Here is a 118,548-nt window from a genome sequence, read left to right as displayed (position 1 = left end):
CAGAGATAAGACCATTTTGCTATCATGTGCTTTACACTAGTTCTGAAGCTAACAAAGTCATAGAACCGTTGGAAGATAATTCAGGGCATATACTCAGCATGTAAAATGCTTTGAAATGTATGTATACAGAAGGATCATATTATAGTCCTAGTGAACTGCACTGTCCTAGAATTTAAGTGCAATGCACTGCCACCGTTTATTCACTTGGCCATAGTTTGTTTTTCTGACTGTGTAATTCTTTTTACAAACTAACAGTCCTGTCAGCAGTGTCTTTGATCTTGCACACTAGTTTGGTGTAACACTGTCAAGCTTCTAGCTGGATACTTGAGGTATGCATTTTCCTTGGAATTTCAACATAGCATTGTCATTTTCCTGTGGAAAGAATACTTTTGATGACCTAACAACACAGGTTTGGGTCTTCTTTTTTTTTTTTTTTAATATTTATTTATTTGGCTGCGTTGGGTTTCAGTTGACAGACACAGGATCTTTCATTCTGGCATAACTCTAGTTATGCGCATTTAGTTGCTCTGAGGTATGTAGGATCTTGGTTCCCTGACCAAGGATTGAACCTGTATCCCCTGCATTGCAGGGCGGACTCTTAACCACTGGACCACCAGGGAAGTCCCTGGATCTTTCTTTTAAGAAGTGGCAGCTCTGTGGATTGGGGAACAGACTGGAGGCGAAGTAAATGGAAGGGACAGTTTTGCAAAAAGCCCGGGTCAAAACAAGTACATCTGCCATGGGGATGGTGAAGAGAAATGATCTAGAAGCATTTAGAAATAATAGGTAGGGGGACCAGCTGAATGTGGTGGATAAAAAGAAAAAAAAAAATCTAAGGTCAAGGATATAATTTCTTGCATGAACAAAACTAGGGCAGATGATGAGAATGTCAATTAGGGAAACAGGAAGAGGGGCAGTTTAGGGGCCCCACGTGGAGACATGAAGCTCAGCTTGAGAGTTTATTTTACATGTGCTGAATTTCAACTGCCCATGGAATGGTCATGTTGGAAATAATAGCGTGAAGTTCAGCAGTGAGACAAAAGCTTGGGATGGGCAAGCGGATAACAACAAAAGACAGTGAAGGAGATAGCAACAAAGGAGGATCCACAGACAGAGGAAACAAAAGAGATGGAAATACAGCCTAGGAGACTCAGGAGGACAAAATTATCATGGAAGCCTTACAAGAAGGAAAAGCGGATTAACAGTGAGATCAAGTTAGAAGACAACCACTAATAGATGGTGGTTAGAGTTCACCATTTTCAAAGGGTGAAGGGAAAGAGAGGCCCTTAGAATTAGCACTTACAGGGGCACTAGTGGCCTTTAGAGGAGCACAGTGCCTAAAACTGCTCTAAAGGGGGACACAATCTTTCCTTCTGCAATAAGAAACCGAAGGCTTAAAATTCAAGTGCCTCCTTATGTTGAAACAACAGCAAACTCATTTTTCCTAAAATACAATGAGTCACAGAATTTTAGAATTGGAAGGGTGCTTACTGATCATCTAATCCCTGTTTTATGATTGAGGAAAGTGAATTACAGGGCAAGTTTCAAGGAAGAAACAGAACAGGCCCAGAGAAACTACCCAGTCCCAGCCGTGGAGCACGCGAAGCTGCTATATAAAGTCCCCTTACCTCCCCCCGATAAACTGTGGAAGTGCCTGTCCAGAACTAAACATAATACGTTGAGAGTAGAGGCTTTATTTACAGTGATACTCAAAGAGGATTTAGAAAAAGATCCTCCTTATCTTATTAGCAGGGGCTGTACTTCATGAACAAAAAAAAACATCCTGGGGGCAGGAGGTGAACTCTCTCCTCAGGTTCTCTAGATCCCAAGTGAGTTCCCTGCCCCCCAGCTCTTAGGAGGGTGGTTGGTAGACATCTTCTTAGCAGCTGCGAGTCAGACTCCTGCATCCCACTGAGGAACACGTCCAGGGAAGACATCAACACTGGCAGGGAAAATTTCAGGCTTTCACCTCGCTCATGGCCTCCATGAGGCGGGCACTGTTGGTGACTGCTGTCGTCAGAAAAATGAACCTGTACCCTAAGGAGTAAAAGCGCCACGAAACGTGACCGAGGGCAGATTTGAGCCCCCGACACCAGCCATGTGGGGCCCCTCCAGTTCCACAGCCGGGCTGGGTCAGAGCACCAGTCTGTAGTCACAGGTGCACCAGCACCACACTCTCGGGCCCAGCAACTTGCCATGCTGGGTGGAACAGGGCTCCCTGCTGTTCGGCCCCCAGCAAGATGGCAGCAGGTGGTACCCAGAGGCCTGTAAAGAAGCCTTTCTGAGGTCTCTGCCCTTGGCCCCCCAGATCCCATGAAGGCCTGTTCTCACCTTTCTCTCTGCCCAGGAACCGGAGGGCTGAGATCTCAGAGAACGTGCAGCCACCCAAGAACACCACCAAGATGAGGCGCAGGGACTCGCTGGAGGCCTTGTCGTCCTTGGTCATGTCTGCAAAGACCGGACCAGCCTCGGCTCTTCACTGGCCACGCAGGCTCGTACTGGGTGGTGCCTCGCGCCCTCCCCTTGTCTCACCCGCCCCCACTGGGCAAGGAAGGCCATGCACCTGTGAAGGCCAGCTCACTGCAGTTGAGCAGCCGCACCACTTCGTCCAGGCCCTGCCAGCCCCGCCGCTCCAGCACCTGGGAAGGCACAAGCGCTAGTTTCAAGTCCAGCGGCAGCCAGACTGTCACGTTTCTTGCTAGCTGCTCGGGTAGTTACAAGCTGGGCCAGGCCAGGGACGAAGAGAAAGCAGAGAGCATGAAGTGTGAATGAGAGGGGGCCACATTCTCACCTGCTCGATGATTCGGCAGCTGAGGGGCACGTACGCACCGCTGAACACGTACGCCATGTCACGCGGCACTTTCAGGTCATACTCGCCATCCACGCGTGGGATCTGGAGGGTAAAGGGGAACACAGGAGGCGAGTGGCAACTCGGCCTTCCAGTCCTTTACCGAGTCAGAGAAAAGTGGTGTACCCCTAAGAGCAGTTGTTACTTCAACTAAAGGGAGAAGCAGCAATAGCCTTGCGGGGGCGGGGAAAGACTCCATGATCAAAGATGGAAGCTGTTCAGTACCTGCCAGTTCTGCTGAATGAGGGCCCGTGTGCCCTGGCAAGAGTGCCCCTTTGTGACCCTCCAGCAGCGACATGGGACACGCCTGTCACTGAAGCGGCACTTGGCACATTCTCTGGTACTCATAGGTATGTGTTACATGTTTACTAAATGAATGAACCTTTGTGTCTTGTCTCATTATTAAATTAAACTCATGCTATAATGCTACCAAACAAAAGAATCTTTTTCCTTTAATTTTTAGTTTTTGGCTGCATTTTGGTAGCATGTGGGAACTTAGCTCTCTGACCAGGGACTGAACCCACACCTCTGCTTTAGAAGCATGGAGTCTGAACCACTGAACCACCAGGGAAGTTCCCAAACAAAAGGATCTTTATAAAAACAAAGTAACAGAAAGGGTTTTGTGGGCTCAAAGTACTCCACAAAGGACTGAACCCACTGCCTCCCCTAGCCACTCCTGATCCACATACCAAATTCAGCTTCTTACTGATGGCTCGGAAATTGCTTCTCTTGGCGAGGGAACTGAAGGCATCAGTAATCTTTCCTGGGAAAGAAATCTGTGCTGGGTTTTATCTAAGGTTTATGGATTAAATTTATGCTGCCGTGGGTGATACCATTCAGGAAGTGACAGGACCGCCTCTCCTCAAAGAGCAGGACCTATCACACCTGAAGACCCTCCTCAAAGCAGATCACCTACAGTTCCCTGAAACCCATCAAGACATGCACGACCTTTCTCTCCCCACCCACAGTCTTCCTCCTTCTATAGGGCACCAGCCCTCTACTGAATGCAATCTACAGGGTGAGCTACAGTTTACTGGTTAAGGGTGTGGCCTTTGGAGTCAAACCTGACTGACTGAGGGGCCCTGAACAAGTCACTTAACCTCCCTCTGCCTCGGTTTCCACATGTGTAAAATGGAGATAATACAACTTACCATGGAGAAGGTTTGGGAGGATTACATGAAAAAGTGTATCTAAAAGGCTTAGCACATCAGTGTTTACTAACTGGAAGCTGTTCTAACGGGAAAGCAGGAGGAGTGGTGGTAAGGGCAGTGACAGTAAGGAATTGCCTTCTCCTCCCTCAGCTCATTCTCTCCTTGGCCAGCATGCTCCGCCTGTTGAGAGAAGAGGCACCAAGGGCCAGGGGGGGCAGAAGGGGCTACCTGTGCTCCCTGCTCACCTGCGGCCTTGTCCGTCACCAGCTTGCTCACTTTACTCTCCACGGCCGTGAGGGTGTCTCCCGGGGCCTGCTCTGTTAGGAGCCCAGCTCGCCGCAGGTTGAAGAAGGTCAGCAGGTGCTCGGGGCCATAGCTCTGAACAAAATGCAATTCAGCTCTCTACCAAGCATCCACCAAGGGCCTAGCCCTGTGAGGTGATACGGAGGTGGGCGAGAGGAGGATTATGTGTTCTGTGTCCTGAGAAGCCCACACTTTTTTGTGGGGAAGAATTTTTTTTTTTTTCAATTGGGGGATAACTGCTTTACAGTGCTGTGCTGGGGAAGTCACATCGGAAATAACCAAATACCAAACAGACAATAAAAGCAGCACGAAACAATTAAAGAACACAGAAAATTATGGATGGGAGGAGGTGGGGAAGGCTTCACAGAGGAGGCAGGACTTCAGAAGGACCTGGAAGGAAAGCTGTATAGATGCCTCATAAGGAGCTGAAGTGAGAGTCCAAGGCCAAGAACTCACCACTGGTTCCAACAGCTGAACTGTTCAAATTCCCTCCCGCACTAGCCACATAAAGCGGGGAGCAGAGTGAAATGAGGGCGGTGGGAAGGGTGTCTGTGCTGGGAGGGAGGCCGCATGGGAACAGAAGGGTAACCAGGACTGGAAAGGGGCTATTTCTTCTTCAACTCTTTCAAAAATGTCCACCAAATTCCCTCAAGAACACATTCTCCTGGCCTTACCTGCAGGTACTGGGTTTTCAGGGATCGGTAATCCTTGGGGATCAAACCTGAGGGTAAGAAAGGTAAAGGTTCAGGAGCCAGTTGAGGTGTCCTAACGTGTACAGCCAAACCCACCAATCAACAAACCCTCCTCCCCGCAGGAAAAAAACACAAACCCTAATGAGGAGGATGTTCAAGCTGGTTTTAGAAAAGGCAGAGGAATCAGAGATCAAATTGCCAACATCCTCTGGATCATGGGAAAAGCAAGAGAGTTCCAGAAAAACATCTATTTCTGCTTTATTGACTATGCCAAAGCCTTTGACTGTGTGGATCACAATAAACTGTGGAAAATTCTGAAAGAGATGGGAATACCAGACCACCTGACCTGCCTCTTGAGAAATCTGTATACAGGTCAGGAAGCAACAGTTAGAACTGGACATGGAACAACAGACTGGTTCCAAGTAGGAAAAGGAGTACGTCAAGGCTGTATATTGTCACCCTGCTTGTTTAACTTATATGCAGAGTACATCATGAGAAACGCTGGGCTGGAAGAAGCACAAGCTGGAATCAAGATTGCCGGGAGAAATATTAATCACCTCAGATATGCAGATGACACCACCCTGATGGCAGAAAGTGAAGAGGAACTAAAAAGCCTCTTGATGAAAGTGAAACAGAAGAGTGAAAAAGTTGGCTTAAAGCTCAACAGTCAGAAAACTAAGATCATGGCATCTGGTCCCATCACTTCATGGGAAATAGATGGGGAAAACAGTGGAAACAGTGTCAGACTTTATTTTTTTAGGCTCCAAAATCACTGCAGGTGGTGATTGCATCCATGAAATTAAAAGATGCTTACTCCTTGGAAGGAAAGTTATGACCAGCCTAGATAGCATATTCAAAAGCAGAGACATTACTTTGCCAACAAAAGTCCATATAGTCAAGGCTATGGTTTTTCCAGTGGTCATGTATGGATGTGAGAGTTGGACTGTGAAGAAAGCTGAGCACTGAAGAATTGATGCTGTTGAACTGTGGTGTTGGAGAAGACTCTTGAGAGTCCCTTGGACTGCAAGGAGATCCAACCAGTCCATCCTAAAGGAGATCAGTCCTGGGTGTTCATTGGAAGGACTGATGCTGAAGCTGAAACTCCAATACTTTGGCCACCTCATGAGAAGAGCTGACTCACTGGAAAAGACCCTGATACTGGGAGGGACTGGGGGCAGGAGGAGAAGGGGATGACAGAGGATGAGATGGCTGGATGGCATCACCGACTCTATTGGCATGAGTTTGGGTGAACTCCAGGAGTTGGTGATGGACAGGGAGGCCTGCCGTGCTGCGATTCATGGGGTCACAAAGAGTCGGACATGACTGCACAACCGAACTGAACTGAGTGAGAAGGAAGGAGTTGGACTTGATATTAACTTTGCATCCTGTGTAGTCAATTCTAAATTGACTCCTCAACTGAAGCCTGCTTTTTGAAAGATAAAGCCTGGATCTGAGGGTTCCAAGAAAGAGCCCTGGAGAAGGGATACTGACAAATGCCAATTTCATCCATGGGGGTCGGGGAGGGGAATGCAAGCACAGGGAGAAGGGCCTTCCTGTGTGTGTTTCCCTGGCTAGGGGCCAGTCCTTCCAGGAATTGCTTAACAGCAAGTGAGGAATGGGAGAAGTGTCCACATGGGTTCCCAAAGTGCAACAGGGAACTCTTAGATGTAAGAGGAAATGGGCTTCCAACTACAATAAAGGGGATTTAGAATAAGCAAATGACTTCTTTGGGTAAAAGCAACCTTAAAGAATATTTGCTGAGACTTTGCTGGTGGTCCAGTGGTTAGGAACGCACCTGCCAATGCAGGGGGCACACGCTGTGAAGCAAGTAAGCCCGTGTGCCACAACAAGAGCACCCTGCGGCAACAAAGACCCAGTGCAGCCAAAAATAAACAAATTTTAAAAATATTTGTAAAGTGGAAGACTTCAAAACTCAGAACAATTTGCCATGAAAAGCTGCAGAATCCGAGCTTCTAAAATGCTTATGAAATTGGTTTTTCCTGAACTGTATCTTGATTATGAAATCGTGTTGAGGGTAGGAGGCCAGATGGAATAATGAGAGACATGCTGCTCAGCTCTGCCCTTGACAGTCCTACGATGGGACAGGCCTTATTGCAGAGAAGAGGACGAGATGCAGACCTCCTTAGGGCCGGAACAATAAATCACCTTAATGACCTGGGGATGTTTCACCCCAAACAAAAACCTGCTTTATTACAGGGGATAGAATCCATGAGATTACAGGGGAATGTTGTCTGCTAGGACATTTCTTTCTTTCAGAATGACTTTTTCTGTCCCTAAGGTACAGCTTTTCAACCTATGGTCCCTGGGACTCACCATTCTCCGTGATGGACAAAAGGCACATAAGACGGAGGCTTTCTATGGGTGACACCTGCACAGGAAGAAAGAGTCAGGGGGAATTCGAGTTTTGTAACACGCGTTCTCTCTTCTTCCTCTGCTTGGGCCCCACCGCTCCCCGCTCCCCGCTCCGCGCCGCCCCGCCTCACCTGCCGGTCTATGTGCTCTTCAATGTAGTTGGTGCTCTCCCTGATGTTGAACCCCTCCAGCAGCGCTGCAAGGAGTCAGAGGAGAGCCTGTTACTGGGGGAGTGGCTCAGCTTGTTGCCGTCTATGCTAACGGGCATCTGTCTCTCCATCTCTTTCTCCATCCTTTTTGGGGTGGGTTAAGGGGCCCCCAGAACTTCTAGCAGGAGCCAGCACTGGACAGTGCCAAAGAGCATCTTTTCAGGGTGGGCTGGGGCTGGGAGTCCAGGAAGCGGAAGCAGGAGAGGTAGCCAAGTCACCATGCTCAGTCTTGATGAGCTCCTGGAAGTCCTGCTTGGTTTTCTTCTTCATGATGGATTCACAGGCCCCGATATCTGCAGACGGGACAAAAGGGGAGCTGACACATTCCTGTTTCTGGAAGGAGGTCTCTTTACTGTTCAGGAGAATAAAAACTTCTTCAGGCAAAGTGCAGGAGCACTTCTTCCCATTTCGGGGCAAATAAGAGCACTATTCGGGACGTCCTTGGTGGACCAGTGGCTAACACTCCCAACACAGGGGAGCCCAGGTTCGACCCTTGGTCAGGGAACTAGATCCCACATGCCGCAATAAGGTCAGTACAGCCAAATAAATAAATAATTTTTTAAAAAAGCAACCAGAAACACTGATATTATTAAAATAATTTTTTTTTTTTTAAAAAGCACTATTTGATACATGAATGGGATCTCCTCCCAGAGGCAGAGCTCCTCTGCAGCCCTCCCCTCACCCTGGCCTCAAGCTGAAACATACGGAGGCTCAGCAGGCGGTGCTCCTGTTTCAGCCCCTTGAGCTCCTGGGACACAAAGTTCTTCATCTGCTTGATGTCCATGCCTCTCCGGCGCTGTGGGGACATGCCGGAGAGGTCAGGCCTTCTGCCCTCACACAGGAGTGACCACTGCCCACCCGCAGGTCCCCCCGCAACCCCCGCCCCATAGTAGCATCAGGGGCGTCAGCAGCAGCAGCCTGGGGAGCCACCGAGGGAACAGACAGAGGCCCCAGGTGGGAGCCTCACATCATACTGGGCCTGCAGGTTCCGGGCCTTCTGGCTCAGGAAGCCGAAGACATTGGAGAAGTGCTCGTTCCGGATCTCATTAAACACCTGTGAGGGGAATGCAACAGGAACAGATGACTGCACAGACTCAGACCTCCCATCTTCCTGCCTCCTCCGCGCAGCGACAGCACAGGGCGCGCGCTCAGCGGTTCTAGCAGAGAAAGCTGAGCCGGTTTCGATGAGGATGTGTCAGATCCCTGCTGTGTGCCCTGGGGTGCCCTCTCAGCTGGCGGGATGGCCCTCCCTCCAGGGACTCGGCCTCCCCTCCCAGCACGGGGGCCCGCAGCCTCGTGGTGGCAGCAGCCCGGGAAATCGTCTGCGAGCATCTGCATGCTCACCTTGTCCTCGGCATTGAGCAGCACCTTCAGGCTCTTGTCAGAGGACGTGACTTCCGGGCCAAAGTCAACACTCCCTTTAAGAACAGAGGGGACAGCTCTGAGGATCTCCAAGGAGCCTTCCTTCCCCACCCTTTCCTGAACTGCCATGAAAGGTGTCCCCAGGACTTCCCTGAGTCCAGTGGTTAGAGCTCTGGTTGGGTCCACTGCCAGGGCCTGGGTTCGATCTCTGGTCAGGCAACTAAGATCCCACAAGCAAGGCAAAAAAAAATGAGTTAAAGGTCCCCCAAACTATCTGGGGACTTCCCTGGTGGCCCATGGAGTAGGAAATGGCTACCCACTCCAGTATCCTTGCCTGGAAAATTGCATGGACAGAGGAGCCTGGCAGGCTACAGCCCATGGGGTTGCAAAGAGTCGGACATGACTGAGCACACAGTGGTGGCTCAGTGGTAAAGAATCCACCTGCTGGTGCAGGAGATGCGGGTTCGATCCCTGATCCAGGAGGATTCCCTAGAAGAGGAAATGGCAACCCACTCCAGAATTCTTGCTTGGGAAATCCCATAGGCAGAGAAGTCTGGTGGGCTACAGGCCACGCAGTCATAAAGGAGTCGGACTTTGCAACAAAACCACAACAAACCATTTGGAAGCCAGCACTTCACTCTGAGTCCTCCCCCGGGGAGGCCCAAGGAGTCGAGCACACCCCTGTCTCGCCGAGATGCCACTTACCACACTTGATGCGGAAGGTGTCATCCACCAGACCCTCGTAAACCACCTGGGAGCAAAGTGCCGTCACGAAGTCCACGTCTGAAATCGAGATCCCCGACCGTAAGGGTCTTCCTCGACTCAGCCTACCACCCAGTTAGCTCAGTGTCCGTGGGGCCCAAGTGCCCACGCCCTGCCTCCCCCAGGTCAATGCTGGCATTCACAGCCACCGCTGGAGGATTCCAACTGTGCCACCGTGTCTGCCATATTTCCGATATTCCCATGTCTTCTCGGGTCCATGAAGAGAGGAGCGCTGAGCACAGCTCACCTCTGTCCAGGAGAAAGATATGTCCAATTTCTGGCCTTCGGCCCTTGGTTTCACCATCCTCCTCCTCTTCCAGTCTCTTCCACAGTTCATACGACATCTGCTAGGGCCCAACACGTCCTCAGTCTTGAGTCCAGGTCCCTTCTGCAGCCCCACACTTATAGAACCCAACCTGTTCCATGCAATCCTTCTCCTTGACCCCAAGGAACATCTGTTCCCATCCCTCCCCATCCTTCCCCACAGCAGTGAAAGAATCTCACTGCCCCCAAATATTTAGGAATGCTACCCAGGGGTGTCCTGCTGTTCTGTTAGCCACATGAGTTCTCTGCTCTGGGGACCTCTTCTGGGGCAACAAAAGCCTATACATCACATCACAGATGCCCTTGAATAATCCTTAGTGGGCAGAAAATGGGTGAAATATGGGCATCTGGGCAACAGAACTGCTCACCTTGGCACACCTGCCAATTCCATAGCAGTTGGGGAAGGGTCCATACAGCGTGCTGAGGAGGTGCAGAGCTTGCGCCAGAGTGTTGATCCAACGCTGATCTCCTTCCTGCAGGGACCACGTGGGCCACAAAGCTATAGATCAACCTGACAGATTCATCTGGAAAGGGGCGAGGCCTAGAAGCCCCGGAGCAGAAGGGCAGGGTCTCGGCAATGCTTCGGAAGGTTCATTTTCATTGGCCCCAAAGGAAGCCTTGTGAATATCAGTCAGCAGCATTCCACCTCCAAATCAGTATCACTCATGATACATGAGATGAGCTGGAAGAAGGTTGAATCCATAGCCCACAGGACCCCATGTTTGTCCCCACTCATTGATGCCAAGACCCGAGTGCCCTGCACTCACCAGGAAGTAGTCCCTAAAAAACTCTGGTAGTTCCATGCTCAACAGATCCACATCAAGAGGCAAGAGAGAGAAGGCCCATTCATCACAGCTCACATCTGTGGGTACAGAGAGCATCAGCCTTCCTGCCAAAGGCACGAGGCTCCACATGAAGAGGGAAGGCCCACTGCAGTCGTGCGAGACTTCCCGAGGGCCTGCCCCACTGCCTCAGGTACTGCACTAAGCACGGGATGCTCAGAGATGAGTAAGATACAGTCTCTGCCCGGAAGGGGCTCACAGGCTGATAAGGAAAGGATGTGCGTGTGTAACAGCCTGTAATACAATGTGATAAGTGATGTGTTTCCATTAGAGTGCCAACCAAGAGTGCCGATGAAACACTTATTTATCTATGCATCATCTGACAGCACTGACTGAAAGCTGCGCACGTACAGGCACTAGGCTAGGGGACACTGGGGACACGCTCCTAACTTCTGCAGCTTATAGTCAAGTGGGAGGGCGCACAGCCGACAAACAGGATTCCAGTTGCAGGCTCCAAAGAGGAAACAGCAACCTAAGAGTGCAAACAGCTCAAGGATCTAACCCCAACTACGGATATAAGACTTCCCTAAAGAAGTGACATTTAAGCTTAGAATTCAAGTATGATTCAGGTAAGCAAAGAAGCTGTAGGGTGAGGAATATTCTAAGCAACGGGAACAGATGTGTGAAGTCCCCATGGCTGGAGGGCGGTGACTCAGGAGAGAGGAGCACACGTGATGAGTCTAAAGGGCAGGAAGGGGCCAGACCACGGAGGTGCAGGAGGCCACACTGAGGGCGCTGGGCTTTATTCCGAGCAGGATTTCCTGCAGGAAGGACTGGGGACCAGGTCTGTGTTGCACACAGAGGAGGGAAGGCACATGGTGTCCTTGTGGGGGTCTTGGGAGGGAAGGAAGAGAGCAGGGGTGATTTCCAACTACACCCCCCAGGATCCCTTCCATACTCTCCCACTCGTGGTCTAAGCTGGGGTCCTTCTTCCCACTCTAAGGACACCCTCCTCCTGCCAGGCCAATGGGAATGAGACAGCGAGCGTAAAGGAGGAGATACGGCAGGGGGCAACCCTCAGGGCCTTCTCCCACACATCCTCCCCCTTCCACTCACACCCATCTCCTCTCACCTCCATAGACGCCCTCTTCCTCAAGCACCATCTCGCACGCATAAAACTGAAAGACAAGGGGAGCTGATTAGTAACCCCCTTCTCTGTTCTTTGCATTTCTCTGGATTCCTCTGTGGTCACTGATGAGGACCACAGTTACTGAATCCAGTGAAAAAGACAGGAGAACCCAGACTTTTAGATCTAGAAAGGACCACTGGAATCATCCGGCCTAACACTGTTTCCTTTCCATCCATTTTATCTATTTATCAAGTCAATTGCTCTTTTCTCCTTGATTGACTGGAAAAGCTTTACAAAGGAGAGAGTATTCAGCTGTCATGGAAGGGTGAGTGCCGCAGGTAGAGCTCGGAAAAGGGTGTGACGGTACTATAGATACAGAGGAGGAGGAGCAGGTGGAGGTAAAGAGCAGTGGGGCGGAGAGGGGAAGGAAGGAGCTCTGCTTAGGACATGTCCATGGGACCTCTGCAGACACCAGGGGGAGGTCTGGACAGACAGCCTTGGGGTTCACGGCACATACATTACATTTAAACTAGGTAGTTTGTTCAAAAGAACACAAAGAAGAGAGCTAAGGACAAGACTCTAGGGCACGAAAATTCAGAGTACACAGTCCAGGACCTTCCAGAGAAGACCAAGACAGAATACACAGAGGCGGGAACAGAGAAACTAGCGCCTCTAAATAGCACCTCTAAAGGCAGAGGTTCAAGGAAGAATGGGCAGCCATCTCCAACACCAGAGATGTTAGGTAGAAGAGCCCGACACAGACATCACTGGGTTTGTGAAAAATTATCCGCTACCACTGCTTCTGCTTCCTCACACCCACCTTCATCTTTTTATCTAGATGCCCTAGATCTCTGTGGTCAAATCCAGTGATGTCTGTGTCAGGCTCCCAATGCAGGGGGCCCAGGTTCGATCCCTGGTCAAGGATCTGGATCCCACACGCATCAACTACAGATGCAGCATGCCACAACCAAGACCCTGCCCAGCCAGATAAATAAAAACTGAAATCGGGGGCGGTCCTAAGATGGCGGAGGAATAGGATGGGGAGACCACTTTCTCCCCCACAAATTCATCAAAAGAACATTTCAGTGCTGACTAAATTCCACAAAACTACTTCTGAATGCGGGCAGAGGACATCAAGCACCCGGAAAAGCAGCCCACTGTCTTTGAAAGGAGGTAGGAAAAAATATAAAAGATAAAAAGAGAGACAAAAGAGGTAGGGATGGAGATTCATCCCGGGAAGGGAGTCTTAAAATAGAAGTTTCCAAACACCAGAAAACACTCTCACTGGCGAGTCTGTGGAGAGCCTTGGAACCTCAGAAGGCAACATAACTGAGAGGAAAAATAAATAAATAATTAAAACCACAGATTACGTGCCCAACGGTAACTCCCAGTGGAGAAGCAGCGCAGACACCAGCATCCGCCACTAGCAAGCAGGGGCTGGGCAGGGAGGCACTGGCTGCATTGCTTAGAGTAAGGACGGGGCCTGAATGCCCCGAGGACAATCTGAAGGAACTAACTTGAGATAGCAAACCAGAATGTGGGACAGCTATCCTGCAAAAAGCCCTAACCTAAGACACCTGGCAGGCCCGCTCATAGAACAAAGGACTGAGCAGAGCAAGCTGGCTGTTGCCTGGGCCATCCCCCGCCGGAGACAGGCAGGCGAGGGCAGCCAGAGCCGGAAGGGGGCAATTGCGGCCTGAGAGAGGCATCCTCTACCAAACTGCAAGCACGCTTCATTGTTAAGCAAGACTTCTCTGGATTCTGGACATCCGCCTGGGAAGGTGCACCCAGAAAACCGAGCAGCAGGGACAGGGGAGGCAATAAGTCGCAGCGACCGCGCTCGCCAAGCACCTGGGCACAAAACGCAGTCCCAACAGACTGCGCCTCTGAGGACTACCCGAGTACCTGAACCTCAGCGGCTTAGATCTGGGAAGTGCATGAAACCCAGGGCCGGCCTCAGACAGTTCCCGGCAGAGCAACCTACAGCCTAAGCGGTGTAGACAGGGAAAGCACACACGCCGTGAGCGGGGGCAGGCCCTGTGTGGCCGAGACACTGCTAGACGCGCCAGTGTTATTTGTTTGCAGTGTCCCTCCCTCCCCACAGCACGACTGAACAAGTGAGCCTACAAAAGTGTCCACCACCGCCCCGCTGTGCCAGGGCGGAAATTAGACACAGAAGAGACCAGCAAACAGAAGAAGCTAAAACAGAGAGACCCTCCTTGGGAGTGACAGGTACAATAGATTAAAACCCTGTAGTTAGCACTGACTACATAGGAAGGGGCCTATAGACCTTGAGAAGTATAAGCCAGATCAAGGAACTATCTGAAAATGAACTGACCCCACACTGTCCACAACAACACCAGAGAAAGTCCTAGATATATTTTTACTATTATCATTCTTTAAATTAAAAAAAAAAAATTTTTTTATTTTTAAGTCCTCCATTACTCCTTTAATTTTCACTTTTATAACCTATTACTTTGAAAAAAAAAAGACCCTATTTTTTTAAAGCAAACTTCATATATATATATATTTTATAATTTTTTGACTTTGTTTTTTTCTTTAATATTATATTTTTGAGACTCCAACCTCTAATCTAGATTTTTAATGTTTGCTTTTTGGTATATGTTATCAATTTTGTACCTTTAAGAACCCAACCTTCAGTACCCATTTTTACTTGGGAGAAAGATTACTGGCTTGACTGCTCTCTCCTGCTTTGGACTCTCCTTTTTCTCCACCAGGTCGCCTCCATCTCCTCCCTCCCCTTTCTCTTCTCTACCCAACTCTGTGAATCTCTTTGTGTGTTCCAGGCTGTGGAGACCACTTAGGGAACTGATTACTGGCCAGCTTGCTCTCTCCCCTTTTGATTCTCCCTCTTCTCCTGGCCACCTCTATCTCCCTCCTCCCTCTTCTCTTCTCCATGTAACTCTGTGAACCTCTCTGGGTGTCCCTCACTGTGGAGAAACTTTTCATCTTTAACCTAGATGTTTTATCATCAGTGCTGTATAGATGGAGAAGTCTTGAGGCTACTGTAAGAATAATACTGAAAACCAGAGGCAGGAGGCTTAAGTCCAAATCCTGAGAACACCAGAGAACTCCTGACTCCAGGGAACATTAATCAATAGGAGCTCATCAAACGCCTCCATACCTACACTGAAACCAAGCACCTCCCAAGGGCCAACAAGTTCCAGAGCAAGACATACCATGCAAATTCTCCAGCAACACAGGAACATAGCCCTGAGTTTCAATATACAGGCTGCCCAAAGTCACACCAAACCCACTGACATCTCATAACTCATTACTGGACACTTCATTGCACTCCAGAGAGAAGAAATCCAGCTCCACCCACCAGAACACCGACACAAGCTTCCCTAACCAGAAAACCTTGACAAGCCACCCATCCAACCCCACCCACAGCGAGGAAAAGAGAACTCCACAAACTGCCAGAATACAGAAAGGCCACCCCAAACACAGCAATATAAACAAGATGAAAAGGCAGAGAAATACCCAGCAGGTAAAGGAACAGGATAAATGTCCAGCAAACCAAACAAAAGAGGAAGAGACAGGGAATCTACCTGATAAAGAATTCTGAATAATGATAGTGAGAATGATCCAAAATCTTGGAAACAAAATGGAGTTACAGATAAATAGCCTGGAGACAAGGATCAATGCAAAAGGTTTAACAAGGACCTAGAAGAAATAAAAAAGAGTCAATATATAATGAATAATGCAATAAATGACATAAAAAACACTCTGGAGGGAACCAACAGTAGAATAACAGAAGCAGAAGATGGGATAAGTGAGGTAGAAGATAGAATGGTAGAAATAAATGAAGCAGAGAGGAAAAAAGAAAAACGAATTAAAAGAAATGAGGACAATCTCAGAGACCTCTGGGACAATGTTAAATGCCCCAACATTTGAATCATAGGAGTCCCAGAAGAAGACAAAAAGAAAGACCATGAGAAAATACTTGAGGAGATAATAGTTGAAAACTTCCCTAAAATGGGGGAGGAAATAATCACCCAAGTCCAAGAAACCCAGAGAGTCCCAAATAGGATAAACCCTAGGCAAAACACCCCAAGACAATATTAATCAAATTAACAAAGATCAAACACAAAGAATAAATATTAAAAGCAGCAAGGGAAAAAACAACAAATAACACACAAGGGGATTCCCATAAGGATAACAGCTGATCTTTCAGTAGAAACTCTTCAGGCCAGGAGGGAATGGCAGGACATACTTAAAGTGATGAAAGAAAATAACCTACAGCCCAGATTACTGTACCCAGCGAGGATCTCATTCAAATATGAAGGAGAAATCAAAAGCTTTACAGACAAGCAAAAGCTGAGAGAATTTAGCACCACCAAACCAGCTCTCCAACAAATGCTAAAGGATCTTCTCTACACAGGAAACACAGAAAGGGTGTATAAACTCGAACCCAAAACAATAAAGTAAATGGCAATGGGATCACACTTATCAATAATTACCTTACATGTAAATGGGTTGAATGCCCCAACCAAAAGACAAAGACTGCCTAAATGGATACAAAAATAAGACCCCTATATATGCTGTCTACAAGAGGCCCACCTCAAAACAGGGGACACATACAGATGGAAAGTAAAGGGCTGGAAAAAGATATTCCACGCAAATAGAGACCAAAAGAAAGCAGGCGTAGCAATACTCATATCAGATAAAATAGACTTTAAAACAAAGGCTGTGAAAAGAGACAAAGAAGGACACTACATAATAATCAAAGGATTTATCCAATAAGATATAACAATTATAAATAAATATGCACCCAACATAGGAGCACCACAATATATAAAGCAAATGCTAACAAGTATGAAAGGGGAAATTAACAATAACACAATAATAGTGGGAGACTTTAATACCCCATTCACACCTATGGATAGATCAACTAAACAGAAAATTAACAAGGAAACAAACTTTAAATGATACAATAGACCAGTTAGACCTAATTGATATCTATAGGACATTTCACCCCAAAACAATGAATTTCACCTTTTTCTCAAGTGCACATGGAGCCTTCTCCAGGATAGATCACATCCTGGGCCATAAATCTAGCCTTGGTAAATTCAAATTGAAATCCTTGCAAGCATCTTTTCTGACCACAATGCAGTAAGATTAGTTGTCAATTACAGGAGAAACACTACTAAAAAAGCCAACATATGGAGGCTGAACAACACGCTGCTGAATAACCAACAAATCACAGAAGAAATCAAAATATGCATAGAAATGAATGAAAATGAAAACACAACAACCCAAAACCTGTGGGACACTGTAAAAAGCAGTGCTAAGGGGAAGATTCATAGGAATACAGGCACACCTCAAGAAACAAGAAAAAAGTCAAATACATAACTTAACTCTACACCTAAAGCAACTAGAAACAGAAGAAATGAAGAATCCCAGGGTTAGTAGAAGGGAAGATCTTAAAAACTAGGGCAGAAATAAATGCAAAAGAAACAAAAGAGACCATAGCAAAAATCAACAAAGCCAAAAGCTGGTTCTTTGAGAAGATAAATAAAATTGACAAACCATTAGCCAGACTCATCAAGAAACAAAGGGAGAAAAATCAAATCAATAAAATTAGAAATGAAAATGGAGAGATCATAACAGACAACACAGAAATACAAAGGATCATAAGAGACTACTATCAGCAACTATATGCCAATAAAATGGACAACTTGGAAGAAATGGACAAATTCTTAGAAAAGTACAACTTTCCAAAACTGAACCAGGAAGAAATAGAAAATCTTAACAGACCCATCACAAGCACAGAAATTGAAACTGTAATCAGAAATCTTCCATCAAACAAAAGCCCAGGACCAGGTGGCTTCACAACTGAATTCTACCAAAAATTTAGAGAAGAGCTAACACCTATCCTACTCAAACTCCTGCAGAAAATTGCAGAGGAAGGTAAACTTCCAAACTCATTCTATGAGGCCACCATCACCCTAATACCAAAACCTGACAAAGATGCCACAAAAAAAGAAAACTACAGGCCAATACCACTGATGAGCATAGATGCAAAAATCCTTAACAAAATTCTAGCAAACAGAATCCAACAATACATTTAAAAGATCATACATCATGACCAGGTGGGCTTTATCCCAGGGATGCAAGGATTCTTCAATATCTGCAAATCAATCAATGTAATACACATTAACAAATTGAAAAATAAAAGCCATATGATTATCTCAATAGATGCAGAGAAAGCCTTTGACAAAATTCAACATCCATTTATGATAAAAACCCTCCAGAAAGCAGGAATAGAAGGAACATACCTCAACATAATAAAAGCTATATACGACAAACCCACAGCAAACATTATCCTCAATGGTGAAAAATTGAAAGCATTTCCTCTAAAGTCAGGAACAAGACAAGTGTGCCCACTCTCCCTACTACTATTTAACATAGTTTTGCAAATTTTGGCGACAGCAGTCAGAGCAGAAAAAGAAATAAAAGGAATCCAGATTGGAAAAGAAGAAGTAAAACTCTCACTGTTTGCAGATGACATGATCCTTTACATAGAAAACCCTAAAGACTCCACCAGAAAATTACTAGAGCTAATCAATGAATATAGTAAAGTTGCAGGATACAAAATCAACACACAGAAATCCCTTGCATTCCTATACACTAATAATGAGAAAATAGAAAGAGAAATTAAGGAAACAATTCCATTCACCATTGCAATGAAAAGAATAAAATACTTAGGAATATATCTACCTAAAGAAACTAAAGACCTATATATAGAAAACTATAAAACACTGGTGAAAGAAATCAAAGAGGACACTAATAGATGGAGAAATATACCATGTTCATGGATCGGAAGAATCAATATAGTGAAAATGAGTATACTACCCAGAGCAATCTATAGATTCAATGCAATCCCTATCAAGCTACCAACGGTATTTTTCACAGAGCTAGAACAAATAATTTCACAATTTGTATGGAAATACAAAAAACCTCGAATAGCCAAGGCAATCTTGAGAAAGAAGAATGGAACTGGAGGAATCAACCTGCCTGACTTCAGGCTCTACTACAAAGCCACAGTCATCAAGACAGTATGGTACTGGCACAAAGACAGAAATATAGATCAATGGAACAAAATAGAAAGCCCAGAGATAAATCCACGCACCTATGGACACCTTATCTTTGACAAAGGAGGCAAGAGTATACAATGGAGAAAAGACAATCTCTTTAACAAGTGGTGCTGGGAAAACTGGTCAACCACTTGTAAAAGAATGAAACTAGAATATTTTCTAACACCATACACAAAAATAAACTCAAAATGGATTAAAGATCTAAATGTAAGACCAGAAACTATAAAACTCCAAGAGGAGAACACAGGCAATACACTCTCCAACATAAATCACAGCAGGATCCTCTATGACCCACCTCCCAGAATATTGGAAATGAAAGCAAAAATAAACAAATGGGACCTAATTAAAATTAAAAGCTTCTGCACAACAAAGGAAACTATAAGTAAGGTGAAAAGACAGCCTTCAGAATGGGAGAAAATAATAGCTAATGAAGCAACTGACGAAGAATTACTCTCAAAGATATACAAGCAACTCCTGCAGCTCAATTCCAGAAAAATAAATGACCCAATCAAAAAATGGGCCAAAGAACTAAACAGACATTTCTCCAAAGGCATACAGATGGCTAACAAACACAGGAAAAGATGCTCAACATCACTCATTATCAGAGAAATGCAAATCAAAACCACAATGAGGTACCATTTCACACCAGTCAAAATGGCTGCTATCCAAAAGTCTACAAGCAATAAATGCTGGAGAGGGTGTGGAGAAAAGGGAACCCTCTTACACTGTTGGTAGGAATGCAAACTAGTACAGCCACTATGGAGAACAGTGTGGAGATTCCTTAAAAAACTGGAAACAGAACTGCCATACGACCCAGCAATACCACTGCTGGGCATACACACTGAGGAAACCAGAAGGGAAAGAGACACGTGTACCCCAATGTTCATCACAGCACTGTTTATAATAGCCAGGACATGGAAGCAACCTAGATGTCCATCAGCAGATGAATGGATAAGAAAGCCATGGTACATATACACAATGGAGTATTACTCAGCCATTAAAAAGAATACATTTGAATCAGTTCTAATGAGGTGGATGAAACTGGAGTCTATTATACAGAGTGAAGTAAGCCAGAAAGAAAAACACCAATACAGTATACTAACGCATATATATGGAATTTAGAAAGATGGTAACAATAACCCTGTATACGAGACAGCAAAAAAGACACAGATGTATAAAAGTCTTTTGGACTCTGCGGGAGAGGGCGAGGGTGGGATGATTTGGGAGAATGGCATTGAAACATGTATATTATCATATGTGAAACGAATTGCCAGTCCAAGTTCGATGCATGATACAGGATGCTCTGGGCTGGTGCACTGGGATGACCCAGAGGGATGGCATGGGGAGGGAGGTGGGAGTGGGGGTTCAGGATGGGGAACACATGCACACCCGTGGTAGATCCATGTCAATGTATGGCAAAACCAATACAATATTGTAAAGTAATTAGCCTCCAATTAAAATAAACAAATTTGTATTAAAAAATAAAAATGTATATAATTGACATATTAAAAAAAAGGCAAAATGAGAGAAAAAATCTTTATTAATAGGTCCAAAAAAAAGTTAAATCTATTAATCAGCATTGTTTTATTAATGAGGCTTTTTCCAAATGTTTCTAAGCCATTCCTTTTGTAATTAAAATAATGTTCTTGCTAATTCATTTATTAGAATCAAAGTTTTCTTATGGGTGTATGTGAGTTTTCTGTATAGCAATACTTATAAATATTTTCCCAATTTGGTTTAGCTTTCATAATTTTTATGTTGGTGGTTTATGTCAATTTTTAACCTTTGTGTAGGTTATTTTCCTTTACTAAGTGGCATATTATCCAGTACTTTGTTAGCATCTCCTATGACTGTTTATTGTATAAAATTATTCTGCCTACTTTTGTGTGCTATGTAAATTGACATCTTTTATATGTAACTCATGTATGGATGTGAGAGTTGGACTGTGAAGAAGGCCGAGCGCTGAAGGATTGATGCTTTTGAACTGTGGTGTTGGAGAAGACTCTTGAGAGTCCCTTGGACTGCAAGGAGACCCAACCAGTCCATTCTGAAGGAGATCAGCCCTGGGATTTCTTTGTAAGGAATGATGCTAAAGCTGAAACTCCAGTACTTTGGCCACCTCATGCAAAGAGTTGACTCATTGGAAAAGACTCTGATGCTGGGAGGGATTGGGGGCAGGAGGAGAAGGGGACGACAGAGGATGAGATGGCTGGATGGCATCACTGACTCGATGGACATGAGTCTGAGTGAACTCCGGGAGTTGGTGATGGATAGGGAGGCCTGGCGTGCTGTGATTTATGGGGCCGCAAAGAGTCGGACACGACTTAGCGACTGATCTGATCTGATCTGATTATTATTATTTCCCATATTTTTCCTTTTAAAGATCAAACTGATTGATTCACAAAACTCAAATGTTATACTTCATATATTTATATTCCTAAGCAGGATAGCTTCCTAGGTGGCACAGTGGTAAAAGGATCCATCTGAAATGCAAAAGACATAGGAGATTCAAGTTCGATCCCTGGGTCGGGAAGATCCTCTGGAGGAAGGCATGGCAACCCACTCCAGTATTCTTGCCTGGAGAATGCCATGGTCAGAGGAGCCTGGAGGGCTACAGTCAGTCCATGGGGTCAAAAAGAGTCAGACACAACCGAGCACACACACGCTCACATGTAGAGGCCACCTCTCACCACTGTACAGTCTGTATTTGGGGTAATTTGATAGGAGACTCTCTGCTACATTAATAAAAAGACAATGGCAGGTATTTTGTTCAGTCACATAGAATTTGCTTAGAGGGAGACACAGCTGCTAGCCCTTTACCCTGTCCCAGTCCCTCATGCTCTTCTACCTTATCTCACTCCCACATGGGTCCAAACTCACCTTCTGAGGACTGAAGATCACTTTGTATTTCCGAGTTCGGCCAGCCATTTTGTCAGCATTGACGAGACCTAAAGACAGAAGGGATGCAGCCCAGAAAGCCATGGGCCTTATGTTAGACTAGAAGCAAGAAAGCGACGAGCCTCGATGAGGGGCACCGCCAACCTGAACAATTCTTTTCTTCTGAAAGGGTCCTAGTGGCCGTGCCCTCAGACGTTCCCGTCCACCCCCAGGTCTTAGTGACGGTGAACGCTGTGACACTCACTGGCAATGTACCGCATATTCTTGATGCGAGGTCTGACCAGGAAGCACAGCCTATGGGAGAGAAGGGGGGGAAATCCTAGTGAAGAAAAATCATGAAGTTGGTGATAGTCATGGCAACTCTCCCACCATGTGCTACAGTTCTCACCCAGCCAAAGCCACGCCAGCGTTCTCGGCTGACTCACCATGGAAGACTCCCCTCAGTAAAGCAGGTATAGGTACAGAAGAACCCATTTGCAGGGCAGGAATAGAGATGCAGATGTGGAGAACAGACTTGTGGCCACAGCAGGGGACGTAGAGGGTGGGAAAAACTAAGAGGAGCATCGACACATATCCACTACCACATGTGAAAGAGATAGCTAGTGGGAAGCCGCTGTATAACACAGGGAGCTCAGTCCGGTGATCTGTGACAACCTAGAGGGCTGGGATGGGGTGGGGGACAGGAGGGAGGTTCAAGAGGGAGGGGACATATGTATACTTGTGGCTGATTCACACTGTTGTATGGCAGAAACCAAAACAACATTGTAAAGCAATTATCCTTCAATTAAAAGTAAATTAAAAAACATAAAGCAGGTATATTGTGATGAGCTGGGGGTACTTATTGGCCTCATGGTGGACCCAGAAGTTTCTGCTCTCAAATAATTTACAGTTTATTGGGCAAAATAAGATGCATGTATGCATGAAGTATATTAACCATCAAGTATTCAAAAATAATGCAAGGAAGTATATGACATGTTTTTCAAACTGGGGTTCGTGGGTGTATTCTCCATGTATCTAGGAGGGTTTGTTCCTCTAAGGGAGGGTGTACATGACTTAAGTTGAGAAATACTGAAAATAAAAACAAACACCAGACAACAGGCAGCATGTGACTGAGTGCCAGGTGAACAGGACAAACTGATCTCCATGCAAATCCAGGGGAGGAGACAATCACCCCGGGGTGGCCACCCTGGGATGGCTTCGTGGAGGAGTGGGGCTGGGCTCTGAAGGCTGGGTGTCTGTCACGAGAACAGTGAGGAAAGGAGAGAAGGTCAGGCAGAATGGGTGGAGCGGCCAGAAGCACGGAGGTTTGTGTGTAGAGTGGGGAAACACATGAAAGTGTACCAGGTAAGAGAGTATGTGCAAGAGGCCAGGCTGGAAAGAGGGCGCAAGGCCTTCTGGGAGGCAGCTTTGGAATCTATGATGAGCAATGCAGACCGTAGTGGGTAAGTAAGGGAAGGCCTGAAGGTTCTGGAGGAGATCACAAGGAAATTATTTGTGAAAGATTAATCAATGTGGTGGGGGAGTGCTTCCCTGATAGCTCAGTTGGTAAAGAATCCACCTGCAATGCAGGAGACCCTGGTTCAACTCCTGGGTTGGGAAGATCCCCTGGAGAAGGGAAAGGCTACCCACTCCAGTATTCTGGCCTGGAGAATTCCATAGACTGTATAGTCCATGGGGTCACAAAGAGTCAGGCACGACTGAGCGACTTTTTCACTTTCTTTCAATCAATGTGGTTAGAGCTGGTAGATTGGGTTAGAGAGAGAGGAGGACAAGGGAGGGAGAAACTGCAGACGAGGAGACCAATTAGGAGGATAAATCATAACCTAGGGATGAAACTGTAAAAGTGCAGGGAAGTGAATGCTTTGATATCACATATGTCATGGGGCTAGATCTCAGCCAAGGACTGATCACAGGCTAATGTGCAGGGACCGAGGCTCCCGGACACTCACTGTTCACTGGAGCTGAGGGCTGGTTTGTTCTCCACTTTGTACAGCTTGTCTACCTCGTGTTGCTACAGACAAGAATCAAACAAAACAACGGACGTTAAGTGTGATTGGGAACCTGAAGCCTGGTACAAAGACTGGGGTCTTCTGAAAGGGCTTCCTCCTACTTACACTAACTCTAGGAGTCAAAATGCCTCCCTAACAACCATTCCACTGAACCTTCCTCAAACTGTCAGTAGAAAAATCAACATTTAAATAATTCAAAAACAATACAAAGAGGATCAATCCCTCCCAGTCCACTCAATTCTGCTATCCTGTATTTACCCTAGAAGGGTAGTAATTACTCCTCAGTAACTTGTACCATTCATCAAAAGAAAAACTGCTTAATGAGGAAAGAGGGGCCTGATCCACCTGGGAATGGGGGCAAGGTACCTTTAGAATGGAGACATTGGCGATTCGATCCAAAGGGCTCATGAGATCCGCCTCAATGAACAAGTCTTTCTTTCCGGGAAGCTGAAGGAGACACAGCATGTTGGATCACTCTCAGGTCATACAAGCCCCTCAGTTGAGAGTTCACTCAGTCATCCATTTAATAGAAGTCTCTGAGCTGGGGACTTCCCTGGTGGCCCAGTGGACAGGAATCCACCTGCCAACACAGGGTACATGGGTTTGATCCCTGGTCCAGGAAGATCCCACATGCCATGGAACAACTAAGCCCGTGTGCCACAACTACTGAAGCTTGCGTGCCTTAAAGCCCATGATCTGCAACAAATATGTCACCACGATGAGAAGCCCATGCACTGCAATGAGGAGTAGTTCCCGCTCACCACAACTAGAGAAAGCCCAGGAGCAGCAACTAAGACCCCACACAGACATAAGTCAATAAAGAAAATTACTAAAAAAAAAAAAGTCTCTGAGTTCCTTGAGTTCCTTGGAAAGGCACTAGACCTCATCTAACCCAGCATCTTATTTATTGTCTATATCCACAGTTGCCATTTCTTTACATATTCACCTATTTTTGTCTTCTATTCATTATTAGTTCCAGTGGAAAGATATTTCATCTTTTTTTATCGCCATGCAGCATGTGGGATCCTAGTTCCCTGCTCAGGGATCCAATCCATGCCCCCTGCACTGAAGCTTGGATCTTAACCACTGGACTGCCTGGGAAGTCCCTCACCTTCTTTCTAAGGTCACATCCTTGTCACACAACCCTCCTGCTCGCCTGTGACCCTGTTCTACATCACTGCTCCTCTGCTCCACTGCCTCCTCCTCCATACCTCCTGATAAACCAATTGATCTGCTGAACGCAGCCAAACAAAACAAAACTGCACCGTGTATCCTGCAACCCCACAACTAACTGCCAAATATCTCTTCAAATGGCATTTTACTTCTAATTACAAAAAGAACCAATGTTCAAGGCAGAAAACTTAACCCACGACAGTCCTCACCCTCCCACCCACTTCCTGCTTCACCATTCCCGACGCTGCTCTCTCATCTGTCCAGAGGAAGGACAGGTCACACTGAGCAGAAGAGAGGGTGAAGTCGTTGAAAGCTTCCTCTCAACATGATTTTGACAAATGGGTAGGCTGTGGGCAGTGACAGATCGAGATGGCAATTAAGCCAAGGCCAGGGAAAGCCAAAGGCTGAATGGTAAGGGCAGAACAGCAGTTCAGTTCGCCTGATGGCTAAGATGCATGTAGGCAGTGGTCCTCAACCAGAACTGATTTTGCCCTTCAGGGGATATCTGGCAAAGTCTGGAGACATTTAGGTTGTCTCATCTTGGGTCAGGGTGTGTTAACGACATCTGGTGTTACTGGTAGAGGTTAGGGATGCTGCTAAATATCCTACACTACACAGGACAGTCCCACGACAAAGAATTAACCAGCCCAAAATGTCAGTGTCACCAAGGTTGAGAAATCTTGGGTGTTGGGGAATGGTGGGAAACAAGGCTGAAACATTCACAGGAATCGGGGATAAACCTTCAGTAGCTACCTAATGCCTGCTGCTGCTGCTGCTGCTAAGTCGCTTCAGTTGTGTCGGACTCTGTGCGACCCCATAGACGGCAGCCCACCAGGCTCCTCTGTCCCCGGTATTCTCCAGGCAAGAACACTGGAGTCGGTTGCCATTTCCTTCTCCAATGCATGAAAGTGAAAAGTGAAAGTGAAGTCGCTCAGTCGTGTCCGACTCTTAGCGACCCCATGGACTGTAGCCCACCAGGCCCCTCCGTCCATGGGATTTTCCAGGCAAGAGTACTAATTTTTCATCCCTCTCTTCCATGTATTACATGCCTTGTCCTTTCCTGGTTCCTCAACTTTGCTCCCACCAGTACATCTGCCTGTAATACCCTCTCCCATCTCCAAGGAAAGTATGCTTATCTTCACACTCCAGTCCTCGAAACTCCTAGATTACTCCAGCTAGAAATGACTGTTTCATGAACTCTAGCTGTCACTCATTTACCCCAGGATACCCTATTTGTGCTAATTTGTGCTTCATAGGCTCCCAGTAATGCCTATGAATAGATCAGGAAGTAAGATCCCTAAGGACAAATTTGTTTTAGCCATATTTCCATCTCCAGTGATGCCTGACATTAGTGGTGTCTCCCTTGCCCGTATTATAAAAAAAAAAAAAAAAAAAGGATTTCCAATAACTCTGGCCAGGTCGTCTCAAGAAGCTCTTAACTGCTCTCTGATTTTTCTCCCTGAGTGCTTCATTTTGGACCTGCCACAGAAGCTCCAAGGACCAAGGCAAGATCAAGGGAACTCAGTAAGAAAGAACTAGGCATCCAGAGAGTGCTAAACTGTTGATGCAGTAAAGGCCCCCGACGTGGAGGGCACTGACCTGCTCCAGCAGGTAGATGAGCTGGTCTCGGGCCAGCCTCTTGAGCATGGAGAAGTCAGGCAGCTCTGGGGCGTCCGGTCGATGAGGAAAAGCCATGGCGGCGGTCGCAGGGTGGAAAAGCCGCAGGGTGGAAGAAGGGGGACGCCTCCTCCTCCGCTCCGAGGAGGCCGGCAGCGGCCCGGGTAAGCGCAGGATGTTTCTCCTTCAGGTAAGGGCACGGAACCCGAAAAAGCCCCCCAAGGGGCCCTCGCTCGTCAGCCACACTGGAGGAATGAATGGCCGGCCACCTCTCGGCCAGACAGCTGCAGCCAGAGACCTTGCTTCAGGCCTGCAGCCACTGTATCCCGCCCCGCCCCTCCCGGTCCACTCCGCCCGTCCGCTGGATGCGGGTCTACACCTGCAGAGATACCAAAGAGAGGGGTGGCTTCCTAGACCTCCCGGAAGTCCCGAACTCTCAAGCACCGCTCAGGGTACGCGGAAAAGGACGGCGTCCTGGAAGGGACATTTGAAAACGCGCGGCAACGCATCAGCGTTCCAGTTTCTTCCCGGACCAGAGGCGAGTGTTCCTGTGATAAAAGGATTTTACTTTAAACTAACTTTGAAGGGAACACCCAATTCTCCTAGCTCACGCAAGGAAGCGTTGGGCACTTGCTCTATTTTCAGAACTTGGTGAAATGGGCGAAACCAACTCGGAATCCGTAGGGCACTGATCACCGGGGATCTTGGCTGTCGATCACATCTACTCCACAAAGTTAGCGGCGAGCTCTGAGCTCTCCCGCTTCTGACTTGCGCGAGGCTAGATGCCCGAGATGGAGGCGGGTGCGCAGTGAGAGAAGAACGCGTTAGGAGCCAATGGAAGCTGAGTCTCACCACCTATGACCTTTCAATATCAGAGTCCTGACTCATTAATGCTTTTCGTGGGAAAACGGATAAACTGTGACATATTCATACAATAAAAATAACTGAATAAATCAGTCGTTCAGTCGTGTCCAACTCTTTGCGACCCCATGAATCGCAGCACGCCAGGCCACCCTGTCCATCACCAACTCCCAGAGTTCACTGAGACTCACGTCCATCGAGTCAGTGATGCCATCCAGCCATCTCATCCTCTGTCGTCCCCTTCTCCTCTTGCCCCCAATCCCTCCCAGCATCAGAGTCTTTTCCAATGAGTCAACTCTTCGCGTGAGGTGGCCAAAGGACTGGAGTTTCAGCTTCAGCATCATTCCTTCCAAAGAAATCCCAGGGCTGATCTCCTTCAGAATGGACTGGTTGGATCTCCTTGCAGTCCAAGGGACTCTCAAGAGTCTTCTCCAACACTACAGTTCAAAAGCATCAATCCTTCGGCGCTCAGCCTTTTCACAGTCCAACTCTCACATCCATACATGACCACAGGAAAAACCATAGCCTTGACTAGACAGACCTTTGTTGGCAAAGTAATGTCTCTGCTTTTGAATATGCTATCTAGGTTGGTCATAACTTTCCTTCCAAGGAGTAAACGTCTTTTCATGGCTGCAGTCACCATCTGCAGTGATTTTGGAGCCCCCCAAAATAAAGTCTGACACTGTTTCCACTGTTTACCCATCTATTTCCCATGAAGTGATGGGACCAGATGCCATGATCTTCGTTTTTTGAATGTTGAGCTTTAAGCCAACTTTTTCACTCTCCTGTTTCACTTTCATCAAGAGGCTTTTTAGTTCCTCTTCACTTTCTGCCATAAGGGTAGTGTCATCTGCATATCTGAGGTTATTGATATTTCTCCTGGCAATCTTGATTCCAGCTTGTGTTTCTTCCAGTCCAGCGTTTCTCATGATGTACTCTGCATATAAGTTAAATAAGCAGGGTAACAATATACAGCCTTGACATACTTCTTTTCCTATTTGGAACCAGTTTGTTTTTCCATGTACAGTTCTAACTGTTGCTTTCTGACCTGCATACAAATTTCTCAAGAGGCAGATCAGGTGGTCTGGTATTCCCATCTCTTTCAGAATTTTCCACAGTTTATTGTGATCCACACAGTCAAAGGCTTTGGCATAGTCAATAAAGCAGAAATAGATGTTTTTCTGGAACTCTCTTGCTTTTTCCATGATCCAGCAGATGTTGGCAATTTGATCTCTGGTTCCTCTGCCTTTTCTAAAACCAGCTTGAGCATCAGGAAGTTCACGGTTCACATATTGCTGAAGCCTGGCTTGGAGAATTTTGAGCATTACTTTACTAGCGTGTGAGATGAGTGCAATTGTGCAGTAGTTTGAGCATTCTTTGGCATTGCCTTTCTTTGGGATTGGAATGAAAACTGACCTTTTCCAGTCCTGTGGCCACTGCTAGTTTTCCAAATTTGCTGGCATATTGAGTGAAGAAGCCAGACACAAAAGTGCCTTCTATACTATTTACAACAGGTTCTTGAACAGGAAAAACTATAGTGAAAATTTCAGAAAAGTGATTGAATTGGGGAAGCTTAGGGAATTTCAGGGGTGATGATAAAGATCTATATCTACCTTGTTTGGGTTTTTTGTTTGTTTGTTTTTAAAAAGCTCATGAGAGACATTATAAGGGACAGGTCTGGCTAACAATACCTGAACTCACTAATCAGTCGTGACATCACAAACTCATCTCCTGGTGAGATGCATAGGAAGTACAAATTGAACCTGATCAAGCCTCAAGATCTAACTGCCGGTTCATAGGAAATACAGAAGGTAGTGGAAACGTGATAAAAGACATCATAAGAATAAAATCAAGCATATCCAAAATGCACAAAATTTTATGGGTCAAATAACCTGTCAAATGACAAAGAGAAGAAAGTGGAAGGGGAAATCCCTTTAAAATTAAAAGACTTCTGGGACATGACACAATGCAATATTGCAATGTGTGGACTTTGTGTGGATCCTAATTCAAAGAAATCAACCAGAATATTAGCTGATAATAAGGAATTACTAAAACTTTCAAGGTATAGAAATGGTTCATATGTCTTGTGTTAAAAAGGAGTTCCTATCTCTGAGACACATACTGAATGAAGTACTTACAGATGAAATAATACAATGTCTCAGATTTGCTATTTTTTAATATTTATTTTTATTTATTTGATTGCACTGGCTCTCAGTTGCAGCATGTGGGGTCTCTGACCTTTGATGAGGCATGCAGGATCTTTAGCTGTGGCATGTGGCATCTTTTTTTTTTTGTCGCGGCTGAGAACTCTAGTTGCGGCATGCATGTTAACAAAGAAAGTTTGGCCATTTGTTAAATGCTAAAGCTGGGTGATGGGTACACAGGGGTTCATTGCATTACAATATTCTGCTTTCAAATATTTGAAAACTTAAAAAACAATACAACAATACAAAGCTTTTATGCTCATTGAGTGTTTTTTACTGAGCTTCCTCTCACCCCCTCCCCTTTAGTTAGATCAAATCTCAGCTGCACAGAAAGGAAGAAGCTGCCCTTCACAGATGACTGACACATACACTCTCCAGGTCACAGGGACTTTAGTCCCTTCTATCATAAGTTTGCTAGCCTCTTGAATCTGGCCCCAAAGTTGCTCTGAGTTGCCCATTCCGCCCAGTCTGTTTCACTCCAGCTTGCGGATCTTGTCTTCTGTTGCCTCCTCCACAGATGCCCCACCTGTGCCCCCTAATGCAGCTCCCCCTCATCCAGTGTGATGTGAAAGTCCTTTGTGTCCAGAACTAGGACTGACTGGGGATAGGGCATCATGGAGTCCTCTGACCCCTGCCCAAGAATCCCCATTCCCCTGTCCAGCCTCCCAGCTTGGGCTGGGGCAGTGGGGGACCAGGGAGGAGAGGACGACAGTATCCCCAAACACCTCAGTGCCAGTGGATGAAGATCCGAGGCTCTGACCGTATAGAGAAGGGACGGGTCGACCTGTAGGAAGTGTAGGCCTTCTTGACAGGCAAAGGTAAAAGGCTGGACTTTCTGTCATTGTGGATTGGCTGATGGATTGGGTTTCCCAGGTAGGGCTAGTGGTAAAGAACCCATCTGCCAATGCAGGAGACCTAAGAGGCTTGGGTTGGATTCCTGGGTCAGGAAGATCCCCTGGAGGAGGGTATGGCAACCCACTCCAGTATTCTTGCCTGGAGAATCCCCCCTGGACAGAGGAGCCTGGTGGGCTACAGTCTACAAGGTCAAAAAGAGTTGGACGCTGAAGCAACTGAGTACATGTGTAAGGTTTCCCAGCCATTTTTTCATTCACTCAACCAATATTGAAATCTATGTTAGGGGAAGTCCCTGGAGGTACAGTAGTTAGGATTCCGTGCTTCCCCTGAAGGGGACGAGTTCAGTCCCTAGTCATGGAACTAAAATAAAATACCACTTGCCGTTCTGCAAAAAAAAAAAAAATCTACGTCCGGTTGGAACTACAGCAATGAACACAGACAGGTCTCCTGCCCTTATGGGATCTACTTGCTAATGGGGCAAGGAAGGTGATGACAAATAATACATTACTGCTGCTGCCAAGTCGCGTCAGTCATGTCCAACTCTGTGCAACCCCATAGACGGCAGCCCACCAGGCTCCTCTGTCCCTGGGATTCTCCAGACAAGAATACTGGAGTGGGTTGCCATTTCCTTCTCCAATGCATGAAAGTGAAAAGTGAAAGTGAAGTTGCTCAGTCGTGTCCAACTCTTCAAGACCCCATGGACTGTAGCCTACCAGGCTCGTCCATCCATGGGATTTTCCAGGCAAGAGTACTGGAGTGGGTTGCCATTGCCTTCTCCAATACATTACTAATACATTTCAAATACTGGGAAAAATTAAAGGGTGTGCTGATAGCTAGACCATGAAGGAAGTTGTTTTAGACTAGAGTGATTAGGGAAGGCCTACGAAAGTAACATTTGACCTGAGACCTGAATGGTAAGGACCCAACCAAATAAAAATCTGGCCACAATGAACTAGTAAGTGCAAAAGCCTAAGATTAGCATTTATAATGGAGAACAAAAGATTTGAGCTAGTGAGCATTAAGATGCTAGGGGATGAGGTAAATTTAAAACATATCTAAGCTAGTAGTAAAAGCTTCTATTTTATTTATAGTCCCCTGGGGAAAGAGCGTCGTCAAATGGTGTGCAGGGTTAGAAATGCCTGTTGAAGCAGTCAAAGAGCATCTTGCTGCTCGAATATTCTCATGGCAAATTATTTTTAAAATCATGAAAATACTTATGTTTGTAAATTACTTGAAAGTGGCAGAGCAGTGACAAGGGCCTTGTGTGTCCACTGCTCTATTACCAGAACCTGGATTCCCTAACTTTGACTGGCATGTGATAGGGTCTTGCCCATTTATACCGAGCGAATGCTCCAGTTAACAGCAATCAGTGATATTATAATTGCTATTAATGACATCTGAAATGGCAACAAGATACATGAACAGACTATCAATGACAGGGTTGGGATATCTACGTCTCCATTAGAAAAACATTCTGCATACAGGTAAATTCTGACTAGCCTACTTTTGCTGGTAAATTGTTAAAGTGAGACACTGTTGAGAACTATCACTGGACTCTTAGGTTGCCTGAATATCTGTCTTTTGATAATCACTTTCTGGTGATTATCTGATTCATCAGATATTTCTCAAAGAATCAGTGAATTAACAGGAATCGTGCCAGGCAGTGCTGGACTCCAGGAATTTAAGAAGACTTAAGAGTGAGACCTGGGTTCAAGTCCCAGTGCTGCGCTGTCACGCACAGCAACAAGGCTGTGGGTAGATCCAAACACCCTGGATACCGAATTTGTAAAAGTCATCTACTATCTGTTCTTTTCTAGATCACAAGAGCCTTGTAAAAATCTGATAAAAACTGTAAAATAAGATTCTATTTAAGCTTTTGGAAGTCGCTGGAGATATGTTGCGAGCCTGTAAAGCCTGTGCCTGCCCTGTATTTTTTGTTTGGACAGACCCCCACATCCCGATCTTCAGGGCCCCGGCAACTGTAAGAGCAACTTAAGACTTACAGTGTTTAGGGTGTTTAGGGGAGGCTTAATGTCCAGTTTTTAAGTGTCAAAGTTTGTAACTAAGCAGGGCTGGTCAGCACAGAGCCCTCTGCTGGCGATACCTCTGGCTACATTTCTCTCCCAACATTTAGAGGCTCTGTTTTTCTTCCCTTTCCTTCCCAGGTAAGCAAACCCTCCCATTCCCACAGAGCACCAATTGAAACAGACTGCTTCATTTTGCTTTATTTTGCACATAATGAGGACAACCAATTGACTAAGCAGTTCCAGAACCGTCAAGTGTTCATTAATCAAGAAGTAAATGAGGTGAGAAAACAAACTTAATCTCCTCCCAAATATACTGCAAGTATCACAGAAACTTGTAACAACACATGCAATACAGGTTTTCAGCACACACACAGCCCAAGGGAGAAGGGTGAATCCTGACGATGCATGTGGGTCAGAGCAGGGGCTGTGCTCCAGGAAGCTGGACTCTACCTGGCGGGTCACTGCCCTGCTCCCAGACACATCTGCCCTGTGAAGTCCTCTGCCCTTTGTCAGATTCAAACCTTTCATCCCACATTCCAGGCTCATGGTTCCCCCCCACTTCCAAGGTGGAAATCCACACACAGAAACCCAGGCTTCAGAACCAAATATACTCGCCCAGCTGTGTGTCACATGGCACATCTCCGGCTCAGATTCTGTACAGGAAGTTCCCATTGCTGTCAAAGAACTCTCGTCCCCTCTGCACGACTCTCTTGCTGAAGATCTGGTCACCTGCCTCCCCTGCCTTCAGCTCTTCCAGCCTCTTGTCACTGGGTAATCCATCACTGTCAATTCCTCTGGCGCCCCTACAAGTGCTGGTAGGGTGACCTGCAGCAACAGGCACAAAGTCCTTCCCCTCCTCCAGGCCCTGGACTCCTTTATTCCTTTCCGTCTGCCTCGTTGTTATATTTGTACTCTGAGTATTCAATTCAATAGCTTTCAAAGCTGTGCTGTGACCATGGCCTCTGGATGAGGCTTCATCCCCAGGAATCAGCAAAGAACCTGATACAGACTGGCCTGCAGAAAGCGGTTTGGAGGAATCTCCAGGGCCTGGGAGCTCCGGGATCGAACGGGCAAGTCCGATTTTCTTAAGCACTTTTTGATCCTGTTTCAGTTTCTGTTCCAATGTGGGTATGAACTTGCTTTTTAAAAACCCTTCGGATCACATCGGTGCTGACATCAAAGCCTTCAGCCAATCTGGGAACTGACCAAGACTCTGAAAATTCCCTGTGTAAATACCTGTGAAAAAAAGAAGCAAATTTTCCATCTGTGAAGATTCTCCTATTAGAACAGTTAACAGATTATGTAACACTAGTGATAAATACATGAAAAGGAGGCTTGGAAAAACTGCAAACACAGTCTCTGTCTTGCACCACTAAATGTCTACAGCCAATTCTTCTGTGCTTACAGCAACACCCAACTACTTCTAGTCATTTAATGTCAACTGGATTCCTCTCACTGCATGACAGGCCCCAGTAAGATCCAGGGGATGCAAGACAGTCTTTCCCTTCAAAGAACATACAATCCAGACATGCCTGACAGTGCAGTGATGAAGACTCCGTGCTTCCAATGCAGGGAGCTTGAAGACGCAATGCAGGCAGGTATGAACCCTGGTTAGGGAAGTAAGATCCTGCATGCCCCAATAATGCAGCTAAAAAACAAAACAAAAAAATACCGCTGTGTTGATTGAATAATAAATTGATTATTCAATTGGCTACTAATAAATTAATTGATTGTATAATAAATACCCAGCCCAGGGCCTACCCCTAAACAGACATTCATTTAAAAAAAAACAAACAAACATACTATCTGGTGGTGGAGACAAATGTATTAACACCCAGCAAAACCAGCAACACTATGAAAAGGATCTCAGCAGAGGATGCTGAGAGAACCAGGGAGGGTGAGGCAGGGACAGGCTAGCACCACACCTGTTGGGCAGGCAGCCTAAGAATTCTTCAGGAAGTCCACCCTAGAGCTGGTCTGAAAACATGAGCAGTTGTAACAAGCTGGGAGAGAGGAGGAGAACAGGGGGTCAAAGGAACTGATGGTAGAACAGGCAGCAGGTGAAATACAAAGAAGCATACCACCTTTGTTGGGAAGAGTTCTATCTGTGTGACAGTGGGAGAAGGACAAAGACCATGTCTTGCTTAGGGATTCTGGAGTTTATCTCAGAGCAACAGTGAACAAAGGAAGAATTTTAAGCAGCAGAATGCCATGAGCAAATTTTCATTTTGAAGCTCAATCCAGTGATAATGAAACAGGGTGCAGTCATCAATTAGTATCCTTGAACTATAATCTGTATATTAATGAACAATAACCTGTAACTTGCTTTCACTGACCAAGCATGCTCTAACTGTTCCTGCAAAGTGCATACCCTCCCAGCTTCACAGCCTAGACAGTATCTCACACGATTCCTTTAACTGACCCCTGTAGACAACACTTCTGAACAGGAGTCAGAGTAGTGACAGTTGCTTAAGTTGCTGTTCAGGCCATGGGGCTAGTTTTGCCCAGCTCAAGCTAGTGGAGACCCCTGACCATTCAACTGGGCCTGTATGAGTGTCCAGTGAATGCCCTTTCATTGTCAAGGGGCAAAATCTCCATCCTGAGATTATGCTAATGCTGCCCATCATTTTCTGAATGTGCATTCCATGAAGAACCACATAACTCAAATACCCCTGTGCAGAGCTCCAATTACTTCACCTTTTTCTAACCATCAGCAACTTTTCCTGAAGCTTCAAACCACCCTGCTTCTCTTTTTTTAATATCTATTTATTTGACTACCCTGGGTCTTAGTTGTGGCACGCAGAATCTAGTTCCCCAACCAGGAACTGGACCCGGGTCCTCTGCATTGGGAGCGTGGAGTCTTAGCCACCAGGAAGTCCCCCTTGTTGCTTCTTTACCCCATAAATATTCTAACCCTCTCCTTCAGGGATGCTGATTTGAGATTTGTTCTCGTGTCTCCTTGCTTGGCTGCCTGTGAATAAACCCTTTCTCTGCTGCAGACCTCAAGGTTTCAGCACTGGCTTGCTGTGCATCAGGTAAACGAACATGGTTCAGTTACGTGGTTCAGTAACAGTAAATTTTGGCGCAAGACCAGAGGTGGAAAGACCAGGCAAGAGGCTGTCAGGAATTCAGGCAGTCTGAACTCAGGCAGGGGCAATGAGAGCAGGAGAGAGAGACTTGAGAAATACTTTAAGAAGGCCAAATAGGTGTACTTGGTAAGGAACTAAATACTGGGTTAAGAAATAGGTTGAGAGTCAGTATTTTTTGAGTAGGTGGTTGGTGGGAACATTCAGGGATATAGCAAAAATAGAAGAATGAAATTATCAGGGAACAATGATGAATTCTATTTTGTACATGTTGAGTTTGAGGAACTTGTGTGACAGCTAAACAGCGATGTCTAGTGCACAACTGACTACAGAGTTCAGAAGAACATGGCCTGGACATGAGAGAACTGGTAGTCATAAGCCAACAGCAGGAGGGGCTGAAGCCACCTGGCATCAGGTGGGGAAATATGCAAAATGAGATAAAAGACCCAGGGCACAACTGTCAAACTCTACAATACTTAAGGTATCGCAGGAAGAAGGGAAGCCCAGAGAGGAAACAGAAAACCAGTCCTACAAATAGAGGTGAGTGGTCCCCTGGGTCAAGACCATGTCTCATGTAGGGATTCTGGAGTTTATCTCAGAACAACAGTGAACCAACGAAGAATTTTTTCTTTTTTTTTTTTCCAACGAAGAATTTTAAGCAGCAGAACGCCATGAGCACATTATCATTGCTCAAAATTTTGAGGCTCAACCATCAATTAGATTCCTTGAACTATAATCTGTATATTAATGAACAATAATAACCTGTAAGGGTCAAGGGAGAATTTCAAGAATGCAGACAAGGTCAAATGCTGAGAAGTATTAGACAAGCTAAAGTGTTGAGAGTCAGTTATGCCTAGCACTGAGGAAGTCACTGGTGTATCTGTGAGCAGTTTCATTGTCATGATGAAACAAACAAACAAAAACGAGAGCAGGGAGCCAGGAGGGAACTAGAGGAGGAGGGAGTGTAGAGCCAACTTGACAGTTGGGTTTCCTTTTTGCTTTTGTAATCCCAGTGACTGACTTAAGCTTTGCTTGCCAAGGCATGCACTTTGAAGGTGGCTGTTTTCAATAAACACACTGCCAGCCACACAACTAGATAAAAAGCCAGGCTCTAGCCACCCCACTGAGGCACCTTTGTTTTAGAGACCATGGTTGACTTCAATAATTAACCACTTGGGCCACTTGTTTTTTCTCTTCCTGTGCTTTAAATTCCCATTGAATTTGCCAATAATGAGTGAGCCCTCAAAACCCTACCCCCACACCCCTCCTCAAAAAAAACTCAGGCCCCAGTGTTCAAACCCAGTAAAAGTAGAACTCCAGGCCCTTGCAACTCTCTCTAGCCATGGCCTTGCTGTGCAGCCTCAGGTGGGCTGTGTAATTTTCAGGCCCTGTAAGTAATAAACGTTCACCCACCCCCAAAGTTGAGGTCACTTAAGGACATGTTGCAATCTTAAGACACAACAGCTGGCCCAGCCACAGCACTGGTTATTGATAGACTGAGCCCAGCACACAACTCGGACAAGTGGACAGAAAAATGTATCTGAGGAATTAGGCAGGGATTTGACCTAGAGCACCCAGAGGACTGGTCCTAGACAAGTGAAGGACTGCCACTTCCCCCTGTGATATGACTAGAGGACAAGACTGAAAGTGGAAGGTAAGAAGCAGTCCAAGAAGCTTTAATAATTTTTACCTAATGGCCTGATTTTTCTCTCAAATAAAAAGATTATTTAACGATCCCCAAAGGGGAGGTGACAGGTAAGAAGATGGAAGGGTTAAAAATGCTGGCATTCAAGACGAGAGGAAGCTGACAGAAGAGAGTTGTTGTAGGCTCATAAAATCTTGATCATCTCTATAAATCCCCCTGATTCTAAGTCTCAACTCCAGAATTATTCTGGTGAGAATGAAAAACGGAACATGACCTTCGGAAGACTATTTAGCAATATTTATCAAAATGCAAATTCATTTAGCTTTGGCTTCAGTAACCCTACTTCTGAGAATGTGTATAATGCTTCTGGCAGATATGGACATTGATGGGTACACAAGGTCATGCACTAGGGCACTATTTGTTACAGTGAGTGGGTGGGAACAATTCAAACGCCCACCATAAAAGACCAGTAATATAAACTACAATTTATTAAGCATCTACAAATGAGAATGAGGCGCTCTCTCTTGGGAAGTTGAAAGATCTTCGGAATATATTAAATGAACAAGTAAAGTGTAGAAAAGTTATTTATAAATTGTTTGAGACTACGAAAGTGAAAATAAAATTCTACATTCACATGGGCTTGCTTCTATGTGCAGAAGGAAACCTAGATAGTGACACAAGAAAACTATTAATATTTTAATAGTATTTCTATCCACAGGAGACTAGGAGGGTTAACACTTCTCAACACATACGCAGTTATACTGCTTTAATTTTGAGCCATATGTAATGCACTATGTATTCAAAACAAAAATCTTAATAGTCTTACCGGATCTGCTCCATGGCTTCCCACGTCAGGGTCCTGGGTGGGGCACCTGACGCCTCCATTTGCCTTCGAATTTTCTGGAACCGGATGGCTTTTTTCTGTCGTTTCAGGGCGCTGGGGGAGAGAACCAATGGCAGAAACCATGCATAGACGCTAGATGGGTGGTTTAAGAGCCTTGGGGTCAGTCACAGAGCGTCCAGCGCACTTCACTTTGCAAACACTACGTGGCCATGTCGGCCAGCCAGAACACCGCCCCAGAAGTCTAACACCAAGAACAGCAGCCCATAAGCTGTTGCTGAATTCTTCAGTCGGGTGATGAAATACGTCCTTGGTGAAAGGACCTGTGGTCCCAAAGGATCTAACACCTGCCCCTGCGTCCCTAAAAACGGGTGAGAAGGGCTGCTGCAGGACGCCCAGCGCCAACCGGGCGCGGACAAGGGCGCCCAGACCGAGGCCCTGCTTCAGGCTGAGGGCCCGGGAAGGAGTCGGTACCTCTCCACCTCCTGCAGTTCTCGCTCCTCCGGTTCCCAGTCGAAATCGGGGTCCGGCTCTCGGCTGGTAGAGCCCGGGATGGTCACCCTCCGGGTAGCAAACCCACTGCGAGCAACCGCTGCGCAGACACGCCCGCCCAGCAAAACGTTCGGGGAAAACGCCATGTTTACAAAAACCCCCTTCACGACCCACGGACTGGCAGCACCGGAAGCCAGGGACTGAACCGGAAGTACGCAGGGGGGGAAAGCTCGGGGACGTAGCGGTTCTTTCCGGCTTCAGGCTGAGGGCGTGGCTTTTGGGTTTAAACCGCTCGGTGGCCCAGCCCTCCCGATAATAACTACGGGGCGCGGGGAGGGCGAGTGTTTTCCCTGCAACTCCCGGAACCGGAATGAGGTAGAGGACGCTCCTACCAAACGCGATAAATTTTAAACACGAGCTCATTGGCCAAGAGACGCCCCTTTACCCTAAGGGCTGCCCAGGCCGGCTTGCCTCCGCCACGGTCACAGGAAGGGCGTCCCCTCAGCGGTTCTCTGATGGCGACAGCCCCGAGCTATGGGAACTGGACTCCTCTGGGAAACGGATTTCTTGTCGCCTGGATGACCTCTAGCCCAGGGCTGCACCCAGAGTACAGATTTAGCGGTAAATCCAGGCTAAGGTTTGAAGGACGGAGAAGACAAGTTGTTAAGTCAGCCTAACGAATTGATCCTTTTGAACTGTGGTGTTGGAGAAGACTCTTGCGAGTTCCTTGGACTGCAAGGAGATCAAACCAGTTAACCCTAAAGTTAATCAGCCCTGAATATTCATTGGAAGGACTGATCCTGAAGCTGAAACTCCAATACTTGGGCCACCTGATTCAAAGGACTGACTCACTGGAAAAGGCCCTGATGCTGGGAAAGATTGAAGGCGGGAGAAGAAGGGGACAACAGAAGATGAGGTGGTTGGATGGCATCACTGACTCGATGAACATGAGTCTGAGTAAGCTCCAGAAGTTGGTGATAGACAGGGAAGCCTGGCATGCTGCAGTCCACTGAGTCACAAAGAGTCGGACTTGACTGAGTGACTGAACTGAACGAGATCCAGGGGCTGGGAGCAAATTGCGAGAACCATCGTCAGAGTGAAAACTGCAACCCTAAATATCCTCTGATGCCCAGTCATTTGAGAGATGAGCTGGTGCTTCACTCTCATACTTGAAGTTGGTCAGACTGATGGCCAGGGTTCTGGAATGGAGGAAGAGCAGAAATCAGGGAGAGAGAGAAAAGGAACTGCGGTACCAGACACCCAGATGAAGAGACAGCCCACAGATTCATTTTCTCTAGAAGCCACTTAAAGGAAAGACCGTGCATGCTAAGTGGCTTCAGTCGTGTCCAACTGTTTTTGCAACATTATGGACTGTAGCCCTCCAGGCTCCTCTTTCGCTGGGATTCTCCAGGCAAGAATACTGGCATGGGTTGCCATGTCCTCCACCAATGGATGTTCCAGACTCAGGATCAAACCCATGTTTCCTGCATTGGCAGGCTGGTTCATTACCAGTAGCACCACCTGGGAAAGACCAGAATGATATAAATGTGCTGAAATTCTAAATTAAGCCAGCCCAAATGGTTCCGGATTTTATTGTACCAAAAGGCTAACGATCTCTTGTATTTCCTGTCCTCTTTCCCAGGCTAAAGGGAAAACTTTGGATTCCCCGCCCAACTGCAGAAGGGCAGAGGGTTACTCTCGAGCTGGGCAAGTGAGGGGGTCCAGGGGACAGTTACCTGTGTTTCTGCCTTCTCTTTCTCCTCCCAACTTCTAAGACATCTGGCTCAGCTGGGGTTACAATTTTCTTTGGTATTTTCTTGCGTACAGTGTATAAAGGAACTCCATTCCTAAATGTATTGTAGTCAGTCTTAGAGAGTGCCTGCAGAAAAGTATTAGAAGGGATGGCAGCTTCCCCTTTTACACACTCCTCCTCAGATTCCTCTTCTTCACTGTAGCCTTCCTCTGATTCACTGGCCTTCCAGGTATTCAGCTCCATCCTCTTAGATTCGGAGGGGAGAAGGATGGGGTAAGGACCTTCGTGGTGTTCTAAGGGGATGTTCCTTAAGGACAGAACAGTCCACTACAGAATGGGATGTTTTCCACTAGGTTTGGGGTCTGTGGCGGGGGGGCCTGTGCAATGTTAGATTTGCTGACAAGCCCCACTCATCCAGCATCACTCCATACAGCACTCTGGGGTGCAGGAGCTGAGCTGAGCTGGCCATGACCTGAGCTTTCTTTGTGATGGGCAATTGCTGGGAGCACTAGGGGTACCTTCACTTTGAAAAATAGAGCTGAAGACCTATGAGCCCTATCGGTGCTAGACTCAGCTGGTGGCTCATGATGGCCCTTTGGCAGGCTCCTGCTCTTTCCCAGGTTTTGTTGGGCCTCTGGGACCTCCTCCTTGCTCCTGGAGCTGGCAGTGGAAGCGCAATCAAGTGCACTGCGCTCTAAAGTGGATTCTTGCCACAGCTGACCCAGTGCATGACAGGACTTATCCTTCTTTTTTCACACCAGTTCACACAAGTCCCACTCCCATCCTTTCCTGAACCCGCAGGCCAAGCCCCTGGAATTAGGCCACCTCAGTGTTCAGGACGAATATCTGCTTGCCTTCCTTCAGTGCTTCTAGTAACCACATCTTGGACGGTCTCGGCACTTGGGAGGGACAGCTGTGATTAGCACACATGCCCTTCATGTGCTCATCAGACTGCTCCTTCACCATCGCCATCTCTTCCTGAGGTGCGCCCACTCTGACTTCTGATTGCCACTTCCACCAAACTCAGCCCAAATTTGTCACTTTAAGATTTTACCATGTGCCTACATCTAAAGGTCACTTACAATTTTTCTGTCCTTTAAAAAGACATGGACATTTCCTGATTCCTAGATTTCTGGATCCTCCTTCAGTATATGATACTCTATTACCTCCTCCTTAAAATGTTTTGGAGTCCCTTGCCTAGCAGGACGCACTTTTCTCACTATTTAGACAAACATTTTGTTCTAGTACCTAAACTATCATCATTGCTTGCCTGAATTGCCAGCATTCAGCAGGATCTTAACTGGATTCCCTGTCTTCCCTCCTTGATCCATCCATCCATCCATCACAGCTAAAATGCAAATTTGTTACCCCTCAATTTAAAACTCTCCAAGGTTTCCCATTAGCTCAAGTCCAACACCCCTTAGGACAAGAGACCCTCCATCAAAAAAGAAGAAACAAACATACAAACAAACAAAAAGCAAGCAAAGAGGTGGAGAGGCCCTGAGCTGGATCACCCCTTCTTACATTCCTACTGTGCTCAAAGCCCAGGGCCCTGGGTACAAAGCAGCTCCTAAGTGTTCCATATTTAAGCTTAGAAAAGGCTTCCATAAATCCCTTTCTTGACAATTGACAAAGTATACATGGCTAAGAAGTACCATCATAAAGAAAACCTATCTTTTAATTTTTATGTAAAGATTTGGGGCCAGAAGAAGGCTTTCCTCTGACTATCAGCCCTAAGGGAAAGCTGGGGAAATCCTGGTGTTTGGACTCACCACCTTAGGCACTCAAAGTCCACTTTGCTATAATGGTCACTGCATTCCCTTCAGAGAGTAAGAAAGCAAAATAAGTGGTGTTTCTAGAGCCTGTATTTGCAAAGGCTTGTAGAGAGAGGCACTGAGCTAAAATTACTGCAATTGCCAAAAACAGGCATGTTGAGGGTGACCAAAATGTTGAGGAATTTCGAGGTTAAACTTTCTTATGAAATGGGTTGTGATGCATATTCTGCCTCATCTCAAGACTTTATTAACATGATGGTCACAGGTGCACAGCCCCAGCTCAGCTTCATGGTGTCTTGACTGCCTGTGTCGCCGTCCTGACTCCACTACTTTTGAGCTACCTGATCTTGGGTTACTGAACTTCTGTCAGCCTCCATCTCATCTGCTAAATGTGGCTATTCAAAGGACCTGCAACGCTCAAGTTGTGAGGACACCTTGTTCTCACATGAAATAATGTATGTGAAGAACACTTAGCTCAGCATTCGGGCTGGAGGAAAATTCGAGGTGCCCAGGTAGGCAAAATATGTCCTACAAATACAGTATATGGATGGAGGGGATGAATACAGGAGCAGAATGAAGAAACAACTCAGTGGTGGGCAGAGGCAGAACCAGCAGAGGCAAGAATAGAATAAGGGATAAACTATCACTTTGCTAACACTTAAAGAAAAGTCAGCATAGAGTCAGGAGCCTGTAACTCCTGCACATACTCCCTTCTTAGTAACAGGTTTGACATCCCTGGGGCTTGTCCAAGAAGCAAGGTGAAAAGCAGCAGATACATCCAAGAGGGCTCATTCATGCCATTTATTCCAACAATCACCCTCTTTAAAGAGACACTTACCGGTTCTTTATCCCTCCCCTTATGCTGAAACCAGTTAGAAGGCATTCATGAATGTGCCCACAGCACCACGATGGACAGTTCTCCGGATCAGTTAGAATAAATACTGCTGGGAGGATTACTCTTCCTCCCGGGCTATCAAGGCCACCAGTGCCGCCCGCACGTCTTCTGCCTGGGCTGGGGGCAGCAGACATTCTCTGATGAGGGCCAGAGCTGCCGCCTCGGTCAGGCTGCTGAAGTCTTGGGCCGTTTTGACCGGGAGGTGCCCAGCCAGTTCACAGAGGGCAACGTTGAATGCCTCACCTTCCTTTATCCCAAAGCTGGGCTTCCGGGGCCACAGAATGACCCGGACTCCCGAGAGAGCTGAGGAAGATGTCGCCTTTCCAGGTGGGGCCCCCCGAGTGACAAACAAGTTATGCGCAATCTCACAGTCAGTCAGGTAGTCAGTGGCACGACACACCCTGCTTATCAAGGCTTCCAAGTCAGGTCCTGGCCTACTGGTGTAAAAGAGGAAGCCAGGAGCTGGGAGGGCCTGGAGCACATGCAGACGGCCCCGAGGGTCCAGGGGTTCACTGGGGGCCCCCTCCACGGGTAGCCGGTGGGCCAGGTAGTAGCCATGCAGGTGGAGGTGGTTCACTGAGGCCAGGCCACCCAGGCTGTTGAAGCCCACACGGAAGCCTGGGTGTGAGCTCAGCAGTACAGCCTCGACCCCGGCCCGCAGCGCCCCAGGCAGCAGGCGCTGGGGGAGCCCTCGGGCAGGTTCGGGCACCAGCAGCACGTGGCCCCACTCCAAGGGGCTGACGTTGATCACCACCAGGATGTCCTCTTGCTGGACAGTGCCGGAGCAATCCTGCTTCCGGTGCAGACGAAAAAGGACCTCTCCTGGCCGGATCTGGTTGAAGTTAAACTGTTCGGGGTCAAACTCCTGCCTCACGCTCTTGATGTTCTGGGGGCACCTTCTCTGCACACCTCGCTCCACGTTCAGCTGAGCCACAAAACCCACGGTCCCAGGGAGGGTTTGGGTCGGCAGCTCCCCCAGTGGGTAGCGGAACAGCCCCAGCTCCATCCGCTGCCTCCAGGCTGAGCAGAGGGCAGAGTCAAAGTGAGACAGTGGCGGCGTGTTCAGGAGGCTGAGCGCGCCCCTTGGCCACTGAACCCCTTCCATCATGAGTTCCTCCTGCTCATAGACAAAGTCAGGAATGCCCTGCCCTTCCCAGTCCTCCTTGTTTGGAGGCAGCAAATAGGAAGTTTCATTTGAAGCATGTGGAATAGCCATGGGGCTGACCTGAAACAATCATAAGGTGAAAAATACATGATGCCATCCCATTTCTAAAGATTTTTTAATAATAAATTCACTACTTTTTACTTATGTATTTTTATTTTTTTAAATCTTTTTTGGGGGTTTCCCTGGTGGCTCAGATGGTGAAGAATCTGCCTGCAATGCAGGAAACCTGGGTTCCGTCCCTGGGACAGGAAGATATCTTGGAGAAGGAAATGGCAACCCACTCCAGTATGCTTGCCTGAGAATTCCATGGACAGGAGAGCCTGGTGGGCTACAGTCCATGGGGTTGCAAAGAGTCGGACACACTGAGCAACTAACACACACACAAAGTACTTTTATTTACTTATTTGGCCGTGTGGGGTCCTAGCTGCAGCACAAGCGGTTTTCCATCTTAGTTGTGGCGTGCGGGATCTTTAGTTGCGGCATGTGAGATTTTTATTTGTGTTATTTATTAATGTATTTGGCTGTGCCACTCAGCTTGCAGGATCAGTTAGTTCCTCGAGCAGGGACTGAACCTGGGCCATGGCGGTGAAAGCCCAGAATCCTAACCACTAGCCCACCAGGGAACTCCCCTATTTTAATTTTTAAATAAACTTTACTCTTTGTTCTAATTACAAAAGTAATATATGCTTTTGGTAAAATATCTTGAAAACACAGAAATCACTCATAATTCTATCACCTGCAGGTTAGCATACATTTTTGCTGAATTAAAGATATAAATTACATTCTTTCTCTTTCTAAAAATTACACATAATGAATAAATTTTCCTAATGGAGAAAAGAAATACAGATAAATTACAACACTTATTCCAATGCCCAGGGAAAAATCACAATTTATATATGTAGCTTCATATTCATATGTAGATAGATCTTGATTTTTTTTTTGGCCATGCCATGAGGCATGCAGGATCTTAGTTCCCCAACCAGGGATCAAACTCATGCCCCCTGCATTGGGAGCACAGTCTTAACCACTGGATTACCCGGGAAGTCCTGGAACTTGTTTTTTTTTTTAACTGATCTTTAACTCTTGTACATTTAGGTTTTTCTGGCTTCTTACTACCATATACAGTGTTGTGATGGATATCCTGTGTATCTATCTTTGCAGATGCTTTTATTTTCATTTAAAATAAAATCTTAGTTGACCATGGGTTCAGAAGAGGCTCGTGGCTCAGGCTTTCAATACACAGTCTGGCAAACTGCCCTCCAGAAAACGGCACCAGAGCCCAGTGCCTGAGAGTGGCCACGGCTTCAAAGCTTACTACTCCTTTCACGGGAAGAGCGTTTCCACTGTTGTGCAGTAATTCCAAATGGCCATGCATACACCCACCTGGGTGAGGATGGCCAATCATAAGTGCCCAGGGCCAATCCTTTAAGGTGGAAACAGGTGTCAGTCTTCATCTCCACTGGGTCCCTGAAGCCCAGGGGACCAAAGGGGTCAGGGACATGACCTGCTGTTAGCCCACAGGGGACTTCAGAAGGAAGCTTACCTCAGTTGAGTCGCCTCAGCACAAGCTTGGGTACCCTCAGCTCTGCTGGTCCAGGAACTTTACATTAATAAAACAGAAAAACATGCAAAACAATGTTTTGTTAAAAGTCAAGCTGAGTTTAATGGGTATAGAATTTCAGTTTTGTAAGGTAAAAATATTCCAGAGATTGGCAACACAATAATGTGAATATACTTAATACTACTAAACTGTACACTCAGAGATGTTTAAGATGGTAACAGTACTGAACTGTACACTTAAGACATGGTTAAGATGGTAACACGACTGAACTGCACACTTAGAGATGGTTAAGATGGTAAAACTTTTGCATTTTTTACCACAGTAAACATTTTTTTTTAAACTTGAGCTTAAATTTTATACTTTAATTTACTAAGCATAAAAATTTATGCATAATTTACTAAGCATAAGTAAAATATAAAGTCTTAAATTATTTTATTAAAAGTGAGTCTAGGACACTTCTCCAAAGATATACAAATGGCCAACAAGCATATGAAAAGATGCTCAACATCACTAAGTAAGGAAATAAAATCAAAATCACAATAAGATACCACCTGACATTCTTTAGGATGGCTACTATCAAAAACAGAAAATAACAGGTGTTGGCAAGGATATGCAGAAATTGGACCCCTTAGACACTACTGGTGGGAATGTAAAGTGATACAGTTGCTATGGAAAACAGTAGAGCAGCTCCTCAAAAAAATAAAAATAAAATCACTATGTGATGCAGCAGTTCCACTTCTGGGGGTATATCCAAAACAACTGAAAGCAGGGTCTCAAAGAGGTATTTATACACCCGTGTTCAGGGCAACAGTAGCCAAGAGGTGGAAGCAACTTAAGTATCCATCAATAGATAAATGGATAAACAAGAGGTGGCCTATACAGGCAATGGAATGTTATTCAGCCTTAAAAAGAAGGCAATGCCAACACAGGCTACAACATGGATGAACCTTGAGGACTTTGTGCTAACTGAAATAAGCCAGGCACCAAAGGACAAGTTATTTATGATTCACTTATACAAGGGACCTAAAGTGCTCAAATTCTGGGATTTCCCTGGTGTCCAGGGGCTGCAACACTGCGCTCCCAATGCAGGATGCCCAGGCTGGGTCCCTGATTGGGGAACTAGATCCCACATGCCACAGCTAAGACACAGTGCAACCAAATAAATAAATTAACTTAAAAAAAAAAACGCTCAAATTCATAGAGACAGAAAGCAGAATGGTGGTTTCCAAGGGCTGGGGGGAGGGGGAAAGGAGAAACTGTTGTTTAACGTGCGCAGAGTTTCAGTTTTGCAAGAAAAAAGTTCTGGAGACTGGGCTACCAAATAATGTGAATATACTTAATACTCCTGAACTATACACTCAGAAATGGTTAAGGTTTTAAAGTTTATGCTACACTTTTTTTTTAAACCGAATTTTTAAAATGTCAGGATGGTAAATTTCATGTTATGTGTATTTTGCCACAATTCAAAACAATTTAAGTGATTCTCAAAATAGATTTAAGAAATCCAACAATTTGCTGAATTAAACCTAAGTAGGATGTCATCACTGACTCAATGGACATGCATTTAAAAAAACTCCAGGAGATAGTGAAGGACAGGGAAGCCTGGCATGCTGCAGTCCACAGGGTGACAAAGAATTGGACACGACTGAGCGACTCAACAACATTCACTTAAGTGTCTCTCATTCATTCATTCAGAATCAACCCATTTCAATTCCACTGTTGACATTCTAGGGCATCTCTTCTGTGCACCCTGGTCCATGTTCTGCTGAGCCACAAAATCAAAGTATTTAGGAAGTAACTGCTGTGTATGAGGCAATGAAGACATGGTAGCAAATAAGGAGAACCAAGTCCATATCCTTAGGGAACTTACATCCTGGGATGAAGTTAGATGATAAGCAAAAGGAAAACATTAACTACCTGTGGTGAAAGCATTTTGTGGGAAACAAGTCATAAAACAGGGGGTGACTAAGCGGTGGGGTCAGGGCATCCCACTTCCATAAGAGGGATGTGACAGCTGAGCTAAGACAGGAAGGATAAGAAGAGGCCTACAATGAAGAGCTGAGTGTACTCCAGGCAAAAGAAACCCGAAGTCCAAGGCCACGAATCTTGCAGGCAGCTGGTTGGCCTGTTCTAGGAACAGAAAGGAGGCAATGTTACTGGGGTATGGCCGGCAAAGGGGAGAGGACCCCCCAACCAGTGAAGCTGGAGAGGAAAGCGGAGGCCAGATTAGCTGCAGGGCCTTATGCATCATGGACAGGAACTTGGATTCTATTCTAAATGGAGTAAGAAATCACTGGTAGGTTCTAAACAGAAGGATCATTTGGTATTTTACTTTTTGGCCACACCACACAGCATTCTGTGGAACTTCTCTGACCAAGGATTGAACCCAGGAAGTCCAGGACTGTCTGATATTTTATAAACTTTTTTCTGTTATGCGGAAAATGGATCGTAGGGGAGCAAAGGGGAAGCAGAGACCACTGTGGAGGCCACTCTGGTGGCCAAGTGAGCAGTGAGGTGACTGGACAACAAAGATGGCAACAGAGTTAGGAGGAGGTGGGGATATGGGTCATGTTTTAAAGACAGAACCAACAGGGCCTGCTGACAGGCTGACTACAAGACTAAGGGAAAAGGAAGAACTGGGAGTGACTCAGCTTCAGGAACCAGGCCCTGCAGTGGCATTTACAGAGATGGAGAGGGTGGAGATGGGGTGTGGGCAGGAACAGGTGACTAAAGGAAGGGAGAGATCAAAAGATCAGTTTTCATTACTGAATTTGAGATGTCGCCTGCGCATTCAAGAGAAGTGGTGCAGGCAGCTGGACAGTCAAACCTGGAGGTCAAGGTTGAAGTCTGGGCTAGAAATTTAGAATAACATTAAGTAAGACCCAGGGGCTAGGACCAAGAATCCAGAGCCAAGATGGTACCAAAAGACTAAAAATATGAGTAAAGATATATCAGTCAACAGAATCAATAGGAAGTGGGTATGGCTGTACTGATATTTAAGTGAAAGAATAGAAAGAAAGAATTGAAGTCGCTCAGTCGTGTTTGACTCTTTGCGACCCCATGGACTGTAGCCGGCCAGGATCCTGAGTCCTTGGGATTCTCCAGGCTCCAAGAAAACTGGAGTGGGTTTCCATTTCCTTCTCCAGGGGATCTTCCCAACCCAGGGATGGAACCCAGGTCTCCCACACTGCAGGCAGACTCTACCATCTGAGCCACCAGGGAAGATATTCAAGTGAACTAAGAGGCAAAAAAACTAGAAATAAAGAGGAATATTTGAGAATAACAAATCATAGTGACCAGGTGACAGGACTGAATCTTCATAGGAAAACCAGGAGGAAGGGAACACAGGTCCCAGGTCTCTACTCTGCCAGGCATGGGCTGGGGATTTTCCAAGTTTAATTAGGTGACCCTCACAACAAGCCTGTGTGGCGGGTATCATCCTGGCAGGAAGGTGAGAGATCTGATTTTGGAGGCTAACAAGATATTTGAATTCTGACTCTTCCATTCACTAGGGATGATGTGACTTTGAGCCCCTAGAACAAAACCCATTTCCACAGCATGGGCTCTGGGCTCTCAAGGCTTAGCTGTGCCTCCCCTCACCTCCTCTCAGACCACTCTTCCCCACACCTACTCTGCTCCTCACTCTTCCTAAACCTGTTCCTGCTCAAGGCTTTGGTGCTTTCTGTTCTTTCAGTCTAAAATACCCTTCTCCCAGAGTGTCTTCACACTCCTGTCTCATTTAAGCCTCACAGCAAACAGTACCACCTCAGACATGGGCTTCCCCGGTGGCTTAGGGAAGCAAACAGGAAACTGAGGTTCTATCCCTGGGACAGGAAGATCCCCCGAAGGAAACAGCAACCCATTCCAGTATTCTTGCCTGGGATATCCCATGGACAGAGGAGCCTGGCAGGCTACAGTTCATGGGGTCACAAAGAGTCGGACCTGACTTAGCAATTAAACCACCACCACCTCAGACACACCTTGGTGGCCACACCATCTAATGTCTCAAGGGAAAGAGGAAGAGGGAAATAATACGACAAGCAGGGAAAGAAATGTCTTGGAAAACAAACACCAGGAGCTATTTTTAAATCAGCCACTCAGTTTTATCACTGTTATCAAGGGTTCATTGAACACAGAAGGACAATATGTTAAGCAAGCTCACCAGGGACTGCTAAATGACTCAGAATGCTGATTTAATAATTTATAATGAGAAACATGGCAAAGAGCACAAAATGTTCTTGGTGGCTGGTTGTTATAGGCCTTCCTCCATACAAAAATTTACCAGGAAGCAAAATTATAATCAAAAGATTGTTCAATGAAGAAGGGTTCAAAGTCAAGTGAGGTGGCTGAGCAATCTTCATGACAGCTGGCCACTATGGCGGGGCAGTGTCAAGTCCCACACCTTCACCATGAAAAGATGCAGTCTCACCCTGAAGTCCAAGGATGTGCACTCACTGGTTGGTGTTCTGTCTTCTTAGCCTAGCAGAGGAGACACTGTGACAGCTTCTTGTTCGTTGAAAGTGCGACTTGCGATCCCATGGACTATCCAGTCAATGGAATTCTCCAGGCCAGAATATTGGAGTGGGTAGCCGTTCCCTTCTCCAGGGGATCTTCCCAACCCAGGGCTCAAATCCACGTCTCCTGCATTGCAGGCGGATTCTTTACCAGCTGAGTCACCAGGGAAGCCCAAGAATACTGGATTGAGTAGCCTGTCCCTTCTCCGGGGGATCATCCGACAGAAATCAAACCGGGGTCTCCTGCATTGCAGGCAGATTCTTGTTTGTTGCCTTTTATTAAATGAAGACCAACTCCTTCTTGGACAGGAGTCTACTGTCAAGAGACTACACTCCAGTCGCTTTGACTGGCTTTGGTGTTCCCACTGCTCTGTAGCCTCTACTTTCTGGAAGGTAATATTTCCACAGTGGTGGGACTCACAGGTTGATACAATGAGTCTTACTAAGTCATTCTCCAATGATCACCTTATCATTATTGAGTGCTGGGAAAATTAAAGTTACTCAGCAAAAGCATTCACTCAACAACTGCCACACCTTGTGTCTGAAAATCATGATTCCCACAGCTCCTCATGGAGCTTGCAGTCTAGCGGGAGAAAAAGACATTAATCCAATCATCACACGTGTAAATATAGATGGCAAACATGACAGACGCTGTCAAGGAAAGCACTGGATCCTCTGTGAGTGTAATATAGATCCTTAATCTAGTCTAGGAAATCAGGGAAGGATTCCCTGAGGATAAGATGGAAGAAGAATGGAGAACCCATAATGGCTGAAACCCAGAAAGCCTGAGGAGACTGGCAGAGAGAGAAAGAGAGGTTGAACTCGAATTATAGGGGGTTGGTTTCGGTATTTAACTCCTTAATGGTTTTAAACTGACATGCTCATATTTAGACTTTACAAAGATCAGCTAGTGGAATGAATTAAAAGAATCAAGAACTATATTTTGTCTGTTATACCGTATTAAAGTAGAAAACAACAATAAAAAATAATGAATCTCACTATCTCCTCCACTCGGTAGCTTGTAACCCCTATCTTTCGGAATACTCATTCATGCATGCATCCAGTACAAACTGAGAGAGAACCGTGCATATGCCAAGCATTGTCTTAGGGGTTGAGAGGAGACAAGAGCAAATAGTTCGTTTCAATTCCTACTCCCCCAGTATGCAGTCTGGGAGCAGGTCACAGGGCAGCATGCAGGCTGGGGAGAGGAGTACAGCAGTGGGGATCCTTGAAAAGAGCCTTAGAATGGAGCCACCGCTTTTTAAAAGCTCGAGTCTAGACAAGTCTCTAGACTTGGTGGGTTCCATACCTAGGCTGGAAGATCCCCTGGAGGAGGGTATGGTAACCCACTCCAGTATTCTTGCCTAGAGAAGCCCCATGGACAGAGGAGCCTGGCAGGCTACAGTCCATGGGGCCGCCAAGAGTCGGACACGACTAAGCACGGAGGAGGGTATGGTAACACACACACACACACACCCCACCCCCCCCCACCCCCCACCCCCGTGAGCCTTTGTATTTCCCCCTTTGGAAAACGGTAACTCACCTTGCAGAGATTTAAGAATTGAAGCTAATTATGCACAGCGCTTGGGACCTGGTGGGCCCTCAATAAACAGCCTTAGCAGGCAGCAAGGTTATGGTTATTTCTGCAGACGTGACATGAGGGTTCCAAATAGTACGGCAGGTGACGAATGGCAACGTCCGGGTGGAAAAGCCCTCGATGGGCAGAGATGGCAGCCGACCGCCTCGGGCCACTCAGCGAGCCACGAGGTTTCTCGGTTATCCCGGCTCCAAACACTCTCCGGGCTCCGACCAAGGCCGCCACCCCCGACACCCCCGACACCTACTGCAGGTGAGGCGGACACACCGCGCGACTACCCCCAAACTCCTACCGGGGCCATCGCGGGGTCGTGGCGCCCTCAACGCATGCGCGGCCTGCACGCCAGCGCGCGAAGACTGCCCGGCCCGGCCCGCCCACCCTGGAGGCGGGGCCGTGGTGCCTGGGCCCCGCCCCGGAGCGTCCGGCCCCGCCCCGGGCCCCGCCTCCAGCTTGCCAGGGACCGCCCGGAGCCAGGAGCCAACCGGCCGAACCGGGCTGGGAACGCCTGGGAGCCTTAAGGAGGGGGCGGGCCCGGGGGCGGTGGCCCCAGGAGCGGTTGCCGCGGGCACCGGGTGGTGACGCGACCCGAGGGCGGAAGTGAGAAAGTTGCCAGCGTCCCGAGACAAGTTGGCGGAGCTGTGTGCGAGCGGCAGCGATGGGGGGTTCGGGCAGTCGCCTATCCAAGGAGCTGCTGGCCGAGTACCAGGTGCGCGAGACGCCGGTCCCCAGGGAGTTTGCGCGCGGCCTGCGCTCGGGAGAGGACGGTCCCCGAGCCGCGGCCGGGCGGGTGGGCGCGGCCTCTGGCCCCGGGCGGCCTGCTGACCCTCCTCTCTCGTTTTGCCTTCCAGGACTTGACGTTCCTGACCAAACAGGAGATCCTTCTGTAAGTGCTGTTTCGAACCTCACCTCCGGGATGCTCTCGGAACGGCTTCGGGAACGGGGAGGCTCCGTCTTACTGATGGGCAAACCGAGGTCCCGCCAGCGGGAGGGGCAGGGGCCTGCATGAAGCCAGCAGCTGAGCCGGAACTGGGGGCCGGAGCCCCGGGCCCTCGGCTGTGCCCTCTTGCCGGCACGCCCTCCCGTCTCGCGCCGGCGGCCCCAGCGGTGCACCGCGGAGCAGCCTCCAGCCAGAGTTGGGTGCTCTTTGACCCCGCTCCCCTGGCTTCTGCAAAACGGAACTTCCTGCCCCAGTCCGGCCGAGACTGCTGTAGTTCTGGGCTGCTTTGTCTGCTGGAAAAGCCAGAGAAACCTTGGGGAGCCCTTTGGCTCCTCCTTTATCTGAATACTACCGTAACCGTTAACGCTTACTGAGCATTTCCCATGCTCTGCTGAAGGGTTGTCTACGTTTCCTTTGTAACCCTCACGAGGGAGGTATGGGGACAGTGAAACAGTCGGATGACTTGCCTAAGACGACATTCTTGAGTAAGAGGATTTGAACTGGGGCTGGAACCGCTTTCCTAGCCAGTTTTATGTGGCCGCACACCTGAGCAAGAAGGTTCCTAGGCTTCTCCTGGCAAAAAAGAATGCCAGTGGGAATGAGGTGGGGCCTAAGGGGTAGAAAGTTCAGGGTAGCTGCTTTGAGGAGCAGCGGGAGATTCCTGAAATGAAATGAGATTTCAATTTAGCTCTTTTTCACTTGCTCTTAATTTAAGACCAATTTCTGGCCCCTTCTCGGACCTCTCCACACCTGGGAGAGTCTTGAATCAGGGCCAAGCACAGTGCCTGGGACATGGGGTCCCACAGTAAACCTGCAAGGATGGACTCCCAGACTCCCTTTACTGTCTTGTGATGTATCTCCTCTTGCCTTAGATGTCCTGAGGGCTTAGCTCCTCAGCTGGTTCCTGATGGGTATTCAAGGCCAGGAGGGGGGATGTGATACACTTAGGGAAGCACACTAACAGGTTCTCTTCCTTCTGCCAGAGCCCACAGACGGTTCTGTGAGCTGCTTCCCCAGGAGCACCGGAGTGTGGAGGAGTCACTGCAGGCTCGAGTGTCCTTGGAGCAGATCCTCAGCCTTCCAGAGCTCAAGGTGCCAGCCCCCCCAGCCTCCCTCTGCTACTCCTTCTGAGGTCACATGGTCACTGCTCCCCATTCCAGTCTTCTCTCTGTTTCACCCTAAGTTCCTGGGTGCTTTATCAAGGTCATCCGGGGGAGTTATATAGTAATAGAAGGATGTTTTGCACACTGGGATCCTCAGACATATTCTTGGAGGTTCAAAGTTGTGTCCTTTAAGAGGAGTTGAATTACCTTATTGAAGTTTGAGAAAGTCTATTCCAGAGGCTGATTGCCTTTCCATAGGGCTGCTGTGAAAATTTTTATGCAAAGGCCCTGGCCTATAACACAGTAATTGCTCAATTCAATATTTGTGTTTTAAAATAACCAGCTCATCTTGTTCTCTTTGCTTAGGATGCCTTCCTCTTCCTTACTTCTCTGCTCCTGGGCCTGCCTGTATTAGGTTAAGCTCTGATGCCCAGAAAGCCATTTCTGTCTCTTCCCCAGTGGGGTCATGGGTCCTCCTGACTTCTATACTGGCCCGAGTGGTGATGGTTCTCCCCTGAGAGGCTGAACTGCTCCCTCCAGTTTCCTGGTGGCGTTTGAATATGTGATTTGGGGTGCTTCGTGTGTGGCGTTCACAGAAGGCTTTCTTGCTTAGGCCAACCCCTTCAAGGAGCGAATCTGCAAGGTCTTCTCCACTTCCCCGAGCAGAGACAGCCTGAGCTTTGAGGACTTCTTGGACCTCCTCAGTGTGTTTAGTGACACAGCCACCCCAGACATCAAGTCCCACTATGCCTTCCGCATCTTCGGTAAGGAGCAGGGGGCCGGGTGGAACACCAGCCTCTCTGACGTGGTCTTTGTGGAGATGCCTGAGGGCTCAGGGAGTCACGAGCTGGGTGCTCATCCCGACCACCTCCTTTTGGGCTTCCTGTGTCTGCTTTCTAGACTTTGATGATGATGGAACCTTGAACAGAGAAGACCTGAGCCAGCTCGTGAACTGCCTCACGGGAGAGAGCGAAGACACACGGCTCAGTGCTTCAGAGATGAAGCAGCTCATCGACAACGTGAGCAGTAGTGGCGGGTGGGCTGGGCTGGGGAGCAGGTGGGGAAGGCTTGGGCTTTGGCCTTGAAGCTTCCCCTTTCCAGATCCTAGAGGAGTCTGACATAGATAGGGATGGGACCATCAACCTCTCCGAGTTCCAGCATGTCATCTCCCGCTCACCAGATTTTGCCAGGTATGACTGTGGTCTTCACCTGCTGCACCAGGTCTGGGATGTTATTTCTGGAGGTGGTCCCTGGGGTAGGAAAAGGCCTCCTGCTTCCTCTGAATATATTAGAAGGGGACTCACTTCTAGAAAGGACTCACTGCCCATTCCAAGGGGTCTTGGGGGAGGGGTAAACTTAAGGTTTAGTCCCTACCCTCCTCTTTCAGCAGAAAACCCTAACACGCTCTTCTCTTGTTCAGTTCCTTTAAGATTGTCCTGTGACGGGAGCCACAGCATGTGCAGCAGCACCCTGTTGAAGAAAGTCCACTGCTGAGCTGTGGTCATGGTTACCCCTGTGTTGTCAGCGCCGGCCAAGCTGGCCCAGCCTGGAGCTGGCACTGAGCAGTCTTGCCCGGGGCTGTGGAGGGCCCTCCACGTCAGGGCCTTTCCCCTTCTCACTGTCATCGCTCTATTTGTGTTTCTACTAATCAATAATAAAGGTTTAGAAATTTTGAGCCTTTGTGCAACACTAGAATTACTGATGTGAAGGAGTGGACTTATATATATATATGAGCCCTCGGTCACCCTGGGGATAAGTAGGATTTGAAGGGGATGGCTGATGGCTCATATGGTGAAGAATCTGCCTGTAACGCAGGAGACCCAGGTTCAATCCTTGGATCAGGAAGATCCCCTGGAGTAGGAAATGGCAACCCACTCCAGTATTCTTGCCTGGAGAATCCCACGGCCAGAGGAGCCTGGTGGATTACGGCCCATGGGATTGCAAAGATTTGGACACAACTGAGCGACTAAGCATGCAGGCAAAGAAGGAGACAGCAGGAAGTCAGACTATCTGCCCGTCTCACCCTCCCTTGTGAGGGGATATGAAGAGGAGCATGAGGGGTGGAACTCTTGTATCCTGATAGTGGTGGTGGGTACATGAACTTCTACATGTGTTAAAACTCATAGACCTGTGTACTAAAAGAAAAAAGGTCAGTTTCACTGTGTGATCATTTGAAAAATAAAAATGCTTTTCAAGTCAAAACAAGAAAAGCCAAGACCTTTTCCCCTGTACCCCATCCCTGAACCGAACCAGGGGTGCAGAGTAAAGGGACTGAAGTAAACAAATCCTCTCCCCTACCCACTTTACAAACCTGGCTTGGGCTTCCCTGGTGGCTCAGTGGTAAAGAATCTGCCTGCCAATGCAGGAGACATGTGTTTGATCCCTGATCCTGCAAGATCCCACATGATGCGGAGCAACTAAGCCCATGCACACAGCTCCTGAGCCCGTGCTCTAAAGCCCATGACCATGAGCCCTAGAGCCCACGCTCTGCAACAAGAGAAGTCACTGCACTGAGAAGCCCGCGTACCACATCTAGAGTAGCCCCTGCTTGCCACAGCTAGAGAAAAGCCTGTACAGCAAGGAAGACCCAGCATAGCCAAAAATAAGCAAAAAAAAAAAGAACCTGGCTCCGTGGGGAGATGTGGTCAGCCAGGCTGGGCTGGTGTTAGCCCACTAGCACCTGAAAGAGGCGGCCTAGAACCTCCCAGAACTCAGAGAACTGGACCAACCTCAAAAAGCAACAGTCCTTTAAGAGGAAGGGCCCAGGATTCAATTTCAATTCTTTAGATTTTATTAAAAAAAAAAAAAGTAAAGTGCATTTTTATTAAAAAAAAATATATATAAAACCCACATAAACTCAACGGTCCCTGTGCTGGGCAGTTATCAGTGGTGCACGGGCTTAGTTGTCCCTTAAGAGTAGAGGTTGTAAGGTGTAGGATGAACTAGGGGCTGGGTTTGAAGGCCAGGGCAGGTGTGGGAAAAAGGGACACAGGTTTGTAGGCTGGAGGAAGGCAGGCAACAGTCTCTTCCTAGAATTCTGAGGGATGATGTTCATCGTCATAGACTCTTCTGGACTGGCGCTGCCCTGTCGCTCTAACGTGGCTGCAGCCTGATACAGGCTGGAAAAGTCCAGGAGGAGGTGGGCCTGAGCCCAGGGCCTCAGAAGGGCTGCCGGGCCAGTGTGGCCCTCTGGTCCCTGAGGTGACAGGATGATGGCTGCAAGGACGTGGCCAGCGGGGGAGGCTGGACCCCTTGGAGCCCAAGCTGGGCCCGTCTCTGCAGTGAGCAGGGGCAGCCTGTGACAGCAGGGGAAGGCGGAAGAGGCCGGCTAGTGCGCCGTTTCCAGCTCTGTCTCACACAGCCACTTTGGATGCATCCTTCCAATCTGGAAGCTGGGAGCCGGGCACTGGGCTGGCCACATGTGTGGCGTCATCTTGCCTCTCTTTTCCTGTTTCACATTTTCGACTGTTTTTAAACAAAGGGCTCAGTTCACTTAAGGAGCATCTGCTCACTTGGGCAGGCCCCCATCTTCAGCTAGGACCCACAGGGACATGACCATCTGGGGTGGAGGATGGGGGGGCCTTGCTACTTGGCAGCGGGCTCTGTCGCTCCTGAGGGCTGCACACCGCGGCTTCTTCCACGAGGAGGGGCAGAGGTCCAGCCAACCGGCTCTGAGCACTCGGGGCCCCAGAGGGAGGCCGCCTCCAGAAGTCTGCTCTCACACTACCGAGTCCCGGATCTCAGAGCCCAGGCGGACCCGGGGCCGGGGACATGTCGGGGACACCTCCACAAAGCTGTCCTGGACGCTCAGTGGCCTCTTCTCTGACTCCGTGAAGACGCGGGACCTCTGGAAGCTGTCCAACAGGGCCTGGTAGCCTTGGTGGTCCAGCGGGGTGCTAGGGGGGCCCACGCCGTTGAGCGGCTGGGTCTCAGGCGGCAGCACCACTGGGCGGGTCTTGGGGTGCACACTGGCACACTCCCCCTGCTTCAGGAAGACCTTCATGCCGCCGCGATGCCGGTAGAGGAAGAATAAGATGAGGAGCACCACGGCGAACACGAAGAGCACACACATCACCAGGAACTCCGTCCAGTACGACTTGTCCATGCGCCAGCTGGCCTTGCCGCCCGCCGGTGCGCTCACCCGAGACGTGTTGATGATGATGCTCCGGTCCTCACTGCCAGCCGCCTCATCCTCCACCACCTTCGGGCAGTAGCTGGCCTCCAGCTGCTGGATGCCTCCCTCCAGCGACCAGCACTGGAACAGCCCCAGCTCCTGCTGGCTGCCCACCAGCAGCAGGTCCCCGGTGGCCAGCACGCGGAAGGAGGCCGAGGCATTGATGGGGGCCCCATTGTGCAGCCAGAACCGGGTCGCCAGGTTGGACAGGAGCGGGCAGGCCAAGGTGTTCACCGTGTGGGGCTGGAAATGAACCTGCTCACAGGGCTTCTCACCTGCAGGCAGAAGAGGCACAGTTCCCGGTCAAGGGGGCTGGTGTCTCCGCTCGCCCCAGGCTCACTCACCCACCTCCCTCCAGGCTGTGCACCTCGTGGCTATAAGGGCAGCTTGGGGACTTTGGGGACTGTGGGTCTCACTTGCCAGGACCCTGCTTCCAGGGCCAGAGGGATGAGCAAGTGAGGAAAGGCATTTACGCCCATCAGTGGCTGGAGGAGCCTGCCAGGCAGACTTGGCCCTTGCCTTTCCGCCACCTTTTGGTGGGGACCTTACCCTTTGGTACAAACGCCCGGATCTTGGAAGGGCTGCAGGCGTTCTTGGCACTGACCCCCTCGATGTCCTGGATCCATGGCCTGGGGACCAAAGAGAGTCTGGGATGGGCCAGGAAACCCCAACAGCCTGCATCTGCCCCCATCCTCCTCCGTGCAGTACGCACTGTCACACAGCCCTGCAGATGTAGGCCTGGGGAAGGGCTCAGGGACAACCAGGACCAAGGCAGGGGTGAAAGGCAGGCGGCCTCCCTTCGCAACTCCCCAGCCCACAGGCTCTGTAGACAGAGCTGGCATCTCCTCTGTCTACACAGTATTTACTTCATATTAAAGTTGCTGTGATAATTCCTTAATCACAAAAGCAGAGTGAGTCCCTAGAGAACGTCTGGAAGGGCAGCCAAATCTGTACGTATTAACATATATCTGTCTCTTTTAAAGCAAAGCACAGGCACTGACTTAATTTTGGAAAACACAGAACTCAATCAAGCACAAACTCAACCGAATATTACAAAAGTCACAATCAGAGGCTTCCCTGGTAGTCCAATGGCTAAGAGTCCGAGCTTCCAATGCAGGGAGCCCAGGTTCCATCCCCGGTCAGGGTATTAGATCCCACATGCTGCAACTAAGACTCAGAATAACCAAATAAATACATAAGTATTAAAAACAAAACAAAACTTTATGGAGCTAAAATATAATTAAAAAAAAACGCAATTACCTATTCAACAATAAAGGTGGTATTTTTTGGAGTGTCCCTTCAGGTATACATATGTGTACACACACACACGTGATGTTTTAAAATATAAAACTGGAAACAGGTATGCCCTTGAGTGAAGTATAGACACTACAAATAGGACAGATCCAATTTTTACTTAAAATGTATGTATTTGGGACTTCCCTCATACTCCAGTGGTTAAGACCCTGAGCTTCCAATGCAGGGGGCCTGGGCTTGATCCCTGGTCTGGAAACTAGATCCCACATGTCACAACAAAGATCAAAGACCAACTGCAGCCAAACTTTTTTTTTTTAGTTTTTAAAAAAAAAAAGTATTTTTGTTCATATTACACATATTTGGAAAAATCTGGGAGGATATATATTAAATCTAAGTCTCTCTAGGTTGTAAAATTTGGATAGTTTTTATTTTGTTTCTGCTTATCTCTATTGTCTAAGTTTTCTTAGACAAAATAAGTTATTCTGAAAACAATTTTTAATTGGTTTGTTTTTAGCCACGCCACTTTCGGGATCTTAGTTTCCTGGTCAGGGAATAAACCCTCGTCCCCTTCAGTGGAAGAGCAGAGTTCTAACCACTGGACCACCAGGAAGTCCCTTAATGGGTCTGTTAATGGATTGTTATGGAGCCCTTATTTTCTGTTATTTAACTACATTCATGTGCCAATTCACATTCTCCAGCAAATCTTTTCACAGCTATGACATTTTATACTAACTACCCAATCCTGTCCCTGCTTTACAGATGGGTAAGACAAACATAATTTACTGTCTGAGTTACAACTCTTTTGAGAGTCAGGAAGGGAGCTGATTAATAATTATCCCCAGGGCTTCCCTGGTGGCTGGCTCAGTGGTGAAGAATCCACCTGCCGATGCAGGAGATATCGGCTTCAATCCCTGATCCAGGAACGTCTCACCTACTGCGAAGCAACCTGTGCACCACAACTCCTGAGCCTGTGCTCTAGAGCCTGAGAGCTGTACTGAAGCCCACACTCTAGAGCCCATGCTCCCCAGCAAGAGAAGCCACTGCAAGGAGAAGCCTGTGCACTGCAATTAGAGTAGCCCCCACTCGCCACAACTAGGGCAAAGCCTGCATAGCAACAAAGACCCAGCATAGTCAAAAATAAATAAATACAATGATTAAAAAAAAAATGATGCCCAGACAGCGGACACAAATGAGGCTGTGTGGTGATTCCACAGAGGGTCTAAAGCAGAGACACTTGGAGGCAGGTGCGCCAGGAGGGACAAGGGGAAGGGGCCCAAACTAGCTCTTACCTGACGGCCACCTCTGGTTGGTAGAGGCTGACGGACGCACACCTCCAGCCGCTCCAAGCGCAGTAGGGGTCCCGGGCCAGGAGGCAGTCCCTGCAGCTCTGGTACAGGCTGCAGTTGGCCACAGGCACCTTGACTACGCTCGAGTGTGAGGCAGCGTACAGCAATCCCTGCAAGAGACACGCAGCATGGGAGGCAGGCCCCGGCTCCCACAGCTACACCCGGCTCCAGTGCCCCACAAAGCCACCTCCTGGGAGCCGCTTCTCAAGCACCTGCCCCTCCCCCCACATTCCGACAGCTCCTGTCGGAGCCTGGATCTTTCCACCCGACTGGGGCAGGAGGGCAGGGCACCCCAAGCCCACTGCCCAGACTCCCCTCTGTACTCCCTCTCTGCTCACCCTGTCGGCGTCCAGTTGCAGGTTCCGCACGGGCTGTCCTGCCGGGAAGACCTGGAGCTCTTCAATGATGTGCACCGCGGTGCCCACGCTCACCGCCTTGTGCACCCAGCCGTCACCTGCGATAAGGACATTGCTCAGGCCCTGTGAAGAGCCTGCCGCCCATGCCCCCTCGACCCCCAGCCCGCCTGCAGTGGGCACGCACCAGTGCCCAGGAAGAGGACGTCGTAGGTGCGGTTCAGGGCCAGCACACGGTGGACAGTCACATGCTGGTAGCGAGCCTGGGGCTGCAGCAGCAACATGCGGCCGCGGACCTGTCCGTCCATCAGGAAGTGGTCCTTGAGGAAGTTCAGCACGCGGTCAGGGAGCTGCAGTGACGAGTTGATCTTCCTCTCCCGGGCACTATTGGTGATGCACTGAAGGAGAAGGCGTTGGTTTGAGATGGGCGGCATTGGGGTGGCCAGCAGGATGGGTGTTCTACAGATCCCGCTGGGATTGCCACGCCCTGCCTCCCCAGTGGACAGCAGGGACTCCCCCACCCTCAGAAGCCAGGCCACAGCATGGCTCTCCAGTTCTGTGGAGCCGACACGCTTCTCTGCAGGTCTAAGGCTGTGGGGCCGTGGGCCCTGGCTGCCAGGGTTTCCCCATCTCTGCCCACCAACCACCTCTCCTTCCTGCCCATCCTTCCCCCACCCCCTCCCCTGGGCATGACCGCACTTTCTGCTCCTGTAGCATCCTTTCAGCAGGAAGTGACAGAGTTCCTTTCTCAAGAAGCCCTGGCTGAGCAAGGTGTCCCAGTGTAGGGGCCACAAGGGCGTCTGCAGTTAGTCTGCCATATCGCCAGAGGCTTCCTGGGCTTCCCTGATAGCTCAGGTGTTAAAGAATCCGCCTGCAATGCAGGAGACCCCAGTTCAAGTCGTTGGGTCAGGAAGATCCCCTGGAAGAGGGCATGGCAACCCACTCCAGTATTCTTGCCTGGAGAATCCCCATGGACAGAGGAGTCTGGCAGGCTACAGTCCATGGGGTCACAAAGAGTCGGACACGACTGAGTGACGGCACAAGGGTTCCTGATTCTCTCTGCCCTGGGGCATTCTCTGTAGCAGCTCCAAGAATTAACATCCCAGAGTGACCCTCAATCACTGAGGCCCAGCAGTTGGTAACAAACACCCCAGTGGGACGACGCTGAGATATACTCCACATAGCCTCCCAGGGCCCCGGGGCCTCAGCTCCAGGCACCCACAGCAGCAGCAGTGTGGCGACCCCCGCTTTCTTGGCTCCGCCCCTCCCTCCACAATCCTGTCCCCTCTTTGCTGCTTCCGGGGAGTAGCTCCCCTAGAAACTGCCAGCACCCATATCCTTGTCTCAAGGTCTGCTTTGTGAGAAGCCCATGAGGCTGGAGGGAAAGAAGAGAGGACCATTTGCCCACGGCCAGCCACTCAACAAGGAGCTCACGGTGGAGTGGGAGAGAGGCATGCTGCAGGCAGCGCTCTGATGGGACCGCCCTGCCCAGCCCACTGCCATCCTGATGTCCACGGTCACGTCGAACTTGCAAAGACAAGCAGCCCTGGGTTCTGCCCCCACTTTCAAGATGAGACAACAGGCTTAGAAAAAGCAAGCAAGCCCAGCACGGGGTGTGGACCCGTCCTCCCAGCACGCTGCCCTGCGGCAGGGAGCAGCACTCACCGCGCCCGGCCGGGGCGAGGGTACTGGGTGGGTCACTGTGTACCACTGCTGCGTCTCGCGGTTCACCTCCTTGTAGAAGCCGTTGAAGGTGGACTGCACGTCCTTCATGGTGAAGACACAGACGGCAGAGCCCTCCGTGGTTCCCCCGTTCCTACCGAGGAAGTTGGCTGAATGAGCCCCAGGAGCCTTGGGGTTCACAGTGAGGCCAGCCACGCACCCCTCACCCTGCCTGTTCCCAGCTAGGTCCCGGGGGGCGCACCACTGGGATGTGAAGACCCCGTAGAAGAGGGTGTCGGGCCAGTCCTCGGGGCGGGGCGTCAGCGTGAACATGTCCTGTAGCACGTTGAACGGGAAGCCGTCGTCGGGCCGCAGGCACAGCAGCTGTGCCTTCAGGAAGGACGTCCAGCGCTGCTGCAGGACGCGCCCGCCCCCTTCGTCGCCCTGCACCAGGGAGAGGGGCTGGGCTCAGGGGACAGCGCCTCGCTTCCCCTCCCCAGACACCAAGAAGGGCCCGACGGACACAACACCAGGCCTGAGCTCATCTCAAATCAAGAAGACAGGGCTTCGTCGCCCTGCACCAGGGGGAGAGGGGCTGGGCTCAGGGACGGCTCCTCGCTTCCCCTCCCGGGACACCAGGAAGGGCCCGACGGACACAACACCAGGCCTGAGCTCATCTCAAATCAAGAAGACAGGGGACTTCCCTGGTGGTCCAGTGGTTAAGACCCTATGCTTCCAGTGCAGGGGACGCTGGTTCAATCCCTGATGAGGGAACTAAGATCCCACATGTTGCATCCCATGGCCAATATATGTGTGTGTTTATGTGTATATATACATAGAGAGAGAGAGAGAGAGAGCACGCCTCCGGCTAGATCTAAATTTCACATAAACAATAAATTAAAAAAAAAAGACTTGAAGTGGCAGCCTTCAGTCCCCCCCTTGCCAGAAGGCTGGCTAGGTAAATGACAGTGCTTCCCTAACTGCAAGGAGCCAGAAAAAGGACGAAGGGAATCTGTCTACAAACATGAAAAGACGTCACGATTTACTGCTGAGCAGAAAGGGAGGCTAAAGAGTTGCATTACAGTGTCTCTTTGTTTGCACATGGTTTTACACAAGACAAATATGTAAGTCTTTACATATGGGCAAAAGTATAAAGATTAGCAAGGAACATTCTAAATTGTTAACAGTGGTCACTTCTTGTGGAAGGATGAGATTTTAACACCGACAGTCACCATCTAGTGGTTGCTCAGCACATTTCCAAGCACCGTACATGCTGAACAGAGGCGGGAACTGAAACAGATTTCTCAGCAAGGAAATTGCCCAAGATCACACGACCCGCAGGGTTTGAACCCAGGCAGCTGGGCTCCAGCGTCGACACTCTTAATCACCATACCAAGCTGCCTCTTTATCTTGTGATTTTTGTGTATACTTTGCTATGTTTTCACGTTTCTTTTAAATAAGAAAAAAACAGACATTTTAACTTAAAAGAAGAGAAGACTTCTCTGGTGGTCCAGTGGTTATGAATCTGCCAGCCAATGTAAGGGACACGGATTTGATCCCTGGTCCAGGAAGGTCCCACAGGTCGCAGGGCAACTAAGCCCGTGCACCACAACTACTGAGCTGCACGTTCAGCCTGGGCTCTGCAACAAGAGAAGCCACTGCAGTGAGAAGCCCGTGCACCTCAACTAGAGAAAAAGCTGCCGCTCAGCACAGCTAGAGAAGAGCCCGGGAAGCACTGAAGATGTAGCTCAGCCAAAAATTCAAGAAAAAAAGAGAAATGCCAGTAGCCAAGCCGTTCCTTCTGGAGGACAGGAGAAGGCCACAGACGTGGGGCCTCTAGGGTGGCCCAGCCCCCTCACCTTGCAGATACGGGCGATGCGGGACACCATGGTGTTCTCAAAGAATTCCAACTCCTGGCCAATCTCTCTGAAGAAGAAGTAGATCTTGTCATCGTCCCCTTCCGAGCTGCCCAGGCTCTCGGGAATGTAGGCTGAGGCCATAAACGCTGGGTCTGTGGGGGGGTCGGTGGGGAGCACCATCAGCCCAGCGATCCCAGACAGGCGAGACTGCTCTCTGGCCCTGCTGGGGGGACAGGGCCCCCTCCCTGGGGCCTGGGGACTGCCCACTGGGTGGGCGGCGGGAGGATTTCACCTTGCAGCCAGTTGAGGGAGGTCTCAGTCTTGATGGGGCGGAGGCTTTGGCTCCTGGAGATGGTCGGGTCACTCCCCTGGAAGCTGCTGACTGTTCCCGTGTACAGCTCGCCATCTGCCAAGAGAACATTTCCCATGGGAATGGGCCCTGGGCACAGCCCCTTCCCGCTCAGGGCCCACAGTGACCTGAGTGCGGCCCTTCTTGCTTGAGGAGAACAGAGGAGGGAATAAGAACTAAGAAGAGCCAAACTGAAAGCCGCCTGGGGTCGCCGCACCCCTGGGAACCAGCACGGCACCAACGACCCGGGCCCCCCTGCCTGCCCCGCCCCTCACTCACCAATCACTAGGGCCGTGGACTTGAAATTAGGGTCAAAAGGACAACGGCCCTTGCCATCTTCCAGGAGGATGTTGCCCTGCTTGTCCTGTGCGAGCGTGAAGTTCTCCACGTCCTGCAGGGGAGCAGAGCAGGGAGGTCAGGGCCACACCGGGGAGTGAGCGAGCTTGGCGGAAGAGCAGGGAGGTGTCCAGAGCGAGGGCAGTGGTCCAAGGGCCTCCTCCCGATCCTGGCCTCTGGGGCACAGTCCCTGCAGCGCCTTGCCATGACCCCTCACAGTGGCTGGCCCACGGGGCAGAGAAGAGGCTCAGACAGGCGACGTGAGCCAGGAAAGGACAGTGATGTGGTTCAAACCCAGGAACGTCTGACTCGGAACCTGGCTGCTCCGACTCACGCCCTGAAAATGCCACCCTCTACAAAGTTGTGCAAAGGGCAGAAACACAAGGGCGTGTGTGTGATGAGGAGGGTGGATGAGATGGGCTGGCCAGGACTAAGCGAGAGCTGGAGGAAGTGAGAGGGTGTGATCGTGGGTCAGCCAGGATCTTGTGCTCAGGGAATCCTATAGGTCTGTCTTCTACCCGCACCCTGCAGGGAAACCCACCCATCAGGGCTGGGCAGGGTCCCCAGGCTCTCAGGGCCCTTGACCTCCCAGAAGCCTCCCACCAGGGCCCTGCCCTTCACCAGGGGTCAGTGCTACAGACCAGTTCCCTGGGGGCAGAAAGAGGGTACTTCCTGGGCCAGCCGGGGGCCGGCCCGGGGTGCAGAAGGGCACTCACAATGTAGGTGCACGCAGGGCTGAAGGCCTCCGTGCCACAGGCGATCAAGTGGCTGCTGTTGAGTGGCAGGAGAATCTTGATGTAGTTTTGACAGTCCCGCTGGAGGAAGGAGGAGGATGTAAGGCACAGACAGGCCACCAGGGGGGGCCACTGAGCCCCCCCGAACCAGACCCAAGGGGCAGTGCCTTCTGGAGCAGAGGAGACGGAGGACCGTGCCCATGTGTGCATATGTGTGTGTAGGAGGGGACCTTGGGGCTCAGCTAGCTCTGTGACTAGGAAACTTCACTTCAGTCTGGGGTGAAGGCACAAAGCATCTCCCTTTTGAGCTGTCTTATCCCAACCTGGTGAGGAAGTTGAGCCCAGAACAGAAGGAAACACACAGCCCTGAACCCTGGACTCCAGACTCGCGGATTGCCTCTGAGAGGGTGTCCTAACAGGCATCTCCTGAGCTTCTGACTGTTCCCCCAAAACGCCCTCCTCTGGGGTCTCCCCGCTTTCATAGACGCCAACTCCATCTTCTCAGGCCCCAGACCTCACAGCATCCTCGACCCCCCTCTTATACCACCCCCACCCTGGTTCTCCCATCCGGAAATCCTGGTGGCTCCGTCTTCAAGATACATCCAGGATCTGACCGAGACGTCCCGCTCCCTTTCTTGGTCCAACGCTGGTCCGGGCCACCATCCCCTTTCGCTCCTCGCTGGTCTCCCTCTATTCTTGCCCCAGGAGCCCGCTCCCCACCACGGTAGTTAGAGCGACTTTCTGAAAACCCACACTGGACCACGCCACTGCTCTGCTCAGCCTGCCAGTGGTTCCCCAAATACCTCACTCAGAGTGACATCCACAGTCCTGTTCTTTCTCCACATCAAACCCCTCACCCCTCCTCTTAATCTTGGCTCAAATGTCACTTTTTCTAAAGGAAGTGTAACCTGACCACCCTTAAAACAAGACTGATTTCTTCTTTTTCACAATGATATAATAATCAGGAGATCAAACCAGTCAATCCTAAAGGAAATCAACCCTGAATATTCATTGAAAGGACTGATGCTGAAGCTCCAATACTTTGGTCACCTGATGTGACGAGTCAATTCACTGGAAAAGACCCTGATGCTAGGAAAGACTGAGGGCAAGAGGAGAAGGGGGCGACAGAGGATGAGATGGTTGGATGTTATCACTGTCTCAGTGGACATGAATTTGAGGAAACTCAGGGAGACAGTGATGGACAGAGAAGCCTGGTGTGCAGCAGTTCATAGGGCTGCAAAGAGTCGGACACAACTTTGTGATTTAACAACAACAACAACAACGATAATAACCAGTGTCTCAAAGCACCCAGGCACAGAGTAAGTACTTAACACATTTCTTCTGAATAAAAGAAATCAAAAGCAGTCAGGGCTTGAACCTGTGTCTTAAAAAAAAATTTGGTGTGTGTGTGTGTGTGTCGGGGGTGGGTCATGCCACTTGGCTTATGGGATTTTAGTTACCCGACCAGGGATTAGGAGTCCTAACCACTGGACCCCATGAAATTCCCTGAACTTATGTCTTGACCCCAAGACTGGTGTCTTTTGCCTTCACCGTAGCTGCCCCCCACTGCACTCAGGACGAGGAGGCCTCTGGGAATGGTGGGGAGTCTTCCCAAAGAACTCTGGGCTGACCGGTCCCCACTCATTGGTCTGGCCAAAACCAAGCTAGGGTATGTCAGGCCTGCCACATCAAGCACCATCCTCAAAGGGACAGACTCCCACCCCCACCCAATCACTGCTCCTGCTGGAAGCTGACCTCTGTTTGGCCCTTATCATATGTATTAGCTCACTGAATCCTCGTGGTAAGTCCAGTGAGACATCCATCCTTACCCCCATTTTACTAAGGCTTGGAGAGGCAAATCCATTTGTCCGAGGTCACAGAGATAATACGTACAGGGTCGAGACACAAACACAGGTCTGGCCATCTCAGAAATCCATGTCCTTTCCACCACAGCTGGCAGCATCTGCTCCCACCTCCGGCCTCCATCCTGGGCCCAGACCTACCACCTCCAGCCCTCCTTCAGCCCAGGTCACCTCCAGGTGCTGGCTCACCTCTGGGTTTTTGCCCTTGAAACTGCACTGCTTCTTTCTCTCTGCATCTGCGCGCCACAGCAGCTGGGGAACCAGAAAGGGGAAGGTCAGTGTGCACCTAGGAGCAGAGGCTCCGCCTCCCGTGTCTTCACCCCTCCCCCTGGGAGCAGAGGCTCCGCCTCCCGTTTCTTCACCCCTCCCCCATTTGCATCATCCTGGGGCCCAGAAGTTCCACCCCCCACCCAGCCACCCACCGGCACCGTCCACCCAGCCTAGCCCTGAGCATCATCTGACCTCCTGGTACTCCCCGCCTGGCAGGAAGCTGACGCTGCTGTTGAGTGCCAAGAGGGCCTCTCGAGCGCCCACGTACACAGTCCTGCCATCCTTGCTCAGCAGGAAGGATGTGTAGTTGAAGACGTTTTCAGCTTCAAATCTGAGGAATGGTCGCTTTTCAGAGCCTGGAGAGAGGATGATGGACATTACCTGGGGGCCACTCCTCCCCTGAGAACGCTCTTGCATCAACCTCTAGAACAGACTGATGCGGTTGAAGGTAGATCAGCAAGGCAGTGGGTGCATAGGACCGGCAGTCAGATTTAGGGGAAGCAGCACTCCCGGATTCTCAAACATTATGTATGAAACAAACGCACAATGATGAATGTCAAAGAACATTAGTTACAGCACCATTCATGTTAATGAAAGACTGAAATCACCTCAAATCCAACCACAGGGGGCTGGGTGAAAATAAATCTCAACACTTTCTATGCCGGAATACTATGCAGCTGGTAAAATGCTGTTGTATTAGCAACTCCGGACAAATAAGCAAAGTTATCTAAGAAAGGCATGGTCAAAATATTAAGTGAACTGAAATAGAAAGTGATGGATTTTGAGCATCTAACAGAATGTAAGAAACGAAAGTCTCTTTAACATTCTCCTTTGAGTGCCATTAGACCCAAAGAGAAGGACTTGTAAGCACAGCCCACTCCCGTGGGCAGCAGCGATCACGAGTCACAGAGGAATGCAAACACGGGGAGCCAAACTTCAGGTCTCAGCACTGCTTCGTGTCACTCACCGGCGATTTATGGTTATTAAACCGAATGTAAATGCTAATAACCTTGACCTCAGAAACTTGAATGTACACCAGACAAGCACTGTGATGCTGGGGGTGAAAGGAAATCAAGGAAAATGCCATCTCCATATCTTCCTCTGAGAGGAAGGGCCTCTGAGAATAAGGGCCACAAGAGACTATGGTTTGTAGAACAAGAACTTGAGGCTTAAGCATATTACTTACATTTTAAATTGCAAAGGTAACCAAATATAGAGGCAGACAATGCTTGGAGGAAGTAGGGAAGGGTGATGGAAGTGATGGAAACCTTTACTTTTCTTAGGGGCAAGTCAGTAAATCCAATAAACCAAGAAATCGTGGAGTAAACATTTTATTTAAGTGGAGGGAACCACTCTGTAACAAGAAGTCTAAATGATTAAAATTGCCCCTTTTACCCAGGCCTGCGGCTGGGGAAGACTGAGGCAATTACTGCTTTTCACAATAAGTCTTTCTATGCTTAAAAAAAAAAATACTATGTGCATGTATATATCATATAAATTTCAAGTATCTTTCATTGTTGTAGAATATATAATAACAAGGAAAGATACTAGTTATCTACTATTAAATGAAAATGAAAAAACACTATACATAGTTAGATTCTATTTTTTTGTGGGAAAAACATAAACATGGGGAAAAACAGTCAAGAAGGATGAATCACAAAATACTGAAAAGTGGTATCCTGGTAGAATTCTAGGTTATTTTTTTCCCTTTGCATTTGTTATCATTTTTTGATTCTATAGGTTACACTTGTGCAATGTTAAAGAAATAAATTAGAAGGAAAGGAAGAAGAAGATAAACACACATATCTATCCACCAGGGTACTGCCTATGCCCTCAGTGACTGGTGGATTTGGAGGGAAATCATTTAAAAAATTCTAAGCAGCTGATAAGAAAAGAAAAACAAGCAAAAACAGCCACCGTGCCCAATCCCAAGCATCTTGTAACTGACCAGTCGACTGCAATCACTCTAACAGTTTCATGAAGCTGAGGAAGCAAAAAAAAAAAGCAGCATGCCAACGAAGCAGTTGTGAAGACAGCTTCATGTGTGTTTACAGGGTGAGCATTTTTACATACCCCTAGCCTGGTTCCACAAAGGGCAAGGATCATGAAGAAAAGAAGGTAGTGAAATATAAATGCTAAAAATCAGGAGCAGAGGGGGAAAAAAAATCTGAAGAAAGCATCTAAACCAGATAGGAAGGACGGGTTCACATCAACAGGTCATAAGGTCCTCAGGCAGCTACCAGACATGGGCTCTGCATTTAATGTTGAGCCTCCCAGTGGCCAAAAAGAAAAGGAAAATCAGGTTACTTTGTCCTCACTGTTCAAGAGGAAGAACACATACCAGCCTTTTTTGGGGGAGCCAGGCTTTTTACCTGGCTGTTCATGCTGAAGGAAGCCCTTCAGTAGGACTCCCCAGCACCTCTAATGGGAAATCCCTCTAGCAAATAGGAATGATGGAGTTCCCAAGGCTGTTGTTTCGTCACAAGGTCTCCTGATGCGAGAAGGCAGTATTACCAGGTACCAGTGTGGGAATCTATGAGGGAATCTGCAGCTAGGAGGCCTGTCAGTCTAGAACCAGAGCAGAAACACAGGCTGCAGTGGCAACTCACAGGGCAGAGTCCTGCCCACTGTCCAGAGCCTGAACTCTGCTGCAGGAGCCACAGAGGACAGCTGGCAACTCACAGGGCAGAGTCCTGCCCACTGTCCAGAGCCTGAACTCTGCTGCAGGAGCCACAGAGGGCAGCTGGCAACTCACAGGGCAGAGTCCTGCCCACTGTCCAGAGCCTGAACTCTGCTGCAGGGACCACAGAGGGCAGCTGTGGTCTGGAGAAGTTAAGGCCTCTCTCAACTCTTACATTCAGATTGGAATCACACTAGATTCCAAGTCTTTTGCCTCAAATTCCCAACTCCTCACCACTTCTCTTAGCACTCTACACATCGGAAGGGGGACTTCTCTGGTAGTCCAGTCGTTAAGACTTCGAGTTCCCAATGCAGGGGGTGTGGGTTCGATCCCTGGTCAGGGAACTAAGATTCCACATGCTGCCTGGCGCAGTGCGTGCGCGCATACACACACAGACACACACAGACACACACACACACACACACACACACACACAAGGATATGCTGGCAGGCCCAAGGAAAGTTTCCAGCACTAACCCCCTACTTGTCCCAACCATAAAACCCAACACATAATTGAGGCCCAATTATGTTGCTTGTACTTTGAGCTGATGAGCTGGTCAGCCTTTTGGAACAAACAGCCTGGTCATTTTGCATTCTGCTCTGGGAAGAACCATCCCCCTCCCCTTCCCCTCAACCAAGAGACCCCTCTGCTTGGCCACCACAGATGCCCCCAGGAAAGTGTTGGGTCAACATGTTGTACTTATTAAGTCCCTGGGTACCCATGACGGTCCTGTGAGATAGAAACTGCTGCTAGCCCCAGGTTACAAATGAGGAAATTGAAACTCAGGATCAGTAAGCAATTTACACAAAGCCCCGCAGCAAGAGTCTGTCATACGGAGTGAAGAAAAGAGAAAAATATAACGTACTAACACATACATGTGGAGTCTAGAAAAAATGGTACAGATGTACCTATTTGCAGGGCTGTAACAGAGAGGCAAACAAATGTGTTGACAGGGGTAGGGTGGTAGGATAGACGGGCAAACAATGGAAACAGTGACAGACTATTTTCTTGGGCTCCAAAATCACTGCAGATGGTGACTGCAGCCATGAAATTAAAAGACACTTGTTCCTTGGAAGAAAAGCTATGACCAACCTAGACAGCATATTAAAAAGCAGAGACATTACTGTGCCAACAAAGGTCCATCTAGTCAAGGCTATGGTTTTTCCAGTGGTCATGTATGGATGTGAGACTTGGACTATAAAGAAAGCTGAGCGCTGAAGAATTCATGCTTTTGAACTGTCATGTTGCAAACGACTCTTGAGAGTTCCTCGGACTGCAAGGAGATCAAACCAGTTAATCCTAAAGGAAATCAGTCTTGAATATTCATTGAAAGGGCTGAAGCTGAAGCTCCAATACTCTGGCCACCTGATGTGAAGGACTGACTCATTGGAAAAGACGCTGATGCTGGGAAAGATTGAAGGCAAGAAGGGGACGATAGAGGATGAGATGGTTGGATGGCATCACCGACTCGATGGACATGAGTTTGAGCAAGCTCCGGGAGTTGGTGATGGACAGAGAAGTCTGGCGTGCTGCAGTCCATGAGGTGGCAAAGAGTCAGACACGACTGAGCTGAAAAGACTAAACTGAGGGTGGTGGGATGACTCGGGAGATTGGGACTGACATATATACACTACCGTGTATAAAACAGATAGCCATGGGAAGCCGCTGTGTAGCACAAGGAGCCCAGCTCAGTGCTCAGCGATGACTTCCAGGGGTGGAACTGGAGGTGGGTGGGAGGTCCAAGAGGGAAGGGTCTGTGTACACATATAGCTGATTGACTTTGTTGTACAGCAGAAATTAACAACACTGTAAAGCAACTATACTCCAATTTAAAAGAAAAAAAAAAAGGAAGTGTGATGGAAGGCCAACTCAGGAGGTCTCCTCCCTGGACTCCCGTCTACAAACTGCAGCAAAACTACCTGGAAGACCTACACTCTAGATCCACGAGCTGACCCTGAAGACTCTGACGATGCTGGCCCGTGATGGGGCCTGAGAACATGCAAGGTTTTGAATCTCCCAGGGGATTCTGAAGTAGGAGGCTCATGGAGCACACTTTGAGAAGCACCATGTTTGTAGGGCAGGGTAGATGCCATCTCACCAAACTGGAGTTTTCTCATAATGGGGATAATGAAAACAAAACTCACAGCGGGCTCACAAGGAGTCAGTGAGGCCAGAGCAAATGGCCACTGCAGTCCCTCGTCTTTTATTTTAGTATTTTTTATTTATTTTTAATTAATTAGTTTCCGGCTGCACTGGGTCTTCGCTGCCGTGTGGGCTTTCTCCAGGTGCAGTGAGTGGGGGTATTCTCTAGTTGCAATGCACAGGCTTCTCACAGACCAAGATTTCTTGCTGCAGAGCACAGGCTCTTAGAGCGCACGGGCTTCAGTAGTCCTGCGCACAGGCTCAGTTGCCCCGAGCCATGTGGAATTTTTACAGACCAGGGATCGAACCCATGTCCCCTGCATTGGCAGGCAGATTCTTAACCAGTAGACCACCAGGGAAGCCCCCTCCTCATCCTTTCACAGCGCTCCAGTTTCCTGACAGTGAGGGCTTATCTGCCTACAGAGGAGGCGCATTTCTACCGAGGCAGCAGGTCCCCGTAAGCCTGGGCAGAGGCTGCTCTTGCAATCTGTCCACACACAGGAATGCCAAAGGTCAGAGATAAGCTTTAGTCCAGGTGGCAGCTCAGCCTTGCTCAGGCCTGGGGGCATGGGGGGCGGGGAGACTTGCCAAGGGTCACAGCCAGGTGGGAGGGGCAGCCGAGGCGCCAGCTGCCCAGCCCTGGTCCAGCCCCGCCCTCCAAACTCACCAGCTGCCCAGGAGCCCCCACACCTCCTTCGTCATACTGGGAGTCAATGCAAGTGCCACGGGACAGAAAACACCCTGAAGAAGCAGGCGAGGGGTCCTCTCACACGCATTCCCATTCTGGGGATCCTGTCCCTCGCTCCCTCCGCCCCACGTCTCTCAAACTCAAAGCACCACGGTATCCTGAAGGCCTGCCCATCCACAATCCCTCTTGCCCTGTGGCCTTCACCAGGGTCAGTCAGTGGGGCTCGCTTGCCAGCTGGGAGTGTCAGCAAGCCAGAAGTTAAAAGCACAGACTCAGAAGGACTTCGCAGGTGGTCCGTGGCTAAGACTCCGTGCTTCCAATGCAGGGGGCCTGGGTTCGATCCCTGGTCAGAGGACTAGATTCCTACATGCTGCAACTGAAACCCAGCACTGCCAAATAAATAAACAGCACAGACTCAGAGACCTGGGCTCAACTCCTGCCTCTGTTACTTACTGTCTGTGTGCCACTAGGACCAGCCACTTCAAATCTGCTGCCGCTTTTGCTAAGTCGCTTCAGTCATGTCCGACTCTGTGTGACCCCAGAGACGGCAGCCCACCAGGCTCCCCCGCCCCTGGGATTCTCCGGGCAAGAATACTGGAGTGGGTTGCCATTTCCTTCCAATGCATGAAAGTGAAAAGTGAAAGGGAAGTCGCTCAGTCGTGTCCGACTCCTAGCGACCCCATGGACTGCAGCCTACCAGGCTCCTCCATCCATGGGATTTTCCAGGCAAGAGCACTGGAGTGGGGTGCCATTGCCTTCTCCACACTTCAAATCTAGGCACCCTGTTTTCTTTATCTGTGAAATGAGGATAATAGCACCTTGCCTCTCAGGGTAGTTACAAGAAATGAGATTAGACACGTAAATAGTAATACATGTAATAACCCACATTTACTGAAAGCTTCGCTCAAAACAACTTTGCACATGTTATCACGGTGTTGGCACGGTGTCTGGCGCATGATCAACACTCCAGCAGATCAAAAACAAAATCAGAAAGCCCTGCAGGAAAATCCAGCCTGGCGAGAGCTGCCAGAGAAGCAGGGCTGTTTGGAAGAGCTGGGCTTCCCTGGTCCTCACCCTGGGCGCCTCTAACCTCGGCCTGTGCCGAGCCAGCGAGGGTCTCACAGCCAAGCAGAGGGCGTGGGCTCAGACAGGGCCTGGGGTCACAGGCCCGTGTGGTGTGTGTGCGTGTGTGCGTGCGCGCACTCTGGTTCCTACTCAGTGGTGTTCTGAGTGGAGTTCCTGCCTGAGCTTGCCTCTGTGTGTGTATGCGTATGTCTGTGTGTGTATACACCCTACTGCAGGGCTTGTCCGTGCTTGAGCGTTCGCTCCGGGGTGCCATCTGCAGAGGTGACTGAAGGGGGGAGGGTGTTTATGCACTCAGCTTCCCGAGTGCTGGGGCACAGGGTCAGTCTTAGCGTCTGCCCTACCCTGTGTGTGGCAGAGAGTGTCCTGTGCTGCTCAGACACCCTCCACGTCCTCTGCCCAGCGGGTTAGTCCGGTGCAGAGAAGGTCGGGCTGCCTAAAGATGTGGCTGGTTCTCCCAGGTGGGATGAAACCTTCCCATCCAGCCTAGGGCCGGCCTGAGCCAGTGGCTTCTCCAGGGCTCCAAGATGGTGAGATGGGGGCTGGCCTGGGCGGGGGAGTGCAGCTTGGGCTTGTCAGGGCTACCTGAAGGGCCCCCACTTCCACACCCTCGGGACTGGCGCTCTCAGCCGGAAGTGATGCGGTGACAGCTCAGCCCCCAGCCTCAACTGGAGTTCCTACCCTAGGCCGTGACTCAGCCGGAAGCCTGGAGCTGTCCGGGGTGAGCCGGGAACAGGGCTCAGCTCCGTCCCCACCCTGGGGCAGTCCCCACCCTGCCAGTCAGGCGCTGCGGCAGGCCCCCGTGACTCAGAGCCCCACCCCACCTTTCCCTGCACTGTGGCTGCAGGGTGGGGGGGCCACAGCGGACGCTGACCTGGCCTCAGCAGTCTGCCCTCCACAGGCCCCAGCAGGACTGAGCCAGAAGACATCAGCTTCCCTGTGGAGTCAGAGCCCGGAAGTTGCCCCCAGCGGGCAAGGGAGGGTGGGGGGGGGGGGGCGGCTGGCTACCCGTCAGCTTGAATCCCAAGGTCCCCAGAGAGGGGTCTGTCTGGGCCCCAGGCAAGAGAGCCCCTAAGAGAGGCTCTGCTGGAGCACCTCTTCCGCAGGGAGTCACACGAGAGGGACCCTTGGACCCACCTGCGCCAGCCGGAGCACCGCCCTCCTGGCCGGGAGCGCTGACTCAGCACCGACCTGCATGTCGTGTCCTCCTTTCACACCGCCCAGCGCCGCGCAGGCCCGACGGGCTGCGGGCGGCGTGCCAACTCTGCTGTCACCAGCCCCGGTGCCAGGGCAGAGTCCCCAGACCAGACAGGGAAGGGTCACTCGTGGTGGGGGAAGGGGGCTACGTGCCGGAAGTGCTTCCTACGGACTGAAGTCACCGAGAAAGACAGAAAGAAATCGAGGGAACCCAGCCTGGAAGGGGCAGGCACACTCAGGCAAAGCCTGGCTCCTGGCTCGCTGCTGCTCCAAGCCGGCCAACTGCTCCTGCCACCCCTAGGCGGCCCCCAGCCCCTTACAGACACCCCCTCCTTCTGTTCATCTGGCCAGCACAGTCTTAACCCAGGACCTGTCATGAGCAGCCATCGTCTTGAGAGCCTGACCCCCACCTACCCCACCCAGGACCAAGGTCAGCTCCTGCAGCCCTCTGCTTAAGGGGCTGGCTGTCCCCTCTCTGCTGAGGCCCATACCCCCACTCTCCTCCTCTCAGAGCCCCCCCTTTTCTGAGGAAGCTGGGGCTTTCAGGCATAAACAGCCTCAACTTCCCACCGTTCACCCCAGTGACCCTCATCTCCTCAGAAACCAAGTCCTGGGTCATCAACCTCCATCTCTCATCCCAGAAGCCTGTGTGCTTCCCTCCTCGCCTTCTCAGACCAACTCCTGAGAAGAGCCACCCAGAGCCGTCTCCACTCCTCACCTCCCACTTACTCCCTGACCGGAGTCAGGCCTTAACCAGCCCCACACTCACCGGGCCTGGGCATTGCCTCCCTGCCAAACCCCGGTGCCAAGGGGCAGGACCTGGAGGGGGTCCCTGAGCGTCTGCCACGCCGGCCTTGGCTGGGGAGGCTGGGGGCCGGGGGTCGGGGGGCAGTGGTCTCCTCATGTCTCCCTCATCCTCCTCCTGGGCTTCATCCCTCAAGCGCTGACTCAGCACTCTAAATAAAAGGGCTGCTGCCGGGCATCCTGGCCGGGTCGCTGTGAGGTAGGAATTACCATCTGCTTTTTGCAAGGGAGAGAACCAAAGCGCACGTGAACTGACATGCCCTTAGTAATGCAGTTAGGAAGAGTGGTGGAGCTGAGATTCGAACTTGGGCCACTGGCTCGAGTCAGTGTTACAGATCACCTCCAGCCTCTCCAGCCTTTCTGCTCTTGAACCTTCTTGTTCCCTGGGGTTGGGCCTTTGGACCTTGGGCCACACATTCATTCTGTTTCAATGTCCTGGACACTGGTGACTCCCCAGCTTCTTCATCCAGGGCAAGCCAGACCCCATGATGCGGAGACCCTCCATGGGCGCCTTCCCACCTCCACCCCTTCCCAGACCACTCCTCGACTTGGGATCTTGTGTGTCTGTGGGGCATCGCTCAGCAGGCTGAAAAGCCAGGAGGCGCACTTCCTGTCTCCCTTTCTCTCACCATGGACAAAACCACGGTCACATCCTGAGAAGTCCCCTCCTCAACGCCATCAAGGTCTGTTCCCCTCACCACCCCCACTACCTCAGGCCTACACCGGCCACCCCCCTCTCTCACCTGGGCCACTGGGGCAGCTGCCAGCTGGCCCCTGCCCCCTGCCCTGCTGCTGGGAACTGTCACTGTCCTGTGACCCAAAGCCTCGGCCCCTAACTCACCAGTTCATGCCACGTCCCCCTCCCATTTCAGGAGAGCTAACTGCAACTCAGGGTCCTATTTCTCCTCCCCAGCCTTCACCCAGGCAGTCCCCCTACCTGGAATGCTCTTCCTTTTGACTAACTCCCACTCATCCTCTGAGACTCAGCCCGGTTTCACCTCCTCCAGGAGGCCTTCCTGAATCCCCGGCTGGGCAAGGGCCCTTCTCTGTGCACCCATCACTTCCTGTTCACACTTCTGGCTCTGCACTGGCCACACTGTCTGACGACGATGGGCCTCTGATGCCTGTCTCCCTCACCAAGCTTGGATCCTTGAGGATCAAAACTGTCTTACTGGGACTTGCCTGGTGGTCCAGTGGCTGAGAATCCGCCTTGTGATGCAGGGGACTTGGGTTCGATCCCTGGTCCGGGAAGATTCCACAGGCCGCAGGGTAACCGAGCCCATGTGCTACAACAAGACAGCCCTCATGCCACAACAAGGACCTAGCACACCAAAATAAACAAATAAATAAAACCAAAGTGGCCCTAAAAAAAAAAAAAAGGGCTATCTTATTATTTGTATCCAGTATCTGTATCACCAGGTGAGTTCCAAGGAGTTGTTCAATAAACATTTGTTGATTGAATGAACGATTCACAGGGTCCCAAGTCCCAGTTTGGGGTGCTCTGGGCAAGGGATGGACATCAGATTCAAAAGGGGCAGTCCAGAGGTCCTGAAGCCTCACATTCTCGAGAGTATGTCTGAGGAGCACAGCCCCTCCCTGTCCCCTCCCCAAAAGCTCAGTCCTGGGATCCCAGGGTCCAGAGGGAAGCATGACAGCTGAAAGCACTGCAGAGAGGCAGGGAAGGCCATGGACTAGAAACGAGTCCGAAGACATGTGTGAGTCCTGACTTTTATCACTGACCAGCCAGACAAGATAACCTGCCTTTTCTGGGACGAAGCCCCTTTGCAGGGTTGCTGAGAAGACCAAAAAAAAAAAAATAGTCCATGGAAGTGACAAGCTCCCAGATTAGGAGCCACGAACAATTAGGATCAGCCTTACCCATGCCTCTCCCCCACGTCCTCACCTTTGCCCCTGGCCACCTTGAAGCCCACTAAGGGGACAAGGGGGATGGATGGGGGTGCAGCTTCCTACAGGCAGGCACCCCTCTGAAGGGGTAGCTGCTGCTTCACCCAGACCCTCACTGCTCAATGGAACAAGGACCAAGTCTCAACAGGTCTTCAGATGAGCTGGAAATCTGGACTTTTATAGAAAATTTCCTGAGTTTTAAATACCGCTGACTAAATAAAAATTTTCTAAAACACCTGGAGGCCAGACAAAGATCTATCTCCAAGCTGGCTCTAACCTGTTGCACAAACATCTGGCTGAGACATTTGCCCCAGTCTCCAGGGAACCACATTCCTGGCCAAATCTGCTCCTTGCTTGCTTGCTAAGTCACCTCAGTCATGTCTGACTCTTTGCAACCCTGTGGACTGTAGCCCGCCAGACTCCTCTGTACACAGGATTCTCCAGGCAAGAATACTGGAGTGGGTTGCCATGCCCTCCTCCAGGGGATCTTTCTGATCATGGATTTGATCATCATCAAATCCATGTCTCCTGCATTGGCAGGTAGGTTCTTTACCACTAGCACCACCTGGGAATCCCCTAGGAATCTGCTGAGTGTACCCTATTTCCTGATGGCTGGGCCAACAGGGCATCAGTTGGCTCCTTTGTCCAATCTAAGCAGTGACCTCAGTAGTTTTTTCACCGATGGAAACACACAACCTATTACTTATTCAAGGACCACATGAGAAGCTGCTCTTCCAATCCTAAGCACCCAGGGATGGGGGAGTGGGCTTACAAGTCCTAAGAAGCGGACAAAGGAAAGAGTGACAGACGTGCCCTGAGTCCAGCTTTCTCTCCAGGCCCCGAGCCATCCCCCCCTTCCATGTGGGAGATGAACATGCAGGTGTATCCAGCTGTGGCCCAAGTTACGCAACCTCAGAGTTGTTTTTTTTTTTGCTGGGCTGGCACACGGGCATTTCAACACCCAGAAAAATATGGGTTATTCAGAGGGCAGAGTGGAAGCACCGAGGGGCAGGGAGGAGGGAGAGGTGTGGTCCAGCCCCAGGCAGACCAGGTTTTGGGGCAGAGGAGGACTTTGAAAGAGCTGAACCAGGAGCACTTGAAAAGTGGACTGAGTTAAGCAGGACCCCGTGGGATGGCCTCCGATCAGTCCTAGGGTGGTGGTGGGGGGAGGTGTGTGGAAAGGATGGACTTGCTTGTTCTCCTACCCCCGGGGAAAGCAGGGGGTCTGCACTATTTCATTCCCAGGCCAGATCATCTTAGCAGCAAGCAGAGGGCCTGTAGACAGCCAGCGCTCAGACTGTATCGACCAAACTGATGCAAATAACCTCACCCAGCAAGGCGGGCAGAGATTGTCACCACAGAGAACAGAAGCCGCTACCTCTTACTGAGGACGGAGCACGTGCCAGGCACCAGGCCAAACACTTTACATACATTATTTCACGTAATCCTCTCAGAACCAAGAGAGGTGGGTCCTGCTATTATTATTCCCATCTTGTCAATGTGAAATCAGGCCTGCGGAAGGCAGGCGCTGGCCCCAGCTTGTGCTGTCAGTTGGCTGTTAGCCCCACAGTTACAGCTGGGCGCAGAGGGGCCACGGAGACGCCAGCCCACCAGATAGAGCTGAAGACAAATGTTCACCTTCAAGTTGAGGCCACCTCAAGGAGGGAGGCCAGGAACCAGCCAGGAAAAAAACTTTGAAAGCAGCTTGGGGAATTTCCTGATGGTGCAGTGGTTAGGACTCTATGCTCTCATTGCTGAGGGCCTGGGTTCAATTCCTGGTCAGGGAACTAAGGGTCCCCGAAGCCAAGTGGCCTGGCCAAAAAGAAAGAAAGCAAGCGGCTTTCATGGGACTTCTCAGGGCAGCCATGACCTCGGGTGCCCGCTTGAGGTCAGAGGACAAACAGCTGATTCAGGCCACTGCCATGTCCTCTCTGCTCAATGGGGTTTTGTTGACTGAAGTTTGCAGACTTATGGGTTTCTGTGCAATCTAGATTGGAAACACTGTGTCCAGAGTTTTCCAGCCAGGCACTTCTGAGGCCGCTGGGGAGGGGGCGGTGGGGGGGATTCATAGCTCCTTTAATTGCCCAAATAAGGGGACCCAATGTGACTTTCACAAGCAGAGGAGCAGGTTGTTTTGTTTCTGCCCACATGGCCAGGCTGGATGGCACTGCACACCCGGGGCCCTGTTTCCAGTCTGCATCTCTCCTGTTCCTGATCACTGCAAAGCCTCTCTCCTGACCACACAGTCTCTGATGCAATAGAACCAAGTTTCCACACTTTTCTTTGAAGCATTCCTTTCACACGGACAAGAGACTTCCTCTTGAGGCCTCTGCGGCCCAAGCTGACCCTGGAGCCCCCAGCCCTCCTCCCCCACCTCCTGTTCACGGGGTGAGACAAGTGGGGCACCCCCTTCTGATGGCCCCAGGCATTTGCTGCTGATCAACAGCAATGAGGGCTCCATACAGAGAGCACAGACACAGACTTGTAAGGATTTTGCTTTAAACCAGACACAGGCCATTCGCCCTAGGCACCCCAGGCCTTTGAGGAGTTTCGGTAGGAATTCAGAATAGGAGGGCAGGTGGCAGGAAGAAGGGTGTGTTCTCCATGAGGGAGGGGCCTGGGGCTCCAAGTCCCATGGTCACCCCAGGCCTGCCCAGCATGGGCTCACTGCCAGGAATATCTAATGAGCCCCCAGGGATGAGACAGGAAACCGCTTCAGGCCACGCTCTGAGGGTGCACCCCCTCGGTCCCCAGGGCATTCCCCTCTGGGGCTCCCAGCGGCTGGGAGACGTGCATGTAGACTGCAGCGGGGCAGTGGGGATTCAGGACCTGGAGCGAAGCCAGGGAGATGAACACTCTGGGTGCAGTGCAGCTCAGCAAAGTGTAGATACTCACACTCACGTGCTCAGGTGCTGCCAAACGATGCCAGGGCTTTGGTGGGACTGCCCTGGTGGCCCGGGGGCTAAGGCTGCATGCTCCCAATGCTGGGGATCTGGGTTCCCTACCTGGTCAGGGAACTAGATCCCACAAGCTGCGACTAAAGACCCTGCATGCCACAACAAAGACTGAAGACCCTGCATGCTGCAGCTGAGACCTGGTGCAGCCTATTAAATAAACTAATTAAAAGAAAAAGAGAAAAAGAGGACCCCTGTGCATAGACCCAGCTTCAAGCACACAGTGGAAAACCTCTTTCTCGAGGCTCCACAGCTTGGAAAGCAGAGTCTATGAACGGCATCTCAGGCCCTCGGCCCCTCAGCTGGCCGCCTCTGTGCCTCACCAAACGCGCGTGCCTGCACAGTCCTCACAGGTGAGCCTGAGTGTCTTCTTTTAGGGGGGTTAGGATTTTACCACACGACTTGTGGGAGTACACAGACATCCACACCACAGCACCAAACTGACCTGTGCAAGGGGTGCTGGCATGTGACACAAGCCTGCACTACAGCCTGGCCACGGTGCCGGACGTGCGGAAGTGGGCCAGGCCTTCGGTGTGGGTAGTTAACAACCAAGTGTTCCAGCCGCTCTCAGGAAGCAGGCCCTCTCAGTTCCTCCTCACAGCTCCCCTCTCTGCCTTGCCTTCCCTCTCTGTCTGTCATCCTATGAGTGGTCCCCGGCCAGCTTCAGAGGTGGACACAATACCTGCTACAGTTGACACACCCCCTGAGCCAGCCCAGCTTTCCCAGGGCCAGAAGTAGCCCATCAGAGCCTTTGCGCCCCTCCTCATCTCACCATCTCCCAAAGCTGAGAGAGTTTGAGGGCAAAGGGAGTGGTAGCCTCAAGAGTGAGAGCAGCGAGGCAGCGGGCCTGGATCCGGATACACCTGCGAGCCTCAGTCACCCAGCTGGAGCGTTCAACGGACTGTGGTCAAACTAACGCCCCAGCACTGCCACCCCCCACCTCAGGGGCAGAATCACCCGGGCTCTGGGCAGGATGTGTCAAAGCCCATGCTAACGCGTGGCAATCAATATGATAGCTAACACTGATGGAGCAGGTTTTATGTACCAAGCCCTGTCCTAAGGACTTTTCAAACAGAAGCTGATTTAATCATCTCAATTCTGAGGTGGGTGTTATCATTATCCCTGTTTTACAGATGAGGAAATGAAGCCCCAAAGAGGTTAAGCAGCTTGCTCAAGGTCACACGGTTACTTAGTGGCAGAGGCAGGATTTGAACTCAGGGCATCATCTCAGTACTATCCTGCAATGTTTCAGACAGGGTTTCCCCAGTGGCCCGGACTTACTTTAAGGACCGATTCTGCTCCTCTTTCTTATTGTAAATGGAATGCTTTTTAAAAAAAAATTTTTTTTTTTTTGGCCACACTGAAAGGCATGTGGGATCTTACTTCCCTGACCAGGGATCGAACCCGCCCCTGCCCCCACCCGCATTGGAAACTCTTGAGTCTTACCCACTGGACAACCAGGGAAGTCCCAGTAAATGAAATGCTTTTAGAAGTGGAGACGCTGTAAAAACAAGGAAGCCTGGTACAGTTTTGATTTGTAAACTCTATTTTATACATCCTTTATCTGAATTCACTCAGTATGACAACCAACAAGTTGAACAGCTTGGAGAAACAACATCTGTTGGGCACCTATATATGTTGCCTAGTCTCATGAAATCTCCAAGATAGCCACGCAAAAAATCCAGTAACAGTGCCCATTTTATGGATGAGCAAACAGGGGCATGGGAAGAAGTGGCAGTAGCAGAAATGGGATTGGAATCCAGGTGCCTCTGACTTCAAAGAGTTGGAACAGCAACCAGACGAAAGGGGAAGTAAGGATCAGGGGAAGTAAGGATCGCGAAGAGTGGAGGGCGCCACAGAAGCAGATGTGAGCACCAGACAGGGGACCTGGCCAAGGAGGATGGTGCTCCCGGGTGACTCCGGGGAGGGGGTCCTACGGTGGCTTCCAGGCCCTGGGGGTATCCCACCACGTCTGGGCAGGGGGTGCAAGCTGAGCCAGCCCGCTAGAATGAACAGGCGGAGGGAGAATGGGGCACCCGCCGCGGTTCCCGAGTCCTGCTCTGACTTGCTGTAACACCAGAACCCCAGTGTTTACCGGACGGCATCAAGGGCCCCTCCACCCCAAGCCGCCCTCCGGGGGCGGCACCGCGGCTGGCTCTGGTCAGCATCAAAGACAAGCAGATGTACAGGCGGACCAGCGGGCAGCCAGCACCGGGGGTGGGCGACATGGGGGCAGCGTCACCGCCGAAAGGGCGCCGTACCAGGGGGCGAAGGAGGGGCCCAAAGACCCCCTCCCTGCCCATTAAAAGAATGGAAGAAAGAGACCTGCGGCTCCACAGCTCCCCTCTCCTCCCTCCCTCCCGGCAGCGTGCTGGAAGGAGGAGGGCTCCTCATGGACCCCAAGCCTCCGACAGACCCCCTCCCCTTCCCTCTCCTTTGTCACCACCACCTCCGCCAGAGCCACCTCTCCGGCCCCCTCCCCTCCTCCAGACCCCCGCCCGCGTCCTCCGCGGGGTCGGCCAGCACTCACCGAGAGGCAGGCTGATCCGAGGGGTGAGCGCCCGAGAGGGAGACGGCGGTAGCAGCAGCAGCGGCAGCAGCAGCAGCAGCGGCAGCGGCAGCGCGCCCAGCAGGGCGGACGCTCGGCTCCCCCGGCCCATCGCGGCGAGCCGGACTCGGACCGCGGGGAGCGACGGCGTCCTCCGGGCTCGGCTCAGGTGGCTCTCCGGCACTCGCGGGCGGCAGCCCCGCCCCGAAGTCCGGCCCCGGATTGGATCGGCCGCCCCCGCCTCCGGACCTGGGGGCTGGAGCAGGGTGGGAAGTGGGGTCACGTGGGCTGCGCGCACGCTCGCCCCGCCGCCCGCCCCCTCCCCGGCACCGCGGTCCTCCGCCAGCGCCGCTCGACCGAAGCTCGCCCGCGAGCACGGCAGGGAGGGGCCCAAGGAGGAAGTTGAGCGGTTGGTCCAGCCCCTCCCGGCTCAGCTCCCGGCCCGACCCGTCCCTTTTCCCTTCCTCCTTCCTGGGCGCTGGAGGCTCCAGGGGCGCCAGCGGGAGTGCACCTAGCTCGGTGCGCGCCAGGCAGGAGCCGAGCCAGGCCATTAGCAGCAGCAGAGGCCGCGGGAGCGCGGGGGCGCGGAGGAAAGCAGACCTCAGGTTTCCCGCCCCTACCTCTCAGACCCTCCCACCGCTGCCCCGGCCCCTTCCGGCTCCTCAGGGACCCTCAGCGCGTTTGTTTGGGAAAACGTGTGGTTCTCTCCACTGTGAGCGCGTGTCTTCTCCCTTTATCTCTGCCGGCCCCCTCCCCCGTGCGCCCTCCCCCTCCAGTGCTCCTGGCACCCACATGTCGGTAACCAAATGAACTCCGCCGAGCTGCTGCAGACTCCGGGGCTAGCTGCTTCTGCACCTAATTTTTGCATGGGTCAGTCCACTTTGGGTCTTGGCTGAGGGTTCACTCCAGGCTTGACACTTAATCTAGATGCCCGCGTGGTCATCCACGCTTGGAATTCTGTCCACACGAAGCCAGACTTCGGATGGGGGGAATCCGGGCAAAATTAGCTTAAGTGGGATAATAGGATTTAATGTACTGCCAAGGACGTGAGACTTTCTCCACAACTGCACGTGGCCTGGCAGCGGATAGTACTCCCTAAGGCTGGAATCCCAGAGCCACCACCCCACCCCCCCACCCCCCACCCCGGTCCTCCTGCGTCCCCAGGGGTGGAGTTCAGTAGGGCTGAGACCAGGGGTTTCAAACTGCGCACAGGATCCCTTAGGTGGATCCTGAAATCAAGTTAGTGAATCCCTATCAACATTAAAAACAAAGAAACTGAATGGAAGATACCAAAGTGCAATGATCATAGAAAAGATAAGGAAAATTTAGGAAGCCCAGTTCAGCTTTTCTCAAGTGAGCTCAGGATCACGTGCATGCATCGTGTGGTGCTATTGCTTGGGTCATTTCTGACTCTGCAACACCATGGACTGTAGCCCACCAGGCCCTTCTGTCCATGGGATTCTCCAGGCAAGAATACTGGAGTGGGTTGCCATGCCCTCCTCCAGGGGATCTTCCCAACTCAGGGATCAAACCCGTGTCTCTTATGTCTCCTGCACTGGCAGGAGGGTTCTTTACTAATAGCACCACCCGGGAAGCCCTTGCACAGCATCACAGTAAAATATAATTCTTCCTGTAGTCCAAGTCAAAAGGACTTGGAAAACTTCTGCCAGTCATTTCCATGGCAGTAAGGACAGTTTCTCCAGGAATTAGCCGCAGTGGCTGGAAAGTTCCTCTTCACCCCCAGCCCGCAATGAGCTTTCTCAGAGCCAGCACCATTGGCTCTTGCCCTACTCCCAGGGCCTCCCACAGGGTGACTGACAAGGGGTGGGCACAGTGCTAACATGGTCCCAGATCTCCTCACGCACAGCCAAGCTTCCATGATCTCTGTATCTCCACCTTCTAGACTGGTGGCACCCTTTTTAAAGGGTCGTCCAGCACTGGACACAGAATTCCACCTGACACGTGGCCAGCAACACCTACCCACAGTTCTAGCATTGCCCAGGCCTGGGAATGCCGTATCAATGGTGTCAAAACATCTTTAGTCAGTGACGTCCATGCTTCTATCTGTAGCTAGGTGTGTGCTCAGTCAGTCATGTTGGACTCTTTGTGACCCCATAAACTGTAGCCCACCAGGCTCCTCTGTCCATGGGATTTTCCCCAGCAAGAATACTGGAGTGGGTTGCCATTTCCTCCTCCAGGGGATCTTCTCAACCCAGGGATCGAACCTGAGCCTCCTGCATTGGCAAGTGGATGCTTTACCACTGTGCCACCCGAGAAACCCTGTACCTAGGACCTTTGTCCTAAATTCCAAATGGCCTTGACATTTCTACAAGGCTGTCTTATCTGATAGGTATCTGAAATTCAATGTGGTTCCAGAACATACTCCATCAGTGTGAGCCTCTCCATCCCATTTAATGGCAAGTCTGTCTTTGAATTGCTCAGATTAAAAACCTTAATTCCTTTCTCTTCTCTTGCTCCTCATACTCAATCCACTAGCAAATCTATAATCTGACCACTTACCACCTCCTGGGGTCCCAGTTACTGCCCGCTTCTCGTTCCGACTCTTTGTGTGACCCCATTGACTGTAGCCCACCAGGTTTCTCTGTCCGTGGAGTTTTCCAGGCAAGACTACTGGACTGTGTTGCCATTTCTTACCCCAGGGGTCTTCCCAACCCAGGGATCGAACCCGCATCTCTGGCATCTCCTGCGTTCAGGCAGGTTCTTTACCACTAGCACCACCTCAGAAGTTTCTACCCTTGTTGTTCAATTGCTCAGTCGTGTCTGACTCTTTGCAACCCATGGAGTGCAGCATGCCAGGCTTCTCTGTCCACTACCAACTCCCTGAGTTTGCTCAAACTCACGTCCATCGAGTCCGTGATACCATCCAACCATCTCATCCTCTGTCGTCCCCTTCTCCTCCTGCCTTCAGTCTTTCCCAGCATCAGGGTCTTTTCTAATGTGTCAGCTCTTCGAATCAGGTGGCCAAAGTATTGGAGCTTCAACTTCAGCATCAGTCCTTTCAATGAATATTCAGGGTTGATTTCCTTTAGGATTGACTTGTTTGATCTCCTTGCTGTCCAAGGGACTCTCAAGAGTCTTTTCCAGCACCACAATTCGAAAGCATTGAATCTTCAGTGCTCAGCCTTTTTTATTGTCCAGCTCCCACATCCATATATGACTACTGGATTCTAAACCATAGCTTTGACTACCCTTGGGCTTTTCTGGTGCCTCAGCTGGTAAAGAATCTGCCTGCAAACCGGGAGACCTGGGTTCGATCCCTGGGTTGGGAAGATCCCCTGGAAAAGGGAACAGCTACCCACTCCAATATTCTGGCCTGGAGAATTCCATGGACTGTAGTCTATGTGGTCACAAATGGTCGGACACGACTGAGCGACTTTCACTTTGACTACCCTTGAGCCGTTCTCAAACTGTTCTCAACTCAGGAGCCAGAGTGAGCTTTTCAAAACCAAAGTCAGGTCATGGCACTCCTGTGCTCAAAACCCTCCAGTGGTTCCTTACAGTGGTGTGCAAGGCTCCAGGCTACCTCGCCCACGCCCACTGCATCATCCATTGCTCTCCCCACCCCTCACTCACTCTACCCCAGGCACTCATGAGGACGAACACCTTGTGCTAAGACCTTTGCCCTGGCTCCTCCCTCTGCCTGGAGTTCTCTACCCAGAAAGTGATTGAGTCCCTCGTTTCCTTCAAATCTTTCCTCAAAGATCACCTTCTTAGTCATAAAAAAAGAACAAAATAATGCCATTTGCATCAATATGGATGCACCTAGAGATTATCATACTGAGTGAAGTTAAGTCAGACAGAAAGACAAATATCACATGATATTGTTTATGTGTGGAATCTAAAAAAAGGCCACAACAGACTTGTGGACACAGCTGGGAAGGAGAGGGTGGAATGAACTGAAACCTATACATTACCATATGTAAAACAGATAGTTAAAAGGAAGTTGCCCTGTAACACTGGGAGCTCAACCCAGCGCTCTGTGACAGCTTAGAGGGGTGAGACGGAGGTTCCAGAGGGAAGGGATATAGGTATACTTGAGGCTGATTTACTTTGTTGTACAGCAGAAACCAATACAACATTTAAAGCAATTATCTTCCAACTAAAAATAAATTTAAAAAATAAATATAAAAAGGCTACAAATGAACTTATCTGCAAAACTGAAATAGAGTTACAGATGTAGAAAATTAACTTATGGTTGCAGGGTAGAGGGGAGGGGGGGATAAACTGGAAGATTGGGGCCGACACATACACACCACTATGCACAAAACAGATAACTAGTGAGGACTTCTGCAGGGCACTGGCAGTTCCACTCAATACTCTGTACTGACCTATATGGGAAAAATCTAAAAAAGAGTGGATGAATGATTTTGTATAAAAGGTTCACTTTTCTGTGCTCTTGAAACTAAAACAACATTGTAAATCAATTATACTCTAATTAAAAAAAAGAAAAAAGATCACCTTCTTGAAGAATCTGAAGTTTCCCCAATATTCCCTTCCCTGAGATGTTTTTCCGACATGCTCACCATCTTCTAATATACTAAATGATTTGTTTATTTGTTGTGGTTTTTCTTTATTGTCTGAACCTCCCACCTGCCTTCTCACCCCCAAGAAATGTTGACTGAGGAGGGCAAGTATTTTTGCTCCTTTGGCTTGTTAAATAAGCTATCCATAGCCTCTAGAACAGTGCCTGGCATATGGTTAACCCTCAGTCAGTACTGGCTGAGTGAATGAATAAATGAATGCCGCCTCAGAGTCAGGGAATACTGTGGGCCCATGTCAACTAACAACTAGAGCTCCTTGTTGATACCAACTTTGGTCTGGAATTCCCTGAAACCAGAAATGATGCAATTAACTTTTTTAAGCTACGCACAAGACTTTGTATTGATCTCCTTTAAATCTACTGGTTCTGGTCCAGATCTCATCCTATTGAGGTCATTGTGAATATTGATTCTATCATACAATTGGCTTCCCCTCCCAGTTTTGAGTCATCTATAAATCTGATAAGCATTCTTGACCATTATTCAAGTCACTGATAAAAATATTAGATGAGCAGACCTAACACCCACTTCTTGGTTTCTAAATATCACTCTTTAATAAAAGGCAACAGAACTCCTTGGAGAAATGAAAAGGAAAGTACAAGATGATCCTGGGACCTTGTGTTGGGCCAGAAAACAAGGAAGTGACTAAAGACTAATGGGGTCATGTCAAAAGGATATAGGGCCAGCTTGATGACCAAACTTGGGACAATTCGAGCATCAGAAAGCATAATGAAGTAATGGATTCTAATGCATAAAAGTAAAACAATCCATTAGTCTACAGTAAAACTCAGCAAAGCAGAGAGAGAAAGAAAAGGGCTGGAAAGAATAAATTTCTCTATAGAAAAGTGCTGCTGCCTGATAGACATAGAGGAGATGATAGACTTAGAAAATCCAGATTCAAGCAAGCAGAAGGTATCAAGAAGAGGCGCAAGAATACACAGAAGAACCGGACAAAAAGAGCTTCACGACCCAGATAATCACGACGGTGTGATCACTGACCTAGAGCCAGACATCCTGGAATGTGAAGTCAAGTGGGCCTTAGAACGCATCACTACGAACAAAGCTAGTGGAGGTGATGGAACTCCAGTTGAGCTATTTCAAATCCTGAAAGATGATGCTGTGAAAGTGCTGCACTCAATATGCCAGCAAATGTTTAAAACTCAGCAGTGGCCACAGGACTGGAAAAGGTCAGTTTTCATTGCAATCCCAAAGGAAGGCAATGCCAAAGAATGCTCAAACTACCGCACAATTGCACTCATCTCACACGCTAGTAAAGTAATGCTCAAAATTCTCCAAGCCAGGCTTCAGCAATACATGAACTGTGAACTTCCTGATGTTCAAGCTGGTTTTAGAAAAGGCAGAGGAACCAGAGATTAAATTGCCAACATCCGCTGGATCATGGAAAAAGCAAGAGAGTTCCAGAAAAACATCTATTTCTGTCTTATTGACTATGCCAAAGCCTTTGACTGTGTGGATCACAATAAACTGTGGAAAATTCTGAAAGAGATGAGCACACCAGACCACCTGACCTGCCTCTTGAGAAATCTGTATGCAGGTCAGGAAGCAACAGTTAGAACTGGACATGGAACAACAGACTGGTTCCAAATAAGAAAAGGAGTACATCAAGGCTGTATATTGTCACCCTGCTTATTTAACTTATATTCAGAGTACATCATGAGAAACGCTGGACTGGAAGAAGCACAAGCTGGAATCAAGATTGCCGGGAGAAATATCAAGAACCTCAGATATGCAGATGACACTACCCTTATGGCAGAAAGTGAAGAGGAACTAAAAAGCCTCTTGATGAAAGTGAAAGTAGAGAGTGAAAATGTTGGCTTAAAGCTTAACATTCAGAAAACGAAGATCATGGCATCCGGTCCCATCACTTCATGGGAAATAGATGGGGAAACAGTGGAAACAGTGTCAGACTTTATTTTGGGGGGCTCCAAAATCACTGCAGATGGTGACTGCAGCCATGAAATTAAAAGATGCTTACTCCTTGGAAGGAAAGTTATGACCAACCAGATAGCATATTCAAAAGCAGAGACATTACTTTGCCAACAAAGGTCTGTCTAGTCAAGGCTATGGTTTTTCCTGTGGTCATGTATGGATGTGAGAGTTGGACTGTGAAGAAGGCTGAGCACCGAAGAACTGATGCTTTTGAACTGTGGTGTTGGAGAAGACTCTTGAGAGTCCCTTGGACTGCAAGGAGATCCAACCAGTCCATTCTGAAGGAGATCAGCCCTGGGATTTCTTTGGAAGGAATGATGCTGAAGCTGAAACTCCAGTACTTTGGCCACCTCGTGCGAAGAGTTGACTCATTGGAAAAGACTCTGATGCTGGAGGGACTGGGGGCAGGAGGAGAAGGGGACGACAGAGGATGAGATGGCTGGATGGCATCACTGACTCGATGGACATGAGTCTGGGTGAATTCCGGGAGTTGGTGATGGACAGGGACGCCTGGTGTGCTGCGATTCATGGGGTCGCAAAGAGTCGGACACGACTGAGCAACTGAACTGAACTGAAGGATAACTAATGGATGCTAAACCTTTGGGTGGAAGATTGTTAGGAAACTACGTTAACAAGATCTCTGAGATTTCCCTGGTTGTCCAGTGGCTGAGATTCAAAGCTTCCACTGTAGGAAGCGTGGGTTCCATCCTTGGTTGGAGAACTAAAATCCTACATGCTTCGTGGTACAGCCAAAAAAACCCAAAAAGGAAACACAGTCTCAAAGTCTGACCCACAGATGACTTACTAATGACCAGTGGGAAAATGTTTCTCTAAGGGAGCACTGGTGGCCACTATCTTTTTTGCCCCCAGTGGCCACCATATTAATCAAGTGGCCAAAAGTAACATCATTGGTAGTGGGACTACCTGATATCATTCACCTCCTGATATGAGTCAATAAAAAATACACAACTCATCAACAATTGTATCAAAAGTATGTAACCCAGATCTAATAGTGAGGACACAATAGGAAACATTCAGCTTCTATAAGACAAAGAGCTTGGACTCTTCAAAAAGGTCAAACTGATGAAAAGACAAAAAGGACAAGAGAACTGTTTTAGGATAGAAAATTAAAAAGACATGCAATATGTGAACCTTGATTGAAATCCTGAAGGGGAAAAAAAAAAAAGCCACAGAGCAATTGAGAAATTGCTAATACACATGCACTGTGTATGAGATGATATTATGGCATTATTCGGAGAAGGCGATGGCACCCCATGCCAGTACTCTTGCCTGGAAAATCCCATGGACGGAGGAGCCTGGTAGGCTGTAGTCCATGGGGTCGCTAAGAGTCGGACACGACTGAGCAACTTCACTTTCACTTTTCACTTTCATGCACTGGAGAAGGAAATGGCAACCCATTCCAGTGTTCTTGCCTGGAGAATCCCAGGGACGGGGGAGCCTGGTGGGCTGCCGTCTATGGGGTCGCACAGAGTCGGACACGACTGAAGTGACTTAGCAGCAGCAGCAGCAGCAGCATGGCATTATTGTTCATTTTCTTAGGTACAATATGGTACTGTGTTCTTAGGAGAATGTCATTGTTCTTTGGAGACGCCTGCTGAGGTCTGTCAACATGAAGTATCATGATATCTACAACTTACTTTCATACGATTAAGCCAAAACAAGTGGGTTGTGAGTGTGCATTTGTGTATGAGAAAGAGTGTGAGTGCTACTATGGCAGAGTTTTGACAACTGGTTAATATAGAAAGTTATGGGTGTTTTTATATCATGTTTTATAAATTTTAGGGGAAAATTGAGGGAGGCATTTCCAAAAACAGAGCCTACTGGAGACCTCCATCCAGGTTGAAACTGATCGACATCCTTTGTAGGCTGAATCATGTGTTAGCTATGGTGTCTTCCTTACTGCACCATTCACCCACATTTCTTCATATTATCCATAAGAATCATATGAGGGCCTTCCCTGGCAGTCCAGTGGTTAGGACTCCGCAGTCTTGCTGGGTCCAATCCCTGGTCAGGGAACTAAGATCCAACAAGCCACATAGCGTGGCCAAAAAAATAATAATAACAACAATAACAATAATATGAAAAAATTATAAGAAATCTTATTGAAATCAAGGTCCTAGCTATAACTATAGCACTGACTCATTGGAAAAGACCCTGATACTGGCAAAGACTGAAGGCAAAAGAAGTGGGTGGCAGAGGATGAGATGGTTACATGGCATCACTGACTTAATGGACATGAATCTGAGCAAACTCTGAGAGATAGTGGAGGACAGAGGAACCCGGTGTGCTGCAGTCCATGGGGTCAAAGTCTGACACCACTTAGCTACTGAATGACGACAACTAACTATAGCGTTTCCTTCTATCTTCTGCTTACTGCTGTTACCTAGAACAGGGCCTGATGAGTGGCATCTGTTTGATTAGAATTTACTGAGTGCCAGAATCTCCACATCAGGTCTCCCCTCAAGCAGCAACCAGGCTGGTTTGCCCAAGTGTCTTGGCAACACATGGGTGCTCCTCTCTGAGAGGAGGCAGGGGCTGATGTACTCTCACTTGGCAGTTAATTATATCCCACTCAAACACTTCAAGTGTGTCTTCTGCCAACTCGGTGCAAGCCCCTTGAAGACAGTGACGGGTCTTGCCTCTCGAACCCCCCCTGCCTCACATGGCACCCCAGTAGGACCTCCACTGTTAAGTCGCTTCAGTCGTGTCCGACTGTGTGTGACCCCATAGACGGCAGCCCACCAGGCACCGCCGTCCCTGGGATTCTCCAGGCAGGAACACTGGAGTGGGTTGCCATTTCCCGGACAAAATGCGGGCCCCACCTGTTGGCCTGGAGAGGAGCCCTCTAACTCATGCCCCAGCATGGCAGCCTTGGGCCTTGTGGGCTCCCCTGTCTCCCCCTGGCATGCTAATTTGTTCTCCCCAGGGTAAAAAAAAAAACAAAAAACAAAACAGGAGGATGACTGACAGAGAAAAACCTCATTTGAGCTGACTTCCTGTGGGCTGAAGAGCGGTTCCCAGGCCAACACCGTGTCTCCTGTTCCCCTTTGCCACCCTTGGATGTAGGCAAGTCTTTCTCAGCCAGAACGCCGGTGTTTATAAAGAGCTCAGGGCGCCACTTGGAAAGAGTATAGAAAGAGACAAAGCGAAAACCAGCGGTTCCTCTGTGCCCCCGGCCAGCAAGATGCAGTCAAGTCTGGCTTCCTTTCTCTGTCCACACTCACACAACTCATTCCCCATCCATCCTCTCTCTCTCTGAGGGTCTCTCTCTCCTGTACACACAAGCACACACATAAGAAGGATAAAAATGCAAGAAGGAGAGGTGAAATGTGCACGGGGACGGAACCCAGGCCTCCCGCATTGCAGGCAGATTCTTTTCCAGCTGAGCCACTGGGAAAGCCCAAAATATGCACAGGAATACATGCAAAGAGGCCAGACAAAATGGGGCCACATGTCTGAAGGCAGCCAAGGAAACTTCAGGGATGACAAGTGTATTTTGTATCTTAATTAGGATGTTGGTTTCCCAAGTGTAAACAGATTAAAATTTTTTGATCTGTACACTGAAGATCTATGCATTTTCCTGTATGAAATTTCTACCTTATACCTGTTATTGTGGGATGGGGGTGGGGGTAAGCAAGGAGACCAAAAGGTAAAAATATAATAATAATAATCATCATAATAATAAAACACCTCACCTGCAGGATCAGGTGAAAGAAGAAAATGAGACTAGCTATGGGCCGGAGTCGGGAGTGGGCGTGGGAGGGGAGCTTTTCCAGGTTTTCTAGGTGGTAAAGAACCCACCTGCCAAAGCAGGAAACATAAGAGGTGCAGGTTATATCCCTGTGTTGGGAAAATCCCTGGAATATGAAATGGCAACCCACTCCAGTATTCTTGCCTGGAGAATCCCAGGGACAGAGGAGCTTAGCGGGCTACAGTCCGTGGGGTCGCAAAAAGCTGGACAAGACTGAAGCGATTTAGCATGCACATATCAGGGGGAGAAGGTGAAGAGAAATAGGAAAGGCTACAAGAGAAAATGGGGCTTTCTAGGTGGTGCTAGTGGTAAAGAACCCACCTGCCAATGCAGGAAACACAAGAGACATGGATTTGATCCCTGGGTGAGAAAGATCCCCTGGAGGAGGGCATGGCAACCCACTCCAGTATTCTTGCCTGGAGAATCCCATGGACAGAGGAACCTGGCAGGCTACAGTCCATGGAGTTGCAAAAAGTCGGACACAACTGAAGCGACCTGGCATGCACACATACAAGAGAAAATAAAGCAAAGTGTGGCTAAAAATATAAGACCTCTGTAACCTGCTCAGTTACAAAGGAATAAGGCAGTGTGGGCTCAGGGCAAGTGCTGGCCGTGCAATGGTCCATCCAGACCACAGTCAGCCTCTTGAGCCGTCAGTACTCATTAACCATCTATACGTACAGCCTCCGCCCAGGCATAGGCCAGCCCTGACCTGGGGCACGGATGGCTCCTGCCAGCCTGCCCCCAGCCCGGCCTGCCGGCTCTCATTTCCACCCAGGGGATCCTGGCTCTCACACAGTCCTACTCTGGGAGTCATGGCTTTGCTTTGTTTCCCGGCCGTGGAGGAGGGGCCTCTTGCCAAGCCCAGTGGAGCTTGAACCCAAGGTCTCACCCGCCCCGTCCTGGAGTAGCACTCAAGCTCCTCCCATCTCTGGGTTCTGGCTGGCAGGCTGCCCAGCAAGGCCTCGCAGACACGCACTGGCGATAGCCCAGCTCCCTGGGCCTTGGCCCCCTTCCACCATCCCCTCGTCGCCCTGAGCCCTCCTCTCATGCCAACCTGCAGCTGCAGCTCCCCTCCCTGCCCAGCTGGGCACAATGCTGCTGTTTCCTCCCCAGGGGCTGGGCTGCAGCATCAATACATTTTGATGAGAAAGCGACACCAGCTGGCACACCCTGTGTGTGCTTTTAAATCCGCCAATGACTTCCAGATGCCGGGGGCTGGGAGTGTCCCTGGGGCAGTACCCTCTGCAGTGGGGGGCACTCACGGGGCCAGCACGGCCCCCACCTTTGAGTCTCACCAGCGACTTTAACCAGGGTCTAGCAATGAATGTAAATGAGCCTCATCTCTCTTCTGCAAACTGTGCTCCTCTTCACTGGTCCCTTATGTCTCTTTCTTTTTCAAAAATGTTTATTTACTTATTTGGCTCTCCCAGGTCTTAGTTGCAGCATGTGGGATCTAGTTCCCCGACCAGGGATTGAACCCAGGCTGCCTGCATTGGGAGCACGGAGTCTTAGCCACTGGGCCACCAGGGAAGTCCCGGTCCCTAATGTTTCTTGCTCTGTGAAGTGGTTCGAATCCAGGGATGAGGCACACCAGTTCTTCCATAAGAAGTAGAATTTCAGCACTATCTGTTATTTTGGGGACTGTAGCAAGCCACGGGATCTCTCAGAACCTCAGCTTCCCCATCTGTGAGATGGGAATGCTAACAGTACTGCCTGCGCTGTCAGGAGAGCTGAGGAGACAGGGCTTACAAGGCGACGGGCAGCCCCGGTGCGAGGTGAAAGCCGAGCACGTTATATTATGGGTTCGCCTCATTTACCTAAACGTGGCCACAGCCATCCTAAGATGTCCAAGCTAGAGGACCCTCTTCTGGGCTCTCTGCTCAGGTTCGGCCACCTCCTACCAACCCAGTGCTGAGGCTGCAAGTCTCACGGGGAGAAGGAACCGGCCCGCCCAGCCCAGGCCCTGGGTGCGCCCGCTGCGGTGAAGAGCTCGCTGCCCGCCCCAGCCACCCCCACCGGGGCCTGTCGGGGCCTGAGCTGGCCACTCCCTGGGAGGGGACCCCCCTGCCCCACAGGGCTGTGGTGCAACCAGCCGGGATCAGCTTGTCCCTGACTCGACACGGTAGAACACGGTAGGTTGCCACCATCGTGCCCAGGCTCCCGATGCAAGTTCCGAGGGGCTGTCTGCCTGGGCCCCCAGGTCTGTCCTCCAGGGGGCCTGGAGAGCCTGGCTGATGCGTGGCACCTGTCACCCCAAAGGGGCACAATTACTGTCCGGTGACTCTCTTTCCCCTGAAACCCCATACCTGCAGCCACTCAGAGGTATGAGGCAGACATCCTAGGCCGGGTGAGGATGGGAAGCAAGGAGCATAAGCCTCTAGGACAGTCTGGTTTCAAGTCTGGCTTATGAGACCCTTGCAGTCCCAAGATCTTGAGAAACCAGCAATCTACCTCTCCATTTGTCCCCAGTTCTTCCTCTTTAAGTCCCTCTCTGAGCCCTAGGCCCCTGGCCATTGCTTCATGGAGGGAGAGCAGACCTAGCCAAGGCCTTTCATCACTCCCGAGAAGGAACCTTCCTATCAGAGGACCAAAGCTCTCTCATCCCAAAGAGGTGGGGCCCTCCAAGCCCCCATGGTTCCCTGTCACCTTAGGTCACCTGGTGGCTCCGGCTCTTACTCCAAGAGAGCCTTGCTGTTGGTTCCAGCACTGCCTTTGAAGAGTGGGCCTAGACAGCTGAGCCCATTGGGTGGGGGATGGATGGGTGGGTTCCATTGATTTCCTGTGGCTCCAAAGACTACTCTGATAGAATGGAAGGAAGAATATATTACTGCCACAGTGTGCCCACCTGCCGGCCTAGACCATGGCACCAGAACAAGATGCTCACAAAAAGCCGGTACGTGGGTAGCACCCCAGATCCATGCTCAGACAGGGATCTTACACAGCAGCTCTCCAGGCCTGAGACTCCTGGGATGCCTGGCAGCACCCCAGTACTGAGCACCAGGCTGGAGGACACCATAAGGCTCTGAGTGGGCGCAGCTCAGCTCTAGCAAAGGAGTCGGAGGAAGACTTGCCTGGTGGTTCAGTGGCTACTGATCTCCCAATGCAGGGGGCCCAGGTTTGATCCCAGGTCAGGGAACTAGATCCTACATGCCACAACTAAAGATCACATATGCCAACACTAAGATTGAAGATCCCACATGTCACAAGTAGGACCTGCCACAGCTAAATAAATAAACAGAAATATTTTTTAAAAAAAGGAGGGGCTCTAAGGGGCCTGGACCCAGGGCCTGATCCACCCAGTCCACTCTGCAAGGGAGCAGACCCACCTTGCTCCTCTCAGGCTCTTCCTCTATGAACACTGCCTTCACTCTTTCCTTACAGCCTGTGAGCAGTGGAGCAGAGCAGGGGGTCCTTTAACCAATAGAGTCGGCCTCAGTGAGATGTGAACCCCAAGAATGATGACAGTAATCAGAGCTTTTATTTGATTTCAAAGAGATTGTTGCCCTCCTCCCCTCCCCAACCCCAAAAAAGTAAAGATAATTTCTTTGGGGTGTTTTCGTCTGAAGACACAGGAACTTTCAGAATTAGTCTTTATTAGGTAAAAAGAAATACCAGAATTAAGAGTTATTATATACCTTAACATGAATTATTAGGCAAATTATGCCCACCTAAGGGCTTCCCCAATGGCTCAGCCAGTAAAGAATCTGCCTGTAATGCAGAAGACACAGGAAACTTGGGTTCGATCCCTGGGTTGGGAAGATCCCCTGGAGGAGGAAATGGCAACTCACTCCAGTGTTCTTGCCCGAAAAATCCCATGAACAGAGGAGCCTGGTGGGCTATAGTCCATGGGGTCTCAAAGAGTCAGACTTGACGAAGCATGCATGCCCACCTAAAGCAAAACTGATGTTTACAAGGCTAACATTTATTGAGTACTTTCTATAAGCAAGCCACTGAGCTGAGCTTTTTTACATCCAATCATTTACTTACATCTCACAAGGTGAAACAGGAATTATGATATTCCCACTTTATAGTTGAGAAATGGGGGCACAGAGAGGTTCAGGGACTTGCTAAGGTCACATACGTGGCAAGTCAGTACTAGGCCCAGAAACTGGATTGGACTCCAGAACCCTGTGGAGATGCTCTACATACGGGAGAATTTCAACCAGGGTTTTGTCTCAAGCTATAACCATCTCCCTCTTGATAACATAAGCTACTGTATTTTCCTCCTTCTCTCCCTACCCCTTTTTTCTCCTTCTTCTTTCACTCATTCAGTATTTCTTGTGCACTTGCTGCCTTCTAAGCATCGCTGAGGTTGAAGAAACTGACATGGTTCTGCCTTCACAGAGCTTCCAGTTCATCAAGATTCCTTAAATTCTTCTTCCCAGAGAATAACCATTCTTGTCCACATTTCTTTAGACACTTTCACTCACTTATTCCTTTGTCTCCAACAAAGGGCCAGCCTGGCAGAGCTCCAGACGTGCTGCCAGGCTTCGAAGGCTAGAATCGTGTCATTTTCAACTGCCATTTCTGGAATGGCTCCTCTGAGCTGCCTCTGCACTCTGCTCAGATTTCCATTAAGGCACTCGTGATTCTGTAGTGAAATATTCATTTACACATCTCATCCCTATCTTCTACTACAAGCTCCTTGAGTGCAGGAACTAGGCCTGCCTAACTCGGGTTTTTAATCTCTATCCCCAGTGAAGAGTTTGGAAATAGCAGGCATCCAGGTGGCTGAGACAGTAAAGAATCAGCCTGCAATGCAATGTTCGATCCTTGGGTAGGGAAGATGCCCTGGAAAAGGTAATGTCTACCTACTACTGGAATGACTACCCACTCCAGTATTCTTGCCTGGAGAATCCCATGGACAGAGCAGTCTGGTGGGCAACAGTTCATGGGGTTGCAGAGAGCTGGACATGACTGAGCAACTTTCATTTTCAGTAAATGTTTGCTAAAGTGAATAAGTGAGTTTTCTGTTCTAGCTGACTGTCTCAAATCACTTCCAAATGATTCATTTAAGTGTTCCTTCCTGGATCTTTTTTTCCACCTTCCTCTTAACCTTTTCAAAGGAAAGGCACCTCTCTGATGTGGGAAGTCCCACTTCCCTGCTTTAGGGCAGCCAAAGGATTTCTTGCTCACACAGTCTCAACAGATTTGTTGGCTTCACAAGAGACAGTATTTTGGAAAGCTGAATGCTTGTTTCCTGGGGTTTTTTTAGGGCAATTCCATCAGATAATACATTAAAGCGAGAGCTCCAAGGTATAGGACCAGGGAGAGAGACTCTCTGTCTTCCCCAAGGTGTCAGCCTCCATTCCCCACCTTCAGTTCACCAGCTGCCAACGTCCTCATCTTTAGACCGCCTGTCTCCAAAAGTCTGAGCCCCAATTGCAAAGAGACATACCCCAGATTTCCCTGTTGTTGTTCAGTTGCTAAGCTGTGTCTGACTCTTTGAGACCCCATGGACTGCAGCACACCAGGCTCCCCTGTCCTACACTATCTCCCAGAGTTTGCTCCAATTCATGTTCATTGAGTCAGTGATGCTATCTACCCATCTCATCCTCTGCCACCTCCTTCTTCTCAGATTTCCCTGAACTTTAGTAATAATAAGCACCAGTACACAGAATCGCACAGCCTGGAAGTCAGGAGACTGGGTTCAAATCCTGACCTTGCCAACTCATTATCATCTTGGGAAGTAATTTAATTTCTCTGGATTCTGTTTCTTCTATGAAAATAAGGAGTGGGACTGGGTAGATTTCTAAACCAAAGGCTAAACCATCTCTGGGCAAAAAAATTTCTTAATTGTGCATTTCCCAGTCCTTATGGCATTCGACCCTTATAAGAAACTTTCAATTCATAAGCCAAACAACATACATTACTAGTGAGGAAATGTGAGCAGAGGTCGATGACCTTACTCAGGTGACCCAGGCCCCTGACTCTTGCCATACCAAGATGGTTCCAGAGAGCCCACTGGGGCAGCCTCAGTTTCCAAGACCCCAACTTCCTTTCCCTCTTAACCCCTACATCCACGTTGTCACTCAGAGAGTAGAAGCGATGACAAAGAACCTGATTCAAGGGTCATAGCCAGGGCCATATGAGGAGGCGCCCAGGCCTTTCTCAAATTCCGAATGATCTGCCTCCAGGAAGACCACTGCCTCTCAGTTGCAGTTTTGGCTCAGAGGCCCAGGATGGCCACGGGAACGTGGGCCCAGCCTCCCGCGTTCCCATGACAACAGGTTCCCCCAGTGGCGGTGCGGGTGCCCATCAGAGCGTGCAGGTGGCGCCCTTTGGGAGAGGGGCCCGGCGGGAAGTAGGGGGCCGGGGCGGCGCCTGCCGCGGGGTGGCCTCCCCACTTCCGATCTCCTCCTCCCGGGGCCGCAGTTCCCGCCCGCCCTGTGCCCTTCGCCTACCTGAGAGTCACGGCCCGCGCGTGACCACCGCCCACTACAGGGTCACCTCTGCGCGGCGGGGCGGCCCTTCTTCTCGGTGTTCCCAGACTCGGCCCTGCTTCCAGGCCCCGCCCGACGCACTCACTTCCCGGGTACCGGGATGTCCCTGCAAATACCCTCGGTCTGGCGCCGAGTCCCCGGAAATGCAGGGCAGCCGCCAAGCCCCGCCCCTGCCCAAGTTGATGGAATTGTCCGGAGGCGCCCCCCGGGGCTTGCTCGCTGTCCAGCGGGCTCCCGCCTCTGCCCCCAGGCACTGATGGCGACATAAGTCTCGCTGCTAGTGCCAGTCGGACACGTCCCCGAGACTGCTTGGCTGTCCTTAGGCCGTGGGGCCTATAGCCCCCCAGTACCACCTCCATCTTCCGAGCCTCCGCCTGGCCTCACTTATGCCCTGCAGGCAGCAATCTCACTAGCTGGAATTCGGAGGCCGGGGGTTGTTATCCTAGATCTGTTATTGAAACAGAGTTGGGTTGCCTTATCTGCACAGGCTTGGTAAAGCCAAATCACTGACATCTACTACTACCCCGGGTTCCCTGGTGGCTCAGTGGTAAAGAACCCACCTGCCAATGCAGGAGATGCAGGTTTGATACCTCGCTGGGGAAGATCCCCTGGAGGAGGGCATGGCAACCCACTCCAGTATTCTTGCCTGGAAAATCCCACAGACAGAGGAGCCTGAAGGGCTGCAGCCCATGGGGTCACAAAGAGTCAGACACAGACTTAGCCACTTAAGCAACACTACGACCGAACACCGAACTGGCTGTGTTACCTAGGGGGAATTCCTTAACCTCTCTGAGCCTTGAGTTCTTCATCTGGAAGGTAGGCCTGAGAGCAGCAAGGGACCTCACAGGGTTGCGGTGAGAAGCGCAATTATGTAGGCACACACCTGGCACATGGTCAGCTCTTTATAATGGTAGCATTGTTTACAGTCAGAAGCAAGGGCGAGCAGGCTACAGAGCCACCTGCGTGAAACCACTCACTTCTCCACCCAGAAATTCTGCTCACCGCGTCCCCTAACCTGCCATGGGCTGGGCTGTGGGAGTGAAATGAAAGGAGGAGATCTGTGGGAGGGGTGAGAGATAGTTATAAATAGTATCTAGCATTTATCAAGTGACCTTGGCTCGTCCCTCTCCAGCCCTTGCCTCCTAGCTTTGCTGTCTCAGGGTGGTTCCAGAAACAGCCAGTTCTGGGCGTGTAAGTAGCTGAGCTGGCCAGAGCTGGCCAGTCAAGGAGCTGGTGAAACCAGAGGCCAAGAGCCAGCTTTTTCCTAGGCCAGGCTAGGCTTAGGTGCTTTCTGTGGCCTCTCCTCTGGACAGAGGGGCTTGGGACTTCCCTGGGGGTCCAGGTGGTAAGGCTTCTGCGCTTCCAATGCTGGGGACGTGGGTTCCCCCTCTGGTGGCAAGGTCCCACATGTTCTGTTGTTCGGGCAAAAAAAAATAGAGAGGGGTAAGGGACTACCAGACTCCGCACAGAATGCTCTTCCACACATGGTTATTCTATTGTCCATCAACAAACGTTTGTGTGTGTGCGTGTATTAGTTGTTCAGTCGTGTCTGACTCTTTTTGACTCCATGGACTGTAGCCCCGCTTGGCTCTTCTCCATGGAATTCTCCAGGCAAGAATACTAGAGTGGGTTGCCATTCCCTTCACCAGGGGATCTTCCCTACCCAGGGATGGAACCCGGGTCTTCTGCATTGCAGGCAGATTCTTTACTGTCTGAGCCACCAGGGAGGCCCACAACATGTTTACTACCATAAAATTTGAAACACAGAAAAACACAATGAAAAATATCACCCTACCCAGAGACCACCACTGTTAATATTTCCTACCACTTTTTTGGAGGTACAATCTACATACTGCAAAGTGCACAGATCTTAAGTGGACTGGTATTAATATGTTGGTGACGATCCTCCTGGCTCTTTTCTATACAGAATTATACATTTACATTGTTTAGAAAAGGTACTATTCAGTGCATAATCTTTTGTGACTTTCCCCTAGGTGTGTGTGCTGGTAGCTCAGTTGTGTCCGACTCTTGGAGACTCCTCAGGCTCTAGCCCACCAGGCTCCTCTGTCCATGGGGATTCTCCAGGCAAGAATACTGGAGTGGGTTGCCATGCCCTCCTCCAGGGGATCGTCCCAACCCAGGGATTGAACCTGGGTCTCTTGCATTGCAGGTTGGTTCTTTACCATCTGAGCCGATTTCCCCTAGGACAGACATATATCACAGAGGTTTTCCTGTAGCATTAGAAATTCTCTCATACCTTCATTTTTAGTGCGTTCTGTCATAGGGATGTGGCACACATTTTTAAGTAAATCTCTACTACTGGACATTGAAATTGTTCCTAACTGTTCATTATCATAAGTAAGAGTTCCACAATCATTTTCTTTTTAAAACTATTTATTTGCTTTTTGGCTGTGTTGGGGCTTAGTTGCAGCACTCCGGCATGGGGGCTTAGTTGCTCTGAGGCATGTGGGATCCTAGTTCCCGACCAGGGATCGAACCCAAGTCCCTTGCATTGGAAGGCAGATTCTTATCTACTGGACTACAAGGGAAGTCCTCTCAATCTTTCTTTTTTTCCCTTGTATTTTTCTTTCCTGCTCATACTCTCCAATTAGTAGTAGCTGTGTTTATAGCTAAGGTGGTGGGCTTCATTTGTGCAAATGGCTTTAAAAATAGTCCAATCAGATTCCCTTGGTGGTACAGTGAATAAGAACCCAGGGCACACGAATTTGACCCCTGGTCCAGGAAGATTCCACTTGCTGAGGATCAGCTAAGCCCAGGCCCCACAAATACTGAGCCAGTGCTCTAAAGCCCCACAAGCTGCAACGACTGAGCCCACCCACCCTAGAGCCTGTGCTGTGCAACCAGAGAAGCAACCACAGTGAAAAGCCTGTGCACCGCAACCAAGAGTAGCCCCCGTTCACCGCAACTAGAGGAGGCCCGCATGGAGCAACGAAGACACAGTGCAACCAAAAATTAACTCATTAATTAAAACAATTAGTCCAATGGCTTTACTAAGTCTGCCTTCCAAACACTGCTGAGGGTGGGAGGGAACAGGAAGAGATGCAAAACATCAACCCTGCCAAGTTTCAGGCTCGAGGAGGAGCACGTTGTGTCCTGCTGAGCCCGGGCTCTTCAGAGGAGCTCCTGGAACCTAGGCCCCCTCCCCCGTGGGGCCTCAGAGCTCCAGAGGGCTTGAGGCAACCCTGAGCTTTCTGTGTCCAGCCCAGCCCAGAGCCTCCAGGAAAGAATGCTGTCCACCTCCACATCACTCGCATGGCCTTTGGCTCTCCCTTGTGTTTTCTTCCTTCTCCCTCCTCCCTTTTCTGCCCCTTCTGCCCACTCCCTTTTCCTGTCTTCCTCCTCCAACCTTGCTCCAGCTTTTTATGGAAAAAAGGGAAATATCTTTGATGCACTTTAGAAAGGCCTTATCTTTAACATTATTGATCCCCCTCCACCCACCCCTTTCCTGGCTTTGGGACCTCAGGTGCAGAGAGGCTTGAGTTAATCGCCTTCACAGTTCACAGCCTTATCACTATGGTCGGCACAGGGTCGCTTGATTAATGTGGCTGTTCATTTCCTTTTATCTTTCCACGCCTCCTCCCACCCCTCCCCCCACAGGCTACCATTTTAAGGTGTGTAATATATGCTTTTGTTTGTGGGCATTCTTGCAAGATATACTATAGAATTGTATATGTGTACTTAAAAAAAATTTTTTTTTTAATTTTGAAATAATTATAGACTCACAGAAAGTTACCAAAAAATAGTACATAGTGTCCCGTGAGCTTTTTATCCAGCTTCCCCCATCGGTGACATTCTACAACTGTGTGTATGTGCTCAATCCTCAGTCCTGTCGGACTCCTTTTATGACCGCATGGACTGTAGCCCTCCAGGCTCCTCTATCATTGACATTTCCCAGGCAAGAATATTGAAGTCAATTGCCGTTTCCTATTCCAAGGGATCTGCCTGACCCAGGGACACCCAGGGATGGAACCTGTGTCTTTTGTTCTCCTGCATTGTCAGGAGGATTCTTTACCACTCAACCACCTGGGAAGCCCTAGAATTGTAAAACTGTAGTACGATAGCAAAACCAAGAGATTGACATTGGGATCATACTGTTAAATAGAGACTGTATTATTCAGTTTTCTCTTGCAGTTATGTGTGTGTGTGTGTGTAGAATTCTATGCTATTTTGACCCCATGAATAAATTAGTGTAACCGTCACCACAGTCAAGATACAGAAGGTCCCGTCTCCACGGGGACCTCCTGGTGGTGTCCCTTTATAGTCACGCTCCTCCACTCAGGTCCCTGGACTTGGAAACCACTAATCTCTTCTCCATCCCTATATTTCTGTCATTTTGAGAATGTTATGTAAGTGGAAGCTTTTTTTTTTTAATTTTTATTGGAGAATAGTTGATTTACAATGTTGTGTTAGTTTCTGCTGTAGAACAAAGTGAATCTGTTATATATATACACTTATATCCACTCTTTTTTATTTATTTTAAAAATATTTTATTTATTTACTTACTTGTGTGGCTGCATCAGGTCTTAGTCGCAGCACTTGGGGTCTTCATTGCTTCTTGCAGGATATTTCGTTTTGTGACAACGGACTCTATTTGCAGTGCTCAGTAGTCGTGGCACATGGGCTGAGTTGCCCCAGGCATGTGGGGTCTTACTTCTTGGACCAGGGATCAAACCCCGTCCCCTGCATTGGTAGGTGGATTCTTAACCACTGGACTACCAAAGAAGTCCCTATCCACCCTACGTAGATTCTTTTCACATATAGATTATAACAGATTATTGAGTAGAGTTCCCTGTGCTATACAGTAGGTGCAAATAGACTGGCTTTGAGACTGGCTTCTCCCTCATCATATTGCCCTTGAGATACATCTGTGTTTTTGTAACCTATGGGCAGTTCTTTCCTTTTTATTACTGTTTTGTATTCCATGGTATGGATGTACCAGAGTTTAACTATTCACCCACTGAAGGAGATTCGGGTTGTTTCCAGTTTGGGGCTATTACAGATAAAGCTGATTAATGTCCAGGTTTTTGTATGGATGTAAGTTTTCATTTCTTTGGGATATAGGTCAAATTTGGGATTACTGCCTTTTTTTTTTTTAAGGCATTTTATTTATTTATTTATGACTGCACTACGTCTTCCTTGCTGTGCTTGGGCTTTCTCTAGTTGTGGCAAGCGTGGGCTTCTCTTCTTTGCAGAACACGTGTTCTAGGCGTGTGGACTCCGTAGTTGTGGCACACGGGCTTAGTTGCTCCACGGCATGTGGAATCTTCCTGGACCAGGGATTGAACCCATGTCCCCTGCATCAGCAGGCAGATTCTTATCCACTGTACCACCAGGGAAGTCCTGGATTGCTGGGTCTTATGGTAAATACAGCTACAGTTTTATAAGAAACTTCCACACTATTTACCAGGATGGATATACATTTTATAAGAGATCCAGTTTCTCCCCCTCCTTGCCAGCAGTTGTTGTTATCACGGTTTTCTATTATGGCCTCCTAATAATTGCAAAGCAAGGCCTCATTGCGGTTTTAATTTGCATTTGCCTGGTGGCTAATGATGATGAACATCTTTTCAGGTGCTTATTTGCCATCCCTATCTCCTCCTTAGCAAAACGTCTGTGTCCCATTTTCTAATTGGACTGTTTTGTATTTTTAATTTATATAAACAGCATTTAGTCATATACCTCATTCCGTTTTTTTGTTCGTTTGTTTGTTTGTTTATTCCACAGACCCATCCATACTGCTCTGGACACATCTTTTAAAAGCATTTTCTGGGGCTGCACTAGGTGGGTCTTTGTTGCTGCTTGGGCTTTTCTCTAGTTACGGCGAGCAGGGGCTACTCTCCAGTTGTGGTGCACGGGCTTCTCACTGGTGGCTTCTCTCGTTGCGGAGCACAGCCTCCAGGGCACGTGGGCTCGGCGGCTGTGGTTCCCCGGTTCAGTAATCATACTGCCCTTAGTTGCTCCACTACCTGTGGGATCCTCCCAGATCAGGGATTGAACCCGTGGCTCCTGCATTGGCAGGCGGGTTCTTTACCACTGAGCCACCAGGGAAGCCCTGGACACATCTCATCTGCTGCTTCTAGCTGCTGCAGGGTATTCCAAAGTGTGGCTCTACCACACTTTATCTATCTACTCCCCGAACTGCCTACAACCTCCCACCCCCATAAAGAAGACTGCAGTGACTGTCTTCTTCCCTCTTTACCATATGGGCCATGTGAGATCTCTTGCATATTCTTCTAAGGGTATGACTTGTTGTGGGTCACAGGGCACCCTGCCCACATGCCCACATACCTACATGCCCACATGCCCACCAGCATGGACCCCTTCCCTCTGTCAACTCCTAGCATTATCCAGCTGCCTAACTTTTCCAGTCTAAATGATATGAAGTTTTAACATTGCATTTTTTAATCTCTTTATTATTTCTTTTATTTAAATAAAAATTATTTATTTATTTGTGGCTGCACTGGGTCTTCGCCTTGCTCGGGCTTTGTCTAGTTGTGGTGAACAGGGGTTTCTATTCGCTGTGGTACTCAGGCTCTCATTTCGGTGGCTTCTCTTGTCTTGGAGCATAGGCTCTAGGCACACAGGCTTCAGTAGTTGTGGCTTAGTTGCTCCGAGCCACGTGGAATCCTCCTGGATCAGGGACTGAACTTGTGTCTCCTGCATTGGCAGGTGGATTCTTTACCACTGAGTCACCAGGAAAACCCCAACATTTTATTTTTAAAATTAAGTTTGCATGCGTGCATGGGTGCTAAATCCCTTCAGTGGTCTTTCTGACTCTGTGACCCTCTGGGCTGTAGCCCACCAGGCTCCTCTGTCCATGGGATTCTCCAGGCAAGAACACCAGAGTGGGTTGCCATGCCCCCCTCCAAGTTTCAGATCAGATCAGATCAGATCAGTCGCTCAGTCGTGTCCGACTCTTTGCGACCCCATGAATCGCAGCACGCCAGGCCTCCCTGTCCATCACCAACTCCCGGAGTTCACTCAGACTCACGTCCATCGAGTCAGTGATGCCATCCAGCCATCTCATCCTCTGTTGTCCCCTTCTCCTCTTGCCCCCAATCCCTCCCAGCATCAGAGTCTTTTCCAATGAGTCAACTCTTCGCATGAGGTGGCCAAAGGACTGGAGTTTCAGCTTTAGCATCATTCCTTCCAAAGAAATCCCAGGGCTGATCTCCTTCAGAATGGACTGGTTGGATCTCCTTGCAGTCCAAGGGACTCTCAAGAGTCTTCTCCAAGACCACAGTTCAAAAGCATCAATTCTTCGGTGTTCAGCCTTCTTCACAGTCCAACTCTCACATCCATACATGACCACAGGAAAAACTATAGCCTTGACTAGACGAACCTTTTTTGGCAAAGTAATGTCTCTGCTTTTGAATGTGCTATCTGGTTGGTCATAACTTTCCTTCCAAGGAGTAAGCGTCTTTTAATTTCATGGCTGCAGTCACCATCTGTAGTGATTTTGGAGCCCCCCAAAATAAAGTGTGACACTGTTTCCACTGTTTACCCATCTATTTCCCATGAAGTGATGGGACCGGATGCCATGATCTTTGTTTTCTGAATGTTGAGCTTTAAGCCAGCTTTTTCACTCTCCTGTTTCACTTTCATCAAGAGGCTTTTTAGTTCCTCTTCACCTTCTGCCATAAGGGTGGTGTCATCTGCATATCTGAGGTTATTGATATTTCTCCTGGCAATCTTGATTCCAGCTTGTGTTTCTTCCAGTCCAGCATTTCTCATGATGTACTCTGCATATAAGTTAAATAAACAGGGTGACAATATACAGCCTTGACGAACTCCTTTTCCTATTTGGAACCAGTCTGTTGTTCCATGTCCAGTTCTAACTGTTGCTTCCTGACCTGCATACAAATTTCTCAAGAGGCAGATCAGGTGGTCTGGTATTCCCATCTCTTTCAGAATTTTCCACAGTTTATTGTGATCCGCACAGTCAAAGGCTTTGGCATAGTCAATAAAGCAAGTTTATCTCCAAGTTTACCACAGTATAATTTACACACAATGATAGTGACACATTTTACACTCATTTCCTTGAATTTTGACAAGGGGACATACCTGTAAACACAAATCAGTCCCATCAACCCTAAGCGCTCCCTATGCCCTTTGTCGTCAGTCTACCTTCTCCATCTTCCACAACCAGTGATCTGATTTTTATCACTAAATTTTTCTGCCTTTTCTAGAACTCCATACAAATAGAAGCATACAGTATGTACTCTTGTGTCCGACTGCTTTCACTAACATAATGCTTTTGAGAGATGTATCAGTAGTCCATTCTTTTTTTCTTAATCATTGAGTGGTATTTATTGTATGAATATCAGTTTGGTTTACCTACTAATGGACTTTTGGGTTGTTTCCTCTTTGGCAAGTTTGGGGCTATTATAACTAAAATTGCTAACAGCTACTGCTTTAATTTATATTTCTCTGATTTCTAATACATCTTAACATCTCCTCCTGTATTTGTTAACTTTTAAATTTCTCCTGTAAATCACCTTTTATCTTTGCCCATTTTCCCGCCATTTGACTTGCAAGAAGATTGTCTTATTGACTTGCAGAAATTCCTAGTATATTCTGAATCTAGATATTAGTTCTTTGTTGGCTTTAGATATCACAAATTCTCCCAATTTTGTCATTTGTTAACCTTGTCAATGAACTCATACTTGGGCAGTAATCAAATCAATCGATTTTTTTTCTTTTTGCTTTATGTTTTATGCTTCTGAAATTTTGCTTAATAAGTTAATTCGTACCCCAAGGTCACAAAGATATTCTTCAATATTTTATATTATTAACTTCACAGTCTTCTGGATACATTTAAGTCTTTAACCCAAAATTCACTTTTTCATGTGGTGGTAGATTTCATGAGATTCATTTTTGTTTTTGTTTTTTCCATAAAGTGAACCATTTTTCCCATTACCATATTCCTGTTGCTCTCAAACTTGAACATGTATAAAAATCACCAAAAAGCTTGTTAAAAGCACAGATTGCGTCTCACTCTTGGGCATATACCCAGTGTTCAGTCGCTCAGTTGTGTCCAACTCCTTATGACCTGATGGACTGCAGCCAGACAGGTTCTTCTGTCTGTGGAATTTTCCAGGCAAGAATACTGGAGTGGGTTGCCATTTCCTATGCCAGGGGGCATATACCCAGACAAAACTATAATTCAAAAAGATACATGAACCATTATGTTCATAGAAACACTACTTACATTAGCCAAGATATGGAAACAACCTAAATGCCCATGGACAGATGAGTGGATAAAAAAGATGTGATACACACATGCAACACACACACAAAGACACATACACAACGAGCTATAAAAAGCATGAACTAATGCCACTGGAAGCAACATGGACCTAGAGATTTTCATACTAAGCAAAGTAAGTCAAAAAGAGAAAGACAAATGCCATATGATATCATGTATATCAACATAAAATATGACACAAATGAACATATTCACAAAACAGAAACAGATTCACAGACATAGAGAACAGACTTGTCATTGCCAAAGGGGAAGGGGGTGGGGGAGGAAGAACTGGGAGTTTGGGATTAGCAGATTCGAACTACTGTATATAGGATGGCTAAACAACAAGGTCCTCCTGTACAGCACAGGATACTGTATATTCAATACCCTGTGATAGACCACAGTGGAGAAGAATACAAAAAAGAATGTATAGGTAAAACTGAGTCACTTTACTGTATAGCAGAAATTAACACAACATTGTAAATCCACTATACTTCGGTAGAATTGCTTTTTAAAAAGCACAGATTTCAGGTTTCTCTGGTGGTCCAGTGGTTAAGAATCCACCTGCCAGCAGGGGACACGGGTTTGACCCCTAGTCTGGGAAGATCCCACATGCCATAGGGAACTAAATCTGTGCACCACAATTACTGACCCCAAGCTCCAGAGCCCACGAGCCTCAACTACTGAAGTCCCTGCACACCACAGCCTGTGCTCCACAAGAGAAGTCACCACATTGAGGAGGTCACGCACCACAACTGGAGAGTATCCCCCACTCACTGCAACTAGAAAAAGCCTTCGGAACAAGGTCCGAGCCATAAATAAATAAAAAGTAGCACAGATTTCTGGGCCCCACCCAGCTGATACAGGTGGGACCCTAAAGTTTATATATCTAATAAGTTTCCAAGTGATGAGATGATACCACTGCTACAGGTGGAGAAAGCAAACTGCCAAAGAAAAAAGAAAAAAAAGTAAGAAAAATAAATTTAAAATAGAAAAAAGAAAGAAGAAAGAGAAAGAAACAAATTTAAAAAAAAAATGAGAACAACTGCTATGTACTTAAAACCTTTACCTCTCCGGGTTTTTTCCCTGCCTCACTGGCATCCTCCATAATACCGGGCACTTCTTGGCTCTCCTCCATCCTACACACCACCCCCATCTCCCCTGGGTCTCTTGGAACATGAATCCACATCCACACATTTTACGATCACATCCCCATGGCTCTCCTGAACCACACTCTTCCATCCTCTGGTAAATGCCCTGAGGTTGTCCACCCACCTCCCGGCCACTCCCCTGTCGTCACTGGAGACTTAGGCACGTGGCTCCCCATTTTTATCTCCAGCTAAAGCCCTGTCATTGTCCTTGATGACTTCAGCATCCACGTGGAAGACACATCCTAAATCTGGTTTCTCAGGTCTCCAATGACCTCTCTCACTCACCTCAGCCACCACTCCCATTTACTGGAAGTAATTGGCTCCAATACCAAGGTCCTCAGTTCAGGAATCACTTTCTCTGGCATAGTCTCTTTTCCTTCCAGCTTTCTTCTTTAGCATACTCCCTCTGAGCCTCCTTGGCTTCCCAGGTGGCTCAGGGTTAAAGAATCCGCCTGCCAATGCAGGAGACACAGGAGTCACAGGTTCAATCCCTGGGTCAGAAAGATCCCCTGGAGAAGGAAATGGCAACCCACAGCAGTATAGTTGCCTGGAGAATTCCATGGACAGAGAAGCTACATGGATTGGTGTGCTATAGTCCATGAGGTTGAAGAGTCAGACACAATTTAGGGATTAAATGACAATGACAATCCATGGTTCTATATCCCCATATTCAACCAACCACAGATTATGTAGTATTGTACATATTTATTGGAAAAAAAGTGCATATAAGCAGACCTTCACATTTCAAACTCTTGTTGTTGTTCCTGGGTCCACTGTACATACATACAATAATAGCCTTTGACTCCCATCCCTCCCATCCCACTGCCTGCTCCTTCCCACCCCAGAGCTCTTACCTGGAAGGTTCTCCTCCAGTTTCAAGCTATACCCAGACTGGGAACTCCTAGTTCAACCCTTAGCAACGCTTCTCAAACTTTCATATATAGCTGGGTCACCTGGGTACATGCATCAGTGTTAAGCTGCTTCAGTCATGTCCAACATTTTGCAACCCCGTGGACTGTAGCCCTCCAGGCTCGTCTGTCCACGGGATTCTCAAGAATATTGGAGTGAGCAGCCATCTCCAGGGGATCTTCCTGACCCAGGGATCACCTGGGAGATCTGATTAAAATGCAGATTTAGATTCTGAAGATCTGGAATGGGGACTGAGATCCTGCATTTTAACAAGCTTCTGTGTGCTGCCTGCGGGGGTTGTGCTCAATCATCAAGCTGTAACCCTTTGGACCCCTGCTCCCAGGTCTCCTCAGCAAAGCCTCCTCTGACCTTCCCAGATTATATCTCCACCATCAGACACTCAGCACCGTTTGTCTCCTTCCTAGCACTTTACCCTATTGTCATTTGACATTTGAGCTTATGATTATTTTTTAACTCTTTTTTTTAAATAAAAAATATATTTTTTAAATTTTTTAAATATTTTGACCACATGGCATGTGGGATCTTAGATCCCTAGCCAGGGACTGCACTGGAAGATGGATTCTTAACCACTGGACTACCAGGGAGGTCTCTGTGCTTGTGATTATTTTATCAGAGCCCACTCCCTCAGAGGGCTTCCCAGGTGGCACAATAGTAAAGAATCCGCTTGCCAACAGCAGATGCAAGAGAAGTGGGTTCGATTCCTGGATTGGGAAGATTCCCTGGAGAAGGAAATGGCAACCCACTCCAGGATTCTTGCCTGGGGAATCTCATGGACAGAGGAGCCTGGCAGGCTATAGTCCATGGGGTCCCAAAGAGTCGGACACGACTGAGTGACTGAGCACACACACACGCACACTCTGTCCCAGAAAATGAACCTTTCAGAAGGCATGGAACATTTCTTTCTGGGTTTGTTTGCCATTGTGCTGGCCTCGAATCACCTCACACACTGCCTGATACCCAGCAGGTGCCCGGCTTGTACACAAATGTAAACCTTCGCAGGACATATGAAGGAATATGCTGTTCGGTCAGTCAGAGGAGCAGTTCCCACTCCCACCCTGAAGTCCCAGGTCTCCTGAGACCAGGAACTGAGCAAGTGATGCAGGAGACATCTGGGCTCAAAATCTCTTCTCTGCCCCTCAGACAATCCAAAGGAGAGAGACCCAATGAGCCTTCCATGTTCCTTGGAAACTGATCTTTTTTATTGTGGTTGTTGGGATGTTGTCCGGAGAAGACGATGGCACCCCACTCCAGTACTCTTGCCTGGAAAATCCCATGGACAGAGGGGCCTGGTAGGCTGCAGTCCATGGGGTCGCTAGGAGTCGGACACGACTGAGCGACTTCACTTTCACTTTTCACTTTCATGCATTGGAGAAGGAAATGGCAACCCACTTCAGTGTTCCTGCCTAGAGAATCCCAGGGATGGGGGAGCCTGGCGGGCTGCCGTCTACAGGGTCGCACAGAGTTGGACACGACTGAAGCGACTTAGCAGCAGCAGCAGCAGCAGGATGTTGTCCAGGATTGTGTGGAAAGGGTTAAAGCACTTACAGAAAGGGAAGGACCGCCCTCCAGCCCTGCCTGAGATGCTCTGCGAAAGGTCAGATGTTTCCAGAATCTTAACAGACAGCCTGTGTCTGTTTAAAGGGAAAGACAACAAGTTCTTGGGCTCCCATCCAGCCCTCGTGGGCAATTTTCACCCGGTTCTGCAGGCACCCAGCCAGACGCCTGGCCAGAGAGCACACCCACCCACCCCCTGCCCCCTCTAGATGGCCCTAGGCAGGCCAAGAGCTCTCTCCAACTCCCAGCCTGGAGCCCTTCCCCTGGGGAAGGCTGGCATCTGACGAACAGGGCATGCATACCAACTCTGGGGCCTGTGATACACCAGGAATGATGGGGGAGGGGTGACTTCCTGCGGACATTGAATCTTTTCAGCTGAAAGGGACTGTATTCTGACCCTGTCATTTTAGAGATGAGACTCAGAGAGGGTGGCTGTGACGCAATATAAGAATATCCTGACCCAGAATCAGGAAAACCCCGGGTTCAAAATGCAGTTCAGGGGCCATGAGCTATGGGATCTCAGGTACAAGCCTTTCTATGTGTCTGTATCTATTTGTAAAAAGTTCGTACAAACGCTTCCCATCCCAGGTAGCTTGCCCAAGGTCACACACAGCACACACACACCAAGGTTTTCTGACTCCCAGACAAGGGCCAAGTCCCCTCCAGAGGTGAGCAGCTTACATTAAATGTTGATTGATCATAAAATATAGCTGGAGACACAGTTAATTTAACTTGGCCTTTTACTACTTAATCATGTTCTTTGTGCAAAGAAAAAAATTCCTACTCCCTGGAGGAAATAATTGCTAATATTCTGGCTTTCCTGGTGGCTCAGATGGTAAAGAGTCTGCCTGCAATGCAGGAGACCTGACTTTGATCCCTGGGTCTGGAAGATCCCTTGCAGAAGGGAATGGCTACCCACTCCAGTATTCTTGCCTGGAGAATTCCATGGACAAAGGAACCTGGTGGGCTACCGTCCATGGGGTCACAAAGAGACATAACTGAAGGACTTTAACTTTCACTTTCTTACCCCCTGCAGGAAATAATTGCTAATATTCTGACATTTATCCTTTCGGAATGTCAAAGCATATATAAGGTATATATCCAAATACTTTTTTTTTTTTTCCCTAGCTAAGCAGTTTGTGAGATTGAATCTGAAATAGGAATTGAACCTGGGCCCTCAGCAGTGAAAGCATAGTCATCACCACCAGGAAATCACCAGGGAATTCCCTATATATTCTTTTCAACAATAAGATCAGAGGAGATCTATCTATCTGTGTATTCATCCATCCACAGTTTTACATATATATTGCTCTTTCTCATGTAATTTTTCAATGGACAATTGACATCCTTTCATGTCTGGATATAGTTGGATCAACAAAGCATTCTATAGTTTGTTTCATCCCCTATGTCAAGACATTTAGGTTTTCGATTTTCCATTATGAGTAATACAGATCCACCTTTACTCACTTGTTCTGTCATTTTCTCAGGATAAACTCCTCACTGAGGGCTGCTGGATCAAAGGGTCTGATACATGCTGCACAACTGTCCCCTACAAATGCTGTGATGATCATTATTTCCTCAAACAACAGATTTAATACGAAGGCTGGTCCTCCTTTAAATAGAAAGTGTTCTCCCTCACCAGCACACTCAGCTTCAGATGGGACGAAGCAGAACCCAGGTGGGCTGAATGGGGCCGGTTGATGCAGGGCAGATGCTTTGCACCCGACCCTTGGCTGCATCTACGCAGGCAGTAGCCTGGCTAATAAGATGCTCCCATCTGCAAGCCCACAGCATGTCTGGGGCCATGGGAGACACAAGCAACTGATCCAGATACTTTCCATCTGATAGATGGAAAGGGCTTTCTTTCCCCGTATTTCCTTGTCCACGTGACCTCCAGCCCACTAAACAACCACCCTCCAGCACTCTTTATTTCCTAGTTAGATAGCACCACTTGTGTAAGATACTGTTTATTACAGGTGTCATTTCCACTATTACGTTTCATCTCTACGTTGGCCCAGAAAGCAGGTGCATGCGTGTTTGGTCATGTCCGACTCTTTGCAACATCATGGACTGTAGCCTGCCAGGCTCCTCTGTCCATGAAATTCTCCAGGTGGAAATACTGGGGTGGGAAGCCATTTCCTTCTCCAAGGAAGCAGGTACAGGTGGGAAAGCTGAGTCTTGAGCAGATCAAGATCTTGTCTAAAGGAACACAGCAGATAACTAACCTATTTGGGATTCAAACCTAGGTCTGTCTTACTACCAAACCTGTGTTTTTCTTTAAAATTACTGTAGAACTAGTATGTATATCAGTGTAAACACAAAAGCCTCAAAACACGCAGCTGGTTTGTGGTGCGCAGTAGACATTACCCGGGCTCACCAGTATTTCTAGCCTCCTTTTTCTGGATACATAGGAGGACTGTACTCTCTGGAAGTCAGGTGCAGCCACATGAGTCGCTCTGGCCAGTGAAATGTGAGGGGAAAGTGACACATGTCCCTTTGGGGGGTTTGAGAACCCCTGTGCGGTTCTCATGCCTTCTTCCATGGCAGTGGTGAATCCTGAAGCCTCTTGTGGGGGTGGTGCCTTCATGAAAGTCTAATGCTGACGAAAGTGCTGACCACAAAGTCCTGAGCCTATGCAAGCCACATTGGATTCACGCATGGGCAAGAAATAAATCTTGGTTGTTTTAGCCAAAGATGTTTAGAGGTGTTTGTTACCACATCATAACCTAGTCTATCCTGACTGCTGCAAGTGGTGATGGGGAGTTTCATGTCTTGGTCTAAAGTCTTCTGTAGTCTTTATCCTTTAAGAAGATATCTATTTATAATTTTAAAAAATGAGTCATAAATGGATACCAGCAAGAACCTACTGTCTAGCACAGGGAACTCTGCGCAATGTTATGTGGCAGCCTGGATGGGAGGGGAGTTTGGGGAAGAATGGATACATGTATACATGGCTGAGTCTCTTCAACGTTCATCTGAAACTATCACAACATTGTTAATCATCTATACCCCAATACAAAATGAAAAGTTAAAAAAAAAGTCATAATACACATTCACACAATTGGGAGCATAATACACACCCTGCTACCCAACTTCTTTTATTCTTTTTCTATTTTTTGATTTATTTTTTGCAGCACTTGGTCTTCCTTGCTGTTCTCAGGCTTTCTCTAGTTGTGGCAAGTGGGAGTTACTCAAGTTACAGCAGGTGGGCTTCTCCTTGCAGGGGCTTCTCTTACTGTGGAACACTGGCTTAGTTGCCCCGAGGCCTGTGGGATCCTCCTGGACCAGGGATCAAACCTGTGTCCCCTGCACTGGTAGATGGACTCTTATCCACTGTGCCACTAGGGAAGTCCCTATTTCATTAATTTTAACAGCTTCATAGTATTCTATTCTCTGAATATACCATAATGTTTTACAGCTGACAACTATTGACAGATGTGTTGGTTGTTTCTGGTTATTCTCGAAATACATGCTCCAAGCTACAGCTAGACTGTTGCAACATTTATGGGAAAAGAAGGATTACTATTTACTTTCTCTTTTTTTGGTTCAGATCTTGCGGTTAGTTTCCAGCCTGAGCTCAGCCCTCTTAAGACGGCTGAGGGCACCTCCTGAAGAGAGATGAATAAGCCAAGCTGCCTGCACCCCTCCCAGGATGTACGGAGGAGGCTGAAGGGCACCTGTCCATGTGCATGCGTGAAGGCTGGGTGCTGGCCCGGAAGAACAGGGCAGGGAAGCACGTACCTGTACAACCTGGGCTGAACTGACCCTGACTCATATGTTCAGGAAGATAAGTTAACGGCCTGGAAACTCCAGAGCTCTGCGTGAGTTCTGACTCACTGACAATTATCCATAAACAAGTCATCTCACTTCTCAGTGTTTTTCTGAGTGCCACCACACGATCTTTGGGGAAGGGCTGTGCCATTCATCCTTAGGAGCTTGAGAAAGATGAGAGCTGTTCAAAGAGCACCAAGAGGACTAGAATTGTTGGTCTCATTCGTTGGAAGGTGTTGAATGACTCATCACGTTCGTAATTTTGAATGGCCCCCCCAGTGGAGGGTCTATGAGTGGCTGACGCAGGTTTTACCTGCATCACATTCCCAGAGTGATTTGACTCACGACAATGGTCACATGCCTATCAAGACCTCTTTCCATCCTTTCTCTTCAGTGCGTGCGTGCTAAGTTGCTTCAGCCATGTTCGACTCTTTGAGACCCTGTGGACTGTAGCTCACCAGGCTCCTCTGTCCATGGATTCTTCAGGCAAGAATACTGGAGTGGGTTGCCATGCCCTCCTCCAGGGGATCTTCCCAACCCAAGTCTTTCATGCCTTTTGCAGTAGCAGGCGGATTCTTTACCATTAGCACCACCTGGGAAGCCTGTACCATTTAGAGGCACTGCTGTGATTCCATGGTAGGGAAGAAACTGGGGTTTCTCAGCCAAGAAAGAGGGCGTACTTTAGAGTTTCCCTGGATGTGACTCAAGGGTTACATATAGATCACAGAGCTCAAGAAGAACTTAGAATCAGCTATACTTCAATTGGAGAAGGCGATGGCACCCCATTCCAGTACTCTTGCCTGGAAAACCCCATGGACGGAGGAGCCTGGTGGGCTGCAGTCCATGGGGTTGTGAAGAGTTGGACACGACTGAGCGATTTCA

The 118,548-nt window shown here is 49.0% G+C and overlaps 5 protein-coding genes across 11 annotated transcripts; 1 reads left to right on the top strand and 4 right to left on the bottom strand.

The window, feature by feature from the left end:
* Positions 1-1,674: 1,674 nt before the first annotated feature.
* VPS33B (VPS33B, late endosome and lysosome associated) lies at positions 1,675-27,211 on the bottom strand. 2 transcript variants are annotated; one of them, XM_027521299.1, is made up of 23 exons: positions 26,736-27,211; positions 24,330-24,410; positions 23,904-23,965; positions 22,199-22,248; positions 21,937-22,004; positions 11,939-11,984; positions 10,792-10,886; positions 10,393-10,497; positions 9,948-10,044; positions 9,644-9,721; positions 8,921-8,994; positions 8,544-8,630; positions 8,282-8,372; positions 7,795-7,869; positions 7,499-7,563; positions 7,329-7,383; positions 4,977-5,023; positions 4,245-4,377; positions 3,538-3,611; positions 2,792-2,893; positions 2,564-2,639; positions 2,332-2,448; positions 1,675-2,037 (listed from the first exon to the last, which is right to left on the bottom strand). In XM_027521299.1, the coding sequence occupies exons 1-23, from the start codon at positions 26,829-26,831 to the stop codon at positions 1,958-1,960; spliced, it is 1,854 nt and encodes a 617-aa protein (XP_027377100.1). In that variant the 5' UTR covers positions 26,832-27,211; the 3' UTR covers positions 1,675-1,957. The 2 variants fall into 2 exon arrangements, with proteins under 2 accessions (XP_027377100.1, XP_027377101.1); XM_027521300.1 differs by having other exon boundaries at positions 24,330-24,543; positions 26,736-27,183.
* Positions 27,212-32,880: 5,669 nt separating this feature from the next.
* Positions 32,881-39,632, bottom strand: NGRN (neugrin, neurite outgrowth associated). Its single transcript, XM_027520648.1, is given in 4 exon segments — positions 32,881-33,847; positions 33,849-33,936; positions 38,258-38,368; positions 38,747-39,632. Coding segments are annotated over 4 exon segments (864 nt in total). The 5' UTR covers positions 38,911-39,632; the 3' UTR covers positions 32,881-33,346.
* Positions 39,633-39,743: 111 nt separating this feature from the next.
* Positions 39,744-52,365, bottom strand: GDPGP1 (GDP-D-glucose phosphorylase 1). Of its 5 annotated transcripts, XR_003507304.1 has the most exons (5): positions 51,971-52,061; positions 45,896-45,952; positions 43,131-44,412; positions 40,501-40,643; positions 40,254-40,285 (listed from the first exon to the last, which is right to left on the bottom strand). XR_003507304.1 is itself a non-coding variant. In XM_027520646.1 (4 exons), the coding sequence occupies exon 4, from the start codon at positions 44,401-44,403 to the stop codon at positions 43,246-43,248; it is 1,158 nt and encodes a 385-aa protein (XP_027376447.1). In that variant the 5' UTR covers positions 44,404-44,412; positions 45,896-45,952; positions 50,343-50,392; positions 51,971-52,058; the 3' UTR covers positions 43,066-43,245. The 5 variants fall into 5 exon arrangements, 2 of the variants coding, with proteins under 2 accessions (XP_027376447.1, XP_027376445.1); XR_003507305.1 differs by lacking the exon at positions 40,501-40,643 and having other exon boundaries at positions 39,744-40,285; XR_003507303.1 differs by lacking the exon at positions 40,254-40,285 and having other exon boundaries at positions 40,293-40,643.
* A 127-nt stretch (positions 52,366-52,492) lies between these two features.
* On the top strand, positions 52,493-55,739 carry CIB1 (calcium and integrin binding 1). Its single transcript, XM_027520647.1, has 7 exons — positions 52,493-52,730; positions 52,873-52,907; positions 53,945-54,053; positions 54,678-54,828; positions 54,965-55,083; positions 55,166-55,254; positions 55,485-55,739. Exons 1-7 carry the CDS (start codon positions 52,680-52,682, stop codon positions 55,504-55,506), a joined length of 576 nt encoding a protein of 191 aa, XP_027376448.1. The 5' UTR covers positions 52,493-52,679; the 3' UTR covers positions 55,507-55,739.
* Positions 55,740-56,857: 1,118 nt separating this feature from the next.
* Positions 56,858-101,138, bottom strand: SEMA4B (semaphorin 4B). 2 transcript variants are annotated; one of them, XM_027520996.1, is made up of 15 exons: positions 100,954-101,138; positions 84,248-84,521; positions 68,456-68,619; positions 68,183-68,245; positions 66,114-66,212; positions 65,341-65,452; positions 65,005-65,118; positions 64,713-64,864; positions 63,116-63,297; positions 62,857-63,007; positions 61,379-61,589; positions 61,177-61,292; positions 60,782-60,948; positions 58,788-58,867; positions 56,858-58,513 (listed from the first exon to the last, which is right to left on the bottom strand). In XM_027520996.1, exons 2-15 carry the CDS (start codon positions 84,375-84,377, stop codon positions 57,783-57,785), a joined length of 2,472 nt encoding a protein of 823 aa, XP_027376797.1. In that variant the 5' UTR covers positions 84,378-84,521; positions 100,954-101,138; the 3' UTR covers positions 56,858-57,782. The 2 variants fall into 2 exon arrangements, with proteins under 2 accessions (XP_027376797.1, XP_027376800.1); XM_027520999.1 differs by lacking the exon at positions 100,954-101,138 and having other exon boundaries at positions 84,248-84,686.
* Positions 101,139-118,548: the final 17,410 nt, after the last annotated feature.

This window comes from Bos indicus x Bos taurus, chromosome 21 (assembly GCF_003369695.1).
Source record: "Bos indicus x Bos taurus breed Angus x Brahman F1 hybrid chromosome 21, Bos_hybrid_MaternalHap_v2.0, whole genome shotgun sequence".
Lineage (NCBI taxonomy): Eukaryota > Metazoa > Chordata > Mammalia > Artiodactyla > Bovidae > Bos > Bos indicus x Bos taurus.
This window is presented reverse-complemented; position numbering and strand designations above follow the sequence as displayed.

Coding starts and splice junctions, on each gene's coding strand:
- SEMA4B (XM_027520996.1), bottom strand. CDS start 84,377: ATGGGCCGGGGGAGCCGAGCGTCCGCCCTGCTGGGCGCGCTGCCGCTG. Junction 61,590..62,856: donor CCTCGCCCCGGCCGGGCGCG/GTGAGTGCTGCT, acceptor CTTCTCCTTCAG/TGCATCACCAATAGTGCCCG. Junction 60,949..61,176: donor TGCAACTGGACGCCGACAGG/GTGAGCAGAGAG, acceptor TGTCTCTTGCAG/GGATTGCTGTACGCTGCCTC.
- GDPGP1 (XM_027520644.1), bottom strand. CDS start 44,403: ATGGCTATTCCACATGCTTCAAATGAAACTTCCTATTTGCTGCCTCCA.
- VPS33B (XM_027521299.1), bottom strand. CDS start 26,831: ATGGCTTTTCCTCATCGACCGGACGCCCCAGAGCTGCCTGACTTCTCC. Junction 22,005..22,198: donor GAATATGCGGTACATTGCCA/GTGAGTGTCACA, acceptor TTCTGTCTTTAG/GTCTCGTCAATGCTGACAAA. Junction 8,631..8,920: donor TGCTCAATGCCGAGGACAAG/GTGAGCATGCAG, acceptor TTCCCCTCACAG/GTGTTTAATGAGATCCGGAA.
- CIB1 (XM_027520647.1), top strand. CDS start 52,680: ATGGGGGGTTCGGGCAGTCGCCTATCCAAGGAGCTGCTGGCCGAGTAC. Junction 52,731..52,872: donor AGCTGCTGGCCGAGTACCAG/GTGCGCGAGACG, acceptor TTTGCCTTCCAG/GACTTGACGTTCCTGACCAA. Junction 55,084..55,165: donor TGAAGCAGCTCATCGACAAC/GTGAGCAGTAGT, acceptor TCCCCTTTCCAG/ATCCTAGAGGAGTCTGACAT.